The sequence below is a fragment of the Cyprinodon tularosa genome, unplaced genomic scaffold (genome assembly GCF_016077235.1).
Source record: "Cyprinodon tularosa strain WSP-4 unplaced genomic scaffold, ASM1607723v1 ctg1103, whole genome shotgun sequence".
NCBI classification, from domain to species: Eukaryota; Metazoa; Chordata; class Actinopteri; order Cyprinodontiformes; family Cyprinodontidae; genus Cyprinodon; species Cyprinodon tularosa.
This window is the reverse complement of record NW_024037898.1, coordinates 91,684-228,885: the sequence shown is the minus strand read 5'-3', so window position 1 is coordinate 228,885 and position 137,202 is coordinate 91,684. Positions and strand designations below refer to the sequence as shown.

The 137,202-nt window shown below is 47.6% G+C and overlaps 10 protein-coding genes across 13 annotated transcripts; 5 read left to right on the top strand and 5 right to left on the bottom strand.

Annotated features, from left to right (window-relative positions):
* Positions 1–2,808: 2,808 nt before the first annotated feature.
* Positions 2,809–25,939, top strand: LOC119791647 (T-box transcription factor TBX19-like). 2 transcript variants are annotated; one of them, XM_038297875.1, is made up of 8 exons: positions 2,809–3,524; positions 9,215–9,494; positions 19,300–19,434; positions 19,513–19,574; positions 19,820–19,878; positions 20,262–20,426; positions 25,203–25,326; positions 25,393–25,939. In XM_038297875.1, the coding sequence occupies exons 1-8, from the start codon at positions 3,250–3,252 to the stop codon at positions 25,556–25,558; spliced, it is 1,266 nt and encodes a 421-aa protein (XP_038153803.1). In that variant the 5' UTR covers positions 2,809–3,249; the 3' UTR covers positions 25,559–25,939. The 2 variants fall into 2 exon arrangements, with proteins under 2 accessions (XP_038153803.1, XP_038153797.1); XM_038297869.1 differs by having other exon boundaries at positions 25,164–25,326.
* A 2,264-nt stretch (positions 25,940–28,203) lies between these two features.
* On the top strand, positions 28,204–37,212 carry pcid2 (PCI domain containing 2). The gene is made up of 15 exons (XM_038297859.1): positions 28,204–28,306; positions 29,412–29,476; positions 29,552–29,641; positions 29,713–29,786; positions 29,850–29,915; positions 29,984–30,025; positions 30,099–30,153; positions 33,205–33,308; positions 33,387–33,462; positions 33,814–33,955; positions 34,063–34,163; positions 34,635–34,708; positions 36,643–36,768; positions 36,848–36,971; positions 37,051–37,212. The coding sequence occupies exons 2-15, from the start codon at positions 29,441–29,443 to the stop codon at positions 37,138–37,140; spliced, it is 1,200 nt and encodes a 399-aa protein (XP_038153787.1). The 5' UTR covers positions 28,204–28,306; positions 29,412–29,440; the 3' UTR covers positions 37,141–37,212.
* A 43-nt stretch (positions 37,213–37,255) lies between these two features.
* On the bottom strand, positions 37,256–40,664 carry prozb (protein Z, vitamin K-dependent plasma glycoprotein b). Of its 2 annotated transcripts, none has more exons than XM_038297851.1 (8): positions 40,308–40,664; positions 40,021–40,184; positions 39,919–39,943; positions 39,677–39,841; positions 39,122–39,253; positions 38,976–39,046; positions 38,256–38,388; positions 37,256–38,080 (listed from the first exon to the last, which is right to left on the bottom strand). In XM_038297851.1, the coding sequence occupies exons 1-8, from the start codon at positions 40,387–40,389 to the stop codon at positions 37,416–37,418; spliced, it is 1,437 nt and encodes a 478-aa protein (XP_038153779.1). In that variant the 5' UTR covers positions 40,390–40,664; the 3' UTR covers positions 37,256–37,415. The 2 variants fall into 2 exon arrangements, with proteins under 2 accessions (XP_038153779.1, XP_038153768.1); XM_038297840.1 differs by having other exon boundaries at positions 39,677–39,844; positions 40,308–40,663.
* A 1,025-nt stretch (positions 40,665–41,689) lies between these two features.
* LOC119791526 lies at positions 41,690–63,532 on the bottom strand. Its single transcript, XM_038297675.1, has 23 exons — positions 63,372–63,532; positions 63,072–63,235; positions 62,964–62,988; positions 62,768–62,881; positions 58,403–58,540; positions 58,207–58,322; positions 58,007–58,127; positions 57,031–57,648; positions 54,742–54,852; positions 54,286–54,446; positions 54,176–54,200; positions 53,983–54,096; positions 53,192–53,323; positions 51,675–51,955; positions 51,480–51,597; positions 50,103–50,290; positions 47,606–48,020; positions 45,265–45,357; positions 44,323–44,454; positions 42,977–43,140; positions 42,788–42,905; positions 42,395–42,582; positions 41,690–42,326 (listed from the first exon to the last, which is right to left on the bottom strand). The coding sequence occupies exons 1-23, from the start codon at positions 63,430–63,432 to the stop codon at positions 41,958–41,960; spliced, it is 3,966 nt and encodes a 1,321-aa protein (XP_038153603.1). The 5' UTR covers positions 63,433–63,532; the 3' UTR covers positions 41,690–41,957.
* Positions 63,533–70,678: 7,146 nt separating this feature from the next.
* Positions 70,679–92,413, bottom strand: f7 (coagulation factor VII). The gene is made up of 15 exons (XM_038297665.1): positions 92,260–92,413; positions 90,567–90,733; positions 90,460–90,484; positions 90,271–90,384; positions 90,048–90,188; positions 89,637–89,725; positions 89,452–89,572; positions 88,823–89,365; positions 79,507–79,670; positions 79,384–79,408; positions 79,123–79,236; positions 78,610–78,756; positions 72,481–72,590; positions 72,208–72,328; positions 70,679–71,318 (listed from the first exon to the last, which is right to left on the bottom strand). Exons 1-15 carry the CDS (start codon positions 92,336–92,338, stop codon positions 70,717–70,719), a joined length of 2,562 nt encoding a protein of 853 aa, XP_038153593.1. The 5' UTR covers positions 92,339–92,413; the 3' UTR covers positions 70,679–70,716.
* LOC119791621 (coagulation factor IX-like) lies at positions 79,271–82,470 on the bottom strand. The gene is made up of 3 exons (XM_038297827.1): positions 82,215–82,470; positions 79,507–79,670; positions 79,271–79,408 (listed from the first exon to the last, which is right to left on the bottom strand). Exons 1-3 carry the CDS (start codon positions 82,273–82,275, stop codon positions 79,355–79,357), a joined length of 279 nt encoding a protein of 92 aa, XP_038153755.1. The 5' UTR covers positions 82,276–82,470; the 3' UTR covers positions 79,271–79,354.
* A 244-nt stretch (positions 92,414–92,657) lies between the features above and the next one.
* LOC119791613 lies at positions 92,658–96,892 on the bottom strand. Its single transcript, XM_038297816.1, has 9 exons — positions 96,686–96,892; positions 96,350–96,555; positions 95,715–95,837; positions 95,391–95,623; positions 95,187–95,324; positions 94,928–95,115; positions 94,775–94,854; positions 93,270–93,353; positions 92,658–93,050 (listed from the first exon to the last, which is right to left on the bottom strand). The coding sequence occupies exons 2-9, from the start codon at positions 96,534–96,536 to the stop codon at positions 92,905–92,907; spliced, it is 1,179 nt and encodes a 392-aa protein (XP_038153744.1). The 5' UTR covers positions 96,537–96,555; positions 96,686–96,892; the 3' UTR covers positions 92,658–92,904.
* Positions 96,893–97,325: 433 nt separating this feature from the next.
* On the top strand, positions 97,326–100,801 carry setdb2 (SET domain bifurcated histone lysine methyltransferase 2). Its single transcript, XM_038297801.1, has 10 exons — positions 97,326–97,624; positions 98,282–98,395; positions 98,572–98,798; positions 98,876–99,124; positions 99,196–99,518; positions 99,603–99,772; positions 99,846–100,091; positions 100,170–100,312; positions 100,389–100,477; positions 100,553–100,801. The coding sequence occupies exons 1-10, from the start codon at positions 97,594–97,596 to the stop codon at positions 100,722–100,724; spliced, it is 1,764 nt and encodes a 587-aa protein (XP_038153729.1). The 5' UTR covers positions 97,326–97,593; the 3' UTR covers positions 100,725–100,801.
* Positions 100,802–102,214: 1,413 nt separating this feature from the next.
* Positions 102,215–106,424, top strand: creg1 (cellular repressor of E1A-stimulated genes 1). 2 transcript variants are annotated; one of them, XM_038297780.1, is made up of 5 exons: positions 102,215–102,568; positions 102,825–102,944; positions 103,011–103,124; positions 104,920–105,008; positions 106,292–106,424. In XM_038297780.1, the coding sequence occupies exons 1-4, from the start codon at positions 102,287–102,289 to the stop codon at positions 105,004–105,006; spliced, it is 603 nt and encodes a 200-aa protein (XP_038153708.1). In that variant the 5' UTR covers positions 102,215–102,286; the 3' UTR covers positions 105,007–105,008; positions 106,292–106,424. The 2 variants fall into 2 exon arrangements, with proteins under 2 accessions (XP_038153708.1, XP_038153701.1); XM_038297773.1 differs by lacking the exon at positions 106,292–106,424 and adding an exon at positions 105,259–106,215 and having other exon boundaries at positions 102,216–102,568.
* A 31-nt stretch (positions 106,425–106,455) lies between these two features.
* LOC119791599 (T-cell surface glycoprotein CD3 zeta chain-like) lies at positions 106,456–124,827 on the top strand. Its single transcript, XM_038297793.1, has 7 exons — positions 106,456–106,588; positions 123,242–123,339; positions 123,458–123,502; positions 124,340–124,402; positions 124,483–124,524; positions 124,605–124,688; positions 124,762–124,827. Exons 1-7 carry the CDS (start codon positions 106,531–106,533, stop codon positions 124,825–124,827), a joined length of 456 nt encoding a protein of 151 aa, XP_038153721.1. The 5' UTR covers positions 106,456–106,530.
* Positions 124,828–137,202: the final 12,375 nt, after the last annotated feature.

The window sequence follows — 137,202 nt, the reverse complement described above, 5'->3', positions numbered from 1 at the left end:
TGGGTTAACCTGGTCCAGTTCACCCAGTCTGACTGACTGATGTCTGTTACTATGGCGACCGACCCAGTGGGTTAACCTGGTCCAGTTCACCCAGTCTGACTGACTGATGTCTGTTACTATGGCGACCGACCCAGTGGGTTAACCTGGTCCAGTTCACCCAGTCTGACTGACTGATGTCTGTTACTATGGCGACCGACCCAGTGGGTTAACCTGGTCCAGTTCACCCAGTCTGACTGACTGATGTCTGTTACTATGGCGACCGACCCAGTGGGTTAACCTGGTCCAGTTCACCCAGTCTGACTGACTGATGTCTGTTACTATGGCGACCGACCCAGTGGGTTAACCCGGTCCAGTTCACCCAGTCTGACTGACTGATGTCTGTTACTATGGCGACCGACCCAGTGGGTTAACCTGGTCCAGTTCACCCAGTCTGACTGACTGATGTCTGTTACTATGGCGACCGACCCAGTGGGTTAACCTGGTCAAGTTCACCCAGTCTGAATGACTGATGTCTGTTACTATGGCGACCGACCAAGTGGGCTAACCTGGTCCAGTTCACCGAGTCTGACTGACTGATGTCTGTTACTATGGCGACCGACCCAGTGGGTTAACCTTGGTGGGTCGTTGAATCTGGACCACAGTCCATCAGATCCAGCTCTGGTTCTGTTTGAGCAGGTCTCTGTTGGACCTTTCTGGGACCAGAACCTTAATTGATCTTCAGTTTTATCACAGGGAGGAAGCCCCTCAGCATGACGCCTGCACCGCTGTGCCTCACTGCTGCCAACCTTTCAGTTCCTCCCTGGAAGCAGCCGATCCGCAGCCGATCGGAGCGCCTCCAACCGTCTCTGCCACTTCAAACCTTCCCCTTCCATAAAACCAGCATCTCTGCTGGGTTCATGTTTCCATCAGGAATTCAGGTTTTAGTTCTGGTTCTGAGCGGATCTGGACCGTCTGAGCCCCTGAGGACGCGGCAGAGGGAGGAGAGGGGTGTGTGTTAGGCGGAGAGAGAGAGCGAGCGTGCGAGGTGGAGCGAGCAGACCCGTTTGGAGAAGCTCCGGTCTCACCTTCATCCTCACTTTGAAGACTTTGGATCAGCGCGGCTCACAGGTCAGCTCCAGCTGTCAGGGTTTACCGTCTGCAGACCTTTAAATGTTCTGATTAGACCCGCTTTCACTGCAGGTAGGAACTTTCACTTCATGATTAATGAAAAACAGCTTCTAAAATTTAGCCTCAAAATTTTCTGCTTTTTAACATTTTTCACAGGTTTTAAAAATTAGGAGATTTGTTTTAAAATTTGCTCAACATGAAAAAACATTCATTAAACAGGAATAACATAATTTCCTTCACATTATTTTTAATCAAATCAAATCTGATGTTCTGTCTTTAAACATGTGGATTCTCATTATAATAATAATAATTATTATTATCAATATAATTATTATAAATGGAGCTTTTCTCCTTTGAAAGATGCTGTTTTATTCCTTAGTCTAATAATCCCGTATGGCCGCGGCGCTGCAAACACTCCAGTTAGCGGATTAATTTGATCCGCTTCTATTCTCCTGCCTGTGAAAGGAAATAATTACAGAATAAAAACTATTCCTCTGAAATGATCTTTAAATTCCCGAAAATTACAATAAAAAACGTAAATTGTTTAGCTTTTATTTTCAAGACTAAACATTTTCTAAAAGCTGTTTTTCTTTTTTGCATCTGAAAATAAAGAATATATTGAATAAAATGTTCTGCTGAAATATTTGAAATTATTATATATTAATACTTATAATATGGCTTTAATAAAAAGGAATTAAAACTGATTTTAATAAATGTTTTACAGAAATTTATTTCGACAAACAATAAAAAATGTCTCGGATGAAGCAGAAAATGTCTGGTTCTGTTTTTATAGATCTATGCTGGAACCTGAATGTTTTTGGAAATTATTTAGATGTAAAATTTAATAAAACCATCAGATTCAAGCAGAAATTTATTAATGAAAATAAATCGGCTTCAGATTCGGTTTAATCTGCTTCAGAAAATAAAAGAATAATAAAAAAAAAGTCGTTCCAGGTTTATAAAAATTAACATTTAAAGATCGATAATTAACACATTTTATTCTCATTTAAATATTTCAGTTTTGCTTCGAGGTCATTTTTTAAATTTTATTAGAAAAATATGAATTAATGATTTAAAATACTTAATAAATTAGAAATGAATTAAAGTGCTATTAATAAAATGAACAAAATGTTAAAGCTTTAGCTAATTCATTAATGTTCTGGTTCTGGACCGGTTCTGATCCGTTATTAAACCAGAGGTTCAGCGATTAATGTTGCTCTGCATCAAACTCAGGTTGAAATCAGGAAAAACTGACCCGATGAAAAAGTCCAATCTGACCCGTTGTGCTTGGTCCAAACCGACCCGGTTCTGTGTGGTCCAAACTGACCCGTTGTGCTTGGTCCAAACCGACCCGGTTCTGCTTGGTCCAAACCGACCCTGCTTGGTCCAAACTGACCCGGTTCTGCTTGGTCCAAACCGACCCTGCTTGGTCCAAACTGACCCGGTTCTGCTTGGTCCAAACCGACCCTGCTTGGTCCAAACCGACCCGGTTCTGTGTGGTCCAAACTGACCCGTTGTGCTTGGTCCAAACCGACCTGGTTCTGCTTGGTCCAAACCGACCCGGTTCTGCTTGGTCCAAACCGACCCTGCTTGGTCCAAACTGACCCGGTTCTGCTTGGTCCAAACCGACCCTGCTTGGTCCAAATTGACCCGGTTCTGGTTGGTCCAAACTGACCCAGTTCCTGTTGGTCCAAACTGACCCGGTTCTTCAGCAGCTCACCCAGGCGGGTCCAGAAGAACAGCTGGGTTCTGCAGCAGAACCAGCAGGTCCAGCTTTCTGAACGGCCTAGTCAAAGTAAAGAAGGAAATGATCCGGTAAAGCAGGTATCAGAAACCGGTCAGAACCGGTTCTGGGTGTGAATACTTTCTGGGTCGATGAGAAATAAAAATCATCTTTGGTCTAAAAAAAATCAGGATCCTGTGACCGAGTCCTGGAGTTAGAAGGAAAAGGTTCTGAGCCCATCAGAACCATCAGAACCGCTGATGCGTGCGTTCTCTGTGGGTCCGCCCTCTGCAGCCATTAAGACATAAAAGCGTCTGAGGGGCGTTTGAGTGTCTGTGAACAAAGACGGGTCTGAGCGGCCCGCTGATTGGAGCGCAGCCATTATCCTCCTGCAGGTCAGAGCCGCTTCCTGCTGCGTGATGTCAGAGCGCGTTCATGGAGGTGTGTCTTCTTTGGGTCTCCAGATGAAGGTGGAGGGCTCACAGGAGGACGGGGAGTCTGCTCCGGGGGCGGAGCGCAGTCCGGCGGCGTCCTGCATGTCGCGCCTGCTGAGCGCCGTGGAGAACGAGCTGCAGGCGGGCCGGGAGAAGGGCGACCCCACGGAGCGGGAGCTGAAGGTGACGCTGGAGGACGGCGAGCTGTGGAGGAAGTTCCAGCTGATCACCAACGAGATGATCGTCACCAAGAACGGACGGTAACGGTTCATCAGAACCAGCTAGAACGCTCTGGTCCCACTGGAACATCTAGTAGAAACAGATCTAGGTTCTGGGTGGAGGTCCAGTCCTGTTCTCATGACTTCGACCTCCATCTCTGGTTCTCCATGTCCAGAGGACACCATGGAGGTCTCCATGGAAACGCTCTTTCCTTGGAGGAAGCCAGCCATTGGTCCAGAGCTGGAACCTCTGGTGGCCTTCTGTCCTTTCTGAGTGTTCTGGAGGTCCTGGTTGGAGCTCTGAACGTCTCAGAAGTGTTTTGGTTCCGTCTCAGGCGTCGGAGACGGGTTCTCCTTCACACTAAACCTTCATGGAGGTTCTACTGCTGCACCTCCAGGGTTCCCTGCAGACAGTGAATGTCGAGACCTCAGCCTGATGATCTTCTAAAGGTCCTGGTGGGTTTGTACCTTCTGACCAGGCAGATCTCTGTCCCAGTTCAGCCCATACTGGTTTATCTGGTCAGGCTGAAGTGGGTCGGTTCTTGGAACCTGGCCTCTTTGGGCTGAACTTTGACCTCTGAGGAACCCGGAGTGAACCATGGCTGTAATTTTCCAGCCTTTGTCTCCTTCTTCTGCTCTCAGAGCGTCATTAAAGCGGTAATCAGCAGAGAGGTCTGAGTGCTTCGCCACAGAAAACAGAAACAGGAGGAAGTTAGTTTGAGATCTGTGCTGAAAGCATCTGACAGTTAGTGCAGAACGGAGGGTTCTGAAGGGTCGGCTGTGGCCCACATGAGGCGGTCTGGGTAGCGGCGTGCTGCTGAGCGGGGTTATTCATTAGTCTCCATAGCGGCCGCCTCCGTCGCCTCTATGGAATTTATTTAGTTCTTTATTTATTTTCTGCAGAGGCGTGATGACCGGCCGCGCCCCGCGCCGCACAAACACTCCATTCACACCTGCAGGACGACACTTCAGCTGCTCTCACTGCTGGAGAGATGGAATCAATTATTCTATTAGCTGGAGAGATGGAGGTGGTTTGATAATAAAACCAGTTAGAAACCAGAACAACCAGTTTGATCCACATGGAGATGAACTGGATGGATGGATGGATGGATGGATGGATGGATGGATGGATGGATGGATGGATGGATGGATGGATGGATAGATGGATGGATGGATGGATGGATGGATGGATGGATGGATGGATGGATGATGGATAGATGGATGGATGGATGGATGGATGGATGATGGATAGATGGTGGATGGATGGATGGATGGATGGTGGATGGATGGATGATGGATGGATGATGGATGGATGGATGGATGGATGGATGATGGATGGATGGATGGTGGATGGATGGATGGTGGATGGATGGATGGATGGATGGATGGTGGATGGATGATGGATGGATGGATGGATGGTGGATGGATGGATGGTGGATGGATGGATGGATGGATGGATGATGGATGGATGGATGGATGGATGGATGCATGGATGGATGGATGGATGGATGGATGGAGAAATTGTTGGATGGATGGATGGATGGATGATGATGGATGGATGGATGGTGGATGGATGATGATGGATGGATGGTGGATGGATGGATGGATGATGGATGGATGGATGATGGATGGTGGATGGATGGATGATGGATGGATGGATGATGGATGGATGGATGAATGGATGGATGGTGGATGGATGGATGGATGGATGATGGATGGATGGATGATGAATGGATGGATGGTGGATGGATGAATGGATGGATGGATGAATGGATGGTGGATGGATGGATGGATGGATTGATGGATGGATGATGGATGGATGGATGGATGGATTGATGGATGAATGGATGAATGGATGGATGGATGAATGGATGGTGGATGGATGGATGGATGGATTGATGGATGAATGGATGGTGGATGGATGGATTGATGGTTAGGATGGATATGAATTGTGATGATAATGGATGATGGATGAATGGATGGTGAATGGAGATGATGGATTATGGATGATATAGAGTGGATGATGTAGGATAGTAAGATGGATGGATTTTTATGGATGTTGGAGGGATGATGATGAATGGTGATATGATTTAATTGGATATTATGATAGGAATGTGGATATGATGAATATGGAATGATGGATGTGGATGTATGGATGGATGGATGGTTTTGATGGATTGAGTTTTAATGATTTTGGATGATATGTTTGATTTTGGATATATATTGATGTTTATTTTTGGTTGATATGGATTGATAATTGATGGTTTGGAAATTTTTAATATATTATGTGGTTTGATGATGGTTATTTTAGATTAGGATATATGATGATGATTATGTGATATGATTTTTATGTTGTGTTCTTTATATGGATAATTGATGGATGATGATTTTGATGGATGATGATGTATTATGATGGATGATTGGGGATGGATGGATGATTTTTATATATATTATGGATAATTTTGATATATGTTTATTATGTGAATAGATGATTGATTTTAATATTGTTGTTGGATGTGATTTTGATATGGATGATATATATGATATTTTATTTTATGATGATGGCTATATATGATATATAATATTGATTTTTATTTTTATATATATAATGTTTTATGGATTGATTGATGGATATATAATGGATGTTATATGATGATTATGATATATTATGTTTGATGTTATGATGTTTTGATATTTTATTGGATATGATATTTTATTATGATTTATTTTATTGATTATGATATTATTATGGTATTAATTGATTTATATAATTTTTGAATGATGGATTATTAATGGATGATTATTAATTCATGTCATTCATGCATGGTTTATGAATGATATTATGTTTATGTTTATATATGGTATTATTATGATTTTTGAATAAGATTATTGATAATGGTTTTGGATATTTTTTATTTTTATTTTGAGGGATTATTTTAATGTTTATGTTTGGAGATAATTATATGATTTATTTTATTGTTTTTTCATGTTTAGGATAATATATAATTATGGTGGTTTTGATTTTTGTTTATATGGAGGGTTTTATATTATATAATTTGATTATGAAATTTTATATAGAGATGATATATTATATTTTTTATATGATTATAATGTTTTGATATATATGGATGATGAATTTTTATGATATGGATGATGGTTTATGATGATATGGATGGAGATTTTGGATGGATATGATGGATGATTGATGATATGGATGATTATGGTTATATATTATAATGAATTATATTTTAGTGAATATATTATGGAATTATGTTTTGATTGGTGGATGGTGATGGATGAGGAAGGATGTATTATTTTTATATATTGATGTTATATGTTTGATGTTGATATTAGATATATGTTTTGTTTGGATATATATGTTTTTATTTTATGAAGATGTATGAAAAGGTTGATTTTTATTTTTAATTGGTTTTAGGGTTATGATATGGAATTTTATGTTATTGAGGGAAGGTATGATTTTATTTTTAGGGTTGGATTATTTTATTGTTATTTTTTTATGGATGGTCATTGATATTATTATGGATTATTGATGATGTTTTGATGGTGGATGATGGATGATGTTTATATATATTTTTAAGGGGGATTGAATTATTGATATAGGAGTTATATATTTTATGATTATATATTTTTATTATTTTTATTAATTTTTATGATTATGATGGGAATTGTTGATGTTTGGTGATGTGGATGATTGTTTATGTGTATATGGTGAGTTTGGTGGATGGATGTGAATGTTGATATTTTATGGATGATTTGATTGGTTGGATTGATGGGTTTTGGTTGATTGATGTTGGATTTTATTGGATATATGATTAGGGTGGATTGTATGTTATATCTTTATATGATTTTTTTAATTATATTTAGGATTATATTTTTTATGGATTGGTTATATGATTATGATATGTGGATAGGAGGATATTGATTGTTATGGAAGATGTTTTATTAGTGTTATATTGAGTTTTGGTTGATATTGGTTGATTAGTTTGGATTTTATGATGTTGGTATGTTTTGGTATGTATTATTATATGATTTTTTGGGTATTATTTTGATATATGTTTTATATGATTCATTAGGGATTTTTATTATTATGGATGGATGTTTTTAAGATATTTTATTGGTTATATTTTGATTATGTTTGATTATTTTTATTATTTTTGAAAAGGGTGTATTGAGGATGATTATTGATTTATTTTTTGGATATGGATTATTTTTGAGGATTATGATGGATGTGATGAATTATTTTATTATTGTGTATGATGATGGAGGTTGTGATTGTATGATATTTTTATATTGGTATTTATGTATTGGATGTATTGTTTTATGTTGGATATTTTTATTATGATTTTATTGGTTATGATTATGTATTGTTTTAATTTGATGGATTAATAAGATTATTGATTTTTTGGATGCCGATAATATGTATGATTTTTTTGTATTAGATGTTTTTTATTGATAGATTTTTATTTTGTATTTGTAGTTATGATATTATTATGATTATTTATATGAGTTATTATTTATTTTTTATTTTATGATTATTATTAGATATATCGGAAATGATTATTTTGATGGATGTTATGTATTTATGTGATAATTTTTATTGATATATATATTTTGAATATTAATTTATTATGTTTCAAGATATGTTATTGTTTATTGTTTATTGTTTATATATTTTGGATTATGGGGGGTTTATTATTATTTATATTGATTATTTTATTATGATGGATGGATGATATTATTGTGATTATTATGGATAATTTGAATTTATAGTTTTTGGATATTTTATTAATGGATTATTATAAATTATTCTTTTTATTATTTTTGTTATATGGATTTTTAATGGAATTTTGGTAATGAATTATGGATGGTTTGTTTATGATATTGTGATGATTATATGATATTTTTATTGATTGATGTATTTGGATTTGATTATTGGGGTTTTGGATTATTGATGTGTTATGGATGAGGGATTAGGAATGAGTATTATTGATTATGGTGGATTTTATATAATATTTTATTTTATTGGATTTAGATGTTTAATGGATTATTATTATTATGTGATGTGATTTTTATGTATTGATTGATATGGTGTTGATTGATGATTTATTTTATTTTTTATGTATGGTTTTAATGATGATATTAGTGTTTATTGTTGATGATTAATTGAGTATTTGTTTAGGGTGGTTTGATTGGATTATGTATATTAGTGATTTTTTGAAGTATGTGGATGTTGGAGGGATGGATTATGGTTTTGTGTTTTGTATTGTTTGATTAGTATGGATTGATTATTGGGATTTTTTGGTGAGGGTTTTTGATGTTGATGGTTTGGATTGGATTAGGAATGATTGGGATAGTGGATGGATGATGATGATATGGATATCTCCCACTATTAATTGAGAACCACTCATATTTTGGGGGGAGCTTTGGCCCAATCGAGAAAGAACAGGCCCTGCTGGTTCCTGGGATTCCTCTGGAGTTCTTTAGATCCAGGCGCTTCTTCCTTCACCACAGATGTTATGGCTCCTCACCCACATGCTGTGTGTGGCTCCAGGTGGATGTTCCCCGTGCTGAAGGTCACGATATGGGGTCTGGACCCCAGCTCCTCCTCCTTAGGGGAGGTGAAGGAGGTTCCAGCTCCTCCACCTCCCTAAATGCTGGGTTTTCCAGCTCCTGCGGTCCTCCAGTCCCCCTGAAGCTGTGTGTGTTTCCAGGAGGATGTTCCCGGTGCTGAAGGTCAGCGTGTCGGGTCTGGACCCCAGCTCCATGTACTCCTTCCTGCTGGACTTTGTTCCCGCTGACGGCTGCAGGTGGAAGTTTGTGAACGGGGAGTGGGTGGCGGCGGGCCGCGCCGAGAGCCGCCACGCTGAGGGGCGGGGCCACGGAGGCATCTACATCCACCCGGACTCGCCCAACTTTGGGGCCCACTGGATGAAGGCCCCGGTGAGCTTCAACCGCGTGAAACTGACCAACAAGGTGAACGGAGGAGGACAGGTGAGCGTTACCCTGATGACCTTTGACCTGCTGCTCAACATTTCATCTCTAGTTTCATTTTTCTCACTTCTACGTATTAATAATCTGGTGTTTTTAGTTCATTGTTGTATTAATTTTTAACCCTTTTTAACGTTTTACAATTTTGAATCGTTTCCTTGCTTCGTTTTTTATTTTATTTTTATGATAATCTTATATTTTCTGTCTTATTTAATCTGTTTAGTTAATAATTAGCTGCTTTTATTTGTTTTGAATGTTTTTTCTTATTATCTAGAAGTTTTCAGATATAACTTTAAAACATATTCCTGGGTGGAGCAGGTGGTGCAGATGGAGCAGATGGAGGAGGTGGAGCTGATAGAGCAGGTGGAGCAGGTGGAGTAGGTGGTGCAGATGGAGCAGGTGGTGCAGATGGAGTAGGTGGAGCAGGTAGTGCAGGTGGAGTAGGTGGAGCAGATGGAGTAGGTGGAGCAGATGGAGCAGGTGGAGGAGGTGGAGCTGATAGAGCAGGTGGAGTAGGTGGAGCAGGTGGAGCAGGTAGTGCAGGTGGAGCAGATGGAGCAGATGGAGTAGGTGGAGCAGGTGGAGCAGGTAGTGCAGGTGGAGCAGATGGAGCAGATGGAGGAGGTGGAGCTGATAGAGCAGGTGGAGCTGATGGAGCAGGTGGAGGAGGTGGAGCTGATAGAGCAGGTGGAGCTGATGGAGCAGATGGAGCAGGTGGAGCTGATAGAGCAGGTGGAGCTGATGGAGCAGATGGAGGAGGTGGAGCTGATAGAGCAGGTGGAGCAGATGGAGCAGATGGAGCAGGTGGAGCTGATAGAGCAGGTGGAGCTGATGGAGCAGGTGGAGGAGGTGGAGCTGATAGAGCAGGTGGAGCTGATGGAGCAGGTGGAGGAGGTGGAGCTGATAGAGCAGGTGGAGCTGATGGAGCAGGTGGAGGAGGTGGAGGAGGTGGAGCTGATAGAGCAGGTGGAGCTGATAGAGCAGGTGGAGGAGGTGGAGCTGATAGAGCAGGTTGAGCTGATAGAGCAGGTGAAGCTGATGGAGCAGGTGGAGGAGGTGGAGCTGATAGAGCAGGTGGAGCTGATGGAGCAGGTGGAGGAGGTGGAGCTGATAGAGCAGGTTGAGCTGATAGAGCAGGTGGAGCTGATGGAGCAGGTGGAGGAGGTGGAGCTGATAGAGCAGGTTGAGCTGATAGAGCAGGTGGAGCTGATGGAGCAGGTGGAGCAGATGGAGCAGGTGGAGGAGGTGGAGCTGATAGAGCAGGTGGAGGAGGTGGAGCTGATAGAGCAGGTGGAGTAGGTGGTGCAGATGGAGCAAGTGGAGCTGATGGAGCAGGTGGAGCTGATGGAGCAGGTGGAGCAGATGGAGCAGGTGGAGGAGGTGGAGCTGATAGAGCAGGTGGAGCAGATGGAGCAGGTGGAGGAGGTGGAGCTGATAGAGCAGGTGGAGGAGGTGGAGCTGATAGAGCAGGTGGAGGAGGTGGAGCTGATAGAGCAGGTGGAGCTGATGGAGCAGGTGGAGCAGATGGAGCAGGTGGAGGAGGTGGAGCTGATAGAGCAGGTGGAGGAGGTGGAGCTGATAGAGCAGGTGGAGTAGGTGGTGCAGATGGAGCAAGTGGAGCTGATGGAGCAGGTGGAGCTGATGGAGCAGGTGGAGCAGATGGAGCAGGTGTAGGAGGTGGAGCTGATAGAGCAGGTGGAGCAGGTGGAGTAGGTGGTGCAGATGGAGCAGGTGGAGGAGGTGGAGGAGGTGGAGCTGATAGAGCAGGTGGAGTAGGTGGTGCAGATAGAGCAGGTGGAGTAGGTGGTGCAGGTAGAGCAGGTAGAGCAGGTGGAGCAGGTGGAGCAGGTAGAGCAGGTGGAGCAGGTGGAGCAGGTAGAGCAGGTGGAGCAGGTAGAGCAGGAAGTGCAGGTAGGGTAGGTGGAGCAGGTGGAGCAGGTAGAGCAGGTGGAGCAGGTGGAGCAGGAAGTGCAGGTAGAGCAGGTGGAGCAGGTGGAGCAGGTAGAGCAGGTAGTGCAGGTGGAGGAGGAAGTGCAGGTGGAGGAGGTGGAGCAGGTAGAGCAGGTAGGGTAGGTGGAGCAGGAAGTGCAGGTGGAGGAGGTGGAGCAGGAAGTGCAGGTGGAGCAGGTGGAGCAGGTAGAGCAGGTAGTGCAGGTGGAGCAGGAAGTGCAGGTGGAGGAGGTGGCGCAGGAAGTGCAGGTGGAGCAGGTAGAGCAGGTAGGGTAGGTGGAGGAGGTGGAGCAGGTAGAGCAGGAAGTGCAGGTGGAGCAGGAAGTGCAGGTGGAGGAGGTGGAGCAGGTAGAGCAGGTAGTGCAGGTGGAGCAGGAAGTGCAGGTGGAGGAGGTGGAGCAGGTAGAGCAGGAAGTGCAGGTGGAGCAGGTGGAGCAGGTAGAGCAGGTAGGGTAGGTGGAGCAGGAAGTGCAGGTGGAGGAGGTGGCGCAGGAAGTGCAGGTGGAGCAGGTAGTGCAGGTGGAGCAGGAAGTGCAGGTGGAGGAGGTGGAGCAGGTAGATCAGGTAGGGTAGGTGGAGCAGGTGGAGCAGGTAGAGCAGGTGGAGCAGGAAGTGCAGGTGGAACAGATGGAGCAGGAAGTGCAGGTGGAGCAGGTAGAGCAGGAAGTGCAGGTGGAGCAGGAAGTGCAGGTGGAACAGATGGAGCAGGAAGTGCAGGTGGAGCAGGAAGTGCAGGTAGAGCAGGTAGTGCAGGTGGAGCAGGTAGAGCAGGTAGAGCAGGTGGAGCAGGAAGTGCAGGTGGAACAGATGGAGCAGGAAGTGCAGGTGGAGCAGGTAGAGCAGGTAGTGCAGGTGGAGCAGGTAGAGCAGGTGGAGCAGGCAGAGCAGGTAGAGCAGGTGGAGCAGGCAGAGCAGGTAGAGCAGGAAGTGCAGGTAGAGCAGGAAGTGCAGGTAGAGCAGGTAGTGCAGGTGGAGCAGGTAGAGCAGGTAGTGCAGGTGGAGCAGGTAGAGCAGGTGGAGCAGGCAGAGCAGGTAGAGCAGGTGGAGCAGGCAGAGCAGGTAGAGCAGGAAGTGCAGGTAGAGCAGGAAGTGCAGGTAGAGCAGGTAGTGCAGGTGGAGCAGGTAGAGCAGGTAGTGCAGGTGGAGCAGGTAGAGCAGGTGGAGCAGGCAGAGCAGGTAGAGCAGGTAGAGCAGGTGGAGCAGGTGGAGCAGGAAGTGCAGGTAGAGCAGGAAGTGCAGGTAGTGCAGGTGGAGCAGGTAGAGCAGGTGGAGCAGGTGGAGCAGGCAGAGCAGGTGGAGCAGGAAGTGCAGGTAGAGCAGGTGGAGCAGGTAGAGCAGGTGGAGCAGGTAGAGCAGGTGGAGCAGGTAGAGCAGGTAGAGCAGGTGGAGCAGATGGAGCAGGAAGTGCAGGTAGAGCAGGTGGAGCAGATGGAGCAGGTAGGGTAGGTGGAGCAGGTGGAGCAGGTAGAGCAGGTGGAGCAGGAAGTGCAGGTGGAACAGATGGAGCAGGAAGTGCAGGTGGAGCAGGTAGAGCAGGAAGTGCAGGTGGAGCAGGAAGTGCAGGTGGAACAGATGGAGCAGGAAGTGCAGGTGGAGCAGGAAGTGCAGGTAGAGCAGGTGGAGCAGGAAGTGCAGGTAGAGCAGGTGGAGCAGGAAGTTCAGGTAGAGCAGGTGGAGCAGGTGGAGCAGATGGAGCAGGAAGTGCAGGTAGAGCAGGTGGAGCAGGAAGTGCAGGTAGAGCAGGTGGAGCAGGAAGTTCAGGTAGAGCAGGTGGAGCAGGTAGAGCAGGTGGAGCAGGTGGAGCAGGTAGTGCAGGTGGAGCAGGTAGTGCAGGTGGAGCAGGTGGAGCAGGTGGAGCAGGTAGTGCAGGTGGAGCAGGTGGAGCAGGTAGTGCAGGTGGAGCAGGTGGAGCAGGTAGAGCAGGTAGTGCAGGTGGAGCAGGTGGAGCAGGTAGTGCAGGTGGAGCAGGTAGAGCAGGTGGAGCAGATGGAGCAGGTAGTGCAGGTGGAGCAGGTGGAGCAGGTAGTGCAGGTGGAGCAGGTGGAGCAGGTAGAGCAGGTGGAGCAGGAAGTGCAGGAGGAGGAGGTCATTCCTCTCCTCCGCCTTCCTCTCCTCCTCCTCCCCATCTCTCCTTCCTCTCCTCCTCTCCTTCCTCTCCTCCTCCTCCTCTCTCCTTCCTCTCCTCCTCTCCTTCCTCTCCTCCTCCTCTCTACTCCTCTCCTCCTCCTCCTCTCCTTCCTGTCCTCCTCTCCTCCTCCTCCTCTCCTTCCTCTCCTCCTCCTCTCCTTCCTCTCCTCCTCCTCCTCCTCCTCTCCTCCTCCTCCTGGCCTCCATTAGCTTCCCTCTGCTCCCTCCTGTGTTATCCTGGAGTGGGCGAGAGACCCCCGGCTGTAATGAGCCACTTCAGTGGCTCTCCTCTTTCACTTCCCCTCCTCACCTCCCGGTTACCACGGGAACGGGATAAACAGCTCTTAATTGGCCGGCAGCAGTTTAATGCACTTCCTGTGGAGGGCTGTTGAGCGCTGGCTCTGCCTCTCAGGGCCTCTGCGGCTGAAATTGGCAGTAATGTTGTTTATATTTACCCCATTATGACGGCGCCCCGTAATGCAGAGCTGGAACAGAGAGCTGGGCCATAATGAAATAATTGCTCAGCTTATTTCTACATTATGGTAATTATGTTTTTTAGCGGGAAATTAATTTGGCCATCATGCTTCAGATGGACGAGGTAAACTATATTCAAAGGGAGCCCACACACACTCAGTGAGCGCAGGGGTCACATCTGAAGCCAGCCTCTCAATCTGAATAGAAAACTGTTTGTTTTTCTGCGCTGGCCTGGAGGACCCTGATTGGTTAATTGGAGCGAGCAGACAAAGATGGCTCCCGTCCACCAACTCCACTCGCTTTGTTCCTAATGGAGCCTAAAGTACACAGTTCTGACTGCGTGACTCAGAAAGTTTCCATGGAGCCATTCAGACCAGTTCAGACCGCTTCAGACCGGTTCAGACCGGAAACCCGTCACAGTAGAACATTCTGAACGTTCTGACATGGTGCCGCTGCAAGAACCAGCCCTCTTCCTCCTCTCTCCTCCTCCTCTTCCTCCTGTTGTTCCACCATCTCGGTGGTTCTAGAGGAGTTTATCCTGCAGCTACTGGGTTGCTGGTTCTAATCCAGCTCCTTCCACCTCCTGGTGGTCAGAGGTTCCAGTGGAGGCTGCTCTGATGGGTTCAATGGAGGCCAGGCAGACTGAGCCTTTGTGCAGGAGGTCCTGGTTCTGATGGAGGTCCTGGTTCTGATGGAGGTCCTGGTTGTGATGGAGGTGCTGATGGAGGTTCTGAGGAGGTGCTGATGGAGGTTCTGAGGAGGTGCTGATGGAGGTACTGATGGAGGTGCTGATGGAGGTTCTGACGAAGGTGCTGATGGAGGTGCTGATGGAGGTTCTGAGGAGGTGCTGATGGAGGTTCTGAGGAGGTGCTGATGGAGGTACTGATGGAGGTGCTGATGGAGGTTCTGACGAAGGTGCTGATGGAGGTGCTGATGGAGGTTCTGAGGAGGTGCTGATGGAGGTTCTGAGGAGGTGCTGATGGAGGTACTGATGGAGGTGCTGATGGAGGTTCTGACGAAGGTGCTGATGGAGGTGCTGATGGAGGTTCTGACGGAGGTGCTGATGGAGGTGCTGATGGAGGTTCTAATGGAGGTGCTGATGGAGGTTCTGACGAAGGTGCTGATGGAGGTGCTGATGGAGGTTCTGATGGAGGTCCTGGTTCTAATGGAGGTGCTGATGGAGGTTCTGACGGAGGTGCTGATGGAGGTGCTGATGGAGGTTCTAATGGAGGTGCTGATGGAGGTTCTGACGAAGGTGCTGATGGAGGTGCTGATGGAGGTGCTGATGGAGGTGCTGAGGAGGTGCTGATGGAGGTTCTGAGGAGGTGCTGATGGAGGTGCTGATGGAGGTGCTGATGGAGGTGCTGATGGAGGTTCTGATGGAGGTGCTGATGGAGGTTCTGATGGAGGTTCTAATGGAGGTGCTGATGGAGGTGCTGATGGAGGTTCTAATGGAGGTGCTGATGGAGGTTCTGATGGAGGTGCTGATGGAGGTGCTGATGGAGGTGCTGATGGAGGTTCTAATGGAGGTGCTGATGGAGGTTCTGACGAAGGTGCTGATGGAGGTGCTGATGGAGGTGCTGATGGAGGTGCTGATGGAGGTGCTGATGGAGGTTCTGATGGAGGTGCTGATGGAGGTGCTGATGGAGGTTCTGACGGAGGTGCTGATGGAGGTGCTGATGGAGGTTCTGATGGAGGTGCTGATGGAGGTGCTGATGGAGGTTCTGACGGAGGTGCTGATGGAGGTGCTGATGGAGGTTCTGATGGAGGTGCTGATGGAGGTGCTGATGGAGGTTCTGACGGAGGTGCTGATGGAGGTGCTGATGGAGGTTCTGATGGAGGTTCTGATGGAGGTGCTGATGGAGGTTCTAATGGAGGTGCTGATGGAGGTTCTGATGGAGGTGCTGATGGAGGTGCTGATGGAGGTTCTGATGGAGGTGCTGATGGAGGTGCTGATGGAGGTTCTGACGGAGGTGCTGATGGAGGTTCTGATGGAGGTGCTGATGGAGGTGCTGATGGAGGTTCTGATGGAGGTGCTGATGGAGGTTCTGACGGAGGTGCTGATGGAGGTTCTGACGGAGGTGCTGATGGAGGTTCTGATGGAGGTGCTGATGGAGGTGCTGATGGAGGTTCTGATGGAGGTGCTGATGGAGGTTCTGATGGAGGTGCTGATGGAGGTGCTGATGGAGGTTCTGATGGAGGTGCTGATGGAGGTGCTGATGGAGGTGCTGATGGAGGTGCTGATGGAGGTTCTGAGGAGGTGCTGATGGAGGTGCTGATGGAGGTTCTGATGGAGGTGCTGATGGAGGTTCTGATGGAGGTGCTGATGGAGGTTCTGATGGAGGTGCTGATGGAGGTGCTGATGGAGGTTCTGATGGAGGTGCTGATGGAGGTTCTGATGGAGGTGCTGATGGAGGTGCTGATGGAGGTTCTGATGGAGGTGCTGATGGAGGTGCTGATGGAGGTGCTGATGGAGGTTCTGAGGAGGTGCTGATGGAGGTGCTGATGGAGGTTCTGATGGAGGTGCTGATGGAGGTTCTGATGGAGGTGCTGATGGAGGTTCTGACGGAGGTGCTGATGGAGGTTCTGATGGAGGTGCTGATGGAGGTGCTGATGGAGGTTCTGATGGAGGTGCTGATGGAGGTTCTGATGGAGGTGCTGATGGAGGTGCTGATGGAGGTTCTGATGGAGGTTCTGAGGAGGTGCTGATGGAGGTGCTGATGGAGGTGCTGATGGAGGTTCTGAGGAGGTGCTGATGGAGGTGCTGATGGAGGTTCTGAGGAGGTGCTGATGGAGGTGCTGATGGAGGTTCTGAGGAGGTGCTGATGGAGGTTCTAATGGAGGTTCTGATGGAGGTGCTGATGGAGGTGCTGATGGAGGTTCTGATGGAGGTGCTGATGGAGGTGCTGATGGAGGTTCTGACGGAGGTGCTGATGGAGGTGCTGATGGAGGTTCTGATGGAGGTGCTGATGGAGGTGCTGATGGAGGTTCTGACGGAGGTTCTGACGGAGGTGCTGATGGAGGTGCTGATGGAGGTTCTGATGGAGGTGCTGATGGAGGTGCTGATGGAGGTTCTAATGGAGGTGCTGATGGAGGTTCTGACGGAGTGCTGATGGAGGTTCTGATGGAGGTGCTGATTGAGGTGCTGATGGAGGTTCTAATGGAGGTTCTGATGGAGGTGCTGATGGAGGTTCTGATGGAGGTTCTGATGGAGGTGCTGATGGAGGTGCTGATGGAGGTGCTGATGGAGGTTCTGATGGAGGTTCTGATGGAGGTGCTGATGGAGGTTCTGATGGAGGTTCTGATGGAGGTGCTGGTTCTAATGGAGGTGCTGATGGAGGTTCTGATGGAGGTGCTGATGGAGGTTCTGATGGAGGTTCTGATGGAGGTTCTGATGGAGGTGCTGGTTCTAATGGAGGTGCTGATGGAGGTTCTGATGGAGGTGCTGGTTCTAATGGAGGTGCTGATGGAGGTTCTGATGGAGGTGCTGATGGAGGTTCTGATGGAGGTTCTGATGGAGGTGCTGATGGAGGTTCTGATGGAGGTTCTGATGGAGGTGCTGATGGAGGTGCTGATGGAGGTTCTGATGGAGGTTCTGATGGAGGTTCTGATGGAGGTGCTGGTTCTAATGGAGGTGCTGATGGAGGTTCTGATGGAGGTCCTGGTTCTAATGGAGGTGCTGATGGAGGTTCTGATGGAGGTGCTGATGGAGGTGCTGATGGAGGTGCTGATGGAGGTTCTGATGGAGGTGCTGATGGAGGTGCTGATAGAGGTTCTGATGGAGGTTCTGATGGAGGTGCTGGTTCTAATGGAGGTGCTGATGGAGGTTCTGATGGAGGTCCTGGTTCTAATGGAGGTTCTGATGGAGGTTCTGATGGAGGTGCTGATGGAGGTGCTGATGGAGGTTCTGACGGAGGTGCTGATGGAGGTGCTGATGGAGGTGCTGATGGAGGTGCTGATGGAGGTTCTGATGGAGGTGCTGATGGAGGTGCTGATGGAGGTTCTGATGGAGGTTCTAATGGAGGTGCTGATGGAGGTGCTGATGGAGGTTCTGATGGAGGTGCTGATGGAGGTGCTGATGGAGGTTCTGATGGAGGTTCTGATGGAGGTGCTGATGGAGGTTCTGATGGAGGTTCTAATGGAGGTGCTGATGGAGGTGCTGATGGAGGTTCTGATGGAGGTGCTGATGGAGGTGCTGATGGAGGTTCTGATGGAGGTGCTGATGGAGGTGCTGATGGAGGTTCTGATGGAGGTTCTGATGGAGGTGCTGATGGAGGTTCTGATGGAGGTTCTGATGGAGGTTCTGATGGAGGTGCTGGTTCTAATGGAGGTTCTGATGGAGGTTCTGATGGAGGTTCTGATGGAGGTGCTGGTTCTAATGGAGGTTCTGATGGAGGTTCTGATGGAGGTGCTGGTTCTAATGGAGGTGCTGATGGAGGTTCTGATGGAGGTCCTGGTTCTAATGGAGGTGCTGATGGAGGTTCTGATGGAGGTGCTGATGGAGGTTCTGATGGAGGTGCTGATGGAGGTGCTGATGGAGGTTCTGATGGAGGTTCTGATGGAGGTGCTGATGGAGGTGCTGATGGAGGTTCTGATGGAGGTGCTGATGGAGGTGCTGATGGAGGTTCTGATGGAGGTGCTGATGGAGGTGCTGATGGAGGTTCTGATGGAGGTTCTGATGGAGGTGCTGATGGAGGTTCTGATGGAGGTTCTGATGGAGGTTCTGATGGAGGTGCTGGTTCTAATGGAGGTTCTGATGGAGGTTCTGATGGAGGTTCTGATGGAGGTGCTGGTTCTAATGGAGGTGCTGAAGGGGGTTCTGATGGAGGTTCTGATGGAGGTGCTGATGGAGGTGCTGATGGAGGTGCTGATGGAGGTTCTGATGGAGGTTCTGATGGAGGTGCTGATGGAGGTGCTGATGGAGGTTCTGATGGAGGTGCTGATGGAGGTTCTGATGGAGGTGCTGATGGAGGTGCTGATGGAGGTGCTGATGGAGGTGCTGATGGAGGTGCTGATGGAGGTTCTGATGGAGGTTCTGATGGAGGTGCTGGTTCTAATGGAGGTGCTGAAGGGGGTTCTGATGGAGGTTCTGATGGAGGTGCTGATGGAGGTGCTGAAGGGGGTTCTGATGGAGGTTCTGATGGAGGTGCTGATGGAGGTGCTGATGGAGGTTCTGATGGAGGTTCTGATGGAGGTGCTGATGGAGGTTCTGATGGAGGTTCTGATGGAGGTGCTGATGGAGGTGTGTTTGTTCCAGATCATGTTGAACTCGCTCCATAAGTACGAGCCCCAGCTGCACATCGTCTGCGTGGGCTCCCACCACCGCCTGGTCTCCAACGTCTCCTTCAGGGAGGCGCAGTTCATCGCTGTGACCGCCTACCAGAACGAGGAGGTAGGCGGAGCCTCCTGCTTCTAGCTGGGCCCGCCTCCTGGTCCGAACGCTAACTGGTTCTGTTTCCTCCCGCCTCAGATCACGGCGCTGAAGATCAAGTATAACCCGTTCGCTAAAGCCTTCCTGGACGCCAAGGAGAGGTGAGCAAAGCTTGGAGCTCTGGACCAATCAGGGATGAGACCAAACATCTGGATTCCATCAGCCGTCGGTTCACAGCCAGAAGCTTTAATCCCAGATTATCCCAATCTCTAAAACCGTCAGATTAACGGTTCGATAAAGTTACTCTGAACCTGAAGCTGCGTGAACCAGAGGTTTGGTCTGAAGATCTTCACCTGTCAGGGTTCTCATCATCTTCATGGTTGCTATGGTGATTCATCCCCCTCAGGAACCCTGCAGGACGGGTTCTACAGGACGCAGCGGAGAGCCGGGTGGGGATTCAGCCCTGTGAGTAACGCCGACGGTTCGGCTGGAGATGATCTCTGACCTCCCCTCAGTCTCCGGACTGAGGGGAGGTCAGAGGTCACCTGGAAGGATGGGAGCAGAACCAGCTTTACGTTCTGATTTAGATCAATTAGAAACTCATTCTCTTCATTCAATTATATAGAATATATAAAGTTAAATAAAGGAATATGATGCTAAAGTAAAGAACAGAAATAATCCAGAATCTCTACGCCTGTTTCACCCATCGATCGCTATGGCAACCACTCTACCAGCCAGAAAACCCAACTATAACAGATGTGTAACATAATCAAATTAAAATGTTTATAGTGTCATATAAAATCTGTAGTTTAGGATCTCCATGGTGATCAAACGTCTCCGGTTCTCAGGTTGGTCGCTGTGCTCAGCGGCGGGGGGCGGAGCTTTCCCCTACACCGGCAGCCTGCCGCTGGCCTCCCATCATCACCATCACCATGGTTACAAACACCCCGGTTACCCAGGGAGGCACGCCCCTTACCCTGCGGCCTACCTGCCCCACCGACCTCACTCCTCAGGTAGGAATATAATCCGCCATCCGGAAAATCTATTATCAATTATCTAGAGTTTAGATTCTAAACGCTTTTAATTTAACCTGAAGAAACATCAGATGTTCTAAGGTGGTTCCTCACAGGATCAGATGTTCTAAGGTGGTTCCTCACAGGATCAGATGTTCTAAGGTGGTTCCTCACAGGATCAGATGTTCTAAGGTGGTTCCTCACAGGATCAGATGTTCTAAGGTGGTTCCTCACAGGATCAGATTTTCAAAAGGGGGTTTCCCTCACGGAACGGGTTGTTCTAAGGGGGTTCCCACGGAATAAGTTTGTTCGGGGGGGGTTTTTTCCAACACAGGATCAGTTGTTCAAAAGGGGGTTCCCTCACAAGGAAATCAGATTTTAAGGGGGTTCCCTCCCCAGGATCAGATTTTCCCTAAGGGGGGGTTTTTCCACAGGATAAATTTTTTCAAAGGGGGTTCCTAAACGGGAAATTCAATGTTTTAAGGGGGTTTCCCTCACAGGATAGATGTTCTAAAAGGGTTTTTTCCTCAACGGATCAGATTTTAAAAAGGGGGTTTCCCTCACAAAAAAAATTTGGTTCAAGGTGGTTCCTAAACGGGACATTTTTTTCAAGGGTTTTTTTCCTCAGACAGGTTCAGATGTTCAAAAGGGGGGTTCCTCACGGGATCAGATGTTCTAAGGGGGGTTCCTAAACAGATCAATTTTTCAAAGGGGGGGGGCCCCTCACAGGATAAATTGTTTAAGGGGGTTTCCCTTGAGGAACAATTTCTAAAGGGGGGTTCCTAAACGGGAACAGTTTGTTCTAAGGTTTTTTCCCTCACAGGATAAAGATGTTCAAAGGGGTTTGGTTTCCCAAAGGACCCAATGTTCAAAGGGGGGTTTCCCCAACGGATCAGATTTTTCTAAGGGGGTTTCCCTAAACAGGATCAGTTGTTCAAAGGGGTTTTCCTAAACGGGATCAGATTTCAAAAGGTGGTTCCTAACGGGATCAGATGTTCAAAAGGGGGTTTCCTCAAAGGGATCAATGTTCTAAGGGGGTTTCCCCCTTACGGGATCAGATTTTAAAAAGGGGGTTCCTAAACGGGATCAAAATTGTTCAAAAGGGGGTTTCCTCAACAAAACGGGATGTTCAAAAAGGTGGTTCCTCACAGGATCAGATGTTTCAAAAAGGGGGTTTTTCCTCAAAATCAAAAATGTTTCTAAGGGGGTTCCCTTTCAGGGGGGGGGGGGAATTTTTAAAAAGGGTTTGGTTCCTCACAGGAATCAATTTTTAAGGGGGGTTTTCCTTTTCCCAACAGGATCAGGGGGTTCCCCTAAGTGGCTCGACAGGATAAAAATGTTCAAAGGGTTTGGTTTTCCTAAAACGGGATCCAGAGGAAGGGGGAAAGTGGTTTTCCCTAAAATTTCTCTAAAATCCCCTTTTTTAAGGGGGTTCTCATACGGGAATCAGAGTTCTAAGGTGGTTCCTAAACCGGATCAGATGTTCTAAGGTGGTTCCCAGACGGGAACAAAATTTTTAAAGGGTTGGTTCCCATACGGGAAATCAGATTTTCCCTAAGGGGGGTTCCCCTAAACAGGATCAGATGTTTAAGGGGGTTCCCACGGGAATCAGATTTTTAAAAGGGTGGTTCCTAAACAGGATCAAAATGTTCTAAGGTGGTTCCATAAACGGGATCGATGCAAGGGGGTTTCCTCACGGGATAAGATTTCTAGGTGGTCCACAATAATAGATGTTCAAAGGTGGGTTCCCCCACAAATCAGATTTTTCAAGGGGGTTTCCTCCAGGACAGATTTTTCTAAGGGGGTTTCCCTCAAAAGGATCAGATGTTCAAAGGGGGGTTCCTCAACGGGAAAAAGCAATGTTCTAAGGGTTCCCCCACCGGGGGATCAATTTCAAAGGGGGGTTCCTCAACAGGATCAGATTTTTTTAAGGGGGTTTCCCTCTTTACAGGATCAAAATTTTTCAAAAAAACCCCACCAAAAACCAGGATCAGATTTTCAAAAGGTGGTTCCTCGGGACAGGATCGGGTTTTCCCAAAAGGGGGTTTTCCCAAAAACCCGGACCCAATGTTCTAAGGTGGTTCCTCACGGGAAACAGATTTTTGGGGTTCCCCAGCGGTTGGATTTTATGGGGTTTCCTCATTTTGGATCGGGGTTGGGAAGGGGGTTTTTCCCCCGGTTCTTTTCTGGTGGTTTTTTGGTGTGTGTTAAGGGGGCCCCGGGAAGGATCAAGGGGGGTTTAGGTGGTTTAAGGGGGGGGTTGGGGTTTTGGGGGTTCCACTAAAGGATCAAATTTTCTAAGGGGGGTTTTCCTTCAAAGGATAAAGTAGAAGGTGGCCCCCAAACAGGATAATTTTTAAAAGGGGTTCCTCAAACGGGATGTTCTAAGGGGGTTTTCCTATACAGGATCAGATGTTCAAAAGGTGGTTCCTAAACAGGATCAATGTTCAAAAAGGTTTGGTTCCTCACAGGATCGATGTTCTAAGGTGGTTCCTCAACGGTTCAATGTTCTAAAGGTGGGTTCCCTTCAACGGGATCAAAAAGTTCAAAGGGTTTGGTTTTCCTCGCCCAGGTTTCGAGGGGGTTCAAAAGGGGGGGTTTCTCAGACGGGTTTGATGTTCTAAGGGGGTTTCCCCACAGGACGGGGATTTTTTTTTCATTTCCTTACAAATCTTTCTACGGGTGGTTCCCTAAACGGGAAATAGATGTTCAAAGGGTTTTTTCCTAAACGGGACAGATGTTCAAAGGGGGGTTTCCCCTCACAGGATCAGTGTTCTAAAGGGGTTCCTAAACGGGGATCAATGTTCTAAGGGGGTTTCCTCAGACGGGAAACAGATTTTTTAAAAGGGGGTTCCCCTCACGGGGGATCAGATGTTCAAAAGGGGGTTCCTCACAGGATCAAAATGTTCTAAGGGGGGTTTCCCTCATACGGTCACAATGTTCTAAGGGGGGTTCCCCCCACAGGATAGATGTTTTTAAGGTGGTTCCCCCACAGGATCAGATGTTCTAAGGGGTTCCTAAACAGGACCCAGATGTTCTAAGGTGGTTCCTAAACAGGACCCGGGATGTTCAAAGGGTTTTGGTTTAAACGGGATCAATTTTCTAAGGGGGTTTCCCCTAAAAGGGAACAGTTTTTTTCTAAGGGGGTTTCCCTTTACGGGGTAATTTTCTAATTTTCCCCCTAAACGGGATCAATGTTCTAAGGGGGTTCCTCACGGGAAATCAGTTTGTTCTAAGGTGGTTCCTCAACAGGATCAAGGTTCAAAAGGGGGTTTCCCTAAACAGGATCAGATGTTCTAAGGGGGTTCCCAAAACAGGACAGATGTTCAAAGGTTTTTCCCTACAGGATCAGATGTTTAAGGGGGGTTCCTCACGGGAAAACAGATTTCTAAGGGGTTTTCCTAACAGGATCAGGTTCTAAGGGGGTTCCCCAAACGGGAAATCAGATGTTCAAAAGGGGGTTTCCCCTCACGGGGATCGATGTTCAAAGGTTTGGTTCCTCCCCAGGTTAGATGTTCTAAGGTGGTTCCTCACAGGATCAGATGTTCTAAGGTGGTTCCTCACAGGATCAGATGTTCTAAGGTGGTTCCTCACAGGATCAGATGTTCTAAGGTGGTTCCTCACAGGATCAGATGTTCTAAGGTGGTTCCTCACAGGATCAGATGTTCTAAGGTGGTTCCTCACAGGATCAGATGTTCTAAGGTGGTTCCTCACAGGATCAGATGTTCTAAGGTGGTTCCTCAGACAGGATCAGATGTTCTAAGGTGGTTCCTCACAGGATCAGATGTTCTAAGGTGGTTCCTCACAGGATCAGATGTTCTAAGGTGGTTCCTCACAGGATCAGATGTTCTAAGGTGGTTCCTCACAGGATCAGATGTTCTAAGGTGGTTCCTCACAGGATCAGATGTTCTAAGGTGGTTCCTCATACAGGATCAGATGTTCTAAGGTGGTTCCTCACAGGATCAGATGTTCTAAGGTGGTTCCTCAGACAGGATCAGATGTTCTAAGGTGGTTCCTCACAGGATCAGATGTTCTAAGGTGGTTCCTCACAGGATCAGATGTTCTAAGGTGGTTCCTCAGACAGGATCAGATGTTCTAAGGTGGTTCCTCACAGGATCAGATGTTCTAAGGTGGTTCCTCAGACAGGATCAGATGTTCTAAGGTGGTTCCTCACAGGATCAGATGTTCTAAGGTGGTTCCTCACAGGATCAGATGTTCTAAGGTGGTTCCTCAGACAGGATCAGATGTTCTAAGGTGGTTCCTCAGACAGGATCAGATGTTCTAAGGTGGTTCCTCACAGGATCAGATGTTCTAAGGTGGTTCCTCACAGGATCAGATGTTCTAAGGTGGTTCCTCACAGGATCAGATGTTCTAAGGTGGTTCCTCAGACAGGATCAGATGTTCTAAGGTGGTTCCTCACAGGATCAGATGTTCTAAGGTGGTTCCTCAGACAGGATCAGATGTTCTAAGGTGGTTCCTCACAGGATCAGATGTTCTAAGGTGGTTCCTCACAGGATCAGATGTTCTAAGGTGGTTCCTCAGACAGGATCAGATGTTCTAAGGTGGTTCCTCAGACAGGATCAGATGTTCTAAGGTGGTTCCTCACAGGATCAGATGTTCTAAGGTGGTTCCTCACAGGATCAGATGTTCTAAGGTGGTTCCTCAGACAGGATCAGATGTTCTAAGGTGGTTCCCCAGGTTCCCTGACGCGTCTCCACCTGGTTTGTGTTCCGTCAGTGAACCTGATCTCTGAAGGTGTTCCTGTTCTCCATGAAGGTTGGAGCGGTTCTGCGCCTCGTCCAGCCTCCTCTTCTTCGTCCTTCTCACCCTCCTCCTCCTCGCTGCCTCTGACCAGTGCTGCTCCCTCCTCACAGGCTCCGCCTCCTCCCCATACCTCAAGGTGAGGCTCCGCCCACACCCTTATACTGTTGCCCTGAGCTCAATCTGATTGGTTCTACGTTCTCAGCCAGTATCCCTGCCTCTGGACCGTCGGCTGCTCTGAGATTAGCCCCTCCCACTCTCCATGCGCTACACTCCATGGACCAATCAGCAGCGAGAACCTCATCCAGCCTGCGGCTCATGGCCGAGTGGGCGGGGCCGGATGGTCGCCTGGCCACACCCACTCCTTTTGAGGAGGAGCAGCAGATCCAGGAGCTGCTGAAGAATCAGATGTTTGGTTTCTAGAAAAGATCAGAGCCGTAAACCATGAATTAAAGATGTTAATGTATTTATGATGTGATGTTCTGCCTGAAGAACCAACAGAACGGTTCCGTGTGGGCGATAAATGTCATCCATCCCGCCCACACTGCCGCGCGCAGTTCTTCTTCTGTCGTCTAAGGATGTTGTGTTGCTGTAGCGCCCCCTGCTGTCGGAGGTAAATATCCGACCTGAGACAGAAACGACTTTATGACGTCATTTCCTGTTATTTTATTTGCTGTTCATGAAGATTAAAAGAAAATAAAAAGTCTTTGTGCTAAAATAATGTAAACGTTTCTGGTTAAATAAAACTGTTTGTGTCTAAAGTTTGGTTTCCTGGTTTTGTTGATTTTCTGATAAATGGCAGCAGATTTTAATCATTATTTAATTTAATACAAGTAGAACAAAAATAGCTCCAGATACATTTGTTATAAATCAAAATAATTATTTTATTGATTTCCGGATGGAAACCTGAAGGTAATGAAACCTCGTCCCGTTTAAATACCGTCGTATTTCATCCTTTTTAATCTCACAAATGGACTGAAGGCCAAATGTTTGGATGTTTTAGCGGAATATAATCTGCTTCAGAAAATTTAAAAAATCACAAAAATTATTTCAATATGAAGAGATTTATTTATTTATGGAGGAAAGAAAATGAAAAGTATTTTCAGTCTCATTTATCCTGTAAATATATTAAGGTATTTAAATCCAGCTCGGCCTCCTGCTTCTTTACTTTTTCCCAAAGTTAAATTAGTTTTTTCACCTTTTAGAAAAAAGTTTATTGAATAAATTTAACGGCTAAATAATTTTCAAGTCGTCCAGTTTCAGTAAATAATAAACTATGGTTAATCAGTCAAACATTAGGAGCAATATTTAAACTTATTTAGTGTTTAAAGAGAAAAATGAGGAGTTTATTATTTAACAAGTTTTTTTTTTTCATTCTGTCATTTATTCATTTATAAAAATCTTACTTTGTTAAATAAATATTTAGTTTGCAGCTAAATATTTAACTATTTTAGTTTGAAGCTATATATTTCACAAAATAAATATTTAAATTAAATGCAAATTGAATATTTAGTTTGAAGCTAAATTTTTATTTAACAAACTAAATATTTAAATTGGAGCTAAATATTTAATTTGCAAACTAATATTTTTATAAATGAATGAATGACATTGTGAAAAAAATGACTTGGAATAAAATAACCTTATTTTCCTCTTAAAATGCTAAATAACTATAAATGTTGCTCCTAATGTTAAACTGATTAACTTTACAAATGGCGCCCCCTAGTTTATCATTTATTGCTGTTTCCTCTTCGCTTTTATGTTTATGGTTTAGTTTCCCTTCAAAACTTTTTCAAAAAAATTAGAAGAATAAAAATTTCTCTTAAGATGTAACTTTGATCCTGACAAATTACCGATTAAATGATCAGAATACCACATAAGTTCTAAAGTATTGGAAAATGTTATACGAGCACAATTTTACGCCACATAATAGGATTATTTGTAGAAAATGTCTATAGTACAGAGAATGGGAGGGAAAAGGTATCTGGGCCATTATACATCTTATGGACACAAAGGATGATATTCTGGATTACACAATATTTAAAAGAAAATATAATTTAGATTGGTCTACGGAAACAATTTCTATCTCTGATTAGGGCAAATCCGTCAACCATGATACATTTGGTCAAAGGAAGGATTAAATATTCTGATGTAAAACCGATCTTTCCCATTCTTCTTATAGATAATTACGATTTTACGGGTCTCAAATTTAATAACAAAATAATAAATAAAATAACACAATTTTTCCTCTCCCAGTTAAGAGGAACTTACCTTTAAATGTGTTTTCAGGTTAGAACCAGATTTTTCTAATTTCCTACCAAAGATGAAAGAAGTTTTTTTTTTTAAACTATAAATAATAACTATCCCTGTGCAGAGTTATTAAGTTTAAGATTTAAATTTGATGTTAATGTATGTAACTTTTGTCAGAAAGATCTAGAAACACAAGAACATCTTTTTTACAATTGTTTTTGGGATTTATGATCAGCTATCATTAACGAAAAATATGATTACTAATTTTGAATATAAAGGAGTTAAATTACTTTTCATGATAAAAATGTGGAATTTTTATCTAATATTATTTTAATCATGGGAAAATTCTTTATCCACAATAGCAGATTCTTTAAAGCTTTTCCAGATTTTAAAGTTAAAGTTTTCAGACTTGATAGCAATATACGTTAGTGTGTTTTTTTTATTTAATTTTTTTTTATTTTAAATAATCTTTCTAATTCTTTTATGTTTTATGTTTCTTTTTCCTTAAAGAAAACTGTTATGGATGGCATATGTTCAATTGTACGTTTCTGCTTTTCTGAAAATGTTTTTTGGATTTATGAAAATAAAAGTAAAAAAAATAAAACTTCTTCCTTCTCTGCATGTTTTTTAGTTTCCTGATTTTTTTAACAATATTTTTAAGTTTGAATGATTTTAAAATTGTCATAAATTTTGTTGCAAAGGTTTATTTTAATAATTAAAAATCCTTGTAGAGATGTTTGCGGCTTTTTCTTTCGGACCGGAAGTGCGTTCTCGTTACTCCGGAAGTTGTCCGTCAGTGGAATCAGTCCGTGTTCCGGCTGAATGAAGCGCAGCTGCATGGTTGTTCTGTCAGCCTAAAGCTTCAGTCGGAGGTCTGTAGACTCTTCTTTTTCACTCTTTCTTTACTCATCTCGGTGTCTCTATTGTCTGCAGTCTAAATCTGGCGGGTTTAATGGCAGCCTGAGCAGGTTTAAACCGGTTTACCTGCTCAACATGGAGCCGCAGCGCTGGAGCAGAACCCGCTTCTGTTTAGTGAAGTTTGGACTTTTTAGTGAATTTCTAACTGTTTGATCTCGTTTTTCGTGTTCTTTTCCATTAACATTCGACATGTTTGTTAATTCGGCTTTAATAGCGAAAGCATCGCTTCCTTAGCTTGATGCTAATTAGCTGAAGTAAAGGAGATGAACGGCGACAGTGAAGGAGATGGAAATTTATTCTGAATGAACATCTGGAAGGTTTAACTCCAAACATCAAATAAACATTCAATTCTATTCAGTTTATTTCTATAGCTCCAATTTACATCATATCATCTCAGGTCACTTTATAGATCCACATCAACCAGATCATCCAGTCAGATTGATTCAAAGTTTTCTATCTAAGGAAAACCAGCTGATTGCATCGACTCATTGACTCTTCAGCAATCCCTCACACTAAGCATGCTTGTAGCGACAGTGGAGAGGAAAAACTCCCTTTGAACAGGAAGAAACCTCCAGCAGAACCAGGCTCATTGTGAGCGGCCATCTGCTGAGGCCCACTGGGGTTCAAGGAGACAAAAGCAGACATAGAAAAAGGGGTCCCTATGTCCTCCAGCAGTCTAAGCCTATAGCAGCAGAACTATAGAGATAGATCAGGATAACCTGAGCCACTCTAACTAGAAGCTTTATCAAAAAGGAAAGTTTTAAGCCTAGCCTTAAAAGTAGACAGGGTGTCTGCCTCACGGACTAAAACTGGTAGTTGGTTCCACAGGAGAGGAGCCTGAGAACTAAAAGATCTGCCTCCCATTCTACTTTTAGAAATTCTAGGAACCACTAGTAAACCTGCAGATTGAGAGCGAAGTGCTCTGTTAGGAACATAAGGAACAATCAGATCTGATATCAGATGGAGCTGGGGATGCTTCTCTTCATGGTGGCAGTAGGACGTCCTAGTCAAAGCCCAGGTTGGAGTCATTTACAGCATGATTTGTCATCTGGTTTCCAGGTGTGAGCGGCTCCTGATTGGCTGCCCCAATGGCCCACATCACCATCAACCAGTACCTGCAGCAGGTGAGCTCTAGGCTCCGCCCCCCTCGCCGTGTCCGGCTCCTCTGCTCTCCTTAAACCGGATCCGTTCTCCTGCAGATAACCGAGGCCATCGAGAACCGGGAGGGATCCTTCTGCGCCGAGCTGCTGTCCTTCAAACACCCCCATGTGGCCAATCCCCGCCTGCAGGTCAGGCCCCGCCCCTTCCGGAACGCTGTCGGTTGCTATGCGACGGCCTCACCTGTGCGTCTGTGTTTCAGCTGGCCAGTCCGGAGGAGAAGTGCCAGCAGGTTCTGGAGCCGCCGTACGATGAGATGGTGGCGGCTCATCTCAGGTGAGACTCTGACCTGAACTTCCTGTTTGGTTATTTTCGGTTCTGACGGCGCTCTGCTTCCAGGTGTACGTACGCCGTGGCCAACCACGACTTCGTAGAGGCCTACAAGTTCCAGACGCTCGTCGTTCAATATCCTTTCTAAGGTCTGAGTGTTTGAGGTGTTTGAACCCAGTTCTGTCTGATCCTTGACGGCCGACGTCCTTCCTGAGAGCCTTCCAGTCCCACAAGGAGGAGAACTGGTGAGTCGCATCGCTCGCCGCCGTCAAGGTGCCGGCGCCAGCGGGCGCAGCATGACGTCTGTCTGTGTTTCAGGGCGCTGCCCATCATGTTCGTCGTCACCCTGGACCTCAGGATCTTCGCCAACAACGTAAGAACCGTCTGCAACCAGAGGGGGCGCTACAGAAGGGTTAGGGTTGACCTGCAACCATAGAACCGGATCAGATGAACCGGAACAGATGAACCGGATCAGATGAACCGGATCAGATGAACCTGATCAGATGAACCTGATCAGATGAACCGGATCAGATGAACCGGGTTTGATGATTCATCTGAACCGGGTTTGATGATTCATCTGATCCGGTTCATCTGATCCGGTTCATCTGACCCGGATCAGATGAACCGGATCAGATGAACCGGATCCAATAAATAATTTTACTCCCTTCACTATAAAGAAGTTTAAATATTAAAGTTTTAAATTATGTTTAATTAAGAAAACTATTAACTTGAAATTATCCATATCAATTAGATTTTATTTGAATCAAATACATTTTGGACCCAGGTAAACTTAAATTCTTTTATTGTGAGTGAAATGTGAAACCCCGATGATCTCCAGGTCCGGTAGAACCCCCTGATGTTCTCCTGGTCCCGTAGAACCCCCTGATGTTCTCCTGGTCCCGTAGAACCCCCGATGTTCTCCTGGTCCGGTAGAACCCCCTGATGTTCTCCAGGTCCTGTAGAACCCCCCGATGTTCTCCTGGTCCGGTAGAACCCCCCGATGATCTCCTGGTCCGGTAGAACCCCCCGATGTTCTCCTGGTCCGGTAGAACCCCCCGATGTTCTCCTGGTCCGGTAGAACCCCCTGATGTTCTCCAGGTCCTGTAGAACCCCCTGATGTTCTCCAGGTCCTGTAGAACCCCCCGATGTTCTCCTGGTCCGGTAGAACCCCCCGATGTTCTCCTGGTCCGGTAGAACCCCCCGATGTTCTCCTGGTCCGGTAGAACCCCCCGATGTTCTCCTGGTCCGGTAGAACCCCCCGATGTTCTCCTGGTCCGGTAGAACCCCCCGATGTTCTCCTGGTCCGGTAGAACCCCCCGATGTTCTCCAGGTCCGGTAGAACCTCCCGATGTTCTCCTGGTCCTGTAGAACCTCCCGATGTTCTCCTGGTCCGGTAAAACCCCCCGATGTTCTCCTGGTCCGGTAGAACCCCCCGATGTTCTCCAGGTCCGGTAGAACCCCCCGATGTTCTCCAGGTCCGGTAGAACCCCCCGATGTTCTCCTGGTCCGGTAGATCCCCCCGATGTTCTCCTGGTCCGGTAAAACCCCCCGATGTTCTCCAGGTCCGGTAGAACCTCCCGATGTTCTCCTGGTCCTGTAGAACCTCCCGATGTTCTCCTGGTCCGGTAGAACCCCCCGATGTTCTCCTGGTCCTGTAGAACCCCCCGATGTTCTCCAGGTCCGGTAGAACCTCCTGATGTTCTCCTGGTCCTGTAGAACCCCCTGATGTTCTCCTGGTCCGGTAGAACCTCCTGATGTTCTCCTGGTCCTGTAGAACCCCCTGATGTTCTCCTGGTCCGGTAGAACCTCCTGATGTTCTCCTGGTCCGGTAGAACCCCCCTGATGTTCTCCTGGTCCGGTAGAACCCCCCTGATGTTCTCCTGGTCCGGTAGAACCCCCCTGATGTTCTCCAGGTCCGGTAGAACCCCCCGATGTTCTCCAGGTCCTGTAGAACCCCCCGATGTTCTCCTGGTCCTGTAGAACCTCCCGATGTTCTCCAGGTCCGGTAGAACCCCCCGATGTTCTCCTGGTCCGGTAGAACCCCCCTGATGTTCTCCTGGTCCGGTAGAACCCCCCGATGTTCTCCTGGTCCGGTAGAACCCCCCGATGTTCTCCTGGTCCGGTAGAACCCCCCGATGTTCTCCTGGTCCGGTAGAACCCCCCGATGTTCTCCTGGTCCGGTAGAACCCCCCGATGTTCTCCTGGTCCGGTAGAACCCCCCGATGTTCTCCTGGTCCGGTAGAACCCCCCGATGTTCTCCTGGTCCGGTAGAACCCCCCGATGTTCTCCTGGTCCGGTAGAACCCCCCGATGTTCTCCTGGTCCGGTAGAACCCCCCGATGTTCTCCTGGTCCGGTAGAACCCCCCGATGTTCTCCTGGTCCGGTAGAACCCCCCGATGTTCCACTGGTCCGGTAGAACCCCCCGATGTTCCACTGGTCCGGTAGAACCCCCCCCGATGTTCTCCTGGTCCGGTAGAACCCCCCGATGTTCTCCTGGTCCGGTAGAACCCCCCGATGTTCTCCTGGTCCGGTAGAACCCCCCGATGTTCTCCTGGTCCGGTAGAACCCCCCGATGTTCTCCTGGTCCGGTAGAACCTCCTGATGTTCTCCTGGTCCTGTAGAACCCCCTGATGTTCTCCTGGTCCGGTAGAACCTCCTGATCCAGTAGAACCCCCCTGATGTTCTCCAGGTCCGGTAGAACCCCCCGATGTTCTCCAGGTCCGGTAGAACCCCCCGATGTTCTCCTGATCCTGTAGAACCTCCTGATGTTCTCCTGGTCCTGTAGAACCCCCTGATGTTCTCCAGGTCCGGTAGAACCCCCCGATGTTCTCCAGGTCCGGTAGAACCTCCCGATGTTCTCCTGGTCCGGTAGAACCTCCCGATGTTCTCCTGGTCCGGTAGAACCCCCTGATGTTCTCCTGATCCTGTAGAACCTCCTGATGTTCTCCAGGTCCGGTAGAACCCCCCGATGTTCTCCAGGTCCGGTAGAACCTCCCGATGTTCTCCTGGTCCGGTAGAACCCCCCGATGTTCTCCTGATCCTGTAGAACCTCCTGATGTTCTCCTGGTCCTGTAGAACCCCCTGATGTTCTCCAGGTCCGGTAGAACCCCCCGATGTTCTCCAGGTCCGGTAGAACCTCCCGATGTTCTCCTGGTCCGGTAGAACCTCCCGATGTTCTCCTGGTCCGGTAGAACCTCCCGATGTTCTCCTGGTCCGGTAGAACCCCCTGATGTTCTCCTGGTCCGGTAGAACCCCCCGATGTTCTCCAGGTCCGGTAGAACCCCCCGATGTTCTCCAGGTCCGGTAGAACCTCCCGATGTTCTCCTGGTCCGGTAGAACCTCCCGATGTTCTCCTGGTCCTGTAGAACCCCCCGATGTTCTCCTGGTCCGGTAGAACCCTCTGAGGTTCTGGTTGTGGTTGCAGGCGGAGCAGCAGCTGCAGAGGAGAGGGAAGGGCCAGCCGGGGGAGATGTTGGAGAAAGCAGCGGAGCAGCTGATGAGCTGCTTCAGGGTCTGCGCCAGCGATAAGTCCGTCTCCCTGTTCTGACCCGTTCTGATGTTCTGGTTCCGCCCGACGCTGACCTGCTCTGTTCTGACCCGTTACAGCCGGGCCGGCATGGACGACTCCAAGAAGTGGGGGATGATGTTCCTCAGCAACCAGCTCTTCAAGATCTACTTCAAGGTGCTTCCTGCTCCTCTGGGACCCGGTTCTGCCGAGTCGTTCCACAGCGGAACCGGGACCCGGTTCTGCCGAGTGGTTCCACAGCGGAACCGGGACCTGGTTCTGCCGAGTGGTTCCACAGCGGAACTGGGACCCGGTTCTGCCGAGTGGTTCCACAGCGGAACTGGGACCCGGTTCTGCCGAGTGGTTCCACAGCGGAACCGGGACCCGGTTCTGCCGAGTGGTTCCACAGCGGAACTGGGACCCGGTTCTGCCGAGTCGTTCCACAGCGGAACCGGGACCCGGTTCTGCCGAGTCGTTCCACAGCGGAACCGGGACCCGGTTCTGACGTCTGCCCTGTGTTTCCTGCAGATCAACAAGCTGCACCTCTGCAAGCCTCTGATCCGGGCCATCGACAGCTCCAACCTGAAGAACGACTACAGCCCCGCCCAGAAGGTCACCTACAAGTACTACGTGGGCCGCAAGGCCATGTTCGACAGCGACTTCAAGACGGGTAAGAGCGGCCCGGTTCTGGTGGGCCCGGTTCTGGGTGTCCCGGTTCTGGTCGGCCCGGTTCTGTGCGACCCGGTTGTGAGCTCTGAAGTTGTGCTCTGTGTTCAGCCGAGGAGCTGCTGTCCTTCGCCTTCGACCGCTGCCACCGCTCCAGTCAGAAGAACAAGAGGATGATCCTGATCTACCTGCTGCCCGTCAAGATGCTGCTGGTCAGGAGGCTCCCATTAAAGTCTGCTGACCCAGACCACAGCCGGTTCTGGTCCTGGTACTGACACAGACCCGGTTCTGGTCCCATTTAAGTCTGACAGTCCAAGACCTGAAACAAGACTCAGAGGTTTCAGATCTGATGCAGATATGAACCGCTGCTAATGCTAATGCTAATGCTAACCAAGAGCAGCAGTAGGTTCGTCTCCTTGATCTATAGAAATAGAACCAGTTCTGATCTACTGCAGGTCTGAGAACAGACCAGAACCGGTTCTGGTTCTGATGCGTCTAAACTGGAACCAAACCAAGTTCAGTTCTGAGTCAGTTTCAATCAACCAAACTGGTTCTGGTCCGGTTGGATCCAGTTATTCTGATTAGCCCAGTAGAACCTGTTGGTTCTGGTCCAGTAGTAGTTAGCAGATCAACTCCAGTCCAGTTTCTGGATTCTGACCCGGGTTCTGGTTCTGATGTTTCAGGGCCACATGCCGACCAACCAGCTGCTCCGGAAATACGACCTCATCCAGTTCGCTGACGTCACCAAAGCTGTGAGGTAAGCAGGGAGGAGGGGCTTGCACAGCAGGAAGTGATGTCAGTGGGAGCGCTGTGTTCTCATTGGTCCATCAGTAATCAGTGCCGTGTTCTCATTGGTCCATCAGTAATCAGTGCTCTGTTCTCATTGGTCCATCAGTAATCAGTGCTCTGTTCTCATTGGTCCATCAGTAATCAGTGCTCTGTTCTCATTGGTCCATCAGTAATCAGTGCTCTGTTCTCATTGGTCCATCAGTAATCAGTGCTGTGTTCTCATTGGTCCATCAGTAATCAGTGCTGTGTTCTCATTGGTCCATCAGTAATCAGTGCCGTGTTCTCATTGGTCCATCAGTAATCAGTGCTCTGTTCTCATTGGTCCATCAGTAATCAGTGCTGTGTTCTCATTGGTCCATCAGTAATCAGTGCTGTGTTCTCATTGGTCCATCAGTAATCAGTGCTCTGTTCTCATTGGTCCATCAGTAATCAGTGCTGTGTTCTCATTGGTCCATCAGTAATCAGTGCTGTGTTCTCATTGGTCCATCAGTAATCAGTGCCGTGTTCTCATTGGTCCATCAGTAATCAGTGCCGTGTTCTCATTGGTCCATCAGTAATCAGTGCCGTGTTCTCATTGGTCCATCAGTAATCAGTGCTCTGTTCTCATTGGTCCATCAGTAATCAGTGCTGTGTTCTCATTGGTCCATCAGTAATCAGTGCCGTGTTCTCATTGGTCCATCAGTAATCAGTGCCGTGTTCTCATTGGTCCATCAGTAATCAGTGCCGTGTTCTCATTGGTCCATCAGTAATCAGTGCCGTGTTCTCATTGGTCCATCAGTAATCAGTGCTCTGTTCTCATTGGTCCATCAGTAATCAGTGCTGTGTTCTCATTGGTCCATCAGTAATCAGTGCCGTGTTCTCATTGGTCCATCAGTAATCAGTGCCGTGTTCTCATTGGTCCATCAGTAATCAGTGCCGTGTTCTCATTGGTCCATCAGTAATCAGTGCTGTGTTCTCATTGGTCCATCAGTAATCAGTGCTGTGTTCTCATTGGTCCATCAGTTCTTTGTTCTCATTGGTCCATCAGTAATCAGTGCTCTGTTCTCATTGGTCCATCAGTAATCAGTGCTGTGTTCTCATTGGTCCATCAGTAATCAGTGCTCTGTTCTCATTGGTCCATCAGTAATCAGTGCTCTGTTCTCATTGGTCCATCAGTAATCAGTGCTGTGTTCTCATTGGTCCATCAGTAATCAGTGCTGTGTTCTCATTGGTCCATCAGTAATCAGTGCTGTGTTCTCATTGGTCCATCAGTAATCAGTGCCGTGTTCTCATTGGTCCATCAGTAATCAGTGCCGTGTTCTCATTGGTCCATCAGTAATCAGTGCCGTGTTCTCATTGGTCCATCAGTAATCAGTGCTGTGTTCTCATTGGTCCATCAGTAATCAGTGCTGTGTTCTCATTGGTCCATCAGTAATCAGTGCCGTGTTCTCATTGGTCCATCAGTAATCAGTGCTGTGTTCTCATTGGTCCATCAGTAATCAGTGCCGTGTTCTCATTGGTCCATCAGTAATCAGTGCTGTGTTCTCATTGGTCCATCAGTAATCAGTGCTGTGTTCTCATTGGTCCATCAGTAATCAGTGCTCTGTTCTCATTGGTCCATCAGTAATCAGTGCCGTGTTCTCATTGGTCCATCAGTAATCAGTGCTGTGTTCTCATTGGTCCATCAGTTCTTTGTTCTCATTGGTCCATCAGTAATCAGTGCTCTGTTCTCATTGGTCCATCAGTTCTTTGTTCTCATTGGTCCATCAGTAATCAGTGCTCTGTTCTCATTGGTCCATCAGTAATCAGTGCCGTGTTCTCATTGGTCCATCAGTAATCAGTGCTGTGTTCTCATTGGTCCATCAGTAATCAGTGCTGTGTTCTCATTGGTCCATCAGTTCTTTGTTCTCATTGGTCCATCAGTGAGGGGAACCTGCTGCTGCTGAACGAGGCGCTGTCCAAACATGAAACCTTCTTCATCCGCTGTGGGATCTTCCTCATCCTGGAGAAGCTGAAGATCATCACCTACAGGAACCTCTTCAAGAAAGTGTGAGTCAGAACCGTCCAATCGGTCTGCTGCTGCCGTTAGAAGTTGGTGGTTCTGGTTCCAACCGGACTCTGCCTGCAGGTATCTGCTGCTGAGGACCCACCAGCTGCCGCTGGACGCCTTCCTGGTGGCTCTGAAGATGATGCAGGTGGAGGACGTGGACCTGGACGAGGTGCAGTGCATCCTGGCCAACCTCATCTACATGGTGAGCACGCTCAGACATGAACCCACCTGGATCCGGGTGGTACCGGTCTGATTCTGGTTCTGCTTCTGCCTCCTGCTAGGGTCACATCAAGGGTTACATCTCCCATCAGCACCAGAAGCTGGTGGTCAGTAAGCAGAACCCCTTCCCCCCGCTGTCCTCCGTCTCCTAGACGTCCCTGGATGGACCATGTTCTCCGCCTGTTTTATAAAAATCTGCTTCAATAAAGCTTTCTGTTTGTAGACGTTGGTTTGTTTGGATGTTTTCTGAAAGAACGATCCCACACGCACCTTTAAAAGCATTTATTTATGGTTCTGATACCAGAAACAGAAGAAAAGTTCTGGATCAGAAATCTAGAACAGAAAAACTGGGTTTGAAGTTTGAGACATTTTTAAACAAACTGCAATAATTTAGTAAATCAGGCGTAACGGCGGCTGGGTTCTTGGCTCAGCGCATCTCTGGATACAGGCTGACCTGCGCGGTCATGTGCTTCTCCGCCGCCTGCAGCCGGGGTCGGATCCAGTTCAGGTAGCGGGACACTTTGGTGAACACCTGACCGTCGCAGTCTGACGTCGCTGACATCAGCAGGCCGGTCAGGAAGGCCGTCCCCTTCTCCATGGTAACCACCGCCGAGCCCGGCACCAGGCCGCCGCAGACGCCCCCTCCTGGTGGCTCAGGGTTCTGGAAGCTCAGGCTGCTGTTCTCAGGGAGTCTTTCCTCCGTAACATTAGGTCCATTTGGGCCGGTGCTGTTGCTGCTGGCTGTTGTTGGCGTGTCCTGTGAGCCGCCTCCGGACCCCTTCCTCCTCCTCATGCAGAACATCTTGTTGCTCAGCGGGTGCGAGACGCTCAGCTGATTGCGACACTCGTCTAACGGCATGTAAAGCAGCTCCTGGTTCTGGCCCCGCCCCTTTCTGTCTGCCATGCCCGTCCTCCCAGAAATCATCAGGATGTTCTCGCTGAAGTCCTTGCTGGGCAGGCAGAGGTGGATGAGGGCGGAGCCAAAGTTCAGGGGGGTGGTGAGTTCCAGAAAGGCGAGGTCAAAGTCATGCTGGTCCAACTGGAAGCGTTGGTGGAGGAAGAGCGCTCCGACTGGGACCACCTTCCGGTTACCTAGACAACCAGACCCCAAGGAGAGAAAACAGGTTATTCTGGGATGGATGAACAGTTAGAGGATGGATGGTTCTAATCTGACAGGTCTAAATGCTCCTCTATGCTCATGTTGGTCAGATGTAAAGCACGTCGTCATGGCAACATGCAGCCATGTTGAACATGGAGGCTGTAGTACCTAATTGGACGTAGAATCCAGACGGTCGGAGGTCACCTGACCTCAGCAGGCAGCTAGCGGTGGTCAGAACAGACCGCCTCCCAAGAATGACGCCGGCGCAGAGCTCCACCCCACTGCTGTTGATCAGGGACACCTGCACACACAAACCAAACCCACCACTCATCAGCCATCTTGTCTGGCTGTTATGCTACGTTCAGACCGCGCACAGCAGAAGCAGCTAAAACTTCATTTTTTAACCTTGTCCTTGTTCAGTTCTGACGCGCGGCTGAAGCGTCTGCTGCTCTAGCTGCGCGGTGGGCGGAGCTACCCTATCCTTTCTCTGCCTGGAACAATGGCGGCTATATTAGCTGTGATCAGCGGGTAGAAAGTAGTTAGAATCTATGTTGAAGTGAGAAAGTCCTCCTGAAAACATGGTCTGTGCAGTCAGTTCATCCAGATTACCATCCTGCCTTCAAAGATTATTTCTCTGTGGGAGCCGCTCAGACCCCCACATACCGGCGCTGCGCTGTCACTGGGAATCCCCAGCAGCAGCTGTGTTTGCGGTGCGTTTCACGCATCAGGTGCTGCTTCAGCTGCTCAGAACGCGCTGCGGGGCGTTTTGTTGCGCCTTGATTCGGTCAAACATTGACTTTGCATGGACACCTGCTGCTCCTGCTGCCTTTGCTGCTTTAGATCTGAACGTAGCGTAACGGTTCCCCTGATTGGCTGAGAGCACGTCACCTGCCAGGGACAGTTTCCATGGTGACAGACTGAGCTGTTGGCATCAGGAATCCTCCCACAGGGGAACTGGACTGTGGAGACAGAGACACGGTGAGTCCAGCTGTGGGAGCTGGTCGGTAAAGATGCCTTGCTGGATAGTTTCTGACCTTCAGGCTGGCAGCTTCGCATGTCGCTCTGTAGTTTGAATCCCGCCGTGCACGAACATCTGTAGGAGTGAAAGTCTGCCGTGCAAAGCTGGTGGCACGCACCAGGGCCCTGGGTGGGACACTCTGATATTTCTGAAGGAAAAAGAAAAGTTCCTCCATCAGAGACGATGAAGGTTCCTCCATCGGAGGGACGATGGACGAACCTCCATCGGAGAGACGATGGAGGAACCTCCATCGGAGAGACGATGAAGGTTCCTCCATCGGAGAGACGATGGACGAACCTCCATCGGAGAGACGATGGACGAACCTCCATCGGAGAGACGATGGAGGAACCTCCATCGGAGAGACGATGAAGGTTCCTCCATCGGAGAGACGATGGACGAACCTCCATCGGAGAGACGATGAACGAACCTCCATCGAGGGACGATGAAGGTTCCTCCATCGGAGAGACGATGGACGAACCTCCATCGGAGAGACGATGAACGAACCTCCATCGAGGGACGATGAAGGTTCCTCCATCCATACACCTCAGAACTCTTCAGAACCGGGCCTCACCTGGAGCTTTGTACTGAGGCTTGGTCTTCTCCTGGTCTTCTTCTGGTGGTTCCAGCTCACAGGTGTGTCCGTAGTGGGGGGGTCTGCAGGAGCAGAAGAACCCCCCCACCCTGTTAGTGCAGTTCCCTCCATGGAGGCAGGGGTTGGGGAGACACTGGTTCCCGTCTCCTTACCCAGAACAGACAGAGAACATCAAAGATGGACCGTAATGAGGAGTGAAGCGGGCCTGGATCAGAACTTACCGTGGTACTGGGTCCAGAAGGAGATCTGCAGACAAACAAACTGGGCTTAGATTCCCCGTTTCTCCTGAAAAATCTCTGACCTTCCTCCATCCCTGGACCTACCGTCTTGGCATCGTCCTCAAAGACCTCCCGCGCCTCCTCATAGTTGCAGCGCTCCTCATAGCACTCCCTCTCCAGGTTCCCCTGCAGGATCTCCTCCAGGAGGAAGGCGTTGGCCCGTTTGGGTCGCAGGAACACGGTGCTGGCCACTGGAGGCCTGCGGAACACTGCAGAGAACCAGAAGGTTAGAGAACCTCCAGTTTGATCCATAAATCCTCAGATGGTCCAACAGGCGCTGAGTCACAGTAGTTGGTCTGTGAACCAGCCTCGGTCAGAGGTGGAGCTCCTACCTTCACCTTGACTGAACGCCTGGAGGAACCTTCCCAGGAGGCAGACGGCGAGCAGACACCCAGACATGATGTTCACCGCCATTACGATGACGGAGCCGCTCACGTTCCACAGCAGAGACCCTGGAGCTCAGCCAGACCCGGCAGATGATGGTCCACGCTGTGACTCAGTCATGTTCCGCTAACATCTGATGAGGAAAACATGAAGAACGTCTTTCTGTCCACACCTGGAAAAAACGCTTGAAATGGGTCAGAATGGTTCTGTTCCTGCGCTGGACTCTGGTCCCCGAAATCACACTAAACAAGCAGCAGAAACTTCCCGCCGTGTTTATTCCAGGCAAACATCCCAGGAATGATTGACTGGATGGGATTCCGAGCAGATGGAGGAGGGGCAGAACCCAGGACCCTGAGGTCCAGGATCAAAAACTGGACCTAGAACATCTCAGCTGATAGAACCAGACACTGATCTGAACTGGGATTAAAAGGCTTTTAAAACAAGGAATATGTTGTAGTTAATCTACCAGTTTTAGTCCGTGAGGCAGACACCCTGTCTACTTTTAAGGCTAGGCTTAAAACTTTCCTTTTTGATAAAGCTTCTAGTTAGAGTGGCTCAGGTTATCCTGATCTATCTCTATAGTTCTGCTGCTATAGGCTTAGACTGCTGGAGGACATAGGGACCCCTTTTTCATCATTCTGCTTCATTCTATCTCTATTCTCCCACTCTGCAGAATCTGTTAGTTCAATCTCTAACGTTCTGCTCTCTCTGCTTTTTCTCATAGTAGCTTCATCTGGTCTGTTCCTGTTTGGCTGTGACTCCATCCTGGAGAGAAATATCAGCTGTGCTGCTGCCATCAACACCTTTGTTTCTAGATGTTGGAGCTTGGCCTGTTTTCCAGTGTAGTCCTGTTTCTCTGACTGTGACTAACTGGATGTGCTCTCTTCATCCTCTGACATGGGAGCTGGCTCGGAGCTCGTCTGCCTGGCTGTGTGTTTCCTGGACGGGGCCGCCTGTGGAGCTGGTTGACAGTTGCCTTTTGTATCTATGCTTCTTTTTCTATGTCTGCTTCTGTCTCCTTGAACCCCAGTGGGCCTCAGCAGATGGCCGCTCACACTGAGCCTGGTTCTGCTGGAGGTTTCTTCCTGTTCAAAGGGAGTTTTTCCTCTCCACTGTCGCTACAAGCATGCTTAGTGTGAGGGATTGCTGAAGAGTCAATGAGTCGATGCAATCAGCTGGTTTTCCTTAGATAGAAAACTTTGAATCAATCTGACTGGATGATCTGGTGAACTGGAAAGTGACCTGAGATGACATGATGTGAATTGGAGCTATAGAAATAAAGTGAATAGAATTGAGTCTAAACTCATTTTCATTTCATACATTTTTTTTATTTCAGTTACATTCAGATCAAATCAAACGTAAACATAGAAATGAGAATTAAAGAACAGCCACTTTATTCTCCAGACGTGTTAAACAGGATCAGTTCTGTAGCTAAATTTAATGCTAGTCAGTAGATTTTTTCCTTTGATGATTGATGTCAGACCGAACCAAACCTGGATGATCAGGGGCCCAAACAGTCGAACCTGAGGGACTCAATGAGGATGGTTCGTTCCAGCTTCTCTGAGCTTAAATCCCTGATTACTGGGTTTACTGGGTGTTTATACTGGGCTCACAGGCGTCAGCTTCTTGATCCCCTCTCTGATCCACTTGATGTATTTAGATACTTTAGTGTAGACGCCGTATTTCCCCTTTCGTGCGTGACCTTTGCCCCAGCTCCTGATGCCGGTGATGAAGAAGGTGTCATGGTAATGGGTGACGTGCGGCCCGCCGGCGTCGCCCTGAAAGGAATCCTCCATCCGGTCGTAGCCTGCGCAGAACATCCGCAAAGAGACGGGCAGCTGGGTGGACTGCATGCAGGCATCTGGATCCACGTAGGGGACGGAGAGGCGCCGTAGGATGGCGGACGGCTGACCCTCACCCAGATGTCCAAAACCGCTGACCAGCCCCGCCTGCTGCCGCATCAGAACCTTCATGTAGAACAGAACCTTAGAACCCCACATTCCTGATATGTGACTGTGAAGCAGTGAACGTTCACCTTCTCCATGAAGTCCGGCTCCGGTATGCAGGCCGGCAGGATGTACCTGGAGAACCTGATGGGCGTGGCCAGCTTTATCAGAGCCAGGTCGTTGAAGAGCGTCTGTGGGCTGTAACCATGGTGACTGACCGAGACGTCCACCACATGGGAAGCTTGGTCACCTCCACTGTGAGACGAGTTGTAGACACCTGGATGCATGTTGGACCAGATTCAACATCTCATAGCTGAAGCATTAAGCTGGAACCTAACTGGTGTGAACAGATTAGTCTGTTTCTGATTGGTCGACCCGCTGAGCTGTTTGGGTCGGACTGAGTCTGGAAACCAGATCCGTCTCACAGGACCGGAACCTTCCGGATCTATACCAGAGGCGTGTGTTTGAGCTGTTAGACGTACCGAGGCTGACGGTGAGGTACCGGGCTTGGGTCAGGCATTGAGCGGCGGTCAGGATGATGTACTCGGTCAGGATGGTTCCCCCACAGAAGCCCACGCCGTTCTGATTCACCAGCAGAGCCTCAGAGGAGAGAACAAAGTCAACTAATTGACCCCTGGACCAGAACCGTCGCCCCTTTGCTGGGTGTCTACCTGCCATGGACATTGTCCCGGTGGACAGTCCTCTCCCCTGACGGTCTCATCCAGCCTGCTTGCATTGCTCTGGAGGACCAGCTGATCCTCTCTGGAGTTCCCCTCTACGGTTCCATTCTGAGTTTGGACTCTGCCGGTGATGATGGCGCCACATCTGAAAGTCTCTGAGAGAGTTTGGAGATCAGGAAGAGCTCGTCATTCTCTATGTCCACCAAGCTTTGAAAGAACTCATGAATTTAGATGATTAAAGCTGGAACTGGATCAGTTCTGTTCATCCTCAGCTGGATCTGTCTATAAATCCAGCTAAAGCTAATTATTCAACTATTCTTCTGACTGCAGACAAAACAGAAGTTATAGTTTTTGGACCAGAGTCTTTGAAAATAATCAAAATCTTGGTGTTATTTTTGATCAGGACCTGTCATTGAAATCCCAGATCAAAGAGGTTTCTAGAATTTCCTTCTTTCATCTGAGGAACATTGCAAAAATGAGCAATCTCCTGTCCAGGGGTGATGCTGAGAAACTAGTCCATGCATTTGTTACTTCAAGGCTGGACTATTGTAATTCTTTACTATCAGGAAGTCCACAAACTGTAGTTAAAAGCCTTCAGCTGATCCAAAATGCTGCAGCCAGAGTTCTGATGGAAATTAAAAAGAGAGATCATATCTCGCCTATCCTGGCTTCTCTTCATTGGCTTCCTGTTAAATCCAGAATAGAATTTAAAATCCTCCTTCTCACATATAAAGCCTTAATTTAAGGTTAGTTCCTCCCTGCTTTTTCTCATAGTAGCTTCATCTGGTCTGTTCCTGTTTGGTGTGAAATTCAGGAGTTTGATGCGGAGCTCGCTGTCGCATCCGTCCAAGCGGCCGATGTCTCAGGGTTCTGCCCTTTAAGTTTTTAGTTTCAATGTAATTTTGTGTTGTTGTAGACGTTTCATAGCACTGTTGTGTTTTTGTGCTACTTTCTGTTGCCTCCTTGTGCCAGTTTCCTTCCTCCTCCTTTCTAGCTGTTTCTGTCCACACCTGCTCCCAATTCACTGATTGCTCCAGAACAGAATAGAAGAGAGGATAGAGAGGTTTTGGCTTCTTTATTTATTCCTGGATCTGTGCTCCTGTTGCTGCCAGAATTTAAATTAAATCTTCAAGAACTCATCTCTGCATTTGGATCCTCGACTAACGTCCACCAAAGCTGACATGATGTCAATGCATCATTCATTTGAATGATCTGGCTTCTCTGTAGCCGTAGTTGCACAGCATTGAGCGGCAGCTTGCTGTAAACATTGTGTGGTTCTCCAAGTTCCTGAAGCTTCTTTAAAGTCCAGGACTCGGGTGGTCCAGAACTTGTCTTACCGTTAGAGCTGCAGGACTGGTTGTCCGGTGCCAGGAAGTACCCATCAGCACAGCCACACTCGACGTTCCCTTCCACAACATGGCAGAAATGTTCGCAGCCACCGTTTTCATTCTCACAGAGCCCTGGATTTACTGGAATAAACAGAAATCCCAGTAAAACCAGCATGTTGACGGCTTCTACGGAACAGAACCAATGAATATGGAAGAAACACAGTCTCACAGGAATCTGCCTTTTTTTAAACACCGAAATTTAAACACTAACATTTTTGGCTATGAATTTTAAACACTGAATTTTTTTACACATTGAATTCCTTAAACAGTTTTATTATCTGGTAAAAATTCAGCTGTAAATGTGTGAGCTTAGGGACCTACACTCTACAGTTCAGCAGCTTCCAATGAAAGCCAATGAAATGAGCTCATTTGGTCACGTGACACAACAGTTGGCCATAGCTTTGTTATCGGCTGAATGAAGCTGAATGAGGAGTTTTTCCGGTTAAATAGATCTGATTAGAAAACAGGTAGCTACTAATAGACAGACATCTATGGGTCTGGATGAAATAACTGAGCCAATCACAGTGCAGCACCCCCGTCTGCCAAGGCTGTTGGTTTGATCCGGAAGAAGCGGCCGACAGCAAACTTCCTTCTTTTTCTGACCAAATGAGCTCATTTTCCTCCCAGAGATGAGCATCATGAGCTCCAGCTTTAGGTCACTCTGCATCAGCATGGACCAACCTCCACCTAAACACTTCCTCTGGCCGTTAGTGAAGAACTAAAGTCTGATTGATCTCATTGATCGGTGCGTATCTAATGAACAAAGTTCTGCCCTGTGAAGCAAACCCAGACAGACCAGTGGATCCTCCTTAGAACCAGAAAGTTCTGCGTCTGACATAAAACCACAGCGATGTTCTGAAAGGAGCGACGGGTCGGAGGTGGATCACTCACCGTTCTCATGGCTGAACACCTGAAGGAGAAAACCTCCCAGAAGGCAGACGGCGAGCCAAGAGGCGGACATGTTGGACCGCTTTAACCTCAGGTCTGCTCAGGCTCTGCAAACAATCGCCTGCGCAAACAGCAGGGACTCTGACCTGATGGGGGTTTGGACAGACGGACCAAAGCCATCCAAACTATTTAACTGCCTTTTCAAACATTAAACCATGAATAACATTTATTACGTTAGTCCAGTCCAATCAAAACACCGTCAAGTATAGAGAGATAATACAAGCAGATAGTACATGTTAAATACTGATCTAATGGAATATGTCATATGGGTGAGTAGAACATGAGGGAATGACGTAGAATCAAGGGCCCAATGTAAAAAAACAGTGTTCCCCTTTAAATACAGGGGCCAGGATGAGTTCTCTAGGGGCCCCTGTTGGTCCCTGCCTAGAACCGTCTATGCATGTTATCTAAATATCTTATTTTAGGAGGAAATATACTAATTACATTGGCAAAATATTTTATTTCACTACTTAAATTCAGGCTAAATACGCTTAATTTAAGACGTTTTTTACTTTTTTCTAGATTGTTTTTGAAGTGTATGTGCCTGGTTTTGATCTGTTGACTCCTGAATCAACAGGAAGGTTCCTGGAAAAACAGGCAACATGAATGTGGAAAACAGTCTGAGTCACCTGGAAAACAGAACTCCGTGTTTTTCTGCATAGATCTACATGAAAAAAACTTGCTTTGGTTCTGTTCCTGCAGTGGACTCTGATCGCCCTCAAAACATCCAAACAAACAGCAGCTGAACCCCTGAAACATAAACACTGCCTTTGTTTGTTCCTGGTAAACATGGAGGGACTTAGTCTCCCAGATCAATACTCCTGGATTAATCAGAGAATTTACTGATCCAGGCCGAAAGCTACGGAAGAAAGACAGCCTCACTGGAATCTGACTTTTTTTTTTTACACCGAATTTGAAATCATGCTGAATTTTCATCTGGTAAAAATTCAACTGCAAATAATTTGACTGCAAATGTGTTGACCTTTTGGTGACTTGAAGCCACAGAATTTTAAACACTGAATTCATTTCTATATTAAATTCCTTACACTGAATTTTTATCTGGTAAAAATTCAGCTGCAAATAGAGCAGAGCTGCTTCTCCTCCTCATCCAGAGGAGTCGGCTGAGGAGGAGCAGACATCTTTATCTGATGGACGCCTCCCTCTGAGGATGTTACTGTCCAGGGGGGAGTTAAGAGTTAAAATGTCTATTTATGGTTAGTTCTATAATTCATGAACATTTCTTTTAATTGATTTAGTGAAGATCATTTACTGTTTTTGAGTTGTATGTGAATAAAGGTTAGGTGACGTTAGTGGATATGAACTGAATTCTGGGTAATCCAATATGGCTGCAGAGAAACATGCCAGCTGTGCAGAAACGTTACTGATCCACTCAACAGAAAAAGACTCTTCTGTTCTGGTCTGAAAGATGCACACGGTAAGTCGTTCTGATTACTTGAATGTTTCATGTTGATATTTTAGCATGTAGGATCATCTCCTGTTTAATCTAGTTTGACCAAATGTCTTTGAAATCTGTGTAGTCAGAGACTTTTACTTTCTGAAGCTGTTATTGAAAGGTTTTTATATTCTGTATTTTTGTAGTTTTCACTGTGTCTTCGACAAGAGAGAGAGAATAAAACGTTGAAAGACATCATGATGATGCGTGGCCTTCCTAAGAGTCAGACCTGAGTAGTTAGATAGGGGTTCCAGGGACGTCCCACAGGAGGAGGACCAGGACACCATGGAGGGACCATGTCTCTCTGCTGAAGGAGGAGTCTGAGAGTCTCTTCTAAGGCTGCCGCCCCAAAGATCCGGTCCTGGATGAAGAGGAAGGCGACGACGACGACAAGTGTTTTAAGCATTAAATCCACTATAAGAAATAATTTCAGGTCAAGAAGTGAAAGAAGAACAGAAATCCGACTCTTTTCCAGGTGTTTAATGGTTCAGCCTCAGAAACTTCAACTCGGTCTTACAGGCTTTTAATGACAAAGTTTATATGGAACCAAGACACAGTTAGTGAAAGAAAACTAAAAAGAGGTGAGGATGTATTAAAGAGCTTAAAATAAGCCTAACATGGGTAGTAGAAAGTTAAGCAAATAATTATTTCTCCTTTAAATTTCAAGTTTTCTTCCCACAAGAAACAATAAATCAACATTAGAGCAAATATATCAAAGAAAATGAATGGTCACAGAGTAACGACCTTGAGGTACTCCATAAGTAATCAGGTCACCATCTAAGGTTTGCAGCTGGATAGTACATCAGCTGTTAGGCCGTTTAAATGTGGTTTACAGGAACAACCGTCTGATGGAACCACCGTCCCTCTTCTTCCTGCTGCCCTGAGCGGCTGTCAACCTCCTGATTCCCTGTCGGATCCAGCGGATGTACGTCGACACTTGCGTATAGACGCCATATTTCCCTTTGCGAGCGCACCCTTCCCCCCAGCTCACGATGCCAGTGATGAAGTAGGTGTCACGGTAACGCGTGACGTGCGGCCCGCCGCTGTCGCCCTGGCAGGCATCCTTGGTGATTGTGTCGTAGCCGGCGCAAAACATGCGCATGGTGATGCGCAGCTGGGTGGATTCCATGCAGACGTTCCGATCCACGTAGGGGACAGAGAGACGCTGTAAGATGGTGGATGTCTCTTGACCCTCGCCAAGACGTCCAAAGCCGCTGACTAGACCGTCTGCCTGGCGCATTAGGACCTGGAAGACCAGAACAAATCCAATCACTCAGACCTCTTACAGCTGAATATCTATCCATCCATCCATCCATCCATCCATCCTCTTCCTCTTCTCTGGGGTTGGGTCGTGGGGGTAGCAGCTTCAGTAGGGAGGCCCAGGCGTCCCTCTCTCCAGCCACTTGGTTCAGCTCCTCTGGGGGAATCCCATGGCGTTTCCAGGCCAGCAGAGAAACATAGTCCCTCCAGCGTGTCCTGGGTCTCCCCCTGGTCCTCCTCCCGATGGGACGTGCCTGGAACACCTCACCAGGGAGACGTCCAGGAGGCATTCTATCCAGATGCCTGAGCCACCTCAACTGGCTCCTTTCAATGTGGAGGAGCAGCGGCCCAGACACACTAGGGAGAAAACTCATTCTTTCGGTCATGACCATAGATGAGGGTAGGAACGTAGATCGACCGGTAAATCGAGGGCTTTGCTTTTTAGCTCACCTCTCTCTTCATCACAAAAGGCCGGTACAGCGCACGCTTCGCAGCAGACGCCGCATCAATCCGCCAATCGATCTCACACTCCATCTTCCCCTCACTCATGAACAAGACCCCAAGATACTTAAACTCCTCCACTAGGGGCAGTACATCCTCCCACACCTGGAGAAGGCAGTCTACCCTTTTCCAGCTCAAGACCATAGTCTCAGATTTGGAGGCACTGATCCTCATCCCGGCCGCTTCACACCCGGCTGTGAACCGCTTCATTGAGAGCTGTAGATCACGCCCCGATGAAGCCAATAAAACCACATCATCTGTAAATGTGCCGCTGAACAGTTCATCTTAATTTAGTGAATCTCTTCAGTAAGAATATGAAAAAACATTCCTCCTTAGAACCAGTGGTGTCACCTGGGAGAGGCTAGGAGTGACCATGGCCACCCTGTGCAATGGCCTTGCCCCTCCACTGGCCACCCCTCTGGCCACCCCACTGGCCATTCCACTGGCCACCCCTCTGGCCACCCCACTGGCCATTCCACTGGCCATTCCACAGGCCACCCCTCTGGCCACCCCACTGGCCATTCCACTGGCCATTCCACAGGCCACCCCTCTGGCCACCCCACTGGCCATTCCACTGGCCATTCCACTGGCCATTCCACAGGCCACCCCTCTGGCCACCCCACTGGCCATTCCACAGGCCACCCCTCTGGCCACCCCACTGGCCATTCCACTGGCCACCCCTCTGGCCACCCCACTGGCCATTCCACTGGCCACCCCTCTGGCCACCCCACTGGCCATTCCACTGCCCACCGCACTGGCCATTCCACTGGCCACCCCTCTGGCCACCCCACTGGCCATTCCACTGGCCACCCCACTGGCCACCCCTCTGGCCGCCCCACTTGCCATTCCACGGGCCACCCCACTGGCCAGAGTAAATTGTAGTAGCATCAGTTTAGCTTTTCATCCCATTCTACACAACCAGTGACTTAACATTAAAAGTCACAGAATAAACCAAGATCTGAGGAGGTGTTACTGAAGCCTTTCTGATTTCTACAGCCAGGTTTACCACTATAGTAGATTCCAACCCTGAAATTATGCCTTTTAGTTTCAGTGGCCACCCAAAGATGCCCCTCCCACACACAAACACACACATCACACACACACTGAAACATTTCTGGAGGTGCCACTGCTTATTGCTCCTTTAATCCCATTATTACCATCATTAACCCCATTTTGGTTCAATTTTGTCCCTAAGTAATCCCAGACCTTCAGAATCAAGAAGTTACTAAGGAAGAACCTGCCAGGCAACACGAAGTAGGTTAAAAACTCTGGAAAGGGTTGCAGATCCATCTCTAAGGCCACACATTGGAGCATGGAGGCTGACCTGCCACTGTGGCCTCTTTAACAATTCATCCAGAAGGTCCCAGAAGAACCAAGAACATCTACAGATCTGCAGGACTCACCGTCTCAGTGGAGGTCAGAACCCAAAATAAGTCTCACCTTTACAAAAACATCTTGAAGATCCTCAAGACTTCTAGAATATTCTGACCTTTCTATAAGGTTTTGGTTGCTGTTCCATCTGATCTAATCGAGACGTCAAACCCTTTCCTCCCTCAGTGGTTCTTACATTCTCTGCAAAGTCTGCCTCCGGTATGCAGGCTGGAAGGATGAACCTGGTGAACGTGATGGGCTCGGCCAGCTTGATGAGCGCGATGTCATTGTGGTAGGTGTCCGGGCTGTACTTGTTGTGGGAGACGATGATTTCCACATGATGTGTTACTTCATTCTCACTGGATTCAATTGTGTTGTATTCACCTGAAAACACAACCGTCGTCACTGTCAGGGGTTACAGCAGGACTCACTGGGTTTCATGGACCTGGATGATAAACTGGACTGTAAGGGTTCTGGCTGTTGGAAGAGGATTATGGATATGTTGAAGAATAACCAGAGAGAACTGGAAGGACCCAGGAATCTAACTGGACCGGCCCAGAAAGCCACCATCTAAGCAGGGGAGGGCAATTCCAGTTCCTGAGGGCCACTATCCTGCAACCTTTAGACGTTTCCTTGGTCCAAAACACCTGAATCAAGTAAATAGATGATAGAGATACTGAGGTGGTGATTCAGCCATTTAATTCAGATGTGTTTGGCCAAAAACAAATCTAAAAGCTGCAGGATAGCGGCCCTCAGGGACTGGTATTCTGTGGTTAAACTCTGTTGGACCGTTTGCTGCTTTACGGTTTTAAAACCAATTCAATTCCAGTAGATTTAGATGTTTTTCTAACTTGCCTAAAATTATAGAGGTTTGGAATAAAATAGATCATATTTAATGTGTTGACTTTCATCTTTTTTTTTTTATAGAAATTTTCTAAACTTTGGGACAATCTGATAAAGAGTACATTTATATACACGTTTAAGCCAGAATGATTTGACATTTAAATATGATTTCCCTACGACTTTAAAGGGAATTGCTGGCCTGGCTGAACAGGCGAGGTCTTCTGTTCCCCTGTAAAGGGGATGGCTTCCTTCACTCCCCTCTCAAACCATCTGTCTTCTTTGTCCAAAATGTGAACATTCTGGTCTTCCAAAGAATGTCCTTTGTCCATGAGGTGTAGATGTACAGCAGAGTCTTGTCCTGAGGAGGGCGCTGTTCTGTAGTTGGGCCATTTTATCTTTGGTTCTCAAACATAAAATCTAAGTTCAATTGTGACATCATTGCTGTGTTTTATAGATTATGTTCTACCATAGCAGCTCGGTTTAGTTTAGCTTCTCTGGTTTATATAAGAGTTTCTAACTGTAAGACGCTTGAGTCAGAGTTGAATGATTTTATTTCATAAATTCATATTTTAATGGAGGTTGTGGTGAATTTATGTTAATGTGCAGAATTGCCTCCAGCAGAACCAGGCTCAGTGTGAGCGGCCATCTGCTGAGGCCCACTGGAGACAGAAGCAGACATAGAAAAAGAAGCATAGATACAAAAGGCAATGGTTGGATTGGTCGGACATACCGAGTTTGACGACGAAGTATCGTGATTGGTTCATGCAGTGGGCGGCCGTCAGGATGATGTACTCGGTCAGGATGGTTCCCCCACAGAAGCCCACGTCGTCTTCGTTAATCAGCAGAGCCTATCAGAACACAACCAGCACCCGTCATGGACTCCGTCATGGGTCCGATCCTCCCAGGACCAGAACAAAAGGACTACCTGCCATGGACATTCTCCTGGCGGACAGTTCTCTCCGCCCACAATGCGGACGTTTGCCGCCATGTCGCTGGTGACGCCGCTGTCCCAGAGCGTGTTAGAGGGCGGGATCTGACTGCTGATGTTTCCAGACGAGAACAGATCAGCAGAGTCGGAGTTCTGCGGTGATGTGGAGTTGGCGCTGGTGTTCAGCTTCAGGTTTGTCATTTCCTCTTTGGTCTCTTCCACGGAGCCCAGAAGGGAGCGGACCTTGTTGGTGACGATGGCGCCACATTTAAACCTCTCTGTAAGAAGAAGTTTAGAGATCAGAGAGTTTGGATGAGGTTCTGTAGGGTTGCTGATGGTTTCTCTGAAGCACTCCTGTTTTAGGATCATCTACTGATCATGTTCAGAACTCCCTAACTGGTTTGGCGCTTTGCTGATCCATTGGTAAGGATTAAAAACACACAACCTGCACGTCCACAAGAGGAACGTTTGGTTTGCTGGGAATGTTTTAGACAACATGCTGTTGATTGGAGCTGAAAGCTGCAGGAAGGCCTCCTTGATCTGCTTGGTATGATAACCTTTGACCCTAAAGGGCTGTGTATACTCCAGTGTGTTGCAGTAAGATTGTTGCAGGTATGATGCAGATATTTTTGATTTATGCCCAATTTCAGAGCGTGGTCTGCGGTACTGTAACAGCCAATCAAAATGGCTATTCCCAGTGAAAAGCCAGCCAAATGGCAGCAAAATCCCCTCCAACTTCCAGCCACTGGCCTTCGCCTGGGTGTGGGTGTCTGACCAGGAGATGGTGCTTCTTTTTAGATCTTATCGTCCACAACTCATGACAGAGTATTTTAAATGTTAATTAGGAATTGTAGGGGTCTAGCCAAGGACCAGATAAGGCCAATCAGAGGCCTCCTGTCTGCGGTCGTCTACAATCTTAGGGAGGTGCAGCAGAGGGTCTGCGGAAGGGGGGGCATATCTGCGTTAACTGCGAACACACCCAGACTGGTTTCTGAGTGTAAACCAGGCTAAACTCTACCTCGACACCAAGCCGTTTTCTAGATAACTTCGCCTTTTCCATATAAACCTTTAGTTTTCATCTTAGTTCAACATTGTCTAAGATCTACTGCGGACAGAACCATGATGGTTCCTGCATTATTCCTCAACATCTAAATTCTTTCTCTTCTAAGTGGACATGTCTTCACACCTGGCAGCTCTGGACTCTCCTGGGACCTGGTTTAACTAGAAAGACTTTCCCATTAGGGCTTAATGTAGAATCCTCATCTAGATGTTCTACCATGAACGGCCAAATTAAAACCTCTACACGAAAAGTTTATTTCAGTTTAAATTTATGGAGGCTTTGTGTCAAATTTTGTATTTTGTGTATGAAGATAAATCCAAGCTTTTGAATGCGGTTCTTGTTTTTAAAGCTAATTATGGTAGCTTGCTATAAAGCCCTTCCATCCTAGAAGGTAAATCTGACATATCTGGTGTTTAGACTTGAAGAAGGGACCATCAGTTGAGCTTTTTCTTACCATGGGATTCGCAGGACTTCTGATCGGCAGCCAGGAAATATCCGTCGGCACAGGAGCACTCGACGTTCCTGTTGGTGATCCGGCAGAAATGCTCACAGCCGCCGTTCTCGTTCTCGCACAGCTTGGGGATCACTGCAAAGACACAGATGTCACAATCAAACCCATCCTGACAAGGTTCGGCTGAACGCGTCCTGAAAGTCCAGTTTTCCCATTTATTGAGTATTTAAATTGTATTAAAAGTTCCCATTGATTTCTAAAAGCATCAGGTCTGCAACGCCTCCGCTGCTCTTGGTTCCTTAAACCCGGGTTTAAACTGTGCAATATTTCCAATTGTTGCACGCAGCTACAACTCAAACTGTACAACGAAACCTCAGGGTTTTAAAGTTCACAGCTCACAATGTTTATCATCATACTGTGCGACCCGACTTTCTGATGCGATCTACCTGCTTACACTGTAAGTCTATAAGCCCCGTTGGACTCAGCTCAGAGATGGAGCTGGTCGGACTCGTCAATCTGGAAGAAGAAGAAGAAGAAGAACTCCCTTGTTTGCACATGCGCAGTGCTCAAGGTTCCGGTAAATTGGCTCGTAGCTCTGCTTCAACCGCAGGATTTGTCCACGACCACCTCTTTTCTCCTGACCTTACGACCCCTGATTGGGAGGTGGTCGTTAGAGGCAGATCCTCAGATTCTGAACATCTCCAAAGCTTCATAACACCTGGATGTTTTGAAGGCAGCAGATGGACGAAGCTCTGCCGGTTTATCGGCTAACCCTGAAGGACTCGTGTGTTTACCGATCTCACAGTTGAAGCCCTTGTATCCCTCCTTGCAGTAGCAGGTGTAGCCTCCGATCGTGTCCTTGCAGTGCCCCCCATGAGCACATGGGATGGACTCGCAGGCGTCACCATCTGCAGGATGGACAATTAGGCTTCAGGGTCCTGCCAAGTGGCTTAGGTCATGATAGGGTGATCTGGGGAGATACATTACCGACATATTTGGCCCAGAACTCGTCCTGAGGAGGAAAAAAACGGGATTAAATGTTTCAATATAACAGGAACTGATCAAGAAGACGAATCCGGTTAGTTTGGTGTTCCTACAGTTTTCTGCTTATCTTCAAAGATCTCCCGCGCCTCCTCCCAGCTGCAGCGCTCCTCGTTGCACTCCCTCTCCATGTTGCCTTGTTTAAACTCCTCCATAAAGCTGTTGGCCCGCCTCAGTCTGGTCAGAACCTCGTTGGCCTTCCTGCCATCCAGGAACACTAGAGACAGGGCAGAGAGACGGATCCACAGACAGTAAGGGTTTCTATAAACATGGCCGTCTGGAAATGTTTCAGGACAGCGCACCAATGGTCCAAAACATCCTACTTCTTATCTAAGATCCCACAACTCCAGATCGCCCATATGTCATCAAAGGTCAAGGATCACCATCTGCCAATCAACCACCTCCCCATTCCTCCAGCGCTCTCTCCTTCTCCCCCTCTAACTCCACATTCCTCCCTGCCACCCTCCTCTTCCTCGGTGCTGACAGCTGAATGTGGATGTGGTGGAACGTACCGTGAGCAGCAGTGAGGTGGAGCAGCAGAACCAGGCCCAGGGTTGGCCCTAGAGTCCAAAACATGGTTCCAGTTGGAGCGGAGCTCAGCTGGAGGACCTTCAGTGTTCTGAGTTATGGTGTGTGCGTATGAAGCAGGCAGAGAGGGCAACGAACTGAGGTGGGGGAGGAAGGGTTGGCCTGGGCGGGCTTTATCTCAGGCAGCAGGGCTTCCTGCAGCTTTAGAGGGAGACTACATCTCCCATAGTGCTTTGCATCAGATTCAGGGTAGACGTGGTTTTGTTGAAGTGATAACGGGACCTGGAAACATGTTGAAGCTGGGTTCTCCATCCAGCTTCTATGGTTGGATTTTCCTAAAGCTTCCATGAGTCACCAGAACAGATTCACTTTTATCTCCTCTCCCAGTTATCAGTCCCAGTTTGTTCAGCCTTTATCAGCAACCAGGCCTTCATCGTCAGCTGGTCAGGAGATCGGATCGTCCTGCGCTGCAGAGAGGAACATCTGATGATCTGGGCTTCCTTGCAGACAGCGTATAGAACCAGGGAGGTTCTGGTTCTGGTGTCTCCCCCTGCAGGCGGAGGATGGTGCTTCATGTAAAAGAAGGGTTCTAACTAACCCCGCCCCTTTAAGGGCGTTACCTCTGGCCACACTCCCAGGACTAAAATGGAGCGCTTAAGAGCAGAGGATGCTTCCTTCAAAAGATCCCATTGCCATTGGTCCAACGCCCTGGCAGGGGCGGATTTAGGAAATGTGGAGCCCTAAGCAAAGACAGGCAGGGGCCCCTCTGAGAAGACAACAGATAAAACAGCCCCATTCTCCAGATAGATAAATGTTAATAGAATAGACATCCATTATCTGTTCTAGGTAGTGTCCCTCTCTTCTTGTCCCTTTTCTTCTTGTTTTCCTCTCTATGTTTTGTACTCAGCTGACTTTTCATGCTGTCTCTAAAGGAATGAAAGATTTTTTCCAAGCACTAAGCTCACTTAGCTGATTGCTCCTTCCTGTGTTTCCAAAAAGGCCAAAGTAAATAACCCAGTCCTTCTTTTCACTGTAGACAAGAGCGCTAAGTTGGATTAACCATACATGGAAACAGAGTTTTATGGGACCCCAGGAGCTTGGGGCCCTAGGCAGCTGCATAGTATTTCCTAATGGTAAATCCTCCCTGCGCCAAAGGCTTGGCCAAAACTGTTAACTGGTGAGATGTTTAAATAGATTTAATGGATAAATATAGATTAATATCTAGAAAAAGATTATCATTTATCTCCTGAACCATAAGAGTAAAATAAAACGTTCCTACATCCATCCAGTTTATTTTTGGAGGGAATGCTTTGATAAAGCTCATTTTAAGGAAGGGTTGTCTTCAGATGATAACAGTAGGGCATTATTCAGACTAAAATATGGCCTTTAATGTTTTGGTTTTCATTCCTGGACGGGGCCGCCTGTGGAGCTGGTTGACAGTTGCCTTTTGTATCTATGCTTCTTTTTCTATGTCTGCTTCTGTCTCCTTGAACCCCAGTGGGCCTCAGCAGATGGCCGCTCACACTGAGCCTGGTTCTGCTGGAGGTTTCTTCCTGTTCAAAGGGAGTTTTTCCTCTCCACTGTCGCTACAAGCATGCTTAGTGTGAGGGATTGCTGAAGAGTCAATGAGTCGATGCAATCAGCTGGTTTTCCTTAGATAGAAAACTTGTGTGATGTGTTGTGAATTGGTGCTCTAGAAATAAACTGAAATTAGAAATAATGAACTTAAATTAATTTTCTGGTTCGTATTCGTTTCTAAAGGTTTTTTTTTTTTTTTTTTTTTTACCAGTTTAGGTTCTTTTACCTTTATTTTAATTGTTGTTGGTTTTTGTGGTTCTGGTTGTTCCTCTTTGGTCTTATAATGAAAAATCATGGATGTTCTGCTGTCTGTGATCCAGAACAAGAACAGAAACTCTAGATCAACATCAGACCTTCAGAATAAAAGCTGGAGTGAGTTTTTATCGGTTCAGTGTTGGATCTCTATCTTCCTGCAGTCTGCTGCCTTTAGTGCGGGAAAATGAACCGAATGAGGAACCCGGAGAAGCCGTCTGACGTTGCTGCAGGAACATGTTTAATTAAACGCCTGCAGAACCTGCTGCTCAGACTAAAAGTAAAATAAAATAGAATAATTTCAAACTGCAGAGACATTTTCATTCTTAGCTTTATTTATTAGACGCAGATGGAACCAATCAGACTCTAACTGGGCTGGTTCTGGTCGGGCTCTAAAGTCCCAGCAATGAATAAACCTTCCAAGCCGGGACCAGAGCCATCTTAGACCGCTATTTGCTCCAGACTGGGTCCAGATCCTGCCTCCTGCAGTCTGGGCGGGTTCTTCATGGTTTTCTCCACCCAGTCCACAAACATGGCCACCTTGGTGTAAACCCCGTAATATCCCGGGTGGGGGCAGCCGCGGCCCCAGGCCACCACACCCGTCAGGAAGTGGGTGGAGCCGTACTCCGTCACCAGCGGGCCGCCGTCGTCGCCTCTGCAGCTCTCCAGGCCTCCGTCCAGATATCCGGCACACAGCATGTTGTCTGTGAAGTTGAACTGGGATTTCAGGGAGCACTGGGAGTTCTGGATGATGGGGACGTTCATCTGGCGGAGGATGGGGGAGAGTGGGCGGCCGGAAGAGGCGTAGACGTTCCCACCGGTCGTCCTCTTGCCCCAGCCGGACACGGTGTGGTAGCGGACCGGCAGGAGTTCCCGTTCTGCAAAGTCTTTGGTGGGAAGGCAGATGGGGATGACGAATCGACCCAGAGCCACGGACTGGTTCAACCGGACCAAGGCGATGTCGCTGTCGCCCGTCCCTGGGTTGTAGTTTGAATGGGGTATCACCATGGTTACGGCTATCTGCTGCTCTTTGTTGTCCTTCACGTCCAGGTTATGTTCACCTGATCAGATCAGATATGAACAGAATTCAGATTATAGTCAGTCTCGAGATTTATTTATAAATATATGAGATGCGAGAATAAAGTCATCATAGCAAAACCTGTTTCAGAAAGAAAGCTTCCAGCTCAGTCGTTTGCAGAATTGTTTCAAAATTCTGAATCTAATAATAATTTGATGCTAAAAGACTCTATATTTCCTTATTGGTCAAACCAATGCCAAGGTATAAAACTCCCCTTTGAAACTCCCCTGACCCCCTTTCAAAGGCATATCTGGTATTGCAGACCAATAACGACCCCCTTTCCATAAATAATTCAGCCTCTCTATCGATTTAAGCCCTTGGTTCCCCTCTGGGGGTTTTACCTGCCACCACAGTGAGGTTCCAGGGGGCCGTCTTATGGACGCAGTGGGCAGCAGTGATGACCCAGTCCGGGTGGATTAGAGCTCCACCGCAGTGGCTGCGTCCATCCAGTTGAAGCAGGACCTGATGGAGAACAGTCAGACCCCTGTTAGACCAGGACCAGTGGGGGTAAGGGGTCCCACATGTATGGAGCCATGTTTACCTGCCAGGGACAGTCTCCAGGGCTGCATTGATTAGCTCCCACCAGCCTGGTCTGAACCTGGGTGCTCTGGTTAAGTCCATCCTGTGAGGAGGGCAGCTGCCCACAGGGAAACTCCACTGAAACACAATCCCATCGTCAGCGTAGAGCATCATCCACGGTACCATAAAACCACTGGTCAGGCCAGCTTTTTCTTTACCTTTAGAAATACATTGTTTCCCATCATCTGCCAGCTGGTAGCCATCAGCACAGAAACATCTGCGTCGAACTCCAGAACCATCGCAGAAATGCTCACAGTGACCGTTCTGATACAGACATCCCAGCGTGTCTTCAAAAACTGAAAACGTAACACAAAAGGTCAATCCAACGGAGGAGCTTCGCTCCAGACTGATGTTAGTGGGTGGATGTTAGTGGGTGGAAGTTAGTGGGTGGATACTAGTGGATGGGTGATAGTAGGTGGATGTTAGTGGATGGGTGATAGTAGGTGGATGTTAGTGGATGGGTGATAGTAGGTGGATGTTAGTGGGTGGAAGTTAGTGGGTGGATGTTAGTGGATGGGTGATAGTAGGTGGAAGTTAGTGGGTGGAAGTTAGTGGGTGGAAGTTAGTGGGTGGAAGTTAGTGGGTGGAAGTTAGTGGGTGGAAGTTAGTGGGTGGATGTTAGTGGGTGGAAGTTAGTGGGTGGAAGTTAGTAGGTGGATGTTAGTGGGTGGAAGTTAGTGGGTGGATGTTAGTGGGTGGAAGTTAGTGGGTGGATGTTAGTGGGTGGATGTTAGTGGGTGGAAGTTAGTGGGTGGATGTTAGTGGGTGGAAGTTAGTGGGTGGAAGTTAGTGGATGGGTGATAGTAGGTGGATGTTAGTGGGTGGAAGTTAGTGGGTGGATGTTAGTGGATGGGTGATAGTAGGTGGAAGTTAGTGGGTGGAAGTTAGTGGGTGGAAGTTAGTGGGTGGAAGTTAGTGGGTGGAAGTTAGTGGGTGGAAGTTAGTAGGTGGAAGTTAGTGGGTGGAAGTTAGTGGGTGGAAGTTAGTGGGTGGAAGTTAGTAGGTGGAAGTTAGTGGGTGGAAGTTAGTGGGTGGAAGTTAGTGGGTGGAAGTTAGTGGGTGGAAGTTAGTGGGTGGAAGTTAGTGGGTGGAAGTTAGTGGGTGGAAGTTAGTGGGTGGAAGTTAGTGGGTGGAAGTTAGTAGGTGGATGTTAGTGGATGGGTGATAGTAGGTGGATGTTAGTGGATGGGTGATAGTAGGTGGATGTTAGTGGGTGGAAGTTAGTGGGTGGATGTTAGTGGATGGGTGATAGTAGGTGGAAGTTAGTGGGTGGAAGTTAGTGGGTGGAAGTTAGTGGGTGGAAGTTAGTGGGTGGAAGTTAGTGGGTGGAAGTTAGTGGGTGGATGTTAGTGGGTGGAAGTTAGTGGGTGGAAGTTAGTAGGTGGATGTTAGTGGGTGGAAGTTAGTGGGTGGATGTTAGTGGGTGGAAGTTAGTGGGTGGATGTTAGTGGGTGGATGTTAGTGGGTGGAAGTTAGTGGGTGGATGTTAGTGGGTGGAAGTTAGTGGGTGGAAGTTAGTGGGTGGAAGTTAGTGGGTGGATGTTAGTGGGTGGAAGTTAGTGGGTGGATGTTAGTGGGTGGAAGTTAGTAGGTGGATGTTAGTGGGTGGAAGTTAGTGGGTGGATGTTAGTGGGTGGAAGTTAGTGGGTGGAAGTTAGTGGGTGGAAGTTAGTGGGTGGAAGTTAGTGGGTGGAAGTTAGTGGGTGGATGTTAGTGGGTGGAAGTTAGTGGGTGGATGTTAGTGGGTGGAAGTTAGTGGGTGGAAGTTAGTGGGTGGAAGTTAGTGGGTGGAAGTTAGTGGGTGGAAGTTAGTGGGTGGAAGTTAGTGGGTGGAAGTTAGTAGGTGGATGTTAGTGGGTGGAAGTTAGTGGGTGGATGTTAGTAGGTGGAAGTTAGTAGGTGGATGTTAGTGGGTGGAAGTTAGTGGGTGGAAGTTAGTGGGTGGAAGTTAGTGGGTGGAAGTTAGTGGGTGGAAGTTAGTAGGTGGAAGTTAGTGGGTGGAAGTTAGTGGGTGGAAGTTAGTGGGTGGAAGTTAGTGGGTGGAAGTTAGTAGGTGGATGTTAGTGGGTGGAAGTTAGTGGGTGGATGTTAGTGGGTGGAAGTTAGTGGGTGGATGTTAGTGGGTGGATGTTAGTGGGTGGGTGATAGTAGGTGGAAGTTAGTGGGTGGATGTTAGTGGGTGGATACTAATGGGTGGATACTAGTGGATGGGTGATAGTAGGTGGATGTTAGTGGGTGGAAGTTAGTGGATGGATGTTAGTGGGTGGAAGTTAGTGGGTGGATGTTAGTGGGTGGAAGTTAGTGGGTGGAAGTTAGTGGGTGGATGTTAGTGGGTGGAAGTTAGTGGGTGGATGTTAGTGGGTGGATGTTAGTGGGTGGGTGATAGTAGGTGGAAGTTAGTGGGTGGATGTTAGTGGGTGGATACTAATGGGTGGATACTAGTGGATGGGTGATAGTAGGTGGATGTTAGTGGGTGGAAGTTAGTGGATGGATGTTAGTGGGTGGAAGTTAGTGGGTGGATGTTAGTGGGTGGAAGTTAGTGGGTGGAAGTTAGTGGGTGGATGTTAGTGGGTGGATGTTAGTGGGTGGGTGATAGTAGGTGGAAGTTAGTGGGTGGAAGTTAGTGGGTGGATGTTAGTGGGTGGATGTTAGTGGGTGGGTGATAGTAGGTGGAAGTTAGTGGGTGGATGTTAGTGGGTGGATACTAATGGGTGGATACTAGTGGATGGGTGATAGTAGGTGGATGTTAGTGGGTGGAAGTTAGTGGATGGATGTTAGTGGGTGGAAGTTAGTGGGTGGATGTTAGTGGGTGGAAGTTAGTGGGTGGAAGTTAGTGGGTGGATACTAATGGGTGGATACTAGTGGATGGGTGATAGTAGGTGGATGTTAGTGGGTGGAAGTTAGTGGGTGGATGTTAGTGGGTGGATACTAATGGGTGGATACTAGTGGATGGGTGATAGTAGGTGGATGTTAGTGGGTGGAAGTTAGTGGATGGATGTTAGTGGGTGGAAGTTAGTGGGTGGATGTTAGTGGGTGGAAGTTAGTGGGTGGAAGTTAGTGGGTGGAAGTTAGTAGGTGGATGTTAGTGGGTGGAAGTTAGTGGGTGGATGTTAGTGGGTGGAAGTTAGTGGGTGGATGTTAGTGGGTGGATGTTAGTGGGTGGGTGATAGTAGGTGGAAGTTAGTGGGTGGATGTTAGTGGGTGGATACTAATGGGTGGATACTAGTGGATGGGTGATAGTAGGTGGATGTTAGTGGGTGGAAGTTAGTGGATGGATGTTAGTGGGTGGAAGTTAGTGGGTGGATGTTAGTGGGTGGAAGTTAGTGGGTGGAAGTTAGTGGGTGGATGTTAGTGGGTGGAAGTTAGTGGGTGGATGTTAGTGGGTGGATGTTAGTGGGTGGGTGATAGTAGGTGGAAGTTAGTGGGTGGATGTTAGTGGGTGGATACTAATGGGTGGATACTAGTGGATGGGTGATAGTAGGTGGATGTTAGTGGGTGGAAGTTAGTGGATGGATGTTAGTGGGTGGAAGTTAGTGGGTGGATGTTAGTGGGTGGAAGTTAGTGGGTGGAAGTTAGTGGGTGGATGTTAGTGGGTGGATGTTAGTGGGTGGGTGATAGTAGGTGGAAGTTAGTGGGTGGAAGTTAGTGGGTGGATGTTAGTGGGTGGATGTTAGTGGGTGGGTGATAGTAGGTGGAAGTTAGTGGGTGGATGTTAGTGGGTGGATACTAATGGGTGGATACTAGTGGATGGGTGATAGTAGGTGGATGTTAGTGGGTGGAAGTTAGTGGATGGATGTTAGTGGGTGGAAGTTAGTGGGTGGATGTTAGTGGGTGGAAGTTAGTGGGTGGAAGTTAGTGGGTGGATACTAATGGGTGGATACTAGTGGATGGGTGATAGTAGGTGGATGTTAGTGGGTGGAAGTTAGTGGGTGGATGTTAGTGGGTGGATACTAATGGGTGGATACTAGTGGATGGGTGATAGTAGGTGGATGTTAGTGGGTGGAAGTTAGTGGATGGATGTTAGTGGGTGGAAGTTAGTGGGTGGATGTTAGTGGGTGGAAGTTAGTGGGTGGAAGTTAGTGGGTGGATGTTAGTGGGTGGAAGTTAGTGGGTGGAAGTTAGTGGGTGGATGTTAGTGGGTGGATGTAAACCAAATAAAAAAGAGGAATACAGCCAAAGAGACATATTTGCTTTTTTTTAAAGCTGTTTTATAACCCCTAAAATTAAATTCACCAACATTTTGCCGTATTTATTCAGTTTGTCTTAAATCTGATGCCTTTTTACCAGAACATTCTGTCAAGTGTAGATCTACGCTTCTGGCAATGATTTCTTCATTTATCAATTTTTTTTAATTCTGAAATTAAACAGAAAAAGATGTTTCCTTTTCACCATATCTGGTATGTTCAGCCTTCCGTTATTGACTGTAATTACGCCAGCCTGGTTTACTAGTCCTACCAGAGGAGGTCTCTGCTGACCCAGAGCAGGACAAGGAACTCTGATCCAGTCATCCAGAGGAGGATTACCTGTCTGACAGTACCGGCCCTCGTATCCCTCCAGACACTGACATTCATAGGAGTTTCCCACATAAAGACACGTCCCGTTATTGTGGCAGGGGTTCTCCAGGCAGGGGTCCCTTTCTGACAGAACAGGGTCCAAACAGAACCGTCAGGGTGAGCTCTGCCCCTCTGACGTCACACAGGAGGACGCTCACATACTTACTGGCATAATTTCTCCAGAACTCCCTCTGAAAGCCAACAGAAAGAAAACAGTCAGAGATCCAGGTGGACCGGTCTGATGCAGAGAGAAAAAGCTGGAGCCTGAGCTGACCGTCTGCTGATCGTCCTCAAACACCTCCCGCGCCTCCTCGTAGTCACAGATCTCCTCCACGCATTCCCTCTCCAGGTTCCCCTGCTTCAGCTCCTCCAGGAAGCCGCTGTTGGCTCTCCTCCATCGGCGCAGCACCGAGGCGGCTTGGTGTTTCCCAACAAACACTGAAAAACCAAGCAGTGGTTCCTCTGAGCTTTTCTACAGGCCAGGAATAATTCTCACTGCTTCTATCAGCAGATTGAAACTGATGCATTTAAAGTCAGTTTCATGCAGAATTCCTGGTTAATGGCTGGATTTTACCTTCAGCAGCGTGGAGGGTCCAAAGCAGAGTGGAAATGAAGCAGAAGCTCCTCAGCAGCATGTTTGCAGTGTTCCAGGTCAGAGCTAAACAGGACTGAGATTAGACAGAGTTCACCTCCTGGTCCTCGCTCCCAAAACCTGCTCCGCAAACAAAAAGTTCTCGTACTTTGGACCGTTTCTCCTCACACGGTTCTGGACAAACACTCATTCCCAGAAGTGTAGGAATACTTTACAGTAACTGTTTCCACTGCAGGGGAACAAACACTAGCTGATTAAAAACCAATTAATCTAATATTTACTTTCAAAAACAAACACTATTTACTGAATTTAATGGCAATGCCTTTAACTGGCCACAAGGGGCGACAAAGGAGTTTGCCCTGCAACTGGAGGGTTGTCGGTTCAAACCCCGGCTCTGGATTTCAATGTCATTGTGTCCTTGGGCAAGACACTTAACCCGCATTGTCTACTGATGGTGGTCAGAGGGCGCGGTGGGGCCCCTATACGGACGCCTGCTTACTGTCAGTGAGCTCCAGGCAGCGGTGGCTACAATGGAGTGAACCACCTTAGTGTGAAAGAGTGAATTTAGTGGTTCTACACCATACTATATAATAGGATGATGGATGGATGGATGGATGGATGGATGGATGGATGGATGGATGATGGATGGATGGATGGATGGATGGATGGATGATGGATGGATGGATGGATGGATGGATGGATGGATGGATGGATGGATGGATGATGGATGGATGGATGGATGGATGATGGATGGATGGATGATGGATGGATGGATGATGGATAGATGGATGGATGGATGATGAATGATGGATGGATGGATGATGGATGATGGATGGATGGATGGATGATGGATGGATGGATGGATGGATGGATGGATGGATGGATGGATGGATGATGGATGGATGGATGGATGGATGATGGATGGATGGATGATGGATGGATGGATGATGGATAGATGGATGGATGGATGATGAATGATGGATGGATGGATGATGGATGGATGGATGATGGATGGATGATGGATGGATGGATGGATGGATGGATGATGGATGGATGGATGATGGATGGATGGATGGATGGATGGATGATGGATGATGGATGGATGGATGGATGGATGGATGATGGATGGATGGATGATGGATGGATGGATGATGGATAGATGGATGGATGGATGATGAATGATGGATGGATGGATGATGAATGATGGATGGATGGATGGATGATAGATGGATGGATGGATGGATGGATGGTGGATGGATGGATGATGGATGGATGGATGGATGGATGATGGATGGATGGATGATGGATGGATGGATGATGGATAGATGGATGGATGGATGATGAATGATGGATGGATGATGGATGATGGATGATGGATGGATGGATGGATGGATGATGGATGGATGGATGGATGATGGATGGATGATGGATGGATGGATGATGGATGGATGATGGATGGATGGATGGATGGATGGATGATGGATGGATGGATGATGGATGGATGGATGGATGGATGGATGATGGATGGATGGATGATGGATGATGGATGATGATGGATGATGGATGGATGGATGGATGGATGGATGGATGGATGATGGATGGATGGATGATGGATGGATGATGGATGGATGGATGGATGGATGGATGGATGGATGGATGATGGATGGATGGATGGATGGATGATGGATGGATGATGGATGGATGGATGATGGATAGATGGATGATGGATGGATGGATGATGGATGGATGGATGGATGATGGATGGATGGATGATTGATGGATGGATGATGGATGATGGATGATGGATGGATGGATGGATGGATGATGGATGGATGGATGATGGATGGATGATGGATGGATGGATGGATGGCTGATGGATGGATGGATGGATGGATGATGGATGGATGGATGGATGGATGGATGATGGATGGATGGATGGATGATGGATGGATGGATGGTGGATGGATGGATGGATGGATGATGGATGGATGGATGGATGGATGGATGGATGGATGGATGATGGATGGATGGATGATGGATGGATGGATGATAGATGGATGGATGATGGATGGATGGATGATGGATGGATGGATGGATGGATGATGGATGGATGGATGATGGATGGATGGATGGATGGATGGATGATAGATGGATGGATGATGGATGGATGGATGGATGGATGGATGGATGATGGATGGATGGATGGATGATGGATGGATGGATGGATGGATGGATGATGGATGGATGGATGATGGATGGATGGATGATGGATGGATGATGGATGGATGGATGATGGATGGATGGATGGATGGATGGATGGATGATGGATGGATGGATGGATGGATGGATGGATGATGGATGATGGATGATGGATGGATGGATGGATGGTGGATGGATGGATGGATAGATTATGGATTGATGGATGGATGGATGGATGGATGATGGATGGATGGATGGATGATGGATGGATGGATGGATGGATGATGGATGGATAGATTATGGATTGATGGATGGATGGATGGATGGATGGATGGATGATGGATGGATGGATGGATGATGGATGGATGGATGGATGATGGATGGATGATGGATGGATGGATGGATGGATGATGGATGGATGGATGATGGATGGATGGATGATGGATGGATGATGGATGATGGATGGATGATGGATGGATGGTGGATGGATGGATGGATAGATTATGGATTGATGGATGGATGGATGGATGGATGATGGATGGATGGATGGATGATGGATGGATGGATGGATGATGGATGGATGATGGATGATGGATGGATGATGGATGGATGGATGGATGGATGGATGGATGATGGATGGATGGATGATGGATGGATGGATGATGGATGGATGATGGATGGATGGATGATGGATGGATGGATGGATGGATGGATGGATGGATGGATGATGGATGGATGGATGGATGATGGATGGATGGATGATGGATGGATGGATGGATGGATGATGGATGGATGGATGGATGGATGGATGGTGGATGGATGGATGGATAGATTATGGATTGATGGATGGATGGATGGATGATGGATGGATGGATGGATGATGGATGGATGATGGATGGATGATGGATGGATGGATGGATGGATGGATGGATGGATGATGGATGATGGATGGATGGATGGATGGATAAATGGATGGATGGATGATAGATGGATGGATGATGGATGGATGGATGATGGATGGATGGATGGATGATGGATGGATGGATGATGGATGGATGGATGGATGGATGGATGGATGATGGATGGATGGATGATGGATGGATGATGGATGGATGGATGATGGATGGATGGATGGATGGATGGATGGATGATGGATGGATGGATGGATGATGGATGGATGGATGATGGATGGATGGATGGATGGATGATGGATGGATGGATGGATGGATGGATGGTGGATGGATGGATGGATAGATTATGGATTGATGGATGGATGGATGGATGGATGATGGATGGATGGATGGATGATGGATGGATGGATGGATGGATGATGGATGGATAGATTATGGATTGATGGATGGATGGATGGATGGATGGATGGATGGATGATGGATGGATGGATGGATGATGGATGGATGGATGGATGATGGATGGATGATGGATGGATGGATGGATGGATGATGGATGGATGGATGATGGATGGATGGATGATGGATGGATGATGGATGATGGATGGATGATGGATGGATGGTGGATGGATGGATGGATAGATTATGGATTGATGGATGGATGGATGGATGGATGATGGATGGATGGATGGATGATGGATGGATGGATGGATGATGGATGGATGATGGATGATGGATGGATGATGGATGGATGGATGGATGGATGGATGGATGGATGATGGATGGATGGATGATGGATGGATGGATGATGGATGGATGATGGATGGATGGATGATGGATGGATGGATGGATGGATGGATGGATGGATGGATGATGGATGGATGGATGGATGATGGATGGATGGATGATGGATGGATGGATGGATGGATGATGGATGGATGGATGGATGGATGGATGGTGGATGGATGGATGGATAGATTATGGATTGATGGATGGATGGATGGATGATGGATGGATGGATGGATGATGGATGGATGATGGATGGATGATGGATGGATGATGGATGGTGGATGGATGGATGGATAGATTATGGATGGATGGATGATGGATGGATGATGGATGATGGATGGATGATGGATGGATGGATGGATGGATGATGGATGGATGGATGATGGATGGATGGATAGATGGATGATGGATGGATAGATTATGGATTGATGGATGGATAGATGGATGGATGGATGGATGGATGGATGGATGGATGGATGATGGATGGATGGATGGATTATGGATTGATGGATGATGGATGGATGGATGGATGATGGATGGATGGATGGATGATGGATGGATAGATTATGGATTGATGGATGGATGGATGGATGGATGGATGGATGGATGGATGGATGATGGATGATGGATGGATGGATGGATGATGGATGGATAGATTATGGATTGATGGATGGATGGATGGATGGATGATGGATGGATGGATGGATGGATGATGGATGGATGGATGGATGGATGGATGGATGGATGGATGATGGATGATGGATGGATGGATGATGGATGGATGGATGATGGATGGATGGATGGATGATGGATGGATAGATTATGGATTGATGGATGGATGGATGGATGATGGATGGATGGATGGATGGATGATGGATGGATGGATGGATGGATGATGGATGGATAGATTATGGATTGATGGATGGATGGATGGATGGATGATGGATGGATGGATGGATGGATGGATGGATGATGGATGGATGGATGGATGATGGATGGATAGATTATGGATTGATGGATGGATGGATGGATGGATGGATGATGGATGGATGGATGGATGATGGATGGATGGATGGATGGATGGATGGATGATGGATGGATGGATGGATGATGGATGGATGGATGGATGATGGATGGATGGATGGATGATGGATGGATGGATGATGGATGGATAGATTATGGATTGATGGATGGATGGATGGATGGATGGATGGATGGATGATGGATGGATGGATGATGGATGGATAATGGATGGATGGATGAATGATGGATGGATGGATGGATGGATGGATAATGGATGGATGGATGAATGATGGATGGATGGATGGATGATGGATGGATGGATGGATGGATGGATGGATGATGGATGGATGGATGAATGATGGATGGATGGATGGATGGATGGATGGATAATGGATGGATGGATGAATGATGGATGGATGGATGGATGGATGGATAATGGATGGATGGATGAATGATGGATGGATGGATGGATGATTGAATTGTAGTTTGTCTCATTGACTTTCCCACAGGAAGTCTATAGAATCCAGCCCAGCTGATGAATGGATGAATAAAGATGCTGCTTACAAAGATCTGGTTTTTATAACCAAACTTTTCCTGTTTTAGGTCAGTGAGGATTAACAGCTTTATTTCAGAATGTTAATAGTTTTCTAGTCATCAATGTTTAGTTAGACTGATCTAAATGGAGCCTGTAGCTTTAAGGAAGAACATCAAACACTCCTTCCTTGTGTGACATCATGGAAAACAAGAAATGAATCATCTAAGATGTGAGGAATCTCCTCCATCTCCCAGTGGCCTGATGGCTCCACATTCAGCCTCCAGTGCCAGTATAACCACAGAGGGAAGGTCAGGCTACTTAGCGACTGGGGGAAGAAACAACTAATGGGTTCTGGAGTGACCTGTTTGAAGCCCAGAACAAAGACCTGACCTGGTGGAGATGCTGCTGCAGCTGGCAGAGGTCTACAGTCCTGGACCAACAAATGCGCCAAAGATGTTACCTTCTGAAGACGCATCCTAAGGTTAAATGTTCACCATGGCAACCATCATTACACAAAACCCACCGTGGACTGGGAGGCGTGGCCTCATGGTATATATATAATATAGACGCCATGAGGTCAAGCCTGGATGCTAACAGAGACATTTAGCCAGCTGGATGGAGCAGCTGGATGGAGCAGCTGCGTGGAACAGCTTGATGGAGCAGCTGCATGGAACAGCTGGATGGAGCAGCTGGATGGAGCAGCTGGATGGAGCAGCTGCATGGAACAGCTGCTCCATCCAGCTGCATGGAGCAGCTGGATGGAGCAGCTGGATGGAGCAGCTGCATGGAGCAGCTGGGTGGAGCAGCTGGATGGAGCAGCTGGATGGAGCAGCTGCATGGAGCAGCTGGGTGGAACAGCTGGATGGAGCAGCTGGATGGAGCAGCTGCATGGAGCAGCTGGATGGAGCAGCTGGATGGAGCAGCTGGATGGAGCAGCTGGATGGAACAGCTGGATGGAGCAGCTGGATGGAGCAGCTGGATGGAGCAGCTGCATGGAGCAGCTGGGTGGAACAGCTGGATGGAGCAGCTGGGTGGAACAGCTGGATGGAGCAGCTGGATGGAGCAGCTGGATGGAGCAGCTGGATGGAACAGCTGGATGGAGCAGCTGGATGGAGCAGCTGGATGGAGCAGCTGCGTGGAGCAGCTGGGTGGAACAGCTGGATGGAGCAGCTGGATGGAGCAGCTGGATGGAACAGCTGGATGGAGCAGCTGGATGGAGCAGCTGGATGGAGCAGCTGCGTGGAGCAGCTGGGTGGAACAGCTGGATGGAGCAGCTGGATGGAGCAGCTGGATGGAGCAGCTGGATGGAACAGCTGCTCCATCCAGCTGCATGGAGCAGCTGGATGGAGCAGCTGGATGGAGCAGCTGGGTGGAACAGCTGGATGGAGCAGCTGGATGGAGCAGCTGGATGGAACAGCTGGATGGAGCAGCTGGATGGAGCAGCTGGATGGAGCAGCTGCGTGGAGCAGCTGGGTGGAACAGCTGGATGGAGCAGCTGGATGGAGCAGCTGGATGGAACAGCTGCTCCATCCAGCTGCATGGAGCAGCTGGATGGAGCAGCTGGATGGAGCAGCTGCATGGAGCAGCTGGGTGGAGCAGCTGGATGGAGCAGCTGGATGGAGCAGCTGCATGGAGCAGCTGGGTGGAACAGCTGGATGGAGCAGGTAGAAGTAAAAATCAAACAACAAAATATTGTCTTTACTGACTCGCTAATACAGATTGTTGAAACCTTTTATGCAGACCGACATGGAGGAACCTGTTTAATGCATCTCTGACATCAAAGATCAACTGTTTCAGTTTGACTTTAATCTGTTGGGATGAATGATTCTCAGACATTTATAATGAGTAAATAATGTGTTTAATTCTGGGAAAGTTATTGTAGAGTAACAGTAGCAGAGCCGGGGACCGTCTCCGTGGGGATTTCCCTCTGAGCCGGTGTTGCTGTTTGGTTGTGGATCCACTCCAGGTAGTTGGACACTCGAGTGTAGATGCCGTAGTTGCCTGGTCGGGCGCAGCCCTTCCCCCAGCTCACGATCCCCAGCAGGAAATATGTTTTCTTATACTTGGTCACCAGTGGACCGCCGCTGTCGCCTTTACACGAGTCACTCCGACCGTCAAAGTATCCGGCACAGAACATGTTCTCGGTGAGCGGCACGCCGCTTTGCTCCACACAGGTCTGCTTTCGTATGCGCGGCACCTTGGTACGCCTGAGGAGGACGGAGATGGGCCCGTTCTCGCTCCGCTTCCCCCAACCGCTCACTGTGTGCAGGTCCACCGCCCAGAGCTCACGTTCTGCCAGTGTTCGCGTCGGCAGGCAGATAGGGACTGCGTATGGCGAGTAAACTATCGGAGACGCTAGGCGAAGGAGGGCGATATCGTTGTCAACAGTTCTCATCACATAGTTCTGGTGCATAATGATCTCCTCGACTTGGATGACCTGCTCAGTAGACTCGTTAACCCTGGTGTCGTGTTCGCCTGAAAGACAGAACAGAAACACATTTCACCAAAGAAAATCCAGCAAGACCCCTTCCCCTAGAACCCAAGTTCATAGACCCTCAACGTGGCATTAGCCTTTAGCAAGAGAAGGAAATTCAAAGGAGTTGGTTGAAATCAAGCCTTTATTCAGGCGTATGAGATGTCACAATTATTAGTTAGCTGCTCTGCTGTTAAGTCGGGCATACGCTGTACGATTTTTTCAATTTTAGCACACAGCTACACACTGCACGACACAATCGCAGGGTTTAAAAGTTCACAGCTCACCATGTTTGTTCTCACACTGTGCGTCTCGACGCTCTGATGCGATCTACCTGCTCACACTGTACGTCTAAAAACGTGGGACTGAGCTCCGCAGTGAGATGGCGCTACTCGGACTCGTCTATCCGGAAGCCAAACCAGTAGAAGAGGAATCTCAAGCGCTGCCTTGGCTATTTGGGCAATTTAGTGCTGAAAGCCCTAAAAAGAAAAGGAGACGACGTATTTGGACAAAGACATGGCTGAGCTAACGTGGCTACTACGGTCTGTCAGTTTGACAGAAAGAACTCCCTTTCACTCATTGCCCCCCCACCATGCTGCTGGGTTTACATCTGAGAAGAAGAAGAAGAATCCTTGCTTGTGCGCTGAGCTATATGCCCACGACCACCTTACGACGGTAACTTTCTCTGGACCTTACGATTCCTGATAGGGAGGTGGTCGTTAGAGGCTGATCGCCCCTCGTTACCCCCTGCATACGACACGATGCAGGACAAACGACTATGCTGAAAGTCGGCCTGATCAAAAAATTCTCGCACAAATGAAAAATCGTCCCAAAAAGGGAGAAAAAAAAAACCTACAGTGTACGCCCAGCTTAAAAATGAGAGATTTTTACCTGCAACCACCTTCAGGAACTGTGGGTCAGTGTCAGTGAGGCAGTGAGAGGCTGTGAGGATCCATGTTGGTTCGTAAATCACTCCTCCACAGAAACCTTCGCCTTTATACTTCAGCAAAACCTTCAAACAGCAGAACAGAACAAGTCAACCGGTCCAGGTTTGACGACCTGTGGTCATCAGGTTCAGCTCTACAGTAACCATCCAGACTGTCAGGCAGAAAGAGTCACATGCCTCCATGAAACAGATCCACTCCGCCTTTAGCTCCCACCTACCTGCCAGGGGCATTCACCCTTCGGACACTCCGTCCCTCCCACAATCCTCAGCAGATGGCTGTTTCCGGTCACGTCCCGTAGGACAGGAATCATGCCGCACGCTATCGGCTCTGACACAGCAAAGAAAACATTTCTTTACTATTCCTCAAGTCAAAATATATAAAAACAAACTTAATTTAATCCTTCAAGAGTATTGATTTGGTACCAAGTAAATGTCTATTTCTTTATTAATTAGGGATCCATTCCAGGTCACCTCATTCTTTAAAAATGTGTGAATACATTTTAACAATCTATTCCTATCAAGTAATTCTAACTCACCAACTAAGAGCGTCACATTTTAAATCAGATTACGTGTCTTTGTTTCATTCTGAGTATTGTTCATTTGAAGGAATAGTATGTTCTGCCAGGAATAATCAATAGTTCATTACTTATTCGTAAAACCAAGGCGTTTGCAGCGATTTAATGAATTTCAAAGAAATATTTTCCATTGCGATCACTGAGTCTGGGAGCGGCCATTTTTGCCCAAATATAGTAGCCCCTCCCTCCTGCCATCTTCCAGCAGTGACGTCACGGTGTGGTAAGCCTAGCGCCATTCTCCCCGCTTTCCAAGCTAAATCAATGGGAACTACTAGACACATCTGCAATCAACAACAATTATTGAAGATTTCCAGAGGACTTCACCATTGAAATTCACCAGAGCTATAGTGAAACTGACAATGCCCACGTGCATGGCAGCTGGATGCTGGAATACATCGGGTAAAAGTGAAAAAAAAGAGTTATTCCACCTTTCTGATTCCTGATCCTCCACGGACGGGTTGGTCGTTGGATCGCCAACTTGAAGAGGGAGGATTTGCCATCGAACTTCTGGCCAGAGAAAAAACCCGTAATACACTATATTGCCAAAAGTATTTGCTCACCTGCCTTGACTCACATATGAGCTTAAGTGACATCCCGTTCCTAATCCATAGGGTTCAATATGACGTCGGTCCACCCTTTGCAGCTAGAACAGCTTCAACTCTTCTGGGAAGGCTGTCCACAAGGTTTAGGAGTGTGTTTATGGGAATTTTTGACCATTCTTCCAGAAGCGCATTTGTGAGGTCGCACACTGATGTTGGACGAGAAGGCCTGGCTCTCAGTCTCCGCTCTAATTCATCCCAAAGGTGTTCTATCGGGTTGAGGTCAGGACTCTGTGCAGGCCAGTCAAGTTCATCCACACCAGACTCTGTCATCCATGTCTTTATGGACCTTGCTTTGTGCACTGGTGCACAGTCATGTTGGAAGAGGAAGGGGCCAGCTCCAAACTGTTCCCACAAAGTTGGGAGCATGGAATTGTCCAAAATGTCTTGGTATGCTGAAGCATTCAGAGTTCCTTTCACTGGAACTAAGGGGCCAAGCCCAGCTCCTGAAAAACAACCCCACACCATAATCCCCCCTCCACCAAACTTTACACTTGGCACAATGCAGTCAGACAAGTACCGTTCTCCTGGCAACCGCCAAACCCAGACCCGTCCATCAGATTGCCAGATGGAGAAGCGCGATTCGTCACTCCAGAGAACGCGTCTCCACTGCTCTAGAGTCCAGTGGCGGCGTGCTTTACACCACCGCATCCGACGCTTTGCATTGCACTTGGTGATGTATGGCTTGGATGCAGCTGCTCAACCATGGAAACCCATTCCATGAAGCTCTCTGCGCACTGTTCTTGAGCTAATCTGAAGGCCACATGAAGTTTGGAGGTCTGTAGTGATTGACTCTGCAGAAAGTTGGCGACCTCTTCGCACTATGCGCGTCAGCATCCGCTGACCCCGCTCCGTCAGTTTACGTGGCCTACCACTTCGTGGCTGAGTTGCTGTCGTTCCCAAAAACTTCCATTTTCTTATAATACAGCTGACAGTTGACTGTGGAATATTTAGGAGCGAGGAAATTTCACGACTGGATTTGTTGCACAGGTGGCATCCTATCACAGTTCCACGCTGGAATTCACTGAGCTCCTGAGAGCGACCCATTCTTTCACAAATGTTTGTAAAAACAGTCTGCATGCCTAGGTGCTTGAATTTATACACCTGTGGCCATGGAAGTGATTGGAACACCTGATTCCAATAATTTGGATGGGTGAGCAAATACTTTTGGCAATATAGTGTATGTAGCCAACATTTGGAAGAAGAATGTTTTCAAGATGACTTGGATAATAGCGCGTTGTGACAAACACCAGATACAGCACTGGGACTTGATCAACAGCCGATACCGCACCGTGACGTCACTAACCAGTAGGTGGCAGTAGTGTTCTTTGACAAACATGGATGCCTCCAGTAAAGCACATTCACATGAAAATTACTCTGAATTAAAAATCTGATCATTTATTGAACAGGATGGAATCATTTCACATTTAAAGAACTTTCAGGAGTTTGGATTCTGAATATGAGCGACTTTTCCTTTGAAGTGTTCGTAACGCTTTCTGGCGTCAGAAACCGTGAAAGCGTATATATGTGGTGAGGACAGATCAGATAAAGGTCATTTTTGACACGCTGACTAAAAAATGTGTTCAAATGTCAGCAGAACGACATCAGAGCAGCATTTATCTCCATCAAAGGTTTTTATTTCAGCTGTGCAGACTGATTACACTATAAACCATCCATGTCTATAGCTCTGGTTCTCACGCTGCGTTGCCAAAGCACGTTTATTTCCATATCGGGGACACCAGGTGTGTAGAGCACCTGAGGTCCTATGAACTGGTAGAAAATCAGCTGAGTATCAGGGTGTAAAATCTGATCAAAAGGTTGGAAATAAACTAATTCTGCCTACTAATCGTTTTATTCGGGAGGCCGACTGAAGAACAGGGACTGAATCAGAAGCTGATCTTTAGCCAGTGGAGGTCATACAGACATGACATCAAACGTCACTATCATGTTAAACCTCCAGATGGCAGCAGAGAGCCTGCAGCGGCGTTCCTCCAGAACTCAGAGATTATCGTAGCCAATCAGGGACCAGGCTGGCTTTGCTGCTGCTGTGTTAATAATATTCAGACTGTTTGGTGCATTGGATGTGGTAACTATAGTAACTAGGTAACTATGGTAACTATTAGGGTTGGAAGTTAATGAAGTTTGAACAATTACAGGATTTTAGTGGAGAAAACTGAAGGGTTTAACTTAAAATGGGAAAATAAACATTCCTTTGAGTCACTTCATTGTTTGAATTTCTTCAAGTCTGTTAAAACATTAAAAACTTTTAATTTAGAAACTTTAAATCGACTGAGTTAACTTGTCGGTGTCATGACTCTGCATTTTTTGGTTCTGTTTAAGTTTTCTTTTTTGAGTTTGTGTTTTCTACTTTATTATTTTTATTTCCATTTTGTGTCATTCTAGTTATTTATGATTGTATCGGATGTTCTCAGGTATTTCTTGTTTGCCCTCTATTGCCCTCCTGTGTTTTTCCCTCGCTCCCTTCTAGACTCCTCTCTCCACACCTGCTCCCAATCTGCTGATTAGCCTGGTCTGTGTTTCTGTCTCCCATTTATACACCTCCTCTTCAGTCCCTCTTTGCTGGTTCCTTGTCGTTGTTATTTGCGTCCTCGTCTCTGAGGTTCCCTGAGGTTTTCCTGTTTTCTGGTTCTTTGGATTTTTTTGAATGTCTGCCTCAGTTTTTTCAATAAACCAACAACTTAACTTTACATTTTTTATCTTTTGAAATCCACAAATTTAAACGATTTGATTTTTAAATGTTTCCATCAAATTATTCCAACCAAACGTAGATAAATAGAAGAATCATTTTTAAGACATTTGATTTATTGAATCCCCTAACAGACTGTACTCTGAGGTGATATTAAATAGTAAATGTTGGTGTCTCAGCAGTTTATCAAACTAAACGCATCTATATGAATAAAACCTAAAACAATAATGCAGGACTTTGCTGATAAACGTCTGAAAAGCTGAAAACATTTAGAAAAATCACCATTTTAATGAAAGGATGCAGCTCGTTAGAAGACCTCAGAAACGATGAGGCCTGGAAGTGATCTACTCTCTTCTTAAAAATATATCAGACTAGAGGAATTATTAAATAATCCCGTTTATGGAGAAGTCATTTTTTTTATCCCTAATATTGAGGATAAATTAAATAGTTTTGTCTGGATTCTGACTGAGGATCTGCAGCAGCTCTTGGTGAAGACGAGCTTCAATCATTCTTCATATCATTCCTCCAGTAAAGCTAACTGTATATAGAGGGAGATCTTTTATTTCCGGGTGGATCATCTCAATCAGTGGTCCTTCTAACTGTCAGTCATTCTGGTGATGTGTTTACGTAAGGCCGTCCTACGTGCTCGTCCCGTTAGCAATCTGTTTCTCTGCGCTTTCAGGCGTATATCTGGGGAGAGCTTCGCTCTCAGACAGTCATTGAAGCTCACCTTTCAACATATTGAGCAGGAACACCAGCCTGTAGTCACGTTTTTGTGAATGAAGAAACGGCCATAATGCAGCGGCCGCATGCCGAGTCGGGAGCATCTGTAGCGTTAGCGTGACTAATGACCGATCTCTTTATGGTGAACAAATTAACTGTTAGATCGCGATATAAAGGTGGAGAGCTGTGCTCAGTAGCTAACAGGTTAGCCTCTTTTAGCTCGGTCAGTTAGCCATATTAAAGTCTATGAAAGTCATTTTTTAAGATGTTCCATCTGTCCTCTGCCAACATAAGCTGAAACTTTTAATGTCTCCTTGTTAAATGGCAGAACTCAGTCTGTCGTAGACGGCAGGACTTTCCTTCAAGACTGACTGATTGTTTTCTACTTTCCGCTACTTTAGATCACAGATGAAACATTAAATAATAGCAGATATGGGAAATAATATGTTGAGACTCAAGAAGGGATCTGATTCTTAAAGCCGTAGGGAAATCATATTAAATGTCAAATCATTCTGGTTTAAACATCTATATAAATGTTTATCAGACCATATTGTCACAAAATGTAGAAAATTTCTGTTTAAAAACAAAAAAATCCTGTTTTAAAATCTGTTTTTTTTCCCGTTATCTTCTGCAGGCCAGTTAGTTCTACGTCAGCCTGAACACCTAAATTCGGCCAATCATATATCAACGGTCATCTGTCAATCAAATGTTTTCGGTCATAGCATCTAGATTCATGTGTCGCAGCTAATATACGCAACGGTTGAAACCAGAATCCTTTCCTTTCCCATTGAGTTGCGTCCCAGTGTTCACGGGGATGGACGTCTGTGTCTTCGGCAGGCGTAGAGCTAACAGAACTGGCAGCGTTGCGAGGCAAGGGCTCAAACATGGACGGCTGGAAGCCTTCTACACCAAACCAAGCTTCTGCCGCCCTGGCGTCCTCTTCCACAACATCTTCGTCCCCGCTTTCCTCCTCTAAATAAAAAATGGATGACGGAGGAGACTCATCCACGACCTCCGACACTAAACTCTCCTCCTCTTGCATGTTTCCGCTGTCCATAGCGTTCCTTGACAGCGTCGTTTCTAAGGCACCAATTTAGTGCTACTTGGTCCCAATGGAATTTCCCATTGGGAACCTGCTAGCACTAAGTTGCCAACTGGTTAGCAAGATGCTTCCGACAAACCGGACACAACCAAACTTGCTTGGGAACCTTCCGCCACAACAATCCCGCCCCTTTGATAATCGACCAATCACATTCACTTTATTCACTCCTGTAAAGTTGTGCACCACTCGGGAGAATTAAAAAATGCAACGATTGGAACAGCCGCTTCCCTACGACTTTAAGAAACGGAGCAATACAGTTTGTCCGAGTGGTGTTGCCATACAATAACGTCATAGGAAGGTGTCCAAGTTGAGGCATTAAACGCCTTTAAGGCTGAATCCATGTTTGGTGTGAACGCGGTGGAATTGGTGGAGTGGATCAGCCTTCGGCGTAGTGATGTGATGTAATGAGGCTAATAATGCAGCCTTTGGAGGTTATAAGTAGGCTGCCCTTATAATAGGCTGCCCCTGAAATTGGAGCCTCAGTGTTTATAACCAAGATGGTTATCATGTCTCTGGATCCAATAACGCGGTCATGGACAGGACTCTGGAGACCCTGAAAACAGAGAAGGTGCAGGGACCCAGACCTCCAGGAAGCCTGAACTAGAGCAGTCAGTCGGACGTGAAGGTTTTCTGAGGTAAACCTGTTGAGATGCAGCTCCGCCCGTCAGCCTCCAGGTGGTACCCTCCAGCGCACGAACATGCTAGTCTTCGTCCATAGTCGTCCTCATGGCAGAAATGTTCACAGCCTCCGTTCTGCAGCAGACAGCTGTCAGACTCCTGCTGCTGCTCTGAAAACATAGATCTATCTTCAGACTCTTTATGACGACTCATATAAATCAATGAAACACCAGTTATTAATAACCCCAAACCGAAACTTTTCTACATTTTTGTTTAGTTTCTTCTTCATGAGATGAGAATCAACAGTTGCTGCCTGAACTGATGCCCTCTGCTGTCCATCGGAGGTTATAGTCAGACAAATAGAGCAAGTTTACACCTAATCTGCCTGGTTTAGATCTTATCTACTCTGCAGCAGTCCTCCCCTTCATGCCATTGAGGAAGCTGTGTGGCTCATTCATTTCTCTCATGACCTTCGTTTGGAGCCTGTGAGGCTAAGAACAGACATAACTCAACATTTTTTACTCCGCAATGCTCACCGAGGTCACAGTTGAGTCCTCTGAACTGAGGAAGACATAAGCAGGCATAGGACGCTCCGTCCAGGATGCAGGTCCCGCCGTTCTGACAGGGACTGGACTTACAGCTGTCAGGGACTTAAACAGATTAGAAACGATCATTGATTAGAATATAAAGGTGAACTCATGGTGGAAATGTTTATTTATAAAACCCTGGAGGTCAGCAGACATGTTCAGCTCTCTCTATACTTCAGCCCTAACTCATGTCGATCAACCATTGCTCACCAGAGTATTTCTTCCAGAACTCGTTCTGAGGAAAAGAAAAGAAACCAACAGGAGTTAACGGATCCTGTCTCATCAGTTAGATCAAAGGAGCTCTAATGTCGTAGCATCTCTGACATGACGCACCGTCAGCTCCGTGTGTTCAAACACCTCTCTGGCCTCTTCAAAGCTACATGTCTCCTCCAGACACTCCCGCTCTAGATCTCCCATTTTCAGCTCCTCAAACCAGCCGGAGTTGTAGCGCCGGGTCCGGACCAGGACGCCATGGGCCTTCTGTGGCTCCAGAAAGACTGAAGACCAAAGCAAGAGGCAGAGTTCATCAGCCGACAGTGGAACAAAGTCAGGGATGAATGAAAATGTTTAAACGTTGATCCAGGCCTGGAAGTAAACCCAGAACCAGCTGCCATCTTTGTCCGCTTCTTCTTGTTTGTTGTTATCTAGTGATCTAGATCTAGTAATATAATGTTCCTTGCTAAGTTATTACCATGTTATTGCATAGTTATTGATGTACCATAAAAGTAAAAACTAGAAAAAAGAAAAAAACTTATTTAAATATTAAGTTTGTTGAATACATATTTAGCTTCAAGCTAAAAAACGAAATATTTACTTTGCAAATTAAATATTTCGTTTTTTAAATAATATTTAGCTCCAAACTAAATATTTATTAAGCAAAGTAAGATTTTTATAAATGAATGACATAGTGAAAAAATTGACTTGTAAATAATGACTTGTTATCTTATTACCGTGTTATTACATGGTTATTGCTGTACTGTAAAAGAGCGTTACCAAAGTATTTTGGCTATTGTGACTATTTTTATTAGTTTGTCCTAGAGCAAATGTATATTGGGTAAAAACACTGCCAAACTAGATTGGTTGAACACATAACTTTCAACCCGATTAAAAACAAAAACTGTGGAAAAACGATTATGTTTGAATAAAAATGACTCACATCTTTCAGCTCTTTCACTGTCTGCTTGAGCTTATTTCACTAAAATTGCAGAAAAACATTAAACCTTAAATGATTTTTCTCTTCTAAGACATTTTACACAGAGAAAAAGATTTTATTTTACAGACCAATCATTGACAAATTCAAAGGAACTTAAATGGGAAAAAAACAAGAAAAACGATTGCAAAAAATCCCAGATTATTATTGCTAACTGTAGTTCTGCACTCCACCAGTAGGTGGGAGCATGTTCACACGAAGCTTCGTGAACTGTGGGGATTATTGAAGCAATTAGCCCAAACAGTTCAATATATCTTCATCTCACCATCACTACCCTAAATGACTTTAGTACCAGTAGTTTAGACCCATCCTAGTTGGTCCTCCCCATGGTGCATCCTTCTCTCATCACAGCGTCTTCAGGTAGCTGTTTCTGGGAGCTGCTCCTTCGATCCAAGCTTTATCTAGAGGTTCTGAAAAGCCTCCTCTGTTACCAGTTGTAGGTATGAAGCTGAGCTCCGCCCATCCCAGTCGTGGTTCACTGATGCTGTATGCACCTGTGCATGGCGGCCTAGCTTCTATAGGTGTGTCCCAGCACAGCTGTGGCTACAGTCTAGCTCACCACCATCAGTGTGTGACCGTGTGCATGAATGGGTGAATGTGGTGTGAGGCGCTTTGAGTTCCCTGGTTTGAACAGGTGCTATACAGGTACGTTTGCCCATTTGATGACTGATGACCAAACACCTGCTCGCTAATGTCTGCAGAGTTAATAGACTTGCTTTGGCCAAACTCAGTCTAATATCAGAGATCTGATTGTTCCTTATGTTCCTAACAGAGCACTTCGCTCTCAATCTGCAGGTTTACTAGTGGTTCCTAGAATTTCTAAAAGTAGAATGTGAGGCAGATCTTTTAGTTCTCAGGCTCCTCTCCTGTGGAACCAACTACCAGTTTTAGTCCGTGAGGCAGACACCCTGTCTACTTTTAAGGCTAGGCTTAAAACTTTCCTTTTTGATAAAGCTTCTAGTTAGAGTGGCTCAGGTTATCCTGAGCTATCTCTATAGTTCTGCTGCTATAGGCTTAGACTGCTGGAGGACATAGGGACCCCCTTTTTCATCATTCTGCTTCATTCTATCTCTATTCTCCCACTCTGCAGAATCTGTTAGTTCAATCTCTAACGTTCTGCTCTCTCTGCTTTTTCTCATAGTAGCTTCATCTGGTCTGTTCCTGTTTGGCTGTGACTCCATCCTGGAGAGAAATATCAGCTGTGCTGCTGCCATCAACACCTTTGTTTCTAGATGTTGGAGCTTGGCATGACATGATGTGAAATGGAGCTATAGAAATAAACGGAATAGAATTAAATATTCTAGAAAATCAGTGGTCCTTCATATTCCCTGCATGCTTGACTTTACTGAAAGAACATGCGCTTGTTTTTAGAACCCTTTGACGATCATCTTTAGCAGATCCCAGCCTCCACCAACACTGGTCTGACCTTTGTGAAGGTGCAGCTTCTCTCATCTTCAGATGTTCTGCAGATTAACCTCTGAGAACATGAGTGCACTTTATTTTTTCTTCTTTATGGAAACAAGAGAACTTTCCTTCAAGCAAAAACCATCAGAGGCAGATCTACTCAATGCTAATCAAAGCACTGCAGACCAGTGCAGACCTTCATTGTGGCTAACGGCTCCCAGAAGCTCTTGATCAGTTGCTGAACTCAATTATTTCAGTTTTCATGACTGGTTGAGTGGGTGAGGCATACAGCAGGACACTAAAACACCTCCATTTATCTGGACCCTGTGCAGATGTTAGCCCACCAGGCAGCTAGTTTGTTATAAATGGAAATAAGAAGCTTCTGGTCGTTCTGAATCTACAATGGTTTAGTCTGGACCTTCCTCACCTGAGGCTGGCTGGGAGCCCTGCAGCGTCAAGACGAAGGTGATGAAGACTCTCGGCCACATGGCGGTTACATCAGAAAGCTACCATCGCTGCTCTACCATCGGGACATAAAGGTACAAAGTGTCCAGCACTCCCCCGCCACCACTGGGCTCCTGTTGGTCACATGGAGAGACCTGCGGTGATGAAACACTAACTGACCCATGCCCTCAGGTTCAAGAGCGTAAAGATCTGTTGTTCATAAATCTGTTGACCAAATTCAGCAAATCAATGCCTCTCCTGGGACTGATCTAGATATCAAACAATTAGACCAACAAAGGAGGCAAAGGGTGAAATCTGGATCTGACCTCCTGGCAGAAGGTATAAGAAGAACCAAGATATGGGAATGAAAACACTTTTATTTGCTCTGTGCTGAAAACTGAGAAGCGTTCCAATCTGCCTGCCTGCTGAGAACCTTTGCCCCCCCCCCCCCAAAAAAAAGAAAAGAAAATCTAATGTTTAGCAATAGTTTACTTTAAGGTCAGTCATATGATCTGATTCTCAAACAGCAGTGCTGTGGCGCCCTCTGCTGGTGAACCAAAGACCATTTGTAGCCAGTGTCGCCACTGAAAATAAAAACCATAATTTCAGGGTCTGAATCTTCTATAGTGATAAACCTGCCTGTAGAAATCAAACAGACTTCAGTAAAGATCCTGGTTTATTGTGTGATTTTTAATATTACGTCATTGGCTGTGCATAAAGGACAACTGATGCACATCAAATTTACACTGGCCAGTGGGGTGACCAGTGGGGAGGCCAGTGGGGAGGCCAGTGGGGAGGCCAGTGGGGTGGCCAGTGGGGTGGCCAGTGGGGAGGCCAGTGGGGTGGCCAGTGGGGTGGCCAGTGGGGTGGCCAGTGGGGTGGCCAGTGGGGAGGCCAGTGGGGTGGCCAGTGGGGAGGCCAGTGGGGGAGGCCAGTGGGGTGGCCAGTGGGGTGGCCAGTGGGGTGGCCAGTGGGGTGGCCAGTGGGGTGGCCAGTGGGGAGGCCAGTGGGGTGGCCAGTGGGGTGGCCAGTGGGGAGGCCAGTGGGGTGGCCAGTGGGGAGGCCAGTGGGGTGGCCAGTGGGGTGGCCAGTGGGGTGGCCAGTGGGGAGGCCAGTGGGGAGGCCAGTGGGGAGGCCAGTGGGGTGGCCAGTGGGGTGGCCAGTGGGGTGGCCAGTGGGGAGGCCAGTGGGGTGGCCAGTGGGGTGGCCAGTGGGGAGGCCAGTGGGGAGGCCAGTGGGGTGGCCAGTGGGGAGGCCAGTGGGGTGGCCAGTGGGGTGGCCAGTGGGGTGGCCAGTGGGGTGGCCAGTGGGGAGGCCAGTGGGGAGGCCAGTGGGGTGGCCAGTGGGGAGGCCAGTGGGGAGGCCAGTGGGGAGGCCAGTGGGGAGGCCAGTGGGGAGGCCAGTGGGGAGGCCAGTGGGGTGGCCAGTGGGGAGGCCAGTGGGGAGGCCAGTGGGGTGGCCAGTGGGGAGGCCAGTGGGGAGGCCAGTGGGGTGACCAGTGGGGAGGCCAGTGGGGTGGCCAGTGGGGTGGCCAGTGGGGTGGCCAGTGGGGAGGCCAGTGGGGAGGCCAGTGGGGTGACCAGTGGGGAGGCCAGTGGGGTGGCCAGTGGGGTGGCCAGTGGGGAGGCCAGTGGGGAGGCCAGTGGGGTGGCCAGTGGGGAGGCCAGTGGGGAGGCCAGTGGGGAGGCCAGTGGGGTGGCCAGTGGGGTGGCCAGTGGGGAGGCCAGTGGGGAGGCCAGTGGGGTGACCAGTGGGGAGGCCAGTGGGGTGGCCAGTGGGGTGGCCAGTGGGGTGACCAGTGGGGAGGCCAGTGGGGTGGCCAGTGGGGTGGCCAGTGGGGTGGCCAGTGGGGTGGCCAGTGGGGAGGCCAGTGGGGAGGCCAGTGGGGTGACCAGTGGGGAGGCCAGTGGGGAGGCCAGTGGGGTGGCCAGTGGGGTGGCCAGTGGGGAGGCCAGTGGGGTGACCAGTGGGGAGGCCAGTGGGGAGGCCAGTGGGGTGGCCAGTGGGGAGGCCAGTGGGGTGACCAGTGGGGAGGCCAGTGGGGTGGCCAGTGGGGTGGCCAGTGGGGTGGCCAGTGGGGTGGCCAGTGGGGAGGCCAGTGGGGAGGCCAGTGGGGTGACCAGTGGGGAGGCCAGTGGGGAGGCCAGTGGGGAGGCCAGTGGGGTGACCAGTGGGGAGGCCAGTGGGGAGGCCAGTGGGACAACCAGTGGGGTGGTCAGTGGGGCGGCCAGTGGGACAACCAGTGGGGTGGCCAGTGGGGTGGCCAGTGGGGAGGCCAGTGGGGTGACCAGTGGGGAGGCCAGTGGGGTGGCCAGTGGGGTGGCCAGTGGGGTGGCCAGTGGGGTGGCCAGTGGGGAGGCCAGTGGGGAGGCCAGTGGGGTGGCCAGTGGGGAGGCCAGTGGGGAGGCCAGTGGGGTGGCCAGTGGGGTGGCCAGTGGGGAGGCCAGTGGGGTGACCAGTGGGGAGGCCAGTGGGGTGGCCAGTGGGGTGGCCAGTGGGGTGGCCAGTGGGGTGGCCAGTGGGGAGGCCAGTGGGGTGGCCAGTGGGGAGGCCAGTGGGGAGGCCAGTGGGGTGGCCAGTGGGGAGGCCAGTGGGGAGGCCAGTGGGGAGGCCAGTGGGGTGGCCAGTGGGGAGGCCAGTGGGGTGGCCAGTGGGGTGGCCAGTGGGGTGGCCAGTGGGGTGGCCAGTGGGGTGGCCAGTGGGGTGGCCAGTGGGGAGGCCAGTGGGGTGGCCAGTGGGGTGGCCAGTGGGGTGGCCAGTGGGGTGGCCAGTGGGGAGGCCAGTGGGGTGGCCAGTGGGGTGGCCAGTGGGGAGGCCAGTGGGGAGGCCAGTGGGGAGGCCAGTGGGGTGACCAGTGGGGAGGCCAGTGGGGAGGCCAGTGGGGTGGCCAGTGGGGTGGCCAGTGGGGAGGCCAGTGGGGAGGCCAGTGGGGAGGCCAGTGGGGAGGCCAGTGGGGAGGCCAGTGGGGAGGCCAGTGGGGTGGCCAGTGGGGAGGCCAGTGGGGAGGCCAGTGGGGTGGCCAGTGGGGTGGCCAGTGGGGAGGCCAGTGGGGTGGCCAGTGGGGAGGCCAGTGGGGAGGCCAGTGGGGAGGCCAGTGGGGAGGCCAGTGGGGTGGCCAGTGGGGAGGCCAGTGGGGAGGCCAGTGGGGAGGCCAGTGGGGTGGCCAGTGGGGAGGCCAGTGGGGTGGCCAGTGGGGAGGCCAGTGGGGAGGCCAGTGGGGTGGCCAGTGGGGTGGCCAGTGGGGAGGCCAGTGGGGAGGCCAGTGGGGTGGCCAGTGGGGAGGCCAGTGGGGAGGCCAGTGGGGAGGCCAGTGGGGTGGCCAGTGGGGAGGCCAGTGGGGAGGCCAGTGGGGAGGCCAGTGGGGAGGCCAGTGGGGTGGCCAGTGGGGTGGCCAGTGGGGTGGCCAGTGGGGAGGCCAGTGGGGTGGCCAGTGGGGTGGCCAGTGGGGAGGCCAGTGGGGTGGCCAGTGGGGAGGCCAGTGGGGAGGCCAGTGGGGAGGCCAGTGGGGTGGCCAGTGGGGTGGCCAGTGGGGTGGCCAGTGGGGTGGCCAGTGGGGAGGCCAGTGGGGTGGCCAGTGGGGTGGCCAGTGGGGAGGCCAGTGGGGAGGCCAGTGGGGTGGCCAGTGGGGTGGCCAGTGGGGTGGCCAGTGGGGGAGGCCAGTGGGGTGGCCAGTGGGGTGGCCAGTGGGGTGGCCAGTGGGGTGGCCAGTGGGGTGGCCAGTGGGGTGGCCAGTGGGGAGGCCAGTGGGGAGGCCAGTGGGGAGGCCAGTGGGGTGGCCAGTGGGGTGGCCAGTGGGGTGGCCAGTGGGGAGGCCAGTGGGGAGGCCAGTGGGGAGGCCAGTGGGGAGGCCAGTGGGGTGGCCAGTGGGGAGGCCAGTGGGGAGGCCAGTGGGGTGGCCAGTGGGGTGGCCAGTGGGGTGGCTAGTGGGGTGACCAGTGGGGAGGCCAGTGGGGAGGCCAGTGGGGTGGCCAGTGGGGAGGCCAGTGGGGAGGCCAGTGGGGTGGCCAGTGGGGTGGGCAGTGGGGGTGGCCAGTGGGGAGGCCAGTGGGGAGGCCAGTGGGGAGGCCAGTGGGGAGGCCAGTGGGGTGGCCAGTGGGGTGGCCAGTGGGGAGGCCAGTGGGCTGGCCAGTGGGGAGGCCAGTGGGGAGGCCAGTGGGGAGGCCAGTGGGGTGGCCAGTGGGGAGGCCAGTGGGGTGGCCAGTGGGGAGGCCAGTGGGGAGGCCAGTGGGGAGGCCAGTGGGGAGGCCAGTGGGGAGGCCAGTGGGGTGGCCAGTGGGGAGGCCAGTGGGGTGGCCAGTGGGGAGGCCAGTGGGGTGGCCAGTGGGGAGGCCAGTGGGGAGGCCAGTGGGGTGGCCAGTGGGGAGGCCAGTGGGGAGGCCAGTGGGGTGGCCAGTGGGGAGGCCAGTGGGGTGGCCAGTGGGGTGGCCAGTGGGGTGGCCAGTGGGGAGGCCAGTGGGGTGGCCAGTGGGGTGGCCAGTGGGGAGGCCAGTGGGGTGGCCAGTGGGGAGGCCAGTGGGGTGGCCAGTGGGGTGGCCAGAGGATAAGAATGACAAAAATAAAGTTTAATTCAAATGTTTCAAATGATGAATTGAAATAAGGCGGCACATGAGATGTAAGCATTTATCTTCTACATTCAAAGAAGGAACTGGTGAGACTGTAGATTATCCTGGATTAGATTGATATCCATATCTAATTTTCCTTTGGGATTAATAAAGTGTTATTAAGTATTAGGGCCAGGCTAGAGATTTTTTTTATTCGTAAAATTACGAGAATAAAGTCATACAGCAACCTGAGTCCACTTTGACATCCTGCCCAATTTCTGGTAATTTTATAACTTTATTCTCATAATATTACGATTCTTACGATTCTCAAAATAAAAAAAAATCTCTAGCCTCGCCCTAATACTCTAAATACTCTCCATAATAAATGTTTTTATAAGGTCATCATTGTTTAAAGACATTTTAATCTTCACAGTAAGAAAAAAACAACTAGCAAGAAAGCGGTTAGATTAAAGCTAACCTCAATTTTTTTACTTCCTGCCAGCGTTTGATGCCCAGATGAAAACTTAGAACATTTATGTTTTCCTTCAACTGAAATCTGCTCATTTTTAGATCCATGTGAAAAGAAAATGGCCCCATGTGGTTATAGTGATTCATGCTAACTTGGGTGTAAAGCACCTAAAGAAGAGATTGGGACACATATATATCGGACATGTTAGAGACGTCACGTAAATCGGTCTGATTTGGGTCCAAATTAAAGGTATGGTGGAGGAATTTTGCGAATTTTAGAAAAGACCCGCCCTCTTCACTTAAAATAAAAACACACATGCACAACCCTGTACCCAGTCTGGAGAGGGAACGCTTATTAAATGCGTTCCAAGGCGTGCACGAGCACATTTCTCCTCATGCACGCTCTGTTTAAAAGATGCTGTTTGCATCGTTCATATTCTAACTTTCTAAGTGAGAATGGGGACAAGCATGTAGGACGTCCTTACATGAACATATCACCAGAATGATTAATAGTTAGGAAGACCACTGATTTTGAACATCCTCCACTATACCTTTAAGTCCTACATACCAAGAAAGAGACCGTTTGGCTCTGTGGTCCTGGATCTGATACAAATCTGATCTTTTCAAATGCGGCCAGGTCGCATTCATCCGAACTTAACGCCATCAATACCCGACAAAAGTCAATATTCTGCATCTTGCTAAGTAGAGGCAGCACGAAAAACAACAACCATGGTGGACGATGATGCGTTTAGCAGTATTTATGTTTAACCATCTTGAAAAGATTGAGTTTTTAAGGCTGGGAAAGATCGCTTGACGCGTTCCAGCGCTACCATCCATGTTTACTTCCGCAAACACATAGCACGCTGTCTTGTGACATCATTGCGTCCACTACTGGGCATGTGGGACACTTTAATTGTATGAATGCAGTTCACACAGGAGATCACATACAAGTCGCATTTATTTGGAAATGTAAATGGACACGCAAAAAAAAAATCGTATTTCTCAAAAAAATCAGAATTGAGCATCAAGGCCTGCAGTGCGAATGTAGCCTAAGTCCCTTCAGAACCAACAAACACGTTAGCTTGGTGGCTTCAGGGTCAGTTATGTCTGGACGAGCTAACAATGCTAACTTCCTTCATTAGGACGCCTGTTCTAGTGAGCTGGGATGTTACGAATGAGTCTGTTCCACCTGGACCATCGCTCCCTCTGACCTGCAGAGGGATTTTAAGGTCTTATTTATCAGGCATCTTTTGCATTCAATGTTTCATAAACCATAAATCTAGAAATAAAGAAGCAGCTTATCCTGTTTATACATATTTATTTCAACCAAAATGACAGAATTATGAGTTTTTGCCTTTAATTTCAAGCAGCTGATCACCGTTGGTACAAACAGACATTTCTACAGATACAAACCAGAGTTAAAATATTTCAGACTTTATACCAAATTATTCACTAATGTCCAGATATTCACAAAAGAAAACAGTAATTCCAGATTTTTAGCTAAAATCTTGTTTGGTTTGTAGGGAACTACTTTTCTGACCCGTTGAGTTACTAATCGCCGCAGTGACCGAAAAGTTTCAGCCAGTCGCCATTACAGACTCCATCCAATCCAGGAAGTTGTTGACCTTGGCGTAAACGCCGTACATGTTCTCCTTGGCGCAGCCGTTGCCCCAGCTCACCACGCCCGTCAGGAACCAGGTCTTCTTGTACCGCATCACCAGCGGGCCGCCGCTGTCGCCTTCGCAGGCGTCCTGTCCGCCTTTCCTGTACCCTGCACAGAACATGTTTTTGGTGATGTTGAGCTGGGTGTGGAGGCGGCACTCCTGCAGCGGGACCCTCGGCAGCACCAGACGCTGCAGGAACCGAGCGGTCGGACCGGCCTCCACCAGGCGACCCCATCCGGAGACGGTGGCGTGGCGGACGGTGGACAGCGTCCAAGCGAAGGTGCTGTTCCGAGCAGGCAGGCAGATTGGAACGACGTAGCGGCCGAGCTTGACTGGGCGGTGAAGCTTTAGCAGGGCCAGGTCGCTGTCGGAGGTGGAGCTGTTGTAGTCGGGGTGGATCGTGATGTTGAGCACACGCCGCCGCTGTTCCGTTTTCTCCGTGGCCTTTAGGTCATGCTTCCCTTGAAAGTCAGCACACGTTTAGCTTAAGCACAATTGAAAGACCCGGGCAGTGAGTTAGACCTGAAACGACTTCGCATCACCTCACCTACATCGATGTGGAAGATGGCCGACGGCTTCCTCCAGACGCAGTGAGCTGCGGTTAGAATCCACACGTCGGACAGGACGATGGCTCCACAGGTGAACCGGCTATGTTCGTACAGCACCGCCTGGAGACACATCCGTTTACTCTATAGTTTGCCGCATTCTTGCTAAATGTCGCGTAGGACTTACCTGCCAGGGACAGTGTCCTTTGGGGCAGATCTGTCCGTTAACTACCCTCGGGGCAAAATTCACCAACGGTCTTCCACAGACGACTGGATCTATAGCAAAAAGATGAAACTTCAGCAGAGCCATGAAGTCCAAGGAGTCATGGGGATTACAACTTGATGGTTTGATTTTGTTAAACTTCCCGTCAAATACGAAAGAAAACTAATTTTTTCTTTTTCTACTAATGTCCAAACTGAGGGAACCCTAATTTGGAGTAGTCTACCAAAGCAGACGTCTGCTGAGGAACCTTGGTTCCAGGAATAATCCGGGACACCCAGACCAGCGGCCCATTCTCATTCAGATCCTTTATGTTCGACAAAGGTAGGAAGGTCACACAGAAGGTCCCAGAACATGGACCTCCATTGGAGCGCAGACCTTGAGGCAGACAGGTGCTGTTGTCCTGATCCAGACCATAACCAGGAGCGCAGAAGCAGACTTTGGAGCGATCCGGGTTAACTCTGCAGAAATGCTCGCAGCCTCCGTTTCTGTGGCGACATCTGGTGGAGGTTGAACGTACTGCAGGGGGAAGGGTAGAGAACATCTTCCAGACCAAGAAGGAGAGCCACAGGTCAGAGTTCAGGCTGTGTGACCTTCCTACCTTTGTCGCATTTGGATCCATGGAAACCTGCAGCGCATTTGCAGACGTAGGTGTGGAAGTGCCGGGTGCAGGTCGCTCCGTTGCTACAGGGGGACGACAGGCAGGGGTCCACGACTGAAAACGACGGGAACAGGATGGGTTAGGATGGGTTCTCACAGGAGGAACTGGAGACGTTCCGTTTAGCAGTACCTGTGTATGTTCTCCAGAAGTTCTCCTGAATGCAGAGGACACACAGGAGAGTCAAAACGAGTCGAAGACAAAGACACAGGAGGATAAAACGGCCGAGTCCGACTCACCAGCTGCTGGGAATGGGGAATGATCTCCCTGGCCTCCTCGTAGGAACATTTCTCCTCATAACATTCCCGCTCCAGGTTCCCCTGCCTCAGCTCCTCCAGGAACGTGTTGGCCCGACGGGTCCGATGGAAGAACCCACTGGCCTCATGTCTGAGCAGGAAGGCTCCCCCTGGAGGGAAACATCAACGGAGCAGCGTTTCATCAGAACCGGGTCACCTTCATCAGAACCAGAGGTTATTATTGGCATGGGTGTTGCGATACGATACGTATCACGATAGTTGGGTGATAATGCAATACCATCACTATGTAATATTTTTCCCATCAAAGTTAAATGTATAGATAAAAAATCAGGTACTGTATATGTTCATCAGAAAATATTGATAATTTTGTTCTTTTGGTTTCCATCTTGTTTGTGGTTTGAGTTTGTCCATGTCTTCCACAGCGCCATCTACCAGGGTGGAGGTGAAGAGGTAGCACATTTAGCATCATTTTGTTAAGGAAAAGTTTATTTTTAAGTTGTTTTTATCGATACTGGGAAATGAAATATCGATGTTATCTTGGGCAGCCGATTATCACAATATAACCGGCAAATCGATTTTTTTCACACAGGGTCTCTTCATCTGCTGCCATGGAAACGCTAGGGCAGCAGATCACGTTTATCTGGCATTAATGTCTAATCTGAGAAAAAAACATTCTGTCAGAAGAGGAAGTTTGTGTGATTCAGCATCACTGCAGACGGAGAGGAGATGATCCTGCAGAGAGAACCTGCTAATGTCTACTGGCTGGATTTACTGTGAACAGAGAACCAAACAGCCAAATTCCTCTGATTTTTGTTTATCTGACTCTGTTCATTATTATTCCTCCACTAAATGATAAAGTCATAATTTATTATTATCTAGATACTATTAATAACAGGAGGTGAAATGCAGCTCCAGACGAGCTTTGAATGTGGTGATGTCATCAGTACGCTGCTGTTCCAATTAAACCAGATTTATTCTTCTCCCGTTTCTCCCAGAGTCCAGACTTTCCTGGGTTCTAGTCAAGAACGGACTTGGAGAGGACACGAGTCCGTACTCACGTTCTAACGAATTGAGGAACGGCTAATAATTCTGTAGTTTTGTACCAATAATAATAAAATTAAAGCTGTTTCATTCAAAGCTAACATGGTAGCATAACTTTACCAATCAATCAATCAACCAATCAATCAATCAATCAATCGTTTCTGTGGCTCGTCGTGTTTTATTTATGGTCACGCGTTTGTCTGCCTTCTGTTTTGAGGCTAATGTAGCATCGATGCAAACAGCTCTAATGAAAGAAAACATCTGGAAAAAAACTAAATCCAACATTGCTGCCAAAGACATGACATGTCATTTGCTTTTAGTTCATTAGCCTGCAGAAAAACTATTTATTTATTTTACTAAAACTATTGGAACTAAAATTCAACATAAGAACTGTCAATGTAGCAAAAGCTGCTTCAGTTTACATTTTTAATAAGATGCAATTTTTAGTTAAATTACAATGAAAATATAGTAAAGTTTTTTTATCTAATTTTGCTGCCCTGTTTCTGGTGATGGTTAAAGTTGGATCAGGCCAAAGCTGCAGACGGTTCTGCTCCTCAGGGAGAACAATCTGAAGGAACCAGAAGAACGAAAACAGACCAAGAAGAAGAAGAAGAGCAGGAGGAGGAAGACTGACCTGTCCCGGTGCATGCTGGGAGGAAAACCGTTAGGATTAAGAAGAAGACGCTGCTCGTCTGTCTGCTGATGGACGCCATGCTTGTTTGAAACTGATCAAAGTTCACAGAAACACAAACACAGAAAAACCCCCAACAGGAAAAAACACGTCTGCCAGATAAAAGCTGCAGGTTTATTTTCTCCTTTTACGGTAAAATGACCTCATTTTTTATTTTATTTTATTTCAATCTGCAGCTGAACATCAAACCTCAGAGAACCTCTGACTTTAGTCAGTTTTTAACAACATTTATCAGTTTCTGCCGGGATTAAGCAGCAAATAGGACTTTATTTCTTCTATTTATCCAATAAATCTTCAGCACAGGTTTATTCTGAGGCGTAAAATAAAGACAGAACTTTCTCCATTTCCTCCTTTATTGTTTTTAACATGAATGTTTCATTTTAAAGGCATCAAACTGGAAACAGCCAGAATAAATAGGATGAAACTATTTACTGAAGGAATAAAAAAAGAAACCTTAACTAACTTTAGATTATGACATAAAAACAGAGTAAATGTTTAAAGGTTGTAAACAGACAGTGCTGGGATCCAAACTGCAGTTCGTGTGGTTGTAGCAGTTCTCCTCCTGTCCTCCAGGGGGTGCCGCTCCTCTTACAGCATCTCCTTCAGGATGTTGGGGAGGAACTCTTGAGCATCTCTCAGTTCATCCTTCCACTCCTGAGGGATGCCCCCTCCGCTGTGGGCGGCCCCGGCCCCCAGCAGGGCCCCGAGCGCCGCACCCCGGTTACAGTTTTCACCTGGAGACAGAAAAAACAAACCAGACGGTGGAGAAAAGACCAACAGGAAACCAGCTGCTCTGATTGGTCAGCGTCAACAGGCTCCGCCCATCCATTTTAACATTTAGTTCCACACGGCAGCATTCTGGGGGACTGAGGTTTTTATTCTTTGAATCGAGACGTCGGTTCTAGATGTTCTATTTAACCAAATTCACCAAAGTCCATTTTTAAGGCACTGACCTCCACAGTTGGTGTTGGCCAGGATTCCTCCCACCGGATCATCGTGGAACTCGTAGGCCAGGTAGAACAGGCTGGACAGCGCCCCTGTTGGTTCAACGGTTCACAGTTGAGTCTGGGTCACAGACAGTGGCGCCACCGGTGGGGGAAGGGGTGGCCACTGCCTCCCCACTGGCCCCCCACTGGCCACCTCACTGCCTCCCCACTGTCCCCCCACTGGCCGCCCCACTGGCCCCCCACTGGCCCCCCACTGGCCCCCCACTGGCCACCTCACTGCCTCCCCACTGTCCCCCCACTGGCCGCCCCACTGGCCTCCCCACTGTCCCCCCACTGGCCGCCCCACTGGCCCCCCACTGGCCGCCCCACTGGCCTCCCCACTGTCCCCCCACTGGCCTCCCCACTGTCCCCCCACTGGCCACCACACTGTCCCCCCACTGGCCACCTCACTGCCTCCCCACTGGCCTCCCCACTGTCCCCCCACTGGCCACCTCACTGCCTCCCCACTGTCCCCCCACTGGCCGCCCCACTGTCCCCCCACTGGCCGCCCCACTGTCCCCCCACTGGCCGCCCCACTGGCCGCCCCACTGGCCTCCCCACTGTCCCCCCACTGGCCTCCCCACTGTCCCCCCACTGGCCACCACACTGTCCCCCCACTGGCCACCTCACTGCCTCCCCACTGGCCTCCCCACGGTCCCCCCACTGGCCACCACACTGTCCCCCCACTGTCCCCCCACTGGCCTCCCCACTGGCCTCCCCACTGTCCCCCGACTGTCCCCCCACTGGCCTCCCCACTGGCCCCCCACTGGCCTCCCCACTGTCCCCCGACTGTCCCCCCACTGGCCACCACACTGTCCCCCCACTGGCCACCTCACTGCCTCCCCACTGGCCTCCCCACTGTCCCCCCACTGGCCACCTCACTGCCTCCCCACTGTCCCCCCACTGGCCGCCCCACTGTCCCCCCACTGGCCGCCCCACTGTCCCCCCACTGGCCGCCCCACTGGCCGCCCCACTGGCCGCCCCACTGGCCTCCCCACTGTCCCCCCACTGGCCTCCCCACTGTCCCCCCACTGGCCACCACACTGTCCCCCCACTGGCCACCTCACTGCCTCCCCACTGGCCTCCCCACTGTCCCCCCACTGGCCACCACACTGTCCCCCCACTGTCCCCCCACTGGCCTCCCCACTGGCCTCCCCACTGTCCCCCGACTGTCCCCCCACTGGCCTCCCCACTGGCCCCCCACTGGCCTCCCCACTGTCCCCCGACTGTCCCCCCACTGGCCTCCCCACTGGCCCCCCACTGGCCTCCCCACTGGCCCCCCACTGGCCTCCCCACTGTCCCCCGACTGTCCCCCCACTGGCCACCACACTGTCCCCCCACTGGCTAGTGTAAATTGTGCTGGCATCAGTTGTCCTTTATGCACAGCCAGGGACGGAACATTAAAAATCCCACAATAAACCAGGAGCGGAGTAGATCTTTACTGAAGTTTTAGTAAGGAAACGGATCCTGACCTCTGTTGTAGCAGGCCAAGCCCAGGTAGTTCACCGCGCTCTGATGGACCTTCAGCCGCTCCTCAGAAGATGCAGGAAACCTGGAACATTCAGCCGTGTCAGCACCGAGTCGCTTTAGTTTGATCTAAAAGCACTGGGCTCGCTCAGACGCACCTGGCCGCTTTGCGGCTGTAGCTCTGGCAGGTGTCCCAGGCCTCCAGCCTCCTCAGAGCGTCCTCAGCCTGCTGCCGGACGCTGGCCCCGCCCAGCACTGCATGCAGGGCCCGGCCGTAGATACTCACGTACTCGGGCACTTTGGGGTGAGGATGGGTGAGTTTAACAAACTCTACGGCAGCAGAGACCTGAGGAAAGACGGAGGTTAGAAGGAGACGGAACAGAGGAACCGTCGACGGGGGACATGGCGTTCGCTCACAGCCTGGTCCTCGTTGGCCGAAGCGGACAACAAGACGAAGGGGAGGATCATGGGAAGGCAGCCGATGGCGTCCAGCTGGCTGTCAGGAGATCCAAAGCTCAGCATCCGTTTGGATCGTTTCTCCGCAAACGTCAGAACCTGAAGAGAGCCGAGTCAGAACAGATGTGGAACCCTTACGGATCTGGAAGAGAAGCTCTAGTTTACCTCGCTGGGAGACGAGGGTCTGCTGTCCTGCCAGTCGGCAAAGAAGGAGCGGTGGAAGGACTCGGCGTAGGTGTCGGCGTGCGAACCGGGCGTGGTCAGGAACTTCACGTAGTCGGACAGAACGGCGGCGCGAACCTCAGGCCGGGAGACGTCCGCGGCACGGCTGGAGACAACGGTCCGAGCTACGCGCAGCGAGCAGAGGACGTTCAGGGTGTTGTCTCCCGCCTGAAGACCTGCAGAACCAGACAGGATGAGGGACTGCTCGACCGGAACCGACCAGGAAGACTCAGAGCCGCCGCCGGCGGACAGACGCCCCAGATGCACCTTGGTGGTAGTGGACCGTTCCGTTGGAGGACCGCCACAGCTCCAGCTTGTCATGAAGGATGACGCTACCGACGACGTCAGCTCGCCGTCCACCAGAGGACCAGGCGGTCCGACCGCTGCCAGCTGGGGAACAGAACCTGCTCGTTAGTCAACAGAACCTAGAACCCTTCCTTTAGAACCATCGCCGGCTGGAGAACGTGAACTTCTGTGGTTCTGAACAGAAATAAGACCCTGGATGTTCTCAGAAATGACTCAGTAGTTCTTCATTAAACCTTTTTTTTTTCCTCAGTGCTGAAATGAAAAACCAGACATAAAGAAATCTACACAGTAAAAATCGACTAGATTTGGTTCATTCTAAGCTCCATAGATCTACGGTTCCAGATGGAAACCTTTCACCTCTTCCTCTGATGCTCAGATTTTCTTTCCTCTGACATCATAAATCATTTTAAAGAACATTTCAGTTTAGCTCCTCAGTGAAAACAGCTGGTTAAACTGGTAAAAACCGGTTCTAGCTGTTATCTAACCAAGAAGCTTGTCGTTGGGGTGAAGACGGAGATCCTACCTGGAGTTCTGGATACTGTGGACTATAAACACATAAAGATGTAGGCGGGACAGGTGTGGTTCGGAGGCGGTACCTGTGTTGGACAGGCTGAGGATGCTGGACGGGTGTCTGCTTGCAGGCGCGTTGAACCCAGATATCCAGCCTCCAAAGTCCCTCCTGATGTCCTGGATGTTGTAGTACCAGTGGACCGGCATGGACATGGAGTCTGCGGCACACATGGCCCAGAAGGCCTCGGCCACCGACCGCCTCACTGCAGACATCTCAGCCCAGCAGCTTCACCTGCAACAGGAAGAGGAGCAGAGCCCATCAGCCTGGATGGAAACCAGCAGAGAACCAGATGAAAGCACCGCTTCTACTGCCTAAACTGCTCCAGCCTGAGGTGATCACACAGGTGAACTAACCCTCTCACCTGTTCTCCTGTTATACAAGGTCTGATCAGTTACAAAACCCAACAGGAAGTGACCTGCAGCTGCTCCTCCCAGTTAAACCAGCAGCAGCTTCCCGGAGCTCCCAGTCGCTCACTGACGGTCTGCTCATAACAACTGCTTATGAAAGTTATGACTCGCGTGAATGTTTGTTGTCATTTCGTAAGAGAAGCAAAGCTACGGCGTCCCGCGAGGTTCCTCCCAACTAATTTCCCCTGAGTTTTGCCTGGCAGGCAGAGAACTGGGCTTTTAGAATAATGAGGACGATCCGGTATTAAAGTTTATTTGATCATTAATGTGATCAATGTTTGATTATAATGAATCCTGATGATTCTTTGTTAAGCTGGAAACGTTTTTTTACCTGAGGAAATTAAGCTGATCCGGTTTCTATTTTGTTAATGGTTGTGAATTGGGTTAAAGTTCGGAATAGGGTTCGGATTATTCGGATTATTGGGTTATTGTCAGGGTTCGGGGGTAGAAAGGGTTAAAAATGGGGGAAAATTGATGAAAATGAAAACGCGGTCCTCACTCTAGATAGGGAGACTAGAGTGTGTGTGTGTGTGTCTGTGTGTGTGTGTGTGTGTGTGCGCCTGTCAGGCAAACGTCAGGGAAAAATGCTCATGTAATAATGCTACGGCGGCCCGTTTGGCCCATAGGCGTCTGGATGCTGGACGTAAATTAGCTTCGATTCCCGCTAATAATCCAGAGTTCGTGCTGTGGATCAAAGGCGGATCAAACTGGTTTGGAACCATGTTGGACTAACCAATCAGAGTTGGCCAGTAGCCCAGGCGGTATGCTGGTTCCACCAACCCAGTTAAAAACCAGTTATTTTCGCTCCTGCTGCTTGTGTTTATAGCCTGAGCTAGCCGGGCAGAGCTAACAGTCCGCGGACATGGGGGACGTGTTGGATGCACGTGACGTGGGTAAGTTTAGATCACTGTGGGAGCTACTGTGGACCCACGGTAACTGCCTCTGGTTCTTAATGCGGTTCTAAAGGATCCAACCTGGACAGGGATCCTATTTTTATTGTTTTTAGCTTCCGGACTCTGCGGCCACCGCCCGCCATCTTGGTCAGGGCAAAAACCAGCAGAGGAACCAGAATCTGATGAAAACCTTAAAGGTCCCTGATCTTTATTTTTCAATCCTTGTTTATGATGTTTCCTCAATTTATTAAAATCAAAACATGCCCTTTATAAGGCGCTCAGTGAAATACTTTGAAAATCCAAATTTCAAGCCAATAGTGTTAGACCTTATAGACCTTATTACCTTTGGAATATTCAACAGAAAATATGGATATTTTGATGGCATGAATGAATGTCAATGCAATGACAAGAAACCCCAACCTGCCCGAATATATTAAGGAAAAAACATTTTTTGTCTCGTAATGTTACTTTATTCTCTAGATATTAACCTCTATCGTGGTCCTAATACTGCGTCATAGATGTGTTGGGGCTACGCTGGTGATGAAACACGGTAACTTGGCCTATAAAGGGTTAAAGGCTTTGATGAGGACGCCTCTCTGTAGAACCGGATCAGTCAGAACCTCTTTAATGCCGGGCCTCCCTGGTTCTGTCCTGCAGAGCGAGCCAGAACCTTCTGGGCCCAAAACGACGTGGAGCAGGTGTTCAGCGCAGTCTTCCAGTACCTGGACCACCTGAAGCAGGTTCTGCTGACCCAGTCAGCCAAAGATAAAGGTACCGATCCATTCTGACTCTGTTCTGATCCACTCTCACTCTGGTCCGATCGGCTTAGACTCAGGTCCGATCGGCTCAGACTCGGGTCCGATCCGCTCTGACTCGGGTCCGTCCCGCTCTGACTCTGTTCGGTCCCGCTCGGTTCTGGGATGTTCTGACGGTTCTGTTTGTGTCAGAGTATGTCCGGGCTCAGAGGCTCCTGGAGGTCCTGGACTGCCTCCCCGCGCCGCCTCCTCAGGACCAGGACTCGTCGGTGGTCCAGGTGGTCATCGGTTCAGGCAGTCTGTGGTCGCCGTCGCCCGCCTGCCTCCTGGACGGCCTGCCGCCACCTGCTGGCAGAGAGGGGCTGCTGCCGCCACTGGCGCCGGTCCAGCTGCACTACCAGCCTCACCAGTGCTGCAAGGTAAACCGGAGCAGCAGGCGGAACCAGAACCGCCGCCGCCCCCCCCGGTTAACCCCCCCCCGTGTGTCTGTCCCCAGGCCTGCCTGCCCAGCCTGCCCAGAACCCCCGAGTCCAGCTCGCTGCTGTACGGCCAGAACCCGCTGAAGGTGCTGCTGCTGTGCGGCTTCAAGCGGCTCAGCGCCATGCTGTCCCCGCTGGGGTCGGGTCAGGACACGGAGGACGAGGACTGGGACGTCATCTACAAGTCGCCCTGCGGCCTCAGTCTGCGGAACTTCCAGGACGTGGCGTCCTTCCTGGCGGCCACCGAGAGCTTGGACGTCCTGCAGGTGGACCTCAGAACCAGAAGCAGGACGTGGCGGTAGAACCGGCTCTGACCCGCTGCTCCTCCTCCCTGCAGGTGGACTTCTTCACCTTCAACCGCCTGGTCCAACTGGACCCTCCCTCTCTGCCCGCCGACGCCAAGCCGGACCTGAGCCGGGGGGCGGAGCCTACCCCGGTGGAGCTGTGCCTCGGCGAAGGCGTGGGCCGGCCCGCGGGCTTCCGCTACCGGAAGGACCGCTGGCCGCACGGCTGCTTCCTGAGCCGCGACCCGGCGCTGTTCCAGACCTGCTGCGACTGCAGCGGCGCCTGCAGCGACGCCAAGAGCTGCGCCTGCGTCGCCATGACGGCAGGGGGGCGGGGCTACCGGCACCACCGCCTGCTGCAGCCGGTCCAATCAGGGTGAGGCCCGTCCAGAACCGCTGGGTCATGACCCGCGGGGTCCAGAACCAGAGCTGGGGTAACGTTTTCTCCCCCTCCCCCCAGGCTCTATGAGTGCGGGCCGTGGTGCCGCTGTGACCGGGCGCGTTGCCAGAACCGGCTGGTCCAGAGAGGCATCAGAGTGCGGCTGCAGGTCTTCCAGACGGAGGACCGGGGCTGGGGCGTGCGTTGCCGTGACGACGTGGACCGGGGCACGTTTATCTGCATCTACGCAGGTGGGCTGAACCGACCGTTCGGTTCCGTCTGACCGGCGGGGGTGATGACATCACGGCGTTCTCTCCTGAACAGGCGTGGTTCTGCAGAGGGCCCCGAGTCCCGGCGACCCGCCGCCTCCCAAGCTGACCCGCGACGAGCTGCCGTCTGACGATGACGTGGAGGTGGTCACTGAGTGGCTGGCTCCGCCCGTCCTGGAGGCCTGCAGCGACCTGCTGGAGGCTCCGCCCCCCTCCTCTGACCAGCAGCTCCCCGTCATCCAGGGACCCGATGAGTCCAGCTCACCGCCACGGAACCAGAACCAGGCGTCTCCTTCAGCAGGTCGGCAGTCCAACCAGAACCGCACATGACGCTGTGTTGACCCTGCTCTGACCCCTCTATGCCCCTCCCCCTCATCAGGAAATCTGTCTGAGGACAAGGTTGCCGTGGCGATGGACACCGAGGAGGACGGCGATCAGAGGGGACAGAAGAGGGCCGCAGAGATGGACGACGTCTGCTTGATCGACGCCACCAAGGAGGGGAACGTCAGCCGCTTCATCAACGTGAGTCCATCACAAAGGGGGCGGGGCCAGAGGAAGGGGCGGGGCCATTCTTTACACTCTAATGTTCCGCCCACAGCACAGCTGCCAGCCCAACCTGTTCATCCAGAACGTCTTCACGGACTGCCATGACCCCGCCTTCCCCGTCATCGCCTTCTTCACCAGCAGGTGAGGGGGAGGAGTCACAGTAAGCCCCTCCCCTTTCCCCTCAGCCCGGGTCTGACTGTGTTCTGTGTCCGTCAGGGTGGTTAAAGCCGGAACCGAGCTGACCTGGAACTACTCGGCCGGCCCTCACGCCGCCGCTCCGCCTCAGAAACAGGAAGTGGCCTGTCTCTGCCGTAGCAACGGTTGCCAGGGATGGCTCCACCTGGAGGAGAGCCCGTGTGACGTTCCGGCTGCGACGGAGAAACTCTGATCATCCAGAACGTCTTTTAGAACGGTTCCTGCTGTTAATCTGTTTTTGTAATAAAATCATCAGATATTCAAACCAAACGTCTCTGAACTGATTTAAAAGATCAAAGGTTTAAATGAAGGACCTTTATTCTGAAAATCCTGCAGTGATGCTCTTACTTTGAAAGGGAGCTCAAATGGTCTCTGGTTTATTTTGTTTCAATGTTTTTAGATTATTTCAGTCATTAATATTCCCTGAATATTAAAAATATTTCTCATCTGTTTGCTGGAAATGTGTGGGAAATACAGAGAGCGGCCATCTTAGGTCAGACCAAGACCAACTACAGTCAATGGATGCTAACCCTACTTTATGACTTCAGACGCTCTGAAAACCATTTTCTGTTTTAATATATAATCTTTATTTTCTACTGACAGTTAGCAAACTTCTCTCAGGATGCTGGTCTTTTATTCCACCTTAGATCCACAAATAAAAGGAGATTATAATCCAGATCAAGGGATTACCTTTCACCCATAGGATTATATGACAGATTATCCTCATGTTTCACAGTTACTGGTTTTCTGCTGTTTAAACAAGATGAGGAGCAGAGATGAGCTTAAAACGCCCTGATTTCTAAAAGACACCTTTGTTTCTAGATGTTGGAGCTTGGCCTGTTTTCCAGTGTAGTCCTGTTTCTCTGACTGTGACTAACTGGATGTGCTCTCTTCATCCTCTGACATGGGAGCTGGCTCGGAGCTCGTCTGCCTGGCTGTGTGTTTCCTGGACGGGGCCGCCTGTGGAGCTGGTTGACAGTTGCCTTTTGTATCTATGCTTCTTTTTCTATGTCTGCTTCTGTCTCCTTGAACCCCAGTGGGCCTCAGCAGATGGCCGCTCACACTGAGCCTGGTTCTGCTGGAGGTTTCTTCCTGTTCAAAGGGAGTTTTTCCTCTCCACTGTCGCTACAAGCATGCTTAGTGTGAGGGATTGCTGAAGAGTCAATGAGTCGATGCAATCAGCTGGTTTTCCTTAGATAGAAAACTTTGAATCAATCTGACTGGATGATCTGGTTGTTCTGGATCTATAAAATGACCTGAGATGATATGATGTGAATTGGAGCTATAGAAATAAACTGAATAGAATTATTCAGTTCTATAGATCATAGAACTCATAATCAAAGAGCAATCCTTTAAAATACTGAATGATAATATTCTACATAAATATATATTATAATATATTAATATAACATTTTGTGCCTATATTATTATTTAATTGCAAAATATATAACTTTTCATATCTCTTATCCAGTTTGAGTTCAGGGTAAATATTTTTTAATCTGCATAAATCTGTAATCTGAAAGGTAATTTTAAAACTTCTTGTGAGATTATTTTGATATTCCAGCAGCGTCTCCACTATTTCCGGTTTTATTTTGAAAGGAGGCGGAAAAAGGAGGGTTTTCCGCTCTCTTGCGGTAACTTTTTAATCTCTTGTTGTGAAAACCGGACGTGTGTTTTATTGTGAAGATCTGTAGCGGAAGTGGTCCCTCTGTTTATCTCAGTTCCTCCGCAGCTGTCCCTCAGACTCCCCCCGCCATGGCCTCCTCTCCGCGGCCTGTTCTCCTCCTGCTCCTCCTCGGCCTTTCCTGGGCCTCCTGCCGGCTCCACATCCCTCCTCATGACCAGGTGGCCCGGGTGGCCCGCTTCATCGCCCACCAGTGCGACTGGGCCTCCATGGCCACTATCTCCACCCACGCGCCGGTGGCGGGGCAGCCGTTCTCCAACGTGTTCTCTGTGAGCGACGGCCCCCCCGGCAGCAGCTCCGGGGTCCCCTACATGTACCTGACCCACATGGAGGTGTCTGTCCAGGACCTGCAGGTGAGCGGAGCGCAGCCACAATAACAGACAGCTGACGTCACCGGCATGACTCAGCAGGTTATGCAAACAGATAAGATCTGCTTAGAAACAGTGACGCTGCAGTTTGGAGCCCAGGTCACGTGACCGGTCAGGTTTTATAAGCAGGAAGTTGTTTTTTTTATCAAACTAAATCTTATTAATTAACAGAAATGAAAAGTTGTTGGTTTAATCTGTAATCCTTCCAGAAGCGTAGAGGAATAATGAGGTCTGTCCCCAGGTCCACCCCCAGGCGTCCCTGTCCATGTCTCTGGCTCAGACTGACTACTGCAGGCTGCAGGGCTTCGACCCTCAGAGTCCGCTCTGCGCTCACATCATCCTGTCTGGATCCGTGGTCCAGGTAAGCCCTGGGTGGGGGGGGGTTATGTCCAGCCCGGTGTCCTGACCCGAACCTTCTGTCCTCCAGGTGAACGGGACGGAGGCGGACTATGCGAAGAAGGCTCTGTTCAGCCGACACCCTGAGATGATCGACTGGCCCACAGACCACAGCTGGTTCTTCGCCAAGTTCAACATCACCCAGGTACCAGGACCTCCACAGCCGGACCTGCTGGACACGTCCTGCTGGACACGTCCTGTCAGACATGTCCCATTGGACACTTCCTGTTAGACATGTCCTGTTAGACACGTCCTGCTGGACACGTCCTGCTGGACACGTCCTGCTGGACACGTCCTGTTAGACACGTCCTGCTGGACACGTCCTACTCCTGCTGGACACATCCAGTTAGACACGTCCTGCTGGACACGTCCTGCTGGACACGTCCTGCTGGACACGTCCTGTTAGACACGTCCTGCTGGACACGTCCTACTGGACACGTCCTGTTAGACACGTCCTGCTGGACACGTCCTGTTAGACACGTCCTACTCCTGCTGGACACATCCAGTTAGACACGTCCTGCTGGACACGTCCTACTCCTGCTGGACACGTCCTGCTGGACACGTCCTGCTGGACACGTCCTGTTAGACACGTCCTGCTGGACACGTCCTACTGGACACGTCCTGTTAGACACGTCCTGCTGGACACGTCCTGCTGGACACGTCCTACTCCTGCTGGACACATCCAGTTAGACACGTCCTGCTGGACACGTCCTACTCCTGCTGGACACGTCCTGCTGGACACGTCCTGCTGGACACGTCCTGTTAGACACGTCCTGCTGGACACGTCCTGCTGGACACGTCCTGTTAGACACGTCCTGCTGGACACGTCCTGTTAGACACGTCCTGCTGGACACGTCCTACTCCTGCTGGACACATCCAGTTAGACACGTCCTGTTAGACACGTCCTGCTGGACACGTCCTACTCCTGCTGGACACGTCCTGCTGGACACGTCCTGCTGGACACGTCCTGTTAGACACGTCCTGCTGGACACGTCCTACTCCTGCTGGACACGTCCTGCTGGACACGTCCTGCTGGACACGTCCTGTTAGACACGTCCTGCTGGACACGTCCTACTCCTGCTGGACACATCCAGTTAGACACGTCCTGTTAGACACGTCCTGCTGGACACGTCCTGCTGGACACGTCCTGCTGGACACGTCCTGCTGGACACGTCCTGTTAGACACGTCCTGCTGGACACGTCCTACTCCTGCTGGACACGTCCTGCTGGACACGTCCTGTTAGACACGTCCTGCTGGACACGTCCTGCTGGACACGTCCTGTCAGACATGTCCCATTGGACACTTCCTGTTAGACATGTCCTGTTAGACACGTCCTGCTGGACACGTCCTGTTAGACACGTCCTGCTGGACACGTCCTACTCCTGCTGGACACGTCCTGCTGGACACGTCCTGCTGGACACGTCCTGTTAGACACGTCCTGCTGGACACGTCCTACTCCTGCTGGACACATCCAGTTAGACACGTCCTGTTAGACACGTCCTGCTGGACACGTCCTGCTGGACACGTCCTGTCAGACATGTCCCATTGGACACTTCCTGTTAGACATGTCCTGTTAGACACGTCCTGCTGGACACGTCCTACTCCTGCTGGACACGTCCTGCTGGACACGTCCTGTTAGACACGTTACCCTGGACACGTCCTGCTGGACACGTCCCCCTGGACACATCCAGTTAGACACGTCCTGCTGGACACGTCCTGCTGGACACGTCCTGCTGGACACGTCCTGTTGGACACGTCCTGCTCCTGCTGGACACATCCAGTTAGACACGTCCTGTCAGACATGTCCCATTGGACACTTCCTGTTAGACACGTCGTGCTAGACACGATCTGCTGGACACGTTCAGCTGGACGGGTCCTGTTAGACGTCCCGTTGGACGCGTCCTGCTCCGTCCCGTCTGACGGCGTCCTTCTGTTTCAGGTCTGGGTTCTGGATTACTTCGGAGGGGTGAAGACCGTCAGTCCTGACGAGTACTTCCAGGCTGCGCCGCACAGGAAGCATCACTGAAGGTGAGCTGCTGGGAGTTGTAGTTCTTTATCTGCTGCTTGTAGTCCTCAGATATTCTTTAAAGTTAGTTACGATTTAGCAGAAAATGAAATCTGTGTTAAAAAATAACAGAAATTAGAATCTAGAATGAATAAAAACATTCTGCTAACGATCCTGTTTAATTAGAATCATTATTGAAAACGTTCAAGCTTTTATTAGGCTGATCGGAGCACAGCGCCCCCTGATGTCCACTCTGGTTATTACTCTGTTCAGGAACCTTTGACCTGACCGATGAAGATGGAGCGATGATGATGATGATCTTTCCTCAGGGACTGGAAGCTCTAATGTTCTCTCTGCTCTGCATCCAATCAGCTCCCAGCTCTGATTTCTGCTTCCTGTTCAGATTATTGATTCATTTCCAGGTTAATCCAGATTAAAACATCAAAATAATATTGAATTATCTGAATCTCCATTTAAAGTCATTATAAATATTTAGATTGATTAAATAATAACCTGATCTCCCCTTTTACCCAGGATGCCTGTAGGGCACCAGTTTAGGGCCACTAGGAAAAGTTTTAGTTCAGTTTAATATGGAAAAAAAAATCAAAGTTGTGACTAAATTCTGAATTTAATCTCAGGATTCTGAGATTAAATTCAGATTAAAGTCTTTCCTGAAATAAATAGTAGAAATCAATGAATTAATTTTTTCAGTGGCCCTAATCCTGTAATGTAGCAGATTGACCACTAGAGGGAGACATTGTACAGAGTATTAAAGCACTTTAATATGTAGACGTTTCATCCAAGCTGGATTTTAGCCAAAGTGTTTGTGTGAATCAGAGGTTCTCCTCCTCCTCCGTCTCCAGGGCGGACCTCAGCTTCTTCAGGAGGTCTCTCTCCACGCTGCGCCTCCTTTTTCCCGTGTTTTCGTTGAACTCTGACCTTTTGAATGTGTGACGTGTTTGATTGTAGCCGCTCTCAGATTAAACAGTTTGAAAATGAAAAACACAGAACCTGCAGCAGACAGTTTCTGTCTCTGACTACATTTCCCATGATTCTCAGCGTTCAGGAGGCGCAGCCTGGCTTTAGATTGTTTTTCCAGATGATTTCTCTCCTTTTTGGGAGGATCAGCTGTTTGAGTTTCTCAGCTTGTGTTTCTAGAATCATCTTTGTTTTATATTTTGGATCAGATGATATTTTTGGAAGATAAATAAAGATTTTTAAACAAAACGATGCAACATTTGTGGTGTTTGAGGATCCACCTGGAGGTGATCCTCCTGAGTCCAGATGTTTCCCTCTCCTCCTGCAGCTCCAGCGGGAGGTTCTGGGTCCCGGCCCGGCCCGGCCCCTGGTACCAGCTGAGGCTGCTGAAGCGAGCTGGTTTCCTGGCGCTGTGTGGGAGAAGTGTGTCGCCGTGTCACCTGGCGCAGCAGCTCCTCACCACTTCCTGTTCCACTTCATCTCGGCGCTGCAGACGAGCTCGCTTCACTTCGCCGCCGCCGCTGCAGAACCCGGAGCTTCAACAACAACCGTAGCGACTGCTCTGAGATGGACCGGACCCTGGTACCAGGCCTGCTGGTTCTGGCCTCGGCGCTGCCCTCCGCAGGTAGGTCTCACCTTCAGAAGCTTCTCAGAACCGAGCCGGTACCGTCAGGAGTCCGGTTCAGACCACGTTCAGGCGGGTCTTCCTCTGTGTGACGATAAAACAGCAGAAACCTTCAGATTCAGGGTGGAACAGAACCGGGGCACTGAGGATGGACCGGACCGGTACCGGGTCAGGAACGCAAACACAGAAATCTGATTTCATCTTTTACTGTTTCTGGCTCTGAAAAACACGTTGAACGATTTTCTAAAAACGTTAAAAAACGAAATGTTGATTCAGAAATGTTTATGATTTCATATTTTTTTTTTACCTTCGGATCAAATTTTTTTTTAAAGAAACTTTTTCTGTTATTTTCTGAAAGCAGAAAAAAAGAAAAGTTTCACCAAAAACATCAAAGTTGAGATGAACGCAGCGCCTGGCGGCCATCTTTAGTTTCTCCACCAGAACCGAGTAAAAAGTGGCGTTTCTGGACCTTTAGGTGAACAGAACCGACCTTCAGTCTGTAGACTGACCTCCGACTGTTAGCGTAGCGGCTAGCAGGCACCATTAGCTCTGAAGAAAAAACATTTTAATGTTTGGAGCAAAAATACAACTAAAAGTCATTAAAACACAATTATTATTCATTTACTCATTTTTGTTCAAAGAAAAAAAAAAATATTTTTTTATCCAAACTTTCAACCTTTAAACTTTTTTTTTGTTTTATATAAAAAAACAAACTTTTAATTAATCACATACCTGCTTTTTTAAACCAAAATAAAGTCGATTTAGCGTCACTAAAAAACATGATTTGATCAGATAAAAAAACAAACTGTTGAAAAATAAAGAAATTAATAAATTAAAATGATGCGACTCGATGTTTACGCCGTTAATAACGCTTCATTTAAAACATTAATGTCACTTTTTAATAATCAATTAAAGAGCCTTTTTTCTCAAAGAAAGGAAGCTAAACGTTAGCGTAGCTTCAGGCGGCCATGTTTGATCCAACTTTACCAAATATTCTGGATAAAAAACTAAAAAATAAACCTTTATTTTTCTGAAATGTAACATTTAATATCTATTTATAAGATCTGCTTTAACAGCAGCGGTAAATTGATTAGCAGTGAGCTAGCTAACAGAGTTAGCATCGACAGGCGTCTGATTTTAACGTTTTAGTTTATTAAAGAAAGACGCAGCTAATTAGCTAATCAGACTTTATGGATTAATTAGTTAATAATTTGCCAATTTAAACTTAAAACAATATTTGAAGAAGAAATTTGTCCCAAAATAGCAGAAAAAATAAATATAAACTCAGCCTGATGGATTAAAAACATTTTTAGTTTCAATAAAAATTTAAACTTATTTCAACTTAAAATAAAAATATTAAAATGAAATTTGAGTCTAAAAATCATTTGTAAAGTTTAAAAATTTTTTTTAAAGTTTCTCAAAATCATTTATTTTCTTTCACTTTAGAATTAATGTTAAATATACATTTTTACGAGTTTTAATAAAATTATTTAAATAAAATCTAATGTGAAAATATTAGCCGACCAGAACCAGAACCAAGGGAACCAGAACCAAAGGAACCAGAACCATCTGGGCTTTTTTTAACCGTTTCTAAGCTGAACATGAAGAGCAGGAAAAGGTTCTGTTTCTGACGGTTCCGTCCGACCCGGACCCAGCTGTGAAACGGGTTCTACAGAACCGCTAGATCTTCAGGTCAGACTGACGGCGCTGAAATCCAGCGGACCTAAAGGAACCTTCTGAGCCCGCTTCCATTACCGCCCGACCCGAACGCGGTTTAATAAACGCTTCACTGGACCGCATCAGGTTGGTTCGCCTGAATTTGGGCCGGACCTGTTAAAATGAGGCCGCAGAACCAGAACTACTAGAGACAACCAGAACCAAGGATGTGAACGGGCCTGGGTTCTGTGTAGGTTCTGTTTGGTTTAGTCAAAGTAAACTGAAACCAGGCAGCAGAACCCTGAACAGAACCGGACCCTGAAGCTGCCGGAACCGTCCTGAGGTTCTGAGCAGCAGCGTCTCTGAACGGTTCCGGGTCCTGAACCAGAACTAGAAGTTCTGCTTGGATACGACGCTTCCTGCTGAACAGGAAGGCTGATTGGATCAGCGCCGGCTTATCGGACCAGAACCCGACCTCATCATCTAAATGGTCCTTAGAACAGAGAGAGTTCTGCCGGGTCCAGGAGGAGCTTCCCGGGTCAGAACTGATGGACCCCTCAGTCTGCAGCACCTCCTCTGTCCAGTCAGCCTAGATCCAGAGCAGATAGAACCTCTCTGGTGGCGCTAAAGCCACACAGGAAGCAGCTGTGAACCAATCAGATCATCTGCTCTGCGGTCCGATAAAGTGACCACAGAGCAGAAGGAGGCCGGGCGGCACGGCAGCCATGTTGGAGAGAACCCAACCTCTCAACATGTCTGCTGAGGCGGCGCCCTGGATCCAGGCGTCAGCTGTGGAGGGTTAACTGCCAACTGAAACCACAGCAGGAGATCAGAGAGGAGGAGGAGCAGGAGGAGATCAGAGGCTTCTAAGCAGCCATGGCTGACGCTGACGCTTCATCGCTTTCACCTCAATTTATCTCTACGGCAACAAGTCACCTCACGTCACTTTATAGATCCACATCAACCAGATCATCCAGTCAGATAGATTCAAAGTTTTCTATCTAAGGAAAACCAGCTGATTGCATCGACTCATTGACTCTTCAGCAATCCCTCACACTAAGCATGCTTGTAGCGACAGTGGAGAGGAAAAACTCCCTTTGAACAGGAAGAAACCTCCAGCAGAACCAGGCTCAGTGTGAGCGGCCATCTGCTGAGGCCCACTGGGGTTCAAGGAGACAGAAGCAGACATAGAAAAAGGAAAAAGGGGTCCCTATGTCCTCCAGCAGTCTAAGCCTATAGCAGCAGAACTATAGAGATAGATCAGGATAACCTGAGCCACTCTAACTAGAAGCTTTATCAAAAAGGAAAGTTTTAAGTCTAGCCTTAAAAGTAGACAGGGTGTCTGCCTCACGGACTAAAACTGGTAGATTAAACCAGTCTAGTTTCATTCCTTTCATCCTGAGGAATAAAGTTTCAGAGAAAGTTCTCCTCAGCAGCTAAACTCTGATCCACAAACATCAGATCTGGACTTTAACACCCGGTTCTGACCCGTTACCCGGTTCCTGGTCTAAAGGGTTCTGAGAACATCTAGAACCTTACCCAGACTGCCTGTGGCGGGTTCTGACGTGTTCGCGGGTCATCAGTGAGCAACTGAAGGTCTGCTGGGAGGAGGTTTTAGAGGATCTTTCCCAGGGGGACGTCCAGCCGGTCCAGAATTATTGAAGGTCTGAAACGGGACATTTGAGAACTGTCATTTTTTTATCACCCAGGCCTGATAGTTTGGACCCGGCTGTTGGTTCTGGATGGTTCTCAGAACAGAACCCTACCAGGCTAGCTTTAGCTTCCTGCTACCTTCTCTGCTGCTCTGTGGTTCAACCAGCAGTCCCAGTATGGAGCTGGAACTGGCTTCACAGAAATCTACCATCAAATGACGCCCCTCCCCCACCCGTCTCTGAATCCCTGAATAAACCAGCAGACTTTTTCATCTCTGGTCCCATTTTTCCCCCATTTTACATGTGCTGGTGAAGATTCGCAGTAATCCAGGTCAGTTCCAGAAAATAAAAATAAATAATGTGGGAAATAGTTTTAAAGAGTGTGAAGCACAGAGTCGGAAGTGAAAACTAGAGATCTGCTCCTCCTGCCTAGTCAGAGCCTCTCTATACGCACTCAGTGGGACGAGGACATTCTAATAAAACCAGGCTTTGCTGGGCTGCTGGATTAAACCTGGAACTATTTCTGACATTTTGAATAGAAGAAGCTTCCTGGATGGAAGAGAAACGTCTTCAGACGTGGACATAAAGTCCAGAGGATTGATTTTAAACGTTTCCACTGACTGCGAATAGACAAGCTCTGACTAGGCAGGAGGAGCAGATCTATGCTTTTCACTCTCTGCTAGAGACGCATTACATCTATTTCCCACATTCTCATTCTATAAAGCAAAGCTCTACATAACGGGTCTGTGCAGCTTCTAGAACTAGAACAGATAGAGAATGTTCGTCTATTAAAAACATAATGAGATCTACGTCTAAAGATAAGAAAATCGCAGCAATAAACTCTGTGGGACGGTTTCTATGGCGACAGAGAGGTGATTCTCAGAGAGATCTGGAAAGTTTTTCTATCTTTTTCCATAAAGAGGAGAGATAGATCCGCTGCGCTGAGCTGCTCTGTCTCCTCCTCATTCTGGAGGATCTCTACTTTATCTGTTTCTGTCCTGATCTCCCATCATGGGGAAAGTTTTTTATTTTAATGTTTGTGCTCCAGTCTGTCCTGCTCACTATAAACGCGATGAGCGACTCCAGACCGACTCTTTCTCCGTCAGATTAACTGATTTTATTTTGGATTTTACCCAAAATGGATGAGTTTTATACGACAGAGTATTAGATAGATATTTTTTTCTTCTGTTACGAGAATAAAGTCGTAACATTACAAGAAAAAGTCATCATACAAAAACCGGTTTCAGAAAGAAAGCAGATGACGTCAGACCAGCTCCACCAATCAGCAACCAGAGTCCACTTTGACATGAAGACAGTTGGCATAAAATACAACTTGTTTCTCAAAATTAAATGACTTTATACTCTTAATATTGTGACTTTATTCTCGTAATTTTACGACTTTATTCTCTTAATGTTACGTCTTTATTCTCGTAATTTTACGACTTTATTCTCTTAATGTTACGTCTTTATTCTCGTAATTTTACGACTTTATTCTCTTAATGTTACGTCTTTATTCTCGTAATTTTACGACTTTATTCTCTTAATGTTACGTCTTTATTCTCGTAATTTTACGACTTTATTCTCTTAATGTTACGTCTTTATTCTCGTAATTTTACGTCTTTATTCTCGTAATTTTACGACTTTATTCTCTTAATGTTACGACTTTATTCTCAAAATAAAAGAAAAACGAATCTCTAGCCTGACCCTAATACTCCGTCTTAGTTTTAGACCCAGACCATGGTATTGCTGGTGAATTGCTGCGTAGTCCGACTGAAATAGACCTGGGCTCTATCTCAGTCAGAGCGATGCTGCCCCCTACAGGAAATAATCCCCACTGACTTTCAGTGCGCTAAACGCCACGACTTCTGAGGCACCGTTTTCTGTCGATCGGACTTAAAAATCGGATTCTGTGCGTTCTGGGATTTATTAGACAGAATCACCTGTTAGAGGGCAATGGCAGCAGCGCCACCTAGCGAGGTTCTGAGGCGGTTCTGCTGTAAGGCAGCAGTCAGTTAGACCCCTATGAGCAGCTTAGATAGTTGGTTATAGATATACTTACCTGGCAGGAGAGGGTGGAGTTAGGAAGCTGAGGCAGAGTAGGCGTCACGCCACCGTCTGTAGAGGTCCGGTTCCACGCTGCGGTTCTGGACCAGTCCGGTTAATTCTGTCAGTCTGTCATCTATATGTCTACGTTCTAAACCCGTCACTCTTCAGGCTCATCATCCCAGCTGAGCTTCCTGGACTGTGGAGAACAGAACTCAGACCCAAACCCGGCTTTGGTTCTGAGTTCTGCCAGAACCCGGACGGCTCTCTAGAGAAAACCAATCTAACAGGAAGGGTCACTGCAAAAACGACCTAAAACTGAATCAAAATGTCTTAAATTCAGTGTATTAGAGCAGGTAAATAGGATGATCTGCCAATAGAATCAGTATTTTTACTCTAAAAATAAGATAATTACTTAATATGCACTTGTAATAAGATTGTTTTTACTTATTTTAAATGTAAATTCTCTAGTTCCATTGGCAAAGTGTCTCACTTTCCCCCTTAATTCAAGATTAAAGGCACTGATTGAGATTAACATTTTTCGCAGTGCTGTGAGGCGTATCTGTTTGGACTTTTCTACACAGCTGTGGAGATGAGCAAACATGACCCTGAAGATTAAGTCCTAATTAAACCTGAGAAAACGGATTGATGTTGGATTTTAATAAGGAAGGAAAGTTTCCTCTGGTTTCCAGTCAGAGATGAAAACGTTCCTTCAAATAAAATCAGAGACCCGAGCACGGCGCCCTGAGGAACGCCCGCATTTAGTGCTTTAAAAGCTGCTGATGAGCTCCAGCATTAATATCGCTCTGTTTCCCGTCGGCCATCTTCATGACCTGGGAAGATGATGATTCCTGCAGATCCAGGTGTTTAAGGAGGTTTGTTAATGTGACTCTGAGCTGAAAGTCTGACTGTACGCCGACCGCAGAGCTGCACAGGAAGTGGGCCCAGAGAAACCTTCAGGCAGAATCTGCTGCTTTTTAACCTCCAACACAGAACCTTTCAGTTTCTGCTCCAGTTTTAGTTTCTCTTCATCGGTTCTGCAGAACCGTGTGAAAAACAAGGACGACTCGGTCCGGCGCTTTTAGGATTTATTTCTTCCCACCGGATCCTTTTACATCATTTCTATTTAGGAGGATTTTTAACCCTTTATAAGGCGCTCACTGAAATACTTAAAAAAAAAATCCAAATTTCAGCCAATAGTGTTTTTGGAATCCAGGATCAGATCTTATTACCTTTGGAACATTTAAAAAAATCTGCATATTTCGATGGAAAAAATAAATATCACTGTAATAACCAGAACTTCCCTGAATATATTTAAAAAATAACCAAAGTGCTTTTAGAAGAAATTCATGAAAAACACTCAGAGTGAAAGAAACACATTTTATTTAGTCCAACCTTAAAGGAATAGTACACCCAAAACATGATTAGCCTTCATTTTCTACTCCCCCCCATGCTGAACAACACTCTGGAGTACTTTTTTGATATCTCAAATGCATCTGGAGATCTGGGAGGCTTCTTGCTGTCTGCTGACATTCAAATAATGGAGGTCTATGGCGCCCGAGGCAGAAAGGTCCATAAAAGTCCACAAAAAACGTGTCAATATTCCTCCATACTGCTCGTCCAATGTATTCCAAGTGTCCTGAGTGGGTAGCATCCAGAATTTACTGGAAACGAAGTCATTTAGAATGTTTTTAGAGCGTAAACAGTAGTGTATAGGATTTCCTAAAAGCGAGTTCACGACGCTACGGAAACCGCGGCAGACCAAACCAGATGAAAGTGCGCATTCAGCTCGGCAAAGAACTCATGCTCTTCCTCAACACTGAAGTCCTCAGACATTTTTCTTTCGTTGTTTCTTTCTTTGCACAGGTAAACAGCACATTTCTTCTTCTACGCTTGCATTATCGGCAGAGCAGACGCTGAATGCGCACTTTCATCTGGTTTGATCTGCCGCGCTTTCAGGAAGTCCTATACACTACTGTTTATGCTCTAAAAACATTCTAAATGACTTCGTTTCGAGTAAATTCTGGACGCTACCCACTCAGGACACTTGGAATACATTGGACGAGCAGTATGGAGGAATATTGACACGTTTTTTGTGGACTTTTATGGACCTTTCTGCCTCGGGCGCCATAGACCTCCATTATTTGAATGTCAGCAGACAGCAAGAAGCCTCCCAGATCTCCAGATGCATTTGAGATATCAAAAAAGTACAATTTTTCTTAAAATAAGTGCATTTTTTTTTAATTAAGTAGGTAAGTTAGACATTTTTCCAGCAGAATAAGACAATTTACATTAGAAATAAGAAAAAACAACTGCAATCTTATTTTACACTTATTTTAAGAGTAAAATCTTCATTCTATCAGCAGATCATCTTATTTAGCTGCTCAAATTACGGCGAAATACACTTAATTTAGGACATTTTTAATTATTTTTAGATAGTTTTGCAGTTTAATTGGTCAAATGCCAAAATCAGACGTAGAGCCATGTAGTGGACAGCAGGATGTTTCCTCCCTCGCTTCCTGCTGCAGACCTTTAATAGAGCTGATGTCTGTTTACGGCGGCGTGCCGCTCAGCGCTCCATGCAGACACGCCTCCCTCATCTTCAGGCGCATCTAAGCTCACAGCGTGGAGGCGAGGGGCTTCAGATGCATGCTGGGAGGTGGCCATCTGATACAGCAGCAGATAAAATCATCTCACCCCCCCTGATGTTGAGCAAGAGGCGCGATTAGAGCCGGCGGCGCTCGTTTCGCTCAGGAAGCAGAAGGTTTCTGAACTTCCTCAGCAGGTGTTCAACCAGAGCCTGACTGGGAATCCCTGCTGGGACGGAAAACTCTCTGACTGGAAACCAGTGAGTCAAGAAGAAATATGATGAGAAATGTTTTGGTCGTTTCCACGGCGTGTTTACATCTGCTGCCGGTGACTCAGATCATCTGCATCAGCCTGAAGACGTTTCAGTGGAAACTTGGTCTCACAGGCGTCGTGGGGAACATCGATCGACTGCGATAATAAAACATCATCATCATCGTAGAATCTGATCGTTTCAGCACAAACAGCAGGAAAACCTGAAACTGCTTCATCTTCAAACCGTTTTCGCTTCATTTGAATCAAACTTTCTGTTTTAAACCTCAATTTAAAATAATCCTGGCCTGTTCTGCTCACCCAGATGGAAAAGAGATTAACTGAGGAACTATAATCCCAAATTACATGTGAAATAAAACATTCTAGTTTCTGAAAATATATAATTGATTCTTGGGAATTTGGATAAAAGTGGTTTTAATTTTGATAATAAAAAGTTAGTCAAATGAGAAAATCTGAAGGTCTGTGCTGTAAAGCGATGCACCGATAAGGCCTCCTAACTTTTTTCCAGTTTTTACTTTTTTTTGTGAACACCGTCAGACACAATAAAAAGCAAATTATTTTTTATTTGTTTGCTCTAATATTTATTTAGAGTTTTTAAATCATTATCTGGCATTGTTAGTACACATATATGCTGTTAAATGTTAAATATTTACTTTTATTAATTTTCTATACTATTTCACAAGTAGTCCTTTAAAAGATCAAACATCATGCAATGTTTACTTTAAGCCTAAATAGAAAAAGGTTTTTTTTTTATTCAACAAACATATTTTTGTATTAAAAGAGATTATTACTTTAATGACAGAACATCACTGAAGGAACATGTGGTAAGCATATTCATTTAAAACAAATAAAAACCTGTCTGGGTTAGGGTTAGGGAACTGACGGTGGTGACTGTGGAACTGACGGTGGTGACTGTGGAACTGACGGTGGTGACTGTGGAACTGACGGTGGTGACTTTGGAACTGACGGTGGTGACTTTGGAACTGACGGTGGTGACTGTGGAACTGACGGTGGTGACTTTGGAACTGACGGTGGTGACTTTGGAACTGACGGTGGTGACTGTGGAACTGACGGTGGTGACTTTGGAACTGACGGTGGTGACTGTGGAACTGACGGTGGTGACTGTGGAACTGACGGTGGTGACTGTGGAACTGACGGTGGTGACTTTAGAACTGACGGCGGTGACTTTGGAACTGACGGTGGTGACTGTGGAACTGACGGTGGTGACTTTGGAACTGACGGTGGTGACTGTGGAACTGACGGTGGTGACTTTGGAACTGACGGTGGTGACTGTGGAACTGACGGTGGTGACTGTGGAACTGACGGTGGTGACTGTGGAACTGACGGTGGTGACTTTAGAACTGACGGTGGTGACTGTGGAACTGACGGTGGTGACTGTGGAACTGACGGTGGTGACTTTGGAACTGACGGTGGTGACTGTGGAACTGACGGTGGTGACTGTGGAACTGACGGTGGTGACTTTGGAACTGACGGCGGTGACTTTGGAACTGACGGTGGTGACTGTGGAACTGACGGTGGTGACTGTGGAACTGACGGTGGTGACTGTGGAACTGACGGTGGTGACTGTGGAACTGACGGTGGTGACTGTGGAACTGACGGTGGTGACTGTGGAACTGACGGTGGTGACTGTGGAACTGACGGTGGTGACTTTAGAACTGACGGTGGTGACTTTGGAACTGACGGTGGTGACTGTGGAACTGACGGTGGTGACTGTGGAACTGACGGTGGTGACTTTGGAACTGACGGTGGTGACTGTGGAACTGACGGTGGTGACTTTAGAACTGACGGTGGTGACTTTGGAACTGACGGTGGTGACTGTGGAACTGACGGTGGTGACTTTGGAACTGACGGTGGTGACTGTGGAACTGACGGTGGTGACTGTGGAACTGACGGTGGTGACTGTGGAACTGACGGTGGTGACTGTGGAACTGACGGTGGTGACTGTGGAACTGACGGTGGTGACTGTGGAACTGACGGTGGTGACTTTGGAACTGACGGTGGTGACTTTGGAACTGACGGTGGTGACTGTGGAACTGACGGTGGTGACTTTGGAACTGACGGTGGTGACTGTGGAACTGACGGTGGTGACTGTGGAACTGACGGTGGTGACTGTGGAACTGACGGTGGTGACTGTGGAACTGACGGTGGTGACTGTGGAACTGACGGTGGTGACTGTGGAACTGACGGTGGTGACTGTGGAACTGACGGCGGTGACTGTGGAACTGACGGCGGTGACTGTGGAACTGACGGTGGTGACTGTGGAACTGACGGTGGTGACTTTGGAACTGACGGTGGTGACTGTGGAACTGACGGTGGTGACTGTGGAACTGACGGTGGTGACTGTGGAACTGACGGTGGTGACTGTGGAACTGACGGCGGTGACTGTGGAACTGACGGTGGTGACTGTGGAACTGACGGTGGTGACTGTGGAACTGACGGTGGTGACTTTGGAACTGACGGTGGTGACTGTGGAACTGACGGTGGTGACTGTGGAACTGACGGTGGTGACTGTGGAACTGACGGTGGTGACTGTGGAACTGACGGTGGTGACTGTGGAACTGACGGTGGTGACTGTGGAACTGACGGTGGTGACTTTGGAACTGACGGTGGTGACTGTGGAACTGACGGTGGTGACTGTGGAACTGACGGTGGTGACTGTGGAACTGACGGTGGTGACTTTAGAACTGACGGTGGTGACTTTGGAACTGACGGTGGTGACTGTGGAACTGACGGTGGTGACTGTGGAACTGACGGTGGTGACTGTGGAACTGACGGTGGTGACTGTGGAACTGACGGTGGTGACTGTGGAACTGACGGTGGTGACTTTGGAACTGACGGTGGTGACTGTGGAACTGACGGTGGTGACTGTGGAACTGACGGTGGTGACTGTGGAACTGACGGTGGTGACTGTGGAACTGACGGTGGTGACTGTGGAACTGACGGTGGTGACTGTGGAACTGACGGTGGTGACTGTGGAACTGACGGTGGTGACTTTAGAACTGACGGTGGTGACTTTGGAACTGACGGTGGTGACTGTGGAACTGACGGTGGTGACTGTGGAACTGACGGTGGTGACTTTGGAACTGACGGTGGTGACTGTGGAACTGACGGTGGTGACTTTAGAACTGACGGTGGTGACTTTGGAACTGACGGTGGTGACTGTGGAACTGACGGTGGTGACTTTGGAACTGACGGCGGTGACTGTGGAACTGACGGCGGTGACTGTGGAACTGACGGCGGTGACTTTGGAACTGACGGTGGTGACTGTGGAACTGACGGTGGTGACTGTGGAACTGACGGTGGTGACTGTGGAACTGACGGTGGTGACTGTGGAACTGACGGTGGTGACTGTGGAACTGACGGTGGTGACTTTGGAACTGACGGTGGTGACTTTAGAACTGACGGTGGTGACTGTGGAACTGACGGTGGTGACTTTAGAACTGACGGTGGTGACTTTGGAACTGACGGCGGTGACTGTGGAACTGACGGCGGTGACTGTGGAACTGACGGCGGTGACTGTGGAACTGACGGCGGTGACTTTGGAACTGACGGCGGTGACTGTGGAACTGACGGCGGTGACTTTGGAACTGACGGCGGTGACTTTGGAACTGACGGCGGTGACTGTGGAACTGACGGCGGTGACTTTGGAACTGACGGCGGTGACTTTGGAACTGACGGCGGTGACTTTGGAACTGACGGCGGTGACTTTGGAACTGACGGCGGTGACTTTGGAACTGACGGCGGTGACTGTGGAACTGACGGCGGTGACTGTGGAACTGACGGCGGTGACTTTGGAACTGACGGCGGTGACTTTGGAACTGACGGCGGTGACTGTGGAACTGACGGCGGTGACTTTGGAACTGACGGCGGTGACTGTGGAACTGACGGCGGTGACTGTGGAACTGACGGCGGTGACTTTGGAACTGACGGCGGTGACTTTGGAACTGACGGCGGTGACTTTGGAACTGACGGCGGTGACTGTGGAACTGACGGCGGTGACTTTGGAACTGACGGCGGTGACTTTGGAACTGACGGTGGTGACTGTGGAACTGACGGTGGTGACTTTGGAACTGACGGCGGTGACTTTGGAACTGACGGCGGTGACTTTGGAACTGACGGTGGTGACTGTGGAACTGACGGTGGTGACTTTGGAACTGACGGTGGTGACTGTGGAACTGACGGCGGTGACTTTGGAACTGACGGTGGTGACTGTGGAACTGACGGCGGTGACTGTGGAACTGACGGTGGTGACTTTGGAACTGACGGTGGTGACAATGGCCTCATTAAAACATACAACTAAAACTATATAACTCAAGTTAATGGTTTCTTACTTATGATCTTTATGTAACTTTTTAAAACTATTGAAAAAATAACAATCAGGAGCACTTTGACAAACATTCTTCAAGGAATATAAGGTACATTTAAGCAATATCATTATTAGAAGTACCCCATCCCCATATCATCAAATATAAAATCATCATAGTAAAAGATAAAGTCATTAGCAGTAGGAATAATGTTCACTGCATCAGTGACATCACGTTAAACTGTCCTCTACTCCCAGCTGCCTCCTGCATGGCCTGATCCACTGGACTGTCTGAAGCAGTTTCTGGGTGATCTGAGCTTTTCTCTGACATTCGTTTGATGTCTACGTTTCCAAGCCTTCCTCTGACTTCTCTTCCCTTTCATTTAAGTCATTGATTGAACTGGGTCACCGATTTTTTTTTATCTTCCCCTCCTTCACCAAAGTTGAGTGTAATGACTATGAAATTGGGGGTAATTACAGTAAATGTTTTGGTTAAATGTTGGTATGCTGTTTTTATTAGGCTTTAGTCATAGGAGATGCACAGCTTACTGGGGATATTATAAACTATGTGACATGTAGGTCGGTAGTAGGCGCACTATGTCCATCCCATATGATCTAAGCTACATGAACATGGCATGATAGTGAAGTGAGAGAGGGAAGGCTCACCTCATCCCCCTAAATACATAAACATAAATAAAAATATAAAAGAGGTTAATGAATCATTACAGATGAACAATTATATTCCAGCCTCCATTGAGGAGCATTTGTAGGTTTTTTCATCACCGTCAGACAGAAAACGACTCTTTCACATGATTATGCGTGAGTTGTTCACATCAGCCATCTTGTTTCCCCCTCTGTTTCTAGCTACTTTAGACCTCTTCTTAAAAAGTAAACATTTATGTCATAATTTAATCTAATATTTGTTGACATGTTATGGTTGTGACATTAGCAGTGTTGCAAAATATGAACAAATTAAAGAGAAAATAGCAAACTTACAGGAGCTCGAGTGAACTTGAATCATGCAGGAGAGCTGAAGATTTGAAAATGGGGTCCTCAGGAATGTAGCTGACCTGAACTGCAGTGATAAAGACGTGCTTGAGAAAAAGCAGGTCTGGTTGTATTTAATTTAATCTACATCATTTTAACCAGAAATGCAGAAAATGTCAGACCTGTAGCTCCAACAGCTCCAGAGCTGTGGGGGTTTGAACCTTTGGTGTCTCCAAATCGACCCACATAATCACACTAAAGCTTTTTAAAACATTTCTGAAGCAAATATTTTCCTTTTTTTTTTTTACAGAATCAGTGCATATAACAAAATGCAACATTTATAAACCTAAAATCTATTTAAAAACCTGCTGCTTTTCAAGCTAAAATAAGCCGCAGCGTCTTTTCTGAGCCGTATTTTTATTTTTTCAGCCTTCGGCTTCGTAATAAAACAAAATCAGCCTCCAAACTTGAAAAACATCGCAGCGCTGTCAGTAAACGGGTTCCAGCTGCGCAGCGATCAGCCTCTAACCGCTTTAATAATAAATCTCATTTAACAATCTAATTTATCTAATCAAACATTTTCATCCTGAAGCTGAACTGAAAATATTTAACAGCAGTTTTTCAGGCTTTAAGATCAATAAATATTCTGATCAAATTTATGAGAAAAATTAAAAAGTCTGGAAACAAAATAGGTTAATTTTAATGATAAAATAAGTACAATTATTTTTGTAAAGTGACTTATTTTTATTCAGATTTTGACTAAAATGTGCTTCTAAATCATTTGCCTTTTTTATTTATACTTTTCTTTGAATATTTGGACTAAAGCTGCGTTTAACCCTTTCAGTAAAATCCAAATTATAATAATTAATCGTCTTATTGGAATCCAGGATAAGACTTTATTATCTTTGGAACATTAAAAAAATATGGATATTTTGATGGTAAAAATTTATGTCAATATATTAATAAGAAACGACAAATTCCCCGAATATGTTAAGAAAAATAACTAAAGTGCTTCTAGAAGAAATTGATTAAAAACACTGATTTTATTTGGTCCAAAAAACAGTTTTTAGCTTATAAACCTAAATAGAATTGTTTACTTTTATTAACTTTTACTTTTCTTTATGTTTTTCATCATAATCTCCTGTAGGTAATATATAATTTAAAGGCTGATCTAATTGGTCAAATAAAATAAAATGTAGAGCCATGTAGCAGGATCTGTGCTGAATGGATGGATATAGATCTAGTGCTTCTAGACCTCACTGATCAAACACGCTAAATTTAATGTTAAATGAGTTTCCGTCTCTGAAGCGTCGCTGTTTTTAAATTCTGCTGCATCCGTCGGATAAACGGCCGTTAATCAGATCAAAGCATCAGAAGTTTTTCTTTCTTAAAGTTATTTTATTTCATCAGCAAACAGAAAACCTAAAAACCTTCATATAGAATAAAACATTGTCTGATTTTTACTTTCTGGGACTGATGGAATTTGAAGCGGTTAAAACGGATGAAACGACTTTAAATGCAATTGTTCATTTTTTTCCGTTTTGGTTTAGAAAACGTGTTTGATGCTAAAACTCAGCGTATATTTAGAAAAATCTATGAATCTAAAAGCAGTGGTAGAAATATGAGCTGTTATGTTTCCTGTTCAGTAATGAAGCGTTTTCTTCATAAATTTAATTATCTGATTAGAAATCAACTGATTAAACCTCAGAGCTGCAGCTTCTCTTTTTAAAGATTAGTTTTATTAACAGAAGCTTTTCCAGGTTATTTATGGCGTTTAGCAAACATTTACACTTAAACTGAAAATTGCATTTTATAAAACAATATATATAGTCTTACAGACATCGCATACAAGAAGGAAGATTTTAGATTTTTAACACTAAACTAAATATAACAGAAACTTTCCACCCTCCTTCTATCAGGCTACATAAGTGAGGAAGTTCTGAGTCTTTCTGCGGCGCTAATTTGAAGCCGCCGCAGAAAGACTCGCTGCACCAACGACAGCTGGGCCCCAGATTTTATCATGTTTTTATCACATTATATAACATCTTTTTTGGGTGTGCAGTAAGATTCAAGCTCTTTGATGCATTTCTTCACTGTTTTCGCAATTAAATGAAAGTACTTTTTGTAATAACTGACATTAACGAGGCCTTTAGTTTTGTTTAATTTGCATTCCTATTACCCTTTAAAGCGTTAAAATAATCAAACATTTCCTAAATACTTTTATTGTTTTATATGAATAAGACCCCCATCAGTCACTATTGACCTCTGACCTCTGGAGGAAATGTTACCGTCTGTTTTATGCAGCCTGTAAGGAGTTTAATCTGTCCTGTTTCTGTCCCGTGTTCAACTGTTTCCATTGATGACATCATATATAGCAGATATTATTCCTGCAGCTACATTTCTTTGATGTTTTATTATAAATGTTTTAAAGGTTTGACCCTTCCAGGCTCCTCTCCTCTGAGGCGGCGCCATTAGAAAGCTTTCTGCTGATGCAGCATCACTCTGATCAGTTTTAATCGTTATAAAATCGAAGCGTTAAAACTTTTAAAGCAGATTGAGGCTCATTAAACCTGGACGTCTAGAAGCAGAACACGGACGTTACATACGTGTGAAACTGCCTCTGCGGTCTTTATCATTTCCTGCTCTTAGCCCCCCCACCCAGAGCTGAGATAACTCTGAGTTCATCTCTTCTTCTGTGGTTTTCTTATTGGTGTGACCAGAGATATGAAGGCGAGCTCCCTGGAAGCGCGATAAGCTGCTGGTGACTTCCTGTGGTCAGAGCATCAGGCAGGAAGTGTCTTCATCAACTTTTGATTAAGAACCTGTCATGGTGCCGTCGGTCTAACCCAGCGGACCTGGACTCGGATCGGGTCTCCCTATAAAGTCTTGCTCAGAAACAGAACCTTTTTTGGACCGATCCAGAACCTGTTTGTGTTTCTACCTGTTCTGGTTTCGGTTTAGCTGAGCGGCTTTGAAAGTCTGCCGAGGTTTCTGTGACACACACACACACACACCGCCCACACTGAACCGCACAGCGACACACACCTGTCAGCTAATGAGCCTCGGCGCTCAGCAGCAGCTGAGGAAACCGCTGAGCTGCAGCTGAACGTTTGTTCCCTCTGACCCCCACAGAGGCGCTGAGCATCTCCGACCCGCAGCTCTGCTACATCCTGGACGGCTTCCTGGGCCTCTACGGCCTCATCATCACCGGCATGTTCATCAAGGAGAAGGTGGGTCGGTACCTTCCATGTCATCTACCTGTGGACCCCCCATTCTGGGCTCCAGGTGGGGGTCCGAGAAGGACACCCTGACTGTCATTGATTTCCTGTTGATCCTGTTCTGTTGCAGTTCTTCAGAACCAAAGGAAAGGGAGGAGAGGACAACCTCTACGCTGTGAGACCCCCGTCTGATCTATGACTCTAGTGATATCTAGAAAGCAGAGCTTAAACCGGATCCGACCGGTTCTGAGTCGTTCTGTCGACCAGAACAACCTGCAGCAGCATGGAGGTCCATCCTCCGCAGCAACCTGTCCTTCTGGCTTATTAGGCTCCATGGTTGCATCATGACGGCTGCACTAATCCAACGTTACCATTGTTCACTGGTTGCCATGACCACTGCGCATTTACACACCTTTCTGTGTGTAGATCAGCTATATTGTTCAAGCATGTATACAGTTCCAGTACATAGATGGTTCCAGTACATAGATGGTTCCATTACATAGATGGTTCCAGTACGTAGATGGTTCCAGTATGTAGATGTATCAAGTTGATAAATTGATCCAGTTGGTAGATGGATCCAGTAAATAGATGTATCCAGTAAATAGACGGATCCAGTTGATGGATGGATCCAGTATATAGATGGTTCCAGAACGTAAATGGATCCAGTAAATAGATTGATCCCATGCATAGATGGATCCAGTTGATAAATTGATCCAGTTAATAGATTGATCCCATGCATAGATGGATCCTGTTGATGGATGGATCCAGTAAATAGACGGATCCAGGTGATAGATGGATCCAGTAAATAGATGAACCCAGTAAATAGATGGATCCAATAAATAGATGGATCCTGTTGGTGGATGGATCCAGTAAATAGACGGATCCAGGTGATAGATGGATCCAGTAAATAGACGGATCCAGGTGATAGATGGATCTAGTAAATAGACGGATCTAGTAGATAGCTCAATTGTTGATCCACTGGTCCTAACTGGAGCGTTTCCTCTGCTTCCAGGGTCTTACCCGGCCCACCAATGACACCTACGCACCTCTGAACCCGGATCCAGAGAGACCAGATGTAAGTGTCGGGTTCTGTGGTGGTTCTGAAAGTTCTACAGTGACCCGTTAGCATGCTTATGATCGTGTTTGTGTTTCCAGAAGCGCAGGCAGAACCGCGTGAGGGAAGATGACACGTACACGGTAACGATCCAAACGGTAACGCTGCTACGGACCTCAGGTTTATATTCTGTAACGGTTCGGCTTCTGTTTGCCAACTTTAGGGTCTGGGTCCACGGGCTGATGCGACCTATAAAGAACTTCCTGTTCGGAGAGAGCGCCAGAGGAAGAACGACCAGGTCTACCAGGTGAGGACCGCCTGACTCCGCCCATTTTCCTCTGACCAATGGGATCAAACTAACACCTGATCCTTGCTTTCAGGGTCTGAGTGCGGCCACCAGAGACACCTACGACGCCCTGCAGATGCAGCCACTTCCCGCTCGCTAACGTTCCGCCCCGATTCGTCCTCCATGAACGCGTTTGATCCTCCGCTTCGGTTCCACGACGTCGAATCCAGAAATTATCCGATTTATTACTGAAAATAACCAATTATAGCATTTGAACGAAGTTTTAACCGAGTCCAGAATCTGATCTAAGAAGTTTGATTCGTTGTGTAAATAAGAGGAAACATGCTAACTGCTTCTTCCTGTGAAAAAGAAGGTTAACGTGGGAGAACTACGGAAACCCAGGAAGGACAATATCTGTAATAAAGTCAGCTTCCATGAGTAGAACTAGAATGACCGACTATCGTTTGCTTCATGCTCCTATAATGATCCATACTTCAGCTTGTTTTAGTTTTCTACAACTTATTTTTTTTTTAATGTTTGATGATATATTATTGTTTTCCTGAGAATTTCTGTCGTAGCGTCGTTATGAAAGTTGTCTATATTGTCTGAAGATATGTAATCTTTTATAGATTGTTTTTTAATCATTTCTGCCTCTTAAATAAAGCTTTGAACCAAAGGAAAGTTTATCTACAGTCATTGCTGCCTGCTGCCACTAGAGGGTGCTGCTGCTGTTGGTGAGACGTCTCATGCTTTGAGCTATTTAACAGGAAGCCAATGAGGAGAAGCCAGGATAGGAGAGATATGATCTCTCTTTTTCATTTTCATTAGAACTCTGGCTGCAGCATTTTGGATCAGCTGAAGGCTTTTAACTACAGTTTGTGGACTTCCTGATAGTAAAGAATTACAATAGTCCAGCCTGGAAGTAACAAATGCATGGACTAGTTTCTCAGCATCAGAAGATGTAGAGATGAACAAGAAGCTGTGGAGCAGCGGGATCAGAACCAGCTCTGATTGGACCTCTGGGTTCTGAAGCTGAGGCCTCAGAGGAAATGAGGATTTGGAAGAGAAATGTTCAGTCGTCACGTTGATGATGTCATGGGTTCAAATGTTGGAGTCGCTGTCTGGATAGTTCAGAGAGGAAAGGAGGTAGGAAGGAGTTCAGAGGGTCTGGGGTTCAATTCCTGACCAGAAGGATTGGTTTGATAACATAAACAAATTTAATGTTAAGATCAGCAATCTGATCAAAGGTCCAGACTCTGATTCCTGCTGAAAGTCTTTATTTATCAATAAAGTTAATCTGAAGATGGAGGAGATGAACAGGTCGAGGTGTGGAGGGTCCAGTGTTCAAATCCTGCTGATGCTTATTGGATTAGAATCAAGGTTAATATAGAAACTGAGAGGGTTCAAATATACCGTCATTTTCATCACCTGTAAAAGTTAAAACTAGAATTTTACATCTATGTTAAGAAGGAAAACCAACCTTAAACAGAGGGGGGGGGGGGGGGGGGGGTGATTTCAGCTTTCTAAAACCTCCAATGCAGCGATAGAGTTGATTCCTTCCCGCTATCATCGCAGCTCCAACCCCTTTACAGGAGAACAGAAGACCTCGCCTATTCAGCCAGGCCAACCATTCCCTCTAACCCCCCCCTTTCAGAGACATAGACAGGTATGTGGCATTGCAGGCTAACAAAGAAGCCAAACGACCCCCATTCCAAAGGGGGGGACCCGTTCATCCGTTTCTATTTGCATGTTTTCTAAACTAAAACCAGGCTTTGTTGGGCTGCTGGATAAAACCTGGAACTAAACGCTATTTCTGACATTTTGAAATGAAAAATCTTCCTGGATGGAAGAGAAACGTCTTTAAACCTGGAAACAAAGTCCAGAGGATTGATTTTTAGTTTTTTTGAAAGTGAAAACAAAAAGATAAAGCCCAAATAGTGACAGGTATCTACATTTAAAACTGAATAACAGGTGAAGAGTTTTATATAATTCTGTTTCTCATCTAAAGTAGGAAGATGGTTCCTCTGCCTGGTAGCTCAGAGAGAAGAGATGCTGGTTTAGAGTTTAATAGATCCTGAGTTTAACTCTGAAATCCCAGAGAAGTTAACAATAGAAAAAAGAAAAATAGAATCCCTATAAAGGTTAAGTCCTTTTATTGGCTTTCAGAGTGAAAATAGAATCAAAAAGATAAATCCGCTACGAGAAGAGGTTAAAGTGTGACAGGGCCTCAGGTGTGATTGTTAAAGCATCGACTCTGAAACTAGCAGATCATGGGTTCAAATCCCACTATCATCTTTTTCCAATTACTGTAGTAGAAAGAAAAAGATAAATGCGCCCGGAGAAAAGTCCAAAGTGTGGCAGGTGTCATAGCAGAGTGGGATTGTCTGCGACCGTAAGGCGCCAGTGGTGCAGAGTCTGAGTTCAATTCCATCTGTGGTTGATGTAGCCTGGAATTCCCACTGTGGTGGGTCAGGGAGGGGGCCGTGTCCCCTCCCTGACTTCCACAGCAACACCTGGAGGAGGTTATACATCAGGAAACAATGTCTGACTAGAAGTTTTAATGACAGTCAGAAAAATAGTAAAGTTATGTTTCTAAAACACTAACAGTATCTTTTAACAAAACTTGAAAATGAACCACTTGCATTATATACAAACTAAATAGAACATTTACTACAACATTACTTAAGAACAGATTTAACTCATCTTTATTATATAGATAAGAAGATTAGACAACAAACAAATGCTGAAAGAACTCTAAGTCAACATGATTAGTTAATTGGATGAATGTTTTAGAGATGTAACCTTAGCATTTTACTGTTTATAAAGTAATGTAGTAAATGTTCTATTTAGTTTCTATAATGCAAGTGGTTAATTTTTTAAGTTTTGTAATAAACTGTTATTGGTCTTTTAGACACATAACAGGTCGTTAAAACTTCTAGTCAGTCCTTGTTTCCTGATGTATAACCTCCTCCAGTTGTTGCTGTGGAAGTCAGGGAGGGGACACGGCCCCCTCCCTGACCCACCACAGTGGGAATTCCAGGCTACATCAACCACAGATGGAATTGAACTCAGACTCTGCACCACTGGCGCCTTACGGTCGCAGACAATCCCACTCTGCTATGACGCCTGTCACACTTTGGACTTTTCTCCGGGCGCATTTATCTTTTTCTTCCTTCTACAGTTGGAAAAAGATAATAGTGGAATTTGAACCCATGAGCTTCTAGTTTTAGAGTCAAGGCTTTAACATCCATGCCACACTTTTGGACATTTGGTTTTTTTCTCCGGGCGCATTTATCTTTTTGTTTGTTCTTCTACAGTTGTTGGAAAAAACAGAAGATCAACTTCTGAGAGATTTGAACTCGTGAGCTTCTAGTTTGAGAGTCAATGATTTAACAAGGCTGCCATACACCACATTCCCTGTCACAGTTCAACCTCTTCTTGTACCTATAAATTAGTTTCGCTTTAAATTTTCACCTTAAAAATCACATAGTATGTATCGAGATTCTAAGTTTTATAAGATTCAATTCTCTGAGACTTCAAAGTAGTTTTGATCTTAGGAGCTTCAGGTCCAGGTCTGGTTGTTTCCACCACTGGACCACTGGACCCTCCACGCTTTGACTTGTTCTCATAGCAGATCTATCCTCTCAGTTTCTACATTGACTTTGAGAATAGATGAGTTCCCCACTACACCATTCAACCTTCCTCACTTTGACTTAAAAATTACCGCTTGCAACTAACTAAATGTTCCATTTACATAATCATTAGTTATACTTTTGACAACTTGAGTGCATATAAAAGAAAATCTAGTTGAAGCAGATACTAGAAAGTAAAAAAGATCTTTATTGATTATGGGTTAAATTAAATTATATTTTCTCCTTCTAAAATCTGACAGAAAAATAGAACAATATTCAGCGTAGTTTGATGTCAAACAGGACATATGTTGAATGCAGGAGTACAGTATTATTTTAATAAAGCAACATCTCCAATTACCATCAATAAGATCCCAGATTACATCCAATCAAACAGTTACTAAACATTATATGTTTTAGTTCAATCCTAATGATTGAACTCTGATGTTTTCTTTATAACAGATTTAACTCATCTTTATTACATAGATAAAAAGATTAGACGACAAATTCTCTGCATCCAGTCTGTTCCTCTGCTTGGTTTGGATGTGGCTCCCAGCTGAAGCTGAACTCAAACATATAATAAAAATTTACAGTTTGGTGATAAAAGCTTGTTTGACTTAAAAAAGATTAAAGCCTTATTTTATTTTATTTTATTTTATCTGAGAGATCAAATATTTTCCTGCACTCCCTGCAATACCCTCTCGGACCACTAGGGGGAGGCGTCCTTCCAGTTGGGAAAGACTTTGATGAATAAACAGGTTTGAGTTTTAATTTAAAAACAGATGAGCTGCTTTATGGAGGACCATATTTAAAAATCAATACAGAAATAAATAAATGCTCAAAAAATAAATAAGCATAGAATTAATTGCCCCCAAAAATAGAATAAACAAATAAATGTAGATAGAAATGAAATTATACAGTGAGACATAAATGTATATATCTCTTTTAATTAGTCTCTTTATTTATTCTCTTTTGTTATAATTACCTCATTTATTTATTGTCCATTATAATCTTCAACTTTATTTATTTATTACTTATTTCTTAAGTATTTATTTCTGTGCATGCGATAATGTTTTTGTCTGTATTTTTCTTTCTTTGTATTTTTTATTTTTATTTCTGCCTCATTATCTTCTGCTCAACATCAAATGTAACAGTTTTACATTTATATCCACACTAATCAGATCATTTTATTCTCAAACAGTTTATTGAAAATGATTAGAACAGTTAAAGCTTAATGCAGCTGAAGGAAGAACATTAGTCCAGCTGTTCTGGGCCGTTAATACTGCAAACATTCTGCTTTAATACTCAATAATGTAAAGTTAATTTACAGTATAATAAAGTTTAAAGTATAATTCACTTGAAGAACAAAACCGTTATGAGCTGTAGAAAAAACAAGACAAAAATATTTACTTTTATTCAGTCATCTATCTTTTTTCATTGTCTTTATTACATGATTTATTAGAAATTAAATTTTACTTCATCTAAATCCACTATTCAACTTTTTTTTTCGCATTTTTATATTTAGATTTTTTTTCTGCATTATTTTTTCATTATATAATTGCAAAAAAAATCAGGCAGTAAGGGGGAAACTATTTAGACAAAAAATTATTTATTTACAGTTTGGCTTCTAAACACAACATTAGTGAAAGTAGTCATTTAAATAAATAGATAAATATTAAAGTTTTGGTTTTTGTTGTTTCTTTCCGTATTTCTCGAGCTTTTGTTTGGCGCAGTGTTTGGGGTAGACGCGATGACGTCATGTCGCAACCAGGAAGTGCTCCAAAGGCTGGAGCCTCCCATTTAGCAGCGGCTGAGGATCCTCCGGAGCTTCCTCCGAAGGCTGGGTCCTCCTAAGGACGCAGCTTGTGTTTATCTCTGGTCCTCAGAGAGGATCATCATCATCATCATCATCATCATCATCATCATCATGGCTGACCTTCATCCACTTCCTGTTCAGGTCTAACATCTCTGCTTCCTGGAGGCTGTGAAGGTTTCCTCTGCAGGTGTTTGATCAGGTGAACCAGCAGCATGGATCACCATGGTGACGGAGAGGAGGGAGTCTCTGACAGGTCAGACCACAAGAAGTTCATCCCTAAACGTTTTACAACAATTAGCTGCAAAGTTTGTTAGTTTAGCATCAAATCTCAATAATCAAAGATTCAAACTGTCTCTCCTCCCAAATGTCAGGAAAGCGCAGCTTAAGGAGGAAAATGATTTAAAATCAAACAAAGCAGCATTTAAAGAAAGGTGAGCTGTTTATAAATGTTATAAAATTATTAATGTGTTTCTCTAACATCTTTGCTGCTTCTTATTTGCAGTAATTTTCATTTATAAAGTAAATTACTAAACATTGTTTATGCACACGCCCCCTACTGGTTGTGTGGCAGAACAACGGATGAACATTTGAATGGAGCTCAAATCAACTTCCGTTCAAAATAAACTAAAAATAAACTAAAGATAAAAAAATATTTTGGATAGTGTAACTCTGGGTTGTTGTTTGATCCAAACAGAGAACCAATCAGAAGGAGAAGCTGCTGGGAATCCTGGATGACCTCAGCGCTGAGGAACTGATCAGGTTTAAATGGTTTCTGCCTGAAAAAGGCTTCAAAATAAAGGCTGTAGAGGCGGCTGGCAGAGAGCAGGTGGTGGATCTCATGGTGCAGCTCTGAGGAAGACGCTGTCAGAGACATGAGGACAGTTTTAGAGAAAATCAACAGAAATGATCTGATGAAGCAACTGGAAACCAGCAACTATTGACCAGAATGAGGAGTTGAACAGATTCAGGCTGGTTTTTGGGACTTTGATGGTTGAGTTTAATCTGCTCTGTCTGCAGGACCATCCTTTAAAGGCTTAAACCAACCAGGGGTTTTATTTTTGTTTGTTTTTTTGTAAACAGACAGAGAAAATCTCTCATTATCCTGTTAGAGTCACATGGGTCAGAAAAACATCCTGTGTGCACTTATAGGCATAAAACAAGATAATAATAATAATAATAATAATAATAATAATAGTAATAAAAAAAAAAGATCAAATAAAAAAGCAACAATGTCAATAAGATAGATCTACAACATATAACATAGATCACTAAACAAGACAAATATCTATTATAAGAATCCTGTTTCTTTTTCTAATAAAATATCAGTAGAAGGCGACACCTTTACATGTCCAGCAATGGAGCGAGGAATTGACCCCAGCAGTGATTGAATACTTCTTCCCTCCCAGCCACCTTATAGGCCACCTGCTCATACCTGCCATTGGATTTAAAGTCGTATTTAAATGTTAAATCACTCTGACTTAAACATGTTTATAAGTTTATCAGACGATATGTCTTAAAATCTGTTTTTTTTCCCGTTATGTTCTGCAGGCCAGTTAGTTCTACGTCAGCCTGAACACCTAAATTCAGCCAATCATATCAACGGTCATCTGTCAATCAAATGTTTTCGGTCATAGCATCTTGATTCATATGTCGCAGCTAATATACGCAACGGTTGAAACCAGAATCCTTTCCTTTCCCATTGAGTTGCGTCCCAGTGTTCACGGGGATGGACGTCTGTGTCTTCGGCAGGCGTAGAGCTAACAGAACTGGCAGCGTTGCGAGGCAAGGGCTCAAACATGTACGGCTGGAAGCCTTCTACACCAAACCAAGCTTCTGCCGCCCTGGCGTCCTCTTCCACAACATCTTGGTCCCCGCTTTCCTCCTCTAAATAAAAAATGGAGGATGGAGGAGACTCATCCACGACCTCCGACACTAAACTCTCCTCCTCTTGCATGTTTCCGCTGTCCATAGCGTTCCTTGACAGCGTCGTTTCTAAGTCACCAATTTAGAGCTACTTGGTCCCAATGGAATTTCCCATTGGGAACCTGCTAGCACTAAGATGCTAACCGGTTAGCATCTTAGTGCTGCTTGGTCCCAATGGAATTTCCCATTGGGAACCTGCTAGCACTAAGATGCTAACCAGTTAGCATCTTAGTGCTAGCAGGTTCCCAATGGAATTTCCCATTGGGAACCTACTAGCACTAAGATGCTAACCGGTTAGCATCTTAGTGCTGCTTGGTCCCAATGGAATTTCCCATTGGGAACCTACTAGCACTAAGTTGCTAACCGGTTAGCATCTTAGTGCTGCTTGGTCTCAATGGAATTTCCCATTGGGAACCTGCTAGCACTAAGATGCTAACTGGTTAGCAAGAGGCTTCCAACAAACCAGCTACAACCAAACATGCTGCAAACCTTCTACCACAACAATCCCGCCCCCTTGATAATCGACCAATCACATTCACTTTATTCACCGGTGTTAAGTCGGGCACCACTGGGAGAATTCGGAAACATAACGTTTGGATAAAACGCTTCCCTACGACCTTAACGCCTGTATCCACTCCTGTAACGTGGAGCGAGTGGAATTTTCTAGTGGCGTAAAGTTTTCCTGCCTCCTGCTTTCAAAGCTGAACGGCACCAAGATTTCTGCTTTTTTGACATTTTTATGTAATCTGGAAATAATCCCATCAAACAAACATAATGTTGAGTTTTTGACCAAATTTGGGCCCAACACCAGTTTTAGTTTAATCAAACTCGTATAACAGATGCAGCAGAGTTCCAACCTTTCATTACGTCTCCAGCATTAGTCGCTGTTTCTCAGTTTTATTCGTGGCAGTTTGGTAGAGGTCCAGTTTGATCTATTTAATGAAAGGAGACTGTGCTTCACGTGATAGACGGCGCCATGATGCACATCCTTCTTTCCAATGATTATCTGGAATCTCTTGATCTATATTTCTATCCCAACATGCTTTTAGACCAACCAGTTTAGGCGCTACTTCTATTGAGTTCATAGAAATGTGCAGCTCCTCTGAGTTTCTCTGCAGTTTTATGGGAAATTGCTGGATTTGTCTGACTGTAGAATCTGTTTGTTTGAGAGAATAAAATCTCTAATTGGTGAATATTAAACCACTCAGGGTTCATCATTAAATAGACAAAAGCTACAGTGGAAATCAAACTGTTTCTGCTTTAAAATGATGGTTTGAAGTCTGTCAATAAAACGCCTGATTATGAACTGGACTGGACTGTTCCTAAAGATAAGAGGACAAAAAAACATATATATATATACTGTAAAAATATAGTAAAATACTGAAAAATGTCCAGAGCTGTATTGATTATTTATTCTTCGGATGCAGTATTTTATTTGTTTATTTTTATATTTAATGTGAATGTTATTTTTATCCATGTTTTAGCTGTTTTGTTTTTTATTGATACTGTTTTATGTTTTATTATTTATTTCCAGCTCTTTATTCAGCTGTGGGTTTTTTTTAAGTGCTTAACTAATAAAATTGGATTGTATTTATATTTTTAACTTTCGGCACTTTTTAAGGTCCACATAGTGTGACCACTTTAGCTGGAATGCTGCTGTAACTCCACCATTTCCCCACTGTGGGACAACAGAGAGCGTTTCTATTCTATGTGGTGTATATCTGTGGTTTCTTCAGGAAGTTCTGCCTCCACCTGTGATGTCATCAGTCTGCTGATTTAAACTGAAACAAACTGCAGTGCTGAAGCATCCTTCTACTGTTCAGGTTAGGCAGGAAGGTCGACCTCCCCAAGATGGCGCCCGTAATCCCTGCGCTGCCACCATAAATGCGAGGTCTGCTCTAATATTATTTCTATGGTTGAACCAACAAACTGAACCCAGAAGAGATTTCCTGCTGGTTGGTCCAGAGAAACGATGGTTGCTTGGTGGTTTTATTCGTCCATCTTTAGAACTCGTTGCTGCTCTAAATCGTTCACCTCTTCAGCGATTAGACTTTAGTTTGTTTACTTTTATCTTCTTTTAATTGGCCTCGCTGAATGTCTCTATAAACTGATGCAATCACAGTTTCAAACATCTCCACCATATTTATCATTCTTCTAAGATCATCTTTGCTTTTCTTTCCTTTTCTGGGTTGAAGCTCTAAAGATACTAGTGGCTGTTGATGCTTTTATTTTGAAAACAGGAAGCAGCAGCCGGTCTCCAGTCCCTCCTTTAAATGGTTCCTCTCATGCAGGGGTTCCTTCCTGTTTCTGGGATCCACAGGTGTGTCTGCTTCATGCAGTGATCATGTTCAGGTGTTGCTGTTTTCAGTCAGCAGTGAAACTTTGAGCAGATGAACTTTCCCTTCAGCTCGTTGCTTCTGTTTCCTCCTTCCTTCGCTTTAATCTGCTGTTTGGAATGAAGGAGGTGAAAGAAGCAGCCAGAGCTGCTTTAAAGGATTTACTGCATTAGTGACCACCTGCAGGGTGACTGTGATGGTCAGAACTCCTGGACTGGGAAAGAACCAGTCCATTTCTACAGCCCATCATGAGGTCATCATGAGGTCATTGAAAGAGTCTCCAGGGGTCAAAGCCTCAGATCACCGGGTTCATCCTGGTTTCTGACCTTCAGAGGTTTTAATGTTCCTCTCTGGATGCTTAAAGGAGCAGCCATTCAACATTCACCCATTTTCCTTGATGGGTCTTTGGCTGGTCTTTGGCTGGTCTTTGGCTGGTCTTTGGCTGGCACTCGGCTGGTCTTTGGCTGGTCTTTGGCTGGCACTCGGCTGGTCTTTGGCTGGTCCTTGGCTGGCACTCGGCTGGTCTTTGGCTGGCACTCGGCTGGTCTTTGGCTGGTCCTTGGCTGGCACTCGGCTGGTCTTTGGCTGGCACTCGGCTGGTCTTTGGCTGGTCCTTGGCTGGCACTCGGCTGGTCCTTGGCTGGCACTCGGCTGGTCTTTGGCTGGCACTCGGCTGGTCTTTGGCTGGCACTCGGCTGGTCTTTGGCTGGCACTCGGCTAGTCTTTGGCTGGCACTCGGCTGGTCTTTGGCTGGTCTTTGGCTGGTCTTTGGCTGGCCCTCTGCTGGTCCTTGGCTGGCACTCGGCTGGTCTTTGGCTGGCACTCGGCTGGTCTTTGGCTGGCACTCGGCTGGTCTTTGGCTGGCCCTCTGCTGGTCCTTGGCTGGCACTCGGCTGGTCTTTGGCTGGCACTCGGCTGGTCTTTGGCTGGCACTCGGCTGGTCTTTGGCTGGCACTCGGCTGGTCTTTGGCTGGCCCTCTGCTGGTCCTTGGCTGGCACTCTGCTGGTCTTTGGCTGGCACTCGGCTGGTCTTTGGCTGGCACTCGGCTGGTCTTTGGCTGGCACTCGGCTGGTCTTTGGCTGGCACTCGGCTGGTCTTTGGCTGGTCCCTGGCTGGTCTTTGGCTGGCACTCGGCTGATCTTTGGCTGGTCCTCAGCTGGTCTTTGGCTGGTCTTTGGCTGGTCCCTGGCTGATCTTTGGCTGGCACTCGGCTGATCTTTGGCTGGTCCTCAGCTGGTCTTTGGCTGGTCTTTGGCTGGTCCCTGGCTGATCTTTGGCTGGCACTCGGCTGGTCTTCGGCTGGTCTTTGGCTGGCACTCAGCTGGTCTTTGGCTGGTCTTTGGCTGGAAGTCAGCTGGTCTTTGGCTGGTCTTTGGCTGGCACTCGGCTGGTCTTTGGCTGGTCTTTGGCTGGCACTCAGCTGGTCTTTGGCTGGTCTTTGGCTGGCACTCAGCTGGTCTTTGGCTGGTCTTTGGCTGGTCCTCAGCTGGTCTTTGGCTGGTCTTTGGCTGGCCCCTGGCTGGTCCCTGGCTGGTCTTTGGCTGGTCTTTGGCTGGCACTCAGCTGGTCTTTGGCTGGTCCTCAGCTGGTCTTTGGCTGGTCTTTGGCTGGCACTCGGCTGGCACTCGGCTGGTCTTTGGCTGGTCTTTGGCTGGCACTCGGCTGGCACTCGGCTGGTCTTTGGCTGGTCTTTGGCTGGTCTTTGGCTGGTCTTTGGCTGGTCCTCGGCTGGTCTTTGGCTGGTCTTTGGCTGGCACTCGGCTGGCACTCGGCTGGTCTTTGGCTGGTCTTTGGCTGGCACTCGGCTGGCACTCGGCTGGTCTTTGGCTGGTCTTTGGCTGGCACTCGGCTGGTCCTTGGCTGGCACTCGGCTGGTCCTTGGCTGGCACTCGGCTGGTCCTTGGCTGGCACTCGGCTGGTCTTTGGCTGGCACTCGGCTGGTCTTTGGCTGGCCCTCTGCTGGTCCTTGGCTGGCACTCGGCTGGTCTTTGGCTGGCACTCGGCTGGTCTTTGGCTGGCACTCGGCTGGTCTTTGGCTGGCACTCGGCTGGTCTTTGGCTGGTCTTTGGCTGGTCTTTGGCTGGCCCTCTGCTGGTCCTTGGCTGGCACTCGGCTGGTCTTTGGCTGGCACTCGGCTGGTCTTTGGCTGGCACTCGGCTGGTCTTTGGCTGGCACTCGGCTGGTCTTTAGCTGGCCCTCTGCTGGTCCTTGGCTGGCACTCGGCTGGTCTTTGGCTGGCACTCGGCTGGTCTTTGGCTGGCACTCGGCTGGTCTTTGGCTGGCACTCGGCTGGTCTTTGGCTGGCCCTCTGCTGGTCTTTGGCTGGCACTCGGCTGGTCTTTGGCTGGCACTCGGCTGGTCTTTGGCTGGCACTCGGCTGGTCTTTGGCTGGCACTCGGCTGGTCTTTGGCTGGCACTCGGCTGGTCTTTGGCTGGCACTCGGCTGGTCTTTGGCTGGCACTCGGCTGGTCTTTGGCTGGTCTTTGGCTGGTCTTTGGCTGGCACTCGGCTGGTCTTTGGCTGGTCTTTGGCTGGCCCTCGGCTGGTCCCTGGCTGGTCTTTGGCTGGTCTTTGGCTGGCACTCGGCTGGTCTTTGGCTGGTCCTCAGCTGGTCTTTGGCTGGTCTTTGGCTGGCCCCTGGCTGGCCCCTGGCTGGTCCCTGGCTGGTCTTTGGCTGGCACTCGGCTGGTCTTTTGCTGGCACTCAGCTGGTCTTTGGCTGGTCTTTGGCTGGCACTCAGCTGGTCTTTGGCTGGTCTTTGGCTGGCACTCAGCTGGTCTTTGGCTGGCACTCAGCTGGTCTTTGGCTGGTCTTTGGCTGGTCCTCAGCT

Bases quoted from the DNA above. Each gene is read 5' to 3' on its own strand.
- LOC119791526 (XM_038297675.1), bottom strand. From the start codon at position 63,432: ATGCTGCTGAGGAGCTTCTGCTTCATTTCCACTCTGCTTTGGACCCTC. The intron at 62,989-63,071 runs GTCAGCTCAGGC...GTTGGCTTTCAG, and splicing joins TTGAGGACGATCAGCAGACG to AGGGAGTTCTGGAGAAATTA. The intron at 53,324-53,982 runs GTAAACACACGA...GTGTCTTTGCAG, and splicing joins GGGCTTCAACTGTGAGATCG to TGATCCCCAAGCTGTGCGAG.
- f7 (XM_038297665.1), bottom strand. From the start codon at position 92,338: ATGGCGTCCATCAGCAGACAGACGAGCAGCGTCTTCTTCTTAATCCTA. The intron at 90,734-92,259 runs GTCAGTCTTCCT...GTTTCCCTCCAG, and splicing joins CCCAGCATGCACCGGGACAG to GGGGAGCCTTCCTGCTCAGA. The intron at 79,409-79,506 runs GTGCGTCATGTC...TCTTTTCCTCAG, and splicing joins TTGAACACACGGAGCTGACG to AACGAGTTCTGGAAGAAATA.
- pcid2 (XM_038297859.1), top strand. From the start codon at position 29,441: ATGGCCCACATCACCATCAACCAGTACCTGCAGCAG. The intron at 29,916-29,983 runs ATATCCTTTCTA...TTGACGGCCGAC, and splicing joins TTCCAGACGCTCGTCGTTCA to GTCCTTCCTGAGAGCCTTCC. The intron at 30,026-30,098 runs GTGAGTCGCATC...TCTGTGTTTCAG, and splicing joins TCCCACAAGGAGGAGAACTG to GGCGCTGCCCATCATGTTCG.
- LOC119791647 (XM_038297869.1), top strand. From the start codon at position 3,250: ATGTCAGAGCGCGTTCATGGAGGTGTGTCTTCTTTGGGTCTCCAGATG. The intron at 19,879-20,261 runs GTGAGTAACGCC...TCCGGTTCTCAG, and splicing joins CCGGGTGGGGATTCAGCCCT to GTTGGTCGCTGTGCTCAGCG. The intron at 20,427-25,163 runs GTAGGAATATAA...GTGTTCCGTCAG, and splicing joins CCACCGACCTCACTCCTCAG to TGAACCTGATCTCTGAAGGT.
- setdb2 (XM_038297801.1), top strand. From the start codon at position 97,594: ATGGGGGACGTGTTGGATGCACGTGACGTGG. The intron at 97,625-98,281 runs GTAAGTTTAGAT...TCTGTCCTGCAG, and splicing joins GTTGGATGCACGTGACGTGG to AGCGAGCCAGAACCTTCTGG. The intron at 100,092-100,169 runs GTCGGCAGTCCA...CCCCCTCATCAG, and splicing joins CCAGGCGTCTCCTTCAGCAG to GAAATCTGTCTGAGGACAAG.
- creg1 (XM_038297780.1), top strand. From the start codon at position 102,287: ATGGCCTCCTCTCCGCGGCCTGTTCTCCTCCTGCTCCTCCTCGGCCTT. The intron at 102,569-102,824 runs GTGAGCGGAGCG...GTCTGTCCCCAG, and splicing joins TGTCTGTCCAGGACCTGCAG to GTCCACCCCCAGGCGTCCCT. The intron at 103,125-104,919 runs GTACCAGGACCT...CTTCTGTTTCAG, and splicing joins CCAAGTTCAACATCACCCAG to GTCTGGGTTCTGGATTACTT.
- LOC119791613 (XM_038297816.1), bottom strand. From the start codon at position 96,536: ATGTCTGCAGTGAGGCGGTCGGTGGCCGAGGCCTTCTGGGCCATGTGT. The intron at 95,116-95,186 runs GTGAGCGAACGC...GTCTTTCCTCAG, and splicing joins CGGCCAACGAGGACCAGGCT to GTCTCTGCTGCCGTAGAGTT. The intron at 93,354-94,774 runs GTCAGGATCCGT...TTGAACCAACAG, and splicing joins CTTGGCCTGCTACAACAGAG to GGGCGCTGTCCAGCCTGTTC.
- LOC119791621 (XM_038297827.1), bottom strand. From the start codon at position 82,275: ATGTGGCCGAGAGTCTTCATCACCTTCGTCTTGACGCTGCAGGGCTCC. The intron at 79,671-82,214 runs GTGAGGAAGGTC...TTTGGTCTTCAG, and splicing joins GGGCTCCCAGCCAGCCTCAG to TCTTTCTGGAGCCACAGAAG. The intron at 79,409-79,506 runs GTGCGTCATGTC...TCTTTTCCTCAG, and splicing joins TTGAACACACGGAGCTGACG to AACGAGTTCTGGAAGAAATA.
- LOC119791599 (XM_038297793.1), top strand. From the start codon at position 106,531: ATGGACCGGACCCTGGTACCAGGCCTGCTGGTTCTGGCCTCGGCGCTG. The intron at 124,525-124,604 runs GTAACGATCCAA...TGCCAACTTTAG, and splicing joins GGGAAGATGACACGTACACG to GGTCTGGGTCCACGGGCTGA. The intron at 124,689-124,761 runs GTGAGGACCGCC...CCTTGCTTTCAG, and splicing joins AGAACGACCAGGTCTACCAG to GGTCTGAGTGCGGCCACCAG.
- prozb (XM_038297840.1), bottom strand. From the start codon at position 40,389: ATGGCGGTGAACATCATGTCTGGGTGTCTGCTCGCCGTCTGCCTCCTG. The intron at 39,845-39,918 runs GTAAGTTCTGAT...GTTCTGGGTAAG, and splicing joins CTTCTGGACCCAGTACCACG to GAGACGGGAACCAGTGTCTC. The intron at 38,389-38,975 runs GTGACGTGCTCT...TTGTGTGTGCAG, and splicing joins ATGGAAACTGTCCCTGGCAG to GTGTCCCTGATCAACAGCAG.